Source organism: Sorex araneus, chromosome 3 (assembly GCF_027595985.1).
Source record: "Sorex araneus isolate mSorAra2 chromosome 3, mSorAra2.pri, whole genome shotgun sequence".
In the NCBI taxonomy this organism is placed as follows: Eukaryota; Metazoa; Chordata; class Mammalia; order Eulipotyphla; family Soricidae; genus Sorex; species Sorex araneus.
The window spans coordinates 201,428,449-201,572,627 of NC_073304.1; the positions used below are offsets into that span (position 1 = coordinate 201,428,449).

Sequence of the window (144,179 nt, forward strand, 5' to 3'; positions counted from 1 at the left end):
ACTAGAGTTAGTCCCATGCAAGGCAGTGCCTTATCCCTTATAATATTTCTCTCCAGAATTTAAAAATACTTTAAAAGGTTTTACAAATATCAATTCTCTGTATTGTAACATCCATGACACTGCTAACAGCCTAATATTAACACACCCCACTGAGAAACTTTTCTTTTTCTTTTTTTCTTTTTTTTTTTTTTTTTGCTTTTTGGGTCACACCCAGCGATGCACAGGGGTTACTCATGGCTTTGCACTCAGGAATTACTCCTGGCGGTGCTCAGGGGACCATATGAGATGTTGGGATTCAAACCTGGGTTGGCCGAGTGCAAAACAAACGCCCTACCTGCTATGCTATCACTCCAGCCCCATGAGAAACTTTTCTTCACAGGCACTAGAAATGTCCAAGGTTTATTGCACAGAGACTACAATAAGGTCCTCAGAAAATTCCCATTCGTGCCTGAGATACAGAAGAAAATGTTTCCCAAAATCTGCCTTTCTTGAAGACAAGATAACTAATCATTTGCTGCAGTGGAGTAATGCGCTAACCTCACTGCATTGAAATGGACTTGCTGGAGAGAAGGTTCTGCTCCTCCATCTATGGGGTATGCTTGTCTTGTCCCTGAAAAATCATCACCTGACTCAGTTCTACAGAGGTTTGTTGAGTTCTTTCTGTGGGCCTGCCCAGGTCACCTCTGGAGGATTCCAAAGTGAACAGGATGAGAACCCTCTGTGATTCCCAAGAATTGGGAATAAGATCTTCTCTATGATTTTTCCCACCTATTTCCCATTTTCCACCTATGTGAAATCTTTTTATCCCACCTTTCCTCCTCAGCACTCGCAACACAGCAACCTCTGGGACCTTGCACCAGTAGTGTGTGTGGTGGGGGGTATCTAATAGGAGGTGGGGGTGTCTTATACAGTCTTTCCATATGAGAGTCATTCATTTTGGGGGGAGTTCACAATAGTTAACGTTAGAATAAGCTGGTAGGAACCTCTTATTTCTCTGAAGTCCAGACCTCACTCTGCACTGGGGCACCTGTCACTCCACCTCAATGATCATTACATGCACTTTCATCAAGTCAACCTTGCTGGCATCAAAATCCCTCAAGGGTCATGCCTGGTGTATCTTTCATAGCTCCTATAAAGATCTCCAAAAATTTACTGTTGTATTATTTGATCCAATTCAAAGACATCATTTTGCAGCTTAAAACTTTTAAGGTCTAGAGCTGGAGTGATAGTATAGTAGATAGAGCACTTGCCTTTCATATAGCCAATATCTGGAGCCCCATATGATTCCCCAAGCCCCACCAGGAGTGATCCCTGAGCACAGAGCCAGAAGAAAACCTTGAATATGGCTGAAAGTGTCCCCCAAACTAATAAACATAAAAATTGAGGTCCAAAGCCTGTAAGTATCCAGTTAAAATTTGCAGAGCAGTCAGTCAGTTTAATCAGAGGCTGAATAAATAGCAGTACTCCTACATTTAAAAAATTGCAGAGAGAATAGAGTGACAAAAATTGTTTTCTCCCCATAGTTGGAAGCCTGTCTCGTGAGCCGGAGGAGAAGGCAACTGGAATGGAGAAGGGACGCTAAGACAATGATGGTTGGAGGAATCGTTCAGGATGGGAGATGTGTGCTGAAAGCAGATAAAGGACCAAACATGATAACCTCTCAGTATCTGTATTACACAATCTTTTTTTTAAAAAATTTTAATTGAATCACTGTCATCCCGTTGCTCATCAATTTTTTTTGGACGGGCACCTGTAACATCTCCATTGTGAGGCTTGTTGTTACTGTTTTTGGCATATCAAATACACCAAGGTTAGCTTTATTGAATCACCATGAGATACAGTTACAAAGCTTTCATGACTGAAATGCAAAATGAAAGCTTTGAACTGTATCTCATGGTGATTCAATTTAAAAAAAAAAGAGATTGTGTTTTGATGCTCTCTGTTATTACACACTCAGGAAACATCTGCTCTCTAAGTCAGATCTCTGCCAACTTGTATGTACCACCCATCACTCAGGGACATTTTTAAAGTATAGATCCTGATTCAGTAGGTCTGAAATGGGCCAGAGGCTCTTGATTTTCTAACAAACTATCGACTCCTGGCAGCGCTGCTGGTCCAAAGCCCACACGTTGAGTAGCAAGAGTTCAATAGAGACCAGAAACTATGCTATGTATAAAAGGGATGGGGTTGACAGGCCTTCTGAGAGTCGGGATGGGCAACCTCCCCACAGCGCCCCGCATACTTCCGAAAGACCCAGCAGCCATGCCTATGCCCAAGCACCATTGCCCGTCATCTACTGACCTTGTTCCAGAGGCCCTAAATAAATCTCAAAAGCGATTACTTAGCTGCAAAAATTTCTTGGACATTCATTTCTGACTGAGACCTCCAGCCACTCCCACACCCTAAAGCCACCACCATGCCTCCAACCGTACTGCCCAGTTAAATATTCTAGATTTCCTGGAGCATGAAGCTGCATTCCCTGACACATGACATCTCCAAAATCTACAACACTGACATCCCAGTAGTAGCACACCAGATTGGATGGGGTGTAACGCAGAAGCCAAACAATCTTACTAACAAAAACACTGACACAGAAGGCTTAACTTGCAACAACAGCTTAGTAAACCCTCAGAAAAGGACTCAATGTCCCCATGGTGAGACACAAATTTCACAAGTTTTCTTCCATGGAAATATTTTTGATTGATCCATTAACCATTTAATGGTAACAAGAAATATATAATAAATTATTGTGAGCCTGTTATGGACACAGGCTTGAGGGGTGGTAGGGAAAATGCAGACAATGGTGGAGGGAAGGTGACAGTGGTGGTAGGATTGGTGCTGGAATACTGAATGCCTGCAGCAAATCATCGTGAACAACTCTGTAAACCATCGTGTTTGAATAAAGGAGGGTGAGGAGAGTAAAACAAGGGAGGATATTGAGATGATGAGTCAAAGAAAAGCAGCAACATTTGTTCATTCTTCCACATTGGTGGGGCCACTCTCAGTGGTTTTCAGGAGACCATGTGGTACCAGGGATCAAATCTGGGCTCCCACATGCAAAGCATGCATTCAGCCCTTGGAGTCATCTCCCCAGGTCCAAGAGCAAAATAATTTAAGATCCAGCCTCTCAGAGCTCAGAGCTCAGAAGATACAGGAAGTCACAGCTAAGAAACAAGGTGCCGTCACAAGGCACATCTCTGTCTCTGGCCCTGGTATTCTAGATGCACGGGAGAGGAAGAACCACTTCATGCTCTGCTGAACCACAGCAAAAACCCTGTAAGACCTTTCCTTGCTGGACAGTCACTTTCCTTTCTAGTGACTAATGTTAACTTTTTTTTCTGAGTCTTAAAGTGAAACTAGAATAAAGCAATCGCCTGCAGCCTGGCTCACTCATGGGCCCGGGGATACCTCCACCCTTTCATGTGCCCCAGATACTGCCGATGCTTCCACCAGGGGCAGCTAGGTCATTTAATATAGACCAGGTCATTTAATCAGGTGACAAGGGCATAAAAGTCAGTCTTTTTGGTCCTTACAACCAACCCCACCTGCATTGAGAATCTATCCTAGAAAGGTTGTAAACGTAAAATGCTTACAAGTAGGTGCTGGGGAAAATGGGGAAATGGTGATGCTGCTGTTGTTCAGAATGAAAGCCCCTTCATTTTGCTGTTCTGATTCCATGAACCTGTTGGTCTCTCTCTTAAAGACATTGGTGGGCCGGGAGGGGGAAGGACTTATTCCAGAAATAATCACATTTACATTTAATTACAGCTCTCCTGGCTGGGTTGTTTTTTTTTTTAAAAAAAAAAAAAACCTGGCAGTGAATGTGGCCCATAAACAGTGTCTAGGGCCCTGGGGCTGCAGTCACTTCCTGCAAGAGGAACTGAGATGAGAGTCCTCTGAGCCAGTCCCAGCTATGTGGCCACCCAGAATTTTCACAGTTCTCCTACAGGAGGGACACCCTAAATCTAAGACACTCCTTTTTAATGATCCTTTGAAATGGGCTGGAGCGGAAACCAACGATAAGAAATGAAAGCCTTGCAGCAGTGGGGACGGGTGGTGTGTGTGTGGCGAGGGGGGGTGGCAGTGTTTCAGGGCAGGTGTGCAAGGTGGAAGGTAGCAAGAGTTCCCACAGGCTGGGAAAGGGGGGCACCAAGGAAGGTGCATGGAGCCATATTGCTATACTGGATGAAGGGAGAAGTGCCGGCAGGGTAGGCTGGACAAAAAGGATCTTGGAGGCACACGTCTGGGACTGGAGAGGAAAGTGAGACCTAGGCCAGGGGGCCTGGGAAGGAGAAAAACAGTGGTGGAGAGAGGACCTCTGGTTCTGAATGACAAGGGACACAACTGGTGTGGGACATGGGCCCGACACTGAGACCTTGATATTTGGGAATCCCAGGAGAGAAAGTGGTTGTTTGGGTTTGTGATTCTTGTACAAAGGGGGAAAGCCTCAACATTTTAAAAGTCAGGGGCTAGAGCGATAGCACAGAGGGTAGGGCGTTTGCCTTGCACGTGGCTGACCAGGGTTCGATTCCCAGCATCCCATATGGTCCCCTGAGCACCGCCAGGAGTAATTCCTGAGTGCATGAGCCAGGAGTAACCCCTGTGCATCACCAGGTGTGACCCAAAAAGCAAAAAATTAAAATTAAAAATGTTTAAGTCATTAAAATACAGTCCTTACCCCATAGTAAGACCTCCTGCCAGTCTGCCCCACTGGTGCCTCCTTTGAAAGAAAAAAAGAAAAGAAAAGAAAAGAAAAGAAAAGAAAAGAAAAGAAAAGAAAAGAAAAGAAAAGAAAAGAAAGGAAAGGAGAAGAGAAGAGAAGAGAAGAGAAGAGAAGAGAAGAGAAGAGAAGAGAAGAGAAGAGAAGAGAAGAGAAGAGAAGAGAAGAGAAGAGAAGAGAAGAGAAGAGAAGAGAAGAGAAGAGAAGAGAAGAGAAGAGAAGAGAAGAGGAGAGGAGAGAAAAGGAGAGAAGAGAAGAGAAGAGAAGAGAAGAGAAGAGAAGAGAAGAGAAGAGAAGAGAAGAGAAGAGAAGAGAAGAGAAGAGAAGAGAAGAGAAGAGAAGAGAAGAGAAGAGAAGAGAAGAGAAGAGAAGAGAAGAGAAGAGAAGAGGAGAGAAGAGGAGAGAAAAGGAGAGAAAAGGAGAGAAAAGGAGAGAAAAGAAAAGAAGGTCTTGGTAAGGATGACCCAAATTTGGGTATCAATAAGGTGGCAAAGGGTGCAGCTTTCCAATCCTGTCTAAATTAATCTCTTCTTTGCTTAGAATAACAGGGAGTCGCAGCTGGGCAGGGTGCCAAGGCCACAGACCCCAGGTGCAGTGTCGCAGGTAGGAGGCAGCATCAATGCAACACTTTTGTGAGGGAAGGTGGGAAAAAGGGGGCTTTTAAAGACTGTGGAGTTTCAGAGGGTCGCGCCTGCCCAAATCAGCCCCCTTCCCTCCACTAACAAAGGGGGAAACCAAGGCCTGGTGGGCACAGGAGAAGAACCCAAACCATTTTGCCCTATTCCGTATTTCAGAAGCGCTTATTCATGGAGTTGATTTGTGAAAACTCAAAAGCTATTAAACAAGCGCTGGTAGATGAGCATCCTTGGGAGATAACCACCACTCCCACCGCCGAGATGTGATCCCGGGGGCCGCACGCGTGTGCGGCCTCTCCGCAGCTGCACAAGCGTGAATCCAGACCCAGCAAAACCTCTTTCGGCATGGGCAACTCCTAGCAGAATGTCTCCAGCCTGAGAACTAAGCCTCGGCCCTGTGCCCGCCCAGGAGGGGAAAGGTATTTCTCTCTCTCGCCTCTTTCTCTCCGGGGATGAAGGGCGCGGTGGCCACCATATTAAGACGACCACAGGTTGGGTTTGCAAGCCTGCAATGATCCAATATCTGGAAGAAATCTCCCTGGACTTAGTGTTAAAGTACAGAAATTCAAAACCGCGCGGCCGCAGTAGCCTTATTTGTCTTCACTGTAGGTCTGAATCTAGTGGGGTACTCCTAACAACAATAGTCAGGTTTGTGTTGAAATATTGAATGTAACCAAAGTAAACAGAATGTGAAATGAAACTTATCAGTTACAAGGTAGGGGGTGGGGGGCAGGATGGGAGGTGTACTGTGTGGGTTTTTTTTTTTTTTGGTGGTGGTATATGGGCACTGGTGAAGGGATGGTTGTTTCAGCATTGTATAACTGAGACCTAAGCCTGAAAGCATTGTAATCTTCAACACGGTGACTTAATAAAATAAAATTTTTATTTAAAAAAAAAACCCTTTGGACCCTGCTGCAGAGCGAGCATGATGGAAGAGCCCAAGGAAGCGCCCTTGGACTCCAAGCAGCCCACTGAACTAATTCCGGCACGGGATCGGAGAACCCACGGCGGGCTGAAACAGTGGGAACCGGGCATCCCCCAATTCTTTTAACCTCTCTCTCTCAACCCCTTCCTCCCGAGCACAGCGCAGGGTCCGCGGCTTTCTGAGCGCAAAATGGAGACGCCGAGCCTCTCTCTAGGTTTCTCCATCTTATGAGCACCATAAAAGGGTAAAAGTTTGTAGTGATGTTATTTCTGGTTGTACTTTCCCTGGACTTTATACAGAAACCCAAAACCGCGCAGCGGCTGCCGCGGCCGTGCGACCTAATGTCATCTTAGCATCAGCAATATGTAATGGTTCCTTTTTAATGGGTCGGACTTTTGTGGGAGATCCTAACAAGAATAGTAAGTCTGTTGCTGAAATATTAAAGGCAATCAAAGTGGTAGCCATCTCTCTAGACTGAACTAAGCTATATGCCCACGCCGGCTGAGAAGAAATTTTCTTCTTTCTTGGGAAGAAACGCGACGTGGCATCAACCATAGTGTGATGTCCATTAAGCAAACAGACCTGGTGGCGTGGGAATGGGATTTAAGGGGGGAAATTATGTACATGGAACAGTGGGACGCTGGTGGAATCTCGAGACGGAGCCGATACCAGTGCAAGACCTTCGGTTCCAGAAACTGCTTGCAGACACTCTACTAGTCTATCAACTAAGCCAGAGCCCCACGCCTGCTGATGACGGGAAATAACCATCCTTTTCGGGTTTTTTTCCCTTTGTCAGGCAGCGTGGCGATTACTAAACAGGCGTGAACTCGGTGGCTCGGGGCAAGGGGGAAAAAGAAAAGTTATGTAACAAACAGCGGGACTTAATATCTTTATATTCTTAGCAATGGAGAACTATCAAATGCCTCCTTGGCAATAGGACTGTCTTTTTCTTTTTTGGGGGAAACCCCAACAACGGTAGTGAGTTGTGTGTTGAAACATGGAATGTAATCGAGATAAAGCGTAAACGAAGTGAAACTTATCACTTACAAGGGTGGGGACTGGGGAGGTGGGAGGGGGCGGCAGGTATACTGGGGGGGTTGGTGATGGAAGATGGGCACTGTTGAAGGGAAGGGTGTTTGAGTATTGTATAACTGACATAATCCTGAGAACTATGTAACCCTCCACATGGTGATTCAATAAAATTTAAAAAAAAAAAGAATCAGAAATATGGTGACCGAATCAGAGACGGGTGCTTTGATCTTCTAAGAACTGTTTTTTGAATTTTAGTTTGGTTTGGTTTGGGTGTGTGTGTGGGGTGGGAAAGAATTGAGTCACACCCAGAGGTGCTCAGAGGCTGCTCTTGGATCTGTTCTCAGGGGTCACTCCTAGTGGTACTCAGAAAACCACATGAGGTGCTAGGAATTACAAGGGTCAGCTGCCTGCAAAGCAAGTATGTCCTCTATACTCTCTCTCTAGTCCTGCTGTTAATAGAAATTAGGAAGAAATTTATCCTAAAAACATTAGTATTTCCTCTTTTGGAAATCTTGTCCCTGGTCCCTCTGGAAGACTTGAAGATAGTTGCCTCCAGCACCTTTGGACCTGATACTGCACTTAGAAGATAGAGCAATTAATGTGTTGCGCTGTCAGTAGTTATTTGTATAACCACCCTCCAGAAAGAAGGAATCTGATCTTTTCATCTCTGGATCCCCCAGGGCTGAGGACCACCCCTGGCACACAATAGCTATATTCATTCTGTAACACTTCTATAATAAAATTAACAAAGACTGGTTGTCTGAAGCTGTAGCCATTTATTTCTCTCAGTTGTAAATGCCGAAAGTCCAAGATCAAGGTGTTGGTGGCTTGGGTTGCTCTTGAGTCTCTCTCTTTGGCATATAGGCACTCCAGATTCCTTCTTTCACTTGAGTGAGACGTGATACTCCTAGCATAGCTCTTTTGATTCCTCTTTGGGATACCTGAATAGTGTTCTCATCCTGTTTGCATAGGGCCTAGGTCTCTGAGGAGTACGTTAGTGCAGGAAGAAGGGTGGAATCAAAAAGATGTGCCCAGAGCCAGAGATCCTTCATCCTCTTAACCACTTCTTCGACGCTCTTGAAGGCTTTCCCATGCTGTTCTCTTCCTCCTGTGCAGTTCTGGCACCAAGTCATTCCTCATGTTGAGTTCTCGACCCAGGTACACATAACTGCTGCATTCTGAGATGTTCGTTCCATTGAGAGCAAATGGAGCGTCAGGGACTAGTTCGTTTTTCATGAGCATCGTCTTGTTGAGGTTCAGCTGCAGTCTGACCTTTCCACACTCACGGTTGAAGTCAGCCAGCATTTGTGCCGCTTGGCTAGTGTTTGGCATTGTGAGAATGATATCATCATCAACAAAGTGGAGGTGGTGTAGTTGCCTACTATCTATCTGCACTCCCATTCCTTCCATTCCAGTTATCGCATGATGTTCTCGAAGGTGGCACTGAAGAGTTTTGGTGAAATGGTATCGCCCTGCCGAATCCCTCTTTTTATGTCAATGATCACTTCCTTGTAGAATGGTGAGATCCTGGTGGTGAATCCAGAATACAGCTCGCAGAGGATCTTGATACACTGAGTTTTAACACCCTGTTTGGCTAGGGCTTCGTCTCAACAGAATCAAAGGCCTTCTTTAAGTCAATGAATGTTAGACAAAGTGGCATCTTGAACTCTTGTGAAACTTCAATGAGTTTGGCCACCGTGTGGATATGGTCGATCATGCTGAATCCTTTTTGGAACCCGGCTTTCTTGCATGGTTGTCCTTCATCTAGTGTTCTGCTTATTCTATTCAGGATGACACGAGTGAACAACTTGTAGACGACAGACAGCAGGCAGATTGGGCGATAGTTGCCAATGTCATGGATGTTTCCCTTCTTGTACAACAGAATGGTCCTTCTGGTTTTCCACTGGGACGGAACCTTGCATTCAGACAGGTAGTGTCTGAAGAGCCGAGCCAATGTATTGATGAGTACTGGCGACAGATTCTTCAGGTGTTCGGGTCTGATCTTGTCTGGACCGGGTGCTGTACGAGTCTTTACCAACAAAATTGTGCGTCGGATTTCGGAAGGGAGGACATTGGGGATGATATATCCATCCTGCAGAATTTGGTTTGTGGGCAGATCTACTCAGATCTCTTTGACAGTCATGACCACTCTGTACTTGCACACTCTATACATGCACCCTGCCCCCTGTTTCCTTCTTACAAGAATGCAATCACGTAGTATTAGGGTACCATTCATATGACCTCAGGGAACCCGAAATACCTCTGAAAAATGCCTTCTCTTCAATTAGTTTCATGTTGGCCTGAGAGATGTATGGACAAAGATCCCACAACAAAGATCCCAGTTTGATCCCCAGAACCGCATATGGTTCCTTAGAGCATCTCTAAGAGTGTTCCCTGAGTCTAGAGCCAGTAGTAAGCCCTGAGGCACTGCCATGGCCCAAATCCTCCCCCACCCCCACCTCCCATCAAATACTTTAACCTTGAGTGTTACAGCTTCAACATATAAATCTGGTGGGTATGGTAGGACCCTAAGAAACTTCTTTTTTTGAGAGATGGAAGGAAAAAAATTGAAGGAAGCAAAATGATGAATTCTATAATAATACAAATAGCAGAGCATGGTGCAAATATAAATACTATAATATTGTGTAGCCAAATAATCCACATTCATCTTATTTTTTCCTCTTTTCTGGGGGGAGCAGCATGGATAGGGACCACAATGGGGTTACTCCTGGCCCTGCACTCAGGAATTACTGGTAGTGCTCAGGGAACTATAGGGATACCAGGGTTTGGATCTAGATCAACCATATGCAAGGTAAATTCCCAACCCGCTATACTATGGTTCTGGCCCTCCAGCCCCATCTTTAGTTTGTCCTCCTTTTTTGAAACTGTCTCTTAATAAATCAGCCATCAATTCTGTTAAATTTTGTGTACTGAAGCATAGTAAGGGACTTTTGCTTTTCTGGTCCTCATATGGTTATTAATGGTTATTAACCTCAAAGCAAAAGACGAGATCTTGAACCTTATCTGTTTACAAGTCTGTAAGACAGTAAGAAGTGTGCTTTTGGCAACCAGTGCTGGCATGGATGTGGGGGAAAAGGGATGCTCCTTCACTGTTGGTGGGAATGCCAACTGGCCCAGCCTTTCTGGAAAACAATATGGACAGTCCTTCAAAAACTAGAAATTGAGCTTCCATATGACCCCGCAATACTACTTCTGGGAATATATCCCAAGGATGCAAAAGAGCACAGTAGAAATGACATCTGTACCTATATATTCATAGCAGCACTGTTCACAATAGCCAAAATATGGAAACAATCCGAGTGCCCTAGAACAGATGACTGGTTAAAGAAACTTTGGTACATCTACACAATGGAATACTATGCAGCTGTTAGGAGAGATGAAGTCATGAAATTTGCTTATAAATGGATAAACATGGAGAGTATCATGCTAAGTGAAATGAGTCAGAAAGAGAGGGACAGACAGAGGAATTGCACTCATTTGTGGAGTCTAGGGTAGCATCATATGAGGCTGACACCCAAGGACAGTAGATACAATGGTCAGGAAGATTGCCCCATAGCTGGAAGACTGCTTCATGAGCAGAGGAAAGAAGGCAGATGGAATAGAGAAGGGATCACTAAGAAAATGATGGCTAGAGGAGCCAGTTGGGATGGAGATGCCATGCTGAAAGTAGATAATGGACCAAACATGATGACCTCTCAGTGTCTGTGTTGCAAACTATAATGCCCAAAAGTAGAGAGAGAGTATGGGGAATATTGTCTGTCATAGAGGTAGGGGGAGGGAGGGAAAGGGGGGTTATACCCGGGATATTGGTGGTGGGGAATGTGCACTGGTGGAGGGATGAGTGTTTGATCATTGTGAGATTGTAACCCAAACATGAAAGCTTGTAACTATCTCACGGTGATCAATAAAATTTTAAAAATTAAAAAAAAAAACTCATTTGAAATACATATCGCTAGGTCCAGACCTAAAAGTAGTCATTCAGCCAGGAGGTTGGGCTGGGGTCTGGGAATCTGCATTATTATCAGGCAGCTCCAGTGATTTGAAACCTGTAGGGTTTTATTTCAATTTTATTTTTTAATTGAGTCACCATGAGATACACAGTTACAAAGCTCTTCACAATAAATCTGTAGTTATTTGTTATAATCGGCTATAAACACTAAGGATGGTTTCCTCAAACAGCATGAAATAAAATTAGATATTAGATTCACACACACACAAAAGAAGTGTGCTTTTAGAATGGGGAGATGATTGTGACAGCTGGAACACATACCCTGCTTCCACAAGGTCCAAGTTCAGTCCCTGGCACTGCATGGTCCCCTGAGTGCTGCTGGTCTACACCTGGTGGCTCCTGGCTCCACTAGGTTGGAACAAAACTGCATCATTGGACATTGAACTACTTGGCCTGGTTGGCTGAGTATTGCCAGAGTGGCCCTGGACTCCTCAGCCCCAGCTCAGGAATTTTTAAAAAATTAGGGGAAAAAAAGGGAAAATATTTGCATTATAGCACAGTAAATATATATTTCATAGATAATGACATTACTTTGCAATACAAATTAACCTTTTTAAATTTCAATTTTATATTATTTTAGGCACCATGATTTATAAAACTGTTATTAGTAGGATTTCCTATGTGAAGCATTCCCAGCACCACAGTCTCCATACCCTCTGGCATTTTCCATCATATATTTTTAGAAAAGAATATCTCTGCTGTGAGCAAGTAAATTGCTTTTATGAGCCACAGAAACTCATATCCTATGCTGAAGTTTTACTCTGGTCAAAAAAAGGAAATTTTACTATTTTTCTTATTTTTCATTTACTGTCAAAATTGGCTATTTTTTTCTTACAATCTAAAGACTAAAAGGTTTCATCTTTGGGTGAATTTCATTTCTGCTCAGTTTAACAATTTTTAGAAAGTCTAGGTAATAAATTTACTTTTTCTAATTATGAAAAGTATAAATAGGGCAGGAAGATTGCTCAAACCCTGGAGCATGTGTTTGTATAAAGAGGCCCAGAGTGTAAGTATTCAAACCCCGGTACCACATGGAGCCCTGGTTACCCCTGTGCTACCTGACCAAACATATCCCACCCCAGACCCCAGGGACTGTCACAGTCAGACTCACAAAGCTGGTTCAAGTGTTCTCAGGAGTGGACCCTGCCCCTTGACCAAGCACTGCTGGGAAGGCCCCCCAAAGTAGACATAAATGAGATAGGGTTGGGAACATACAGAAAAGCTGAATAAAATGGGATCATCCAACCTCTGAATGCCTAAAAAAAAGCAAGAAGAACTTAAGATATTTTCTTGTTTCTTCACTGAACATTATTCAAAGCATTTTGCTGTATATTCTTTCTCTCTCTTCTCTCTCTCTCTCTTTCTCTCTCTCTCTCTCTCCCCCCTCTCCACCCACGTGCACGTGTGTGTCTGTGTGTGTGTATGTGCGTATGTGTGTTGTTTTGAAGCAATTTGTGGCAGTGCATAAAGATTGCTTCTGGAGTGCTCAGGGGACCATATGAGATGTCAGGGTACAAACCCAGGTTTGGTTGTGTGCAAGGCAGAGTGGCCTACTTGCTGTATTATTGCTCTAGCTCATAGTTTTAAATAGTTTAATAAAACCAAAAATAACCAGAGATATAGCAATGAGCAGAAAAATTTCATATGACTATAAGACTATAGCAGAAATTCCATTCATAATTTGAGGAATTTTGGAAGAATCGCATGTTTTGGTTTTTGGGGGATGGGGGACAAAACCTGCAGTGCTCAGGGGTCACTGCTCTCTGGGTCCATTCCTGGTGGGCTTGGGAGACCCTGTGTGGTGCCAGGGATCAGACCCTTGGTCTGCTGCATGCAAAGCTAGAGCCTTATCTGCACTACCTTACTCCAGCCCTGGGAAGAATCACTCTTTATAGTAAATACTTGTGTACTCCTCCTTACTAGAGCTACAAGTACACCAACTTGACAATATTCAGACCAGAAATGTGTAACTTATGTCGGGTTATCGCTATGCTCATGTGTATACACATATGATTCCCAGCTCCCAAACTCAGAATGCCACTAACTACAGCATTTTGAGTCTGAAAGAACGTGCTTATTGTTGAATTGCATTACTAACATTTCCAATGTCCATACCTTCTTTTGCTGCTCACTTTGGGTTAGATATTAACTACATTGTCAACAGCTATTGGAATTCAGCTTTCCAAAAAAATAACTGCATGAATATCAAAAGCCACAAAGGTTAATTCCTTGAATTAATTAATCTCTTGAATTAGCTCATTTAGGGGATTCTTCCTTAAAGAGAAGTCAAAAGAAGATAATTTGTGAAAGTAGCCAGAGATGTGGCTCAGTGGCAAAGTTCATGTCTTACATGTAAGAGTCTTGGCTTTGGTCCCCAGCATCATCACCAAAACTGAGGTTGTGAGGGTCAGGCAGTAACTGAGTCAGGTCACATGTCTTGCTAAAGGGCAGAATCAAGCTGTGAAGGAAGGCTTTATGATTTCCTTCCTCTCTCTCCTAGAATTGCTGGGACCAAGTCACTAGAGCTGCAAGTCTTGAAAATAGACAGGTAAAGACTTTCCATGATAAAACATGAAGAAAATGTAGTAACAGAATAACATAAGGGGGGTGGTGAGAAGAATTTTGATATATATCTACTGTGTAATTATAACTTTCATTAAAAAATGTATACAAACAACAGAAAGATAATACAGGGATTTGTACATTTGCCTTGCATGCAGCGGAACTCTGGTTTTATCCCTGGCATTGCATATGGTTCCCCAAATACCTCCAAAAATGACCCCGAAGCACAGAACTAGGAGTAACGCCCTGAGCACTGCTGTGTGTAGCCCCCACTCTACCCTACTATATGTATAAAAACTGAAAGCGGTCACAGAGGAAATAGTTGGACTGTTTGTGGGGGATATATGGATGGGTGCTTTATTCTATTTCTGCTTCCTTAAATGATACTCTACCAGTGTCTTCATAGCCAGCCTGAAAAAAAGGAAACTGATTTGACCACAGACTTGGGCTTAATAAATATACATTGGTGTTTCTCTCTCTTTCTCTCTCTCTTCTCTTAGAGTAGCTTTTCCACCACACAATGTTCTCTCTCGGTTTCATGATGCCTGCACCTTGCAGAAACTACAACTTCCCCCCTGGGGATGGCTGAGAGTCACTGGTGGGTCTGTTTTAGCAGAGTTGAGAGGATGTTGGGTTATGAGCTCACTATTCAAATGGCAAAGGAGAGAGGGAGAGCACCAAACAAACTCACATGCCAAGGAGAAAACCAGTGGGCTTTTATGGCTCTGTTTATGGGAAGTGCCTCTCGGGCTGAAAGGTCAGAAGCTGACGTGTCCAATGGCAGTGGAGCGTTACATGAAATTGCAAAAATAGAACCTTATAAAAATTCATAAGCTCATGAAACTCCCACTTGACTAATAGGTTAGAGGGGTTCAGTGGCCAGGAGTTTGTCCTTTCTTGGAACAGCGGAAGCAGAATAGCCGCATCCTGAGCACCTGGACCGTCCTCAGCACCACCCTAGATCCCTCTGGTCAAATAATACACGCGATCAATTCGCACAGAGTGTGTACAATTTGTATAGTTACTCATGTTGCCTCTGGACTCCCTCTTGCGTGCTCTGATTTCATCTGATGCTTCCTGAACACTGTTGGTCTCTTTTCTGTTTTACAGGTGAGAAAACTGCAGCTTAAAGTAGAAAGCCTGTAACTCGGCTGGGATTCAAGCCCGGGTCTGCCTGGTTCCCTCCCCTTCATTGCACCACTCTCCATCCCTGCCTGCAGACACAGGCCCTGTCTTCCAGTGAAAGGTGCAGAAAATTCTGTTCAGGAGTTGGCCACCCCATTACCTCCCAGGGTAATGAGGGCTGCATGCAGCTCCACCAGCTTCCTGGGAGCATTTTCAGTCCTGGATGGAAAGTCTTTGGAACCTAATGCTTTTTGGCTTTGACTTTGTTTGTTTGTTTTTTAAGTGTTTAGATCATATCTGGTGATGCTTTGCCATCACTCCTGGCTCTGCACTCCGGAATTACTCCTGGGAGTGCTTGGGGGGACCATATGGGATGCCGGCGATTGAACTTGGGTCAGACACATGCAAGGCTAGCACTCTACCTGCTGTACTTTATCTCTAGCCCTGGAACCAAATGTTTTATGCCTCCTGATCCATTTGGCTACCGGAATAAGTCCCTTAATGGTTCAGGTCTCAATTTTCTCCTCTGTAAAATGGGGGCCTGCCTTGCAGGTGGCAAACAGGGGTCCAGTGTAAAATCTACCATTTAGTAAGAGTGCTTTCACATGGTAACTAATGGGTCACTGGCTAAATATTCAGATCCCCTTACCCCCCTCAATCAAGGAGGAAGTACTTCAAACAAGTAGTTGGTCAGTGCACCTTAGAACCTGGGAAGCCTCACTAGGTGCCTTTGACCATGGCCTCCCCTTCACCTCTCTGTCACCAAGTGTGACCTGCTCTTACCACCAGTAGCTTTTTCTGTTCTCTGATGGGCATTCTCACCATCTCATCTTTTGTCTACCCATTCCCCAATCTCTTCATTTCTTTTCATCTTCTTGGTGTTCATCACTGATGCCCTTGTCTGACACTTGTCTCCAGACTCACCAGATGCTTTGTACTGGGTTGACCTGCACAGGTTTTCACACACCCTGGGCTTGCACACAAATATTTCCACTAAGATGCAGTCTACTCCTGAGCAGAGATCACATGCTGCCTTCCCTTTCTTTCTCCTACTTTCCCTTGAGCACTATTCCTGACATTAGTAAATTGCTCAATAAATGTGTGATAAATGAGTGCATAAACTAACGGAGGAATAACTACTGTGTCATTCATATGGCCTGAGTGAGCCATCTTTGAGTCTGGATGCCTGTAGTTAAGTCCCTATATCGAGAGGCAGCAAAGTTTCCTGTGGTTCTAGATAGACTGTGTGCAGTTTCTTTTATGAGTTTTATAGGTGCCTCTCATATATCTTTTCGCCTTTTGGAGTCCCATCTAAGTTTGAAACATGTGATTTTTCTTCCAACTTGTGGTCTTAAACTTGTTTAAAAAAAATCTCAGGAGAGGGGGCTGGAGCAATAGCACAGCAGGTAGGGTGTTTGCCTTCCTGAGTGCAGAGCCAGGAGTAACTCCTGTGCATGGCTGGCTGTGACCCAAAAAGAAAAAAAAAACCCAGAAGAAATCAATGCCATAGCAGCAATATGGTATAAGAAGAATATATATGGAGCTGGAGCTACAGTACAGTGGGCAGGTTGTACCTTGTGCACAACCAACCCAGGCTCGGTCTTTCCCCCCTTTAAGGTCCCTCAAGCTTTTCCAGAAGTCATCCCTGAGCACAGAGTCAGGAGTAAGCCCTGAGCACTGTAGGAGTGGCCCCCAACCAAAGCCTAACCAAACACAATGAAACAAAGAACAACAAACAAAACTGATTTTAAGATAAAGGAGAAAGTACAAATCTTAAAAATGTAAAACTTACTTGTTACTCATTGGAGCCAATTCTACCTGAGCTCCAACAATTGTCAACAATATTGAAGACAATTCTTTCCAAGCACATTAACTTCTAGTGTTCTCACCTGCCTTTTTCTCCAGTGCCCCATTTGTCAAACACCCCACCTATGTGTATGCTCTCACTATAGCCACTCTCCCTGTCTTCATGATATACACAGATTCAGGAGAAATCCTGGGAATAAGAGGACACATGCAGTTCAGTTCTGCTCATCAGCCAGCCCATTTGCCAGCAACAGGGATGATTCCTGTTTAGGAAGGCTCTGTGGAGGGGAGACAGGGTCTCCAGCAGCCTCTGTCTCTTCCAGGGCTACCACAGGAAATCCTTTGCTCTTTCCTTGTGCCTTAACCATTTTAGACTCCCCAGAATCAGGACTGGAGCAATAGCACAGCAGGTAGGGTGTTTTGCCTTGCATGCGGTCAACTCGGGTTGGATTCCCAGCATCCTATATGGTCCCCTGAGTACCGCCAGGAGTAATTTTTGAGTGCAGAGCCAGGAGTAACCCCTGTGCATCGCCAGGTGTGACCCAAAAAGCAAATAATAATAATAATAATAATAATAAACTCTCCAAAATCAAAATACTTTGGCTCTTTCTGGAATTATTTCACTAAAAGAGCTGCTCTTCCAGGGTTTTGTCCCCGAGAAGGATCCCTTGCTTTGACATTTGCTTCCTTGGCTTTATCTGGACCAGTCACTGTAGCTTCCATTTTTTGCTCTTCAAAGAGACTACCTTGAAACTTGCTAAATACCTCCCGTTATTCCTCTCCTCTTATCCTCAAAAAAATCTGAGCCCTGTGAGTGGAAACCCCATTGGAGAGCCAAGACTAATTTGACTGGGTGGTCTAACCCAGGTTCCCAATTCCAAAGCCAATATCACCCAGTTCTCCTGGAAGACCATTCAGCAGAGTGGGTAAGTAAGTGGGCTGTGGGTATCGGATAATCAGAATTCCTTCCTGACTCACCTTTGAGTAGCAGGGGGAACTCTCACACATCATGGGACTCTCCAAGGTCTGGTTATCTTTGTGGCAAAACAGAGATATGACCATTTCCTGTTTCAAGTGCTGTTGCTTGAATTAATGAGGTAGTATAAGTACAGTAGAAGTATACTACCAATGAGGTATATATAGCATAAGTAAGCTAACACAAGTCAAGCACACCACACTTCTTCAGTAGTAATAGCAGCAGCACCAGGAGCAATGGCAGTTGTGGTAGTGTCATGATGGCTTTTAATTTCAATGTACCCAGAAGCCATGGTTGTAATTTAAGGAAGGCTGATGGGTTTATTGATGTAATAAGCTTTATTTATCTGGGGGTTTCTTGTGTAGGGGGGAGGGGCACACCTGTCGATGCTCAGGGGTTGCTCCTGGCTCTGCACTCAGAAATTACTTCTGGCAGGGGGCTGAAGCGATAGCACAGCGGGTAGGGCGTTTGCCTTGCACACGGCCGACCCGGGTTCTAATCCCAGCATCCCATATGGTCCCCTGAGCACCGCCAGGGGTGATTCCTGAGTGAAGGGCCAGGAGTAACCCCTGTGCATCGCGGGTGTGACCCAAAAACCAAAAAAAAAAATTACTTCTGGCAGTGTTCAGGGGACCATATGGGATGCTAAAACTCAAATCCAAGTTGCATGCAAGGCAAGCGCCCTACCTGCTATAATATATCTTCAGCTCCCAATTTAATAAACTTTAAAAGTGGAGACATGTTCTGAGCAGGGATAGAAGTAGGAGATGTCCAGGCTGGGGACCCTGGTGTCCTGCATCCCCCAGAGCACAACTGGACAGCAGCAACTTCCAGGCACGACCACTAGGGGGTGACCCCACAATAGAACGCCCTCTCTTTCACTACCCCTGAAAAAACTTAATGGATTGAGAACTAGGAATACCTCCCCCCACCCCAACCCACCCCCCGCCTATGCAGCAGTCTATCCAAGGAGACTCCTGGGAAATCAAGGGGAATTGACTCTGGCTTTAGAGATGATTTTTATACCTAGCATATCCTAGACTGTCTTTGGGGGAATGAGGTTAAGCCATGAAAAGCAGGGCAGGAGGAGTGGGGATAGTCATGGCCTATCAGGAGCAATGGTTCTCAGCTTGTTCCACCGGCCTGGTGATATAGGGACAGGGTTCACTGGTGCTCCTTACTCCTAGCTGGGGCAGAAGTGAGTGAACCGGACGCCGGTTATATACAGATTCCTTTTATTTTTATTTTTTTTAATACATCTGGACCTGTTACGTGATGGGTTACCAGGGAGTCTGCAAATCACAGAGCTGAACTAGATTTAGAGGCTGGGAAATAAGGAAAGGCAGCTGAAGGATCTCAGTCTCAGTTCAAGAAACCACAGGCAGGGGAGATGGTTCACACGGCTGAGCACAGGACTGGCATGTGAGAGCCCCAGGTTTGATCCCAAGGACTACACAGTCACCTAAGCACTGAGCCAGGAGTGGTCCCTAAGCAACATCAGGAGTAACCCCCTCCAAACGAATGAAAGAAAACACATACACACAAACGTTCTGGGTGGAACAGAGGCTGAATATGGGCGATAGGTAACAATACTGAGAATGCGGTTTTGGAGTAAAATGGATCTGGGTTCAAATTCTCAGTCTCCACCACAGCTATGTGACCTTGGGTCAGTATTAATTTGGTAGGGTTAGACATATTAGTGAGACAGGATCTGTGAAGTGCTTAGCATATAGTAACTACAGAAGCTGCTCCTAAAACACAGCTATTATTATTATTATTATTATTATTATTATTATTATTATTATCAGCCCTCTTACAGTGCCATGGTGGCAAAATAATCACTTTTCCATCTATTCATAGGAACTGGGATATAGCTCAGTGGGAGAATACCTGCCTTGCACATGTGAGGTCCTGAGTTTGATCCCTGATAAATCAATAATAAATAAATCAACTCCTGCAATCCTATCAATTGTTAGACACTCCTGCATTGAACATGCCTTTGTATATTTGTGTTGTCTATGATTCAACTGGCTTCCCAGGGATATTTCAAGATCCCAAAGGCCTATAGCTCTTGACCTATATACAATTCCTAGCATTGGTTGAACATAAAGAATCTGGGTAAAGAATAAAATGAATCCATCAGTCGTTGTGCTGTTGGTAACTTATACAAAGTGGTACCAACTAAGGTCATTCAACAACCTAAGCTGTTTGGGGAGGCTGGCTGTGATGTGGCGCCTTCTGACTAAGCTATGACTCTGCAATAGTCCACTGTCCCTCACCCCCCACCATCCTGACCAAACTGACTGCCCTTCTGGACAGAGACACTGGCATGGAACAGAAGGGACTGTCCAAGAAACTCACTTGGTTCAGTGAATTTAGGCATTTGTTTTTCAAGTTCAGACTAGACTTATCATTGATGTATCAAGTTACACTGACACTGAGAGGAAGAGAGACAGAAAGAACGACAAGTCCTTCTTAAATAAACTATAGAGAGCCCCAAAGGGGCGATGGTCCATTTTTAAGTATCTTCCCTGGCCTGCAAGGTCCTTGTTGGCCTCGCTGCTCTTTCTGCCTTACTGATCTGTTTTCTCATCTGGAAAATGAGACCAGCGGGTCAGCCAGTCGTCGGGGTTGTTTGAGGACTCTCGACGTGACCTCGAGTAGAGACTCAGCATTGGAGGCTTCTGGCTCTTCCACAGTCACAACCTCCCCATGAGACCCAGACCCAGGGCCATTGTCCTCCTGGGACAAAATGGCCTTGAGGGATGCTCCAGATCCTCTCTTAGGGTGTCTCTTGTCAAGTGTCCCATGGCTCTGCCAGCCTAGCTCTTCTCTCAGATCCCACAGTGTGGTAGGAGAATCTTGTTCTTTCACATCTGGTTCTTTATCTTAGTGGTGGGCGACTTTCAGGATGACACACGCCTCCAGAGACAGTCTGGATACTTCCGGGGGAGAACCACACATCACTGTCCCCTCAAAAGGTCTGGGGTCACTGACTGAGTGGCTGTTGTCATTGAGAAGCCATGGGACTATTTCCTCAATCTCCAAATGGGGAATTTAGAACCAACAATGTTACCCCAAAAGAAATTGTGAATGGCAATTCTGGAGTTCTCGTGCAGAAAGTTCGGTAAGTGACTCTGATTTTTTAAAAATCACAAAGTAAAGAGCCTGGTCACTCCCCTTTTGTGTCTGCCCTCAATTCCCTCCCACCCAGAATCCCCAGGGCTTTCAGAGGGCATTTACCCCAGTACAGAGGGGGAAAGGATTGGGCAGGGGGATTAATAAGGGCTTCTCCCCTGATTCATCCTCATGACATAACAGCCCCTCACATTTCCCATTTGACCAGATATATTTGAATAATTAATATTCAATTCACTGAATGGTTGACCTTTAGCAATGGGTTGACTCCTAAAATCAAAAGTATTGCTGAACTGAGTGTTGAAGTAGGTAAAGGAATATTCATGATAACGTTTCAGTATCTGTATTGCAAACCGTAATACCCAAAAGAGAGGGAGAGGGAGACAGAGAGAGAAGAATAAGAAAGAAGAGGAAGAGGAGGAGGAGGAGAAGGAGGAAGAGGAGGAGGAGGAGGAGGAGGAGGAGGAGGAGAGCGATGGAAAACGCCAGCCATAGAGGAGGGGGAAGGGGAGGGGGGCAGGACGGAAACTGGGAACGTTGGTGGTGGGAAATGTACACTGTGAAGTGATGGGTGTTGGAGCACTGTATGACTGAAACCCAATTATGGACAACCTTGTAACTGTGCATCTCATTGTGATTCAATTAAAAAAATGAAAAGTATTAGAGAGTGGTTGATGGAGGAAGTTGAGGACGTTTTAGACACTGTCTCTCCTGAAATTTCCAGGATGTGGAACGAGGCTGCAGATTCCATCCGGGAGTCTCACCACCCACAGGCCTTGGGAAAGCTGTCTCCGTAGGAACCCGGCTTGGGTGAAGAGGGCCTGATGAATGAGCCAGACCTTGAAAGAACGAGCATGTGACCGAGAAGAAAAACTGATCTGCTCTGCAGATGGTGACAGCGGAGTTCTCTGTAGGGCTGAGATTCAAATACTCATCAGGGCCCTGAGAAGTTTCATTCACGCACTTACTCAAAAAGCATCTTCTGAGGGTCAGACCCAGTAAAGCCTAGGTCTCACATACCTGAGGCCCTGGCCTCAGATCTAGCACCAGAGGAGGGGCTGGGGGCAGGGAGGAAGCAGATACCTACTAAGTGCTGGGCATTCGTTGTTCAGGAGATGGGGTCTGGCAGTGGGCCAATCAGATTTGTGAAACTCACAGAAAATCCCTGTCTTCATGGGGCTTTCTTCTAGTTGAGGAGGCAGACCTGGTTTCAATACACAGATTATCAGGTGGTAATAGATTCTCTGGAGAGGACCTGAGTTCTAGTAAACGTGACCTGGGGAAGACTGGACTGGGAAGAGGACAGATCCGTGGAAACATCTGGGACCTGAGGAGTGGGTCTGTCTCTGAGGAAGTGTCCAAAGCAGGGAAACAGCAGAGCTAAGGCCCTGAGGCAGGAAAGTGTCTGTGTGTTCTAGGGCCAGTCCCCAGGGCCCCAGGGCAGGACTTAACACATCACTCAGGGCTCTTGCTCCCAGTGAGAAGGGCTGCTGAAACAAAAGTCAGCAGAGAAGAAACTGGTCTGACTTTTTATTAAATAAAAACCCCGCTGGCAAATAAGAGAGGCTGGATCCAGTTGAGAGCAGAATTTCCAAAGGAGGAAATGCTAATGGCTTTAAGAATAAATCTCTTCCTTCCTACTTTCTATTAACGGCAGGGCTTAGGGACAGAGAAAGATAAAGAGAGTATACTTGCCTTGCAGGGAGCTGACCCTTGTAATTCCTACCACCACGTGTGGTCCCCTGAGTACCATCAGGAGTGACCCCTGAGCACAGAGCCATGAGTAGCTTCTGAGCACTTCTGGGTGTGACCTAATTCTCGCCCTCATCCCCCACCACTGCATCCCCCCAAATCATGCCAAACCAAACTAAATTTTAAAACACAGATATTAGAGGATGAATGCACCAGTCCCTGATTCAGTCACCATAATTGTGATCATTGCACCAGGAGAATCCAGACAAGGCTGACCAGAGGAAGGAGCTAGAAAGCTATGTATGAGTGTAGGCAATTGGAAGGATGGATGGGGCGGGGGGGGGGGGGGGGAGGAAGGGGAGGATACATGTTTGCCCACCTAGCAGAATTCAGAAATTCTTGCAAAACCCTCTGGCAGAGCCCTAAAACCTTGGTACTTTGAGTCACCTGTTACATCTTCCGCTCTCTAGCCCCAGAGTCTGGGGCATACCACCCGTAAGTCTGCTGTGCTTCAATCTACTCATCCTAATGATCCGGATGTATGTGTGATCCGGGGAAAATGCCAACCAGCACAGCTGGGGAGTGGAGATGGGTAAAGGAAAACAAACTAAACCTGCAGCCCTCCTTAGTGACCAGTTTCTTCTATTTGAACTTGGGTTTCCTCTTGTATAAGAGACCATAACCCCAAACTTATAAGATTGCCAGAGGAGTCCTGAGATAGTTTTTTTTTTCAGGGGGTGGGTAACAGGGAGGTGGGGGTGAACCACACCCACCTGTGCTCAGGGCTTACTCTGGTTCTCTGCTCAGGGATCTCTCCTGGAGGTGCTCAGGAGACCCTATGGGGTGGTGCCTGGGGCAGCGTAATGCAAGGCAAGTGCCTCAGCTCAGTATTTCCAGAATACCTAAGATATACTTTTAAAGCATTTAGCAAAAAGCTTGGTATATAGTAGACTGTATATATTATGATAACTATCACATGGAATAGTAACCATTTGGTTAAGTGTTTTTTTTTTTTGGAGGGGTGCAGGAGGGGTGTTGGGGCCATACCTGGCAGTGCTCTGGGATCAATCCTGGCAGTGCTCAACAGACCATAGGGAGGTGCCAGGAACTGAGCTTGGGTCACCTGCATGGAAGTCAAACTTCTTATCCACTGTATTATCTCTCCGGCCCCAATAGTAATTGTTTTAAAGGCATATTTATGTGTTGGCTCTAGAGTGTGTAATTGCCTGAACAAAAATTCAGGGTGGCCACAAAGTCTAAAAATAGAGACAATACTAGTGCTAGGGAGAAAACTCAACGGACTGGAACATATACTTTGAATGTGAGAAACCCAGAGCTTGAGCCCCTGCACCACACAGCCTCATGAGTGCCGCCAGAGCAACCCCCACACACTGACTATGGATTAGTGGTAGTGTGGGGCCCACCACCACGTGTAATCTAAGAAAACAGAAGCAAAAAATAGAGACTATTATTTTATCGTGTGTTATAACATCATTTTTATTGATAATTTATGCATTTGCCTATATAGACAGCTTATTTTGAGATTATGTGCTTCTAAGAAATTCTAGGAGGTAAAAATAATAAAAGAATTAAGCACCCATTAAACTTTATTTCCCTTTTTTTTTTTTTGGATTTCTGGATCACACCCAGCGATGCACAGGGCTTACTCCTGGCTTTGGCACTCAGGAATTACTCCTGGCGGTGCTTGGGAGACCATATGGGATGCTGGGAATCGAACCTGGGATGGCGGGGTGCAAGGCAATGCCTTACCCACTGTGCTATCACTCCAGCCCTCTGTCTCCCCTCCCCCCATTAAACTTTGTTGAGATAAGCTTGTAACTATCTCACGGTGATTCAATAAAATTTTTTTAAATAAATATTTTTTTAAAAAAAGAAACTTACTCAGGCTGGAGTGATAGCACAGCGGGTAGGGCGTTTGCCTTGCACGTGGTCAACCCGGGTTCGATTCCCAGCATCGAATATGGTCCCCTGAGCACCGCCAGGAGTGATTCCTGAGTACATGAGCTAGGAGTAACCCCTGTGCATTGCCAGGTGTGACCCAAAAAGCAAAAGAAAAAAAAAAAGAAATTTCCTCTTCTTTCTCTTTTATTTGCACGAGGGTGGCCTCCCCAGCAATGCCCCAGGACCCCAGGGTTCCTCCAGTGATCCTTAGTCCAGGACTATAGACTAAGCTTAGACCTGGCCACACCATGAGCCCAGTGGTAAGAGTCACAAGGACACACCAGCAGGGCTCAGGAGACCACGGGGTGCCAGACCAAACTCAGGGCTAAGTACAAGACAAGGCGAAATCACGTAGTGGGCAGCAATCTGGTATGAGTTGAGGGTGTCGTGCTAAGTGAAATGAGTCAAAAGGGAGAAGACCATCACAGGATAGTCTCACTCATAGGTGGAGTGTAAAGAAACAAAGCCAGAGATTAGACAGTTCCCAGTGGAAACAATCCTGGAGACACTGTCAACAGAATAGCACTGGGACAGCAAAGGGGAGTCAGGGAGACGGGGATCTTGGGACAGTGGTGGAAGGATGTGGGTGGGAAAACAGTACAACAAGCAAGAAAAAACAAAAAGTATTATGGAGACTGAAAGATAGGAGAGTGAGGAGGGCACTTGCCTTATATGCAGCTAACCCTGACTTGATCCCTGGCACCCCATAAGCTCATTTGAGCCCTGCCACTAGTGATCCCTGAGCACAGAAGCAGGAGGAAGATCTGAATACCTGGCCAGCCCAGGTATAGCCCAAATGCCAAAAACCAAGCAAGAAACCATAATATGAAAACTGTTATAAAATTTGAAGCAGGAGTTTGGATCATACCTAGTTGTACTCAGGTATTACTCTTGACTCTGTCCTGAGGGGTAATTCCTGGCAGTGTCTGGGGGAACCATATGTGGTGCTGGGGATCAATCTGCAGCATGCAAGACATGCACTTCTATACTCTCTCTCTCTCTCTCTCTCTCTCGACCCCCAATATTTTTTCTTCTATATCTTTTTTTGGGAGAAGGGTTAATTCATTGTTCTGCACTCAGGAATCACTTCTGGTGGTGCTCAAGAGACCATATGGGATTCTGGGAATCAAATCTAGGTTGTTAGCATTCAAGGCAAGTGCCCTACCTGCTGTACTACCTCTCCAGCCAAGCCCTCCCAATTTTTAAAAATGTTTATAAAGTGCCCAATTCAGAGCTTTGTTGGTTTGGAGCTTTTTGTTTCGTTTTGTTTTGTTTTGTTTTGTTTTGGGGGGAGGCACAGCTGGTGGTACTCAGGGCTTACTTCTGGTGGGTTTATGGAGGCATTTGGGTGCTAGGGATCAAACCCAGGTCAGCCCATGCAAAGCAGGTGCCCTGCCCACTGTATTATCATTCTGGCCTCACAACTCAGCTCTGTGTGTGCAAGGCTCACGTTGTAATTCTTCATGCTATCAGCGGGGCCCCTTCATCTATTTGTCTTTGTGTCTTCTCATCCCTGCTCTGACCCTGTGAATAGGTAGAGAGGATCAAAGAAAGTGATTTTTAGAGATATTTGCTCAACCACTTCCTTTTAAAATGAGAAAAAATCAGGGGCCAGAGAATATGGGAGGTAAGGTGCTTGTCGTGCATGTGCTTGACACTGGTTTGATCCTGGCACTGCACATGGTCCTCTGAATACCACCAAGGGTCACTTCTGAGCACAGAGCCAGGAACAGCCCCTGAGCACCACTGAGTATGGCCCAACAATACCCCCCTCCCCACAAATACATAAATTAGGGAAACCAGAGCCTAGAGAAGACCACAGCGACTTGCCAGAGTGTCCTAAAAGGCAAGTTGCTAATCAAAGGGCCGTGTCGTGCCTTGAGATATGAGGCTTTTCATTGTACTTCTCACAGGAAGTTTATTAAGGAGTGGAATAAGGAATAGTATGGGGAGGCTGAGATCCTTTTGCTGACTTGTAAGTCTTTTCATTGGGGCCTGGGGAACGGCTCAGCGGACTAGGGCAGCTTTGCACGTAGGTGACCCAGGTTCAATCCCCAGTACTGCATGGTTCCCTGAGCACTCTCAGATGTGGTCAAAAGGGGAAAAAAAAGAGAGAGAGAGAACAAAAAATAGTTTCTTCGTGGACTCATCCAGTGGGACAAAGATTTAGAGTTCCTTGTAGTGACAATAGGACAGACAGAGGTTTGTTTTTTTTTTTTAACAGTCCTCTGAGCCCCTTAAATTGTTCTGGGGCCTGCCATGTTTACACTGGTCTAGACATTTTCCACCAAACCCCCCAGCAAATATTTAAAGGCCTTGATACAATGCCACACAAATAGGCATATCTAAAGCCCTCCCGGGTAAACACCTTAAGTCCTTAGTCAGTCAGCAGTGATCAGAGGAAAACACCAAAGCCAAAACTTGGCCCCTCAAAACAGTTTTCACAAGGTAAACCTCAAAGACCACCTAAAAAGTAACACGTTTTTCTTGCAGTTAGAGTCACAAATAGGATTTATATCAAGGAGAAGACTGTGTGTGTGTCTGTGTAACTGTGTGTGTGTGTGTGTGTGTGTGTGTGTGTGTGTTTCCACGATACAGAGGAAATTTCCCATGGTAGCTAACGTTGCTTTAAAACGTCACTTTTAAACTTTTAAAATATCATAAACCTCTTGCAAGTGGTGCATGAAAAACATCTTAATAAACATTTAATCTCATCAAGAGACTGAAATGGGGAAGTATCTTTTGCTTTGGAATTATGACATGGTTTATATCTATATGGTGTTTTTTGTCATTGGCAAAAAAATGAAAGAAAAAGAAATTAAGGAGGGAAGAAAGAAAGAAAGAAAGAAAGAAAGAAAGAAAGAAAGAAAGAAAGAAAGAAAGAAAGAAAGAAAGAAAGAAAGAAAGAAAGAAAGAAAAGAAAGAAAGAGAGAGAAAGAGAAAGAAAGAAAGAAAGAAAGAAAGAAAGAAAGAAAGAAAGAAAGAAAGAAAGAAAGAAAGAGAGAGAGAGGAAGAAAGAAAGAAAGAAAGAAAGAAAGAAAGAAAGAAAGAAAGAAAGAAAGAAAGAAAGAAAGAAAGAAAGAAAGAAAGAGAGAGAGAAAGAGAAAAAAGAAAGAGAGAAAGAAAGAAAGAGAGAAAGAAAGAAAGAAAGAAAGAAAGAAAGAAAGAAAGAAAGAAAGAAAGAAAGAAAGAAAGAAAAAAGAAAGAAAGAAAGAAAGAAAGAAAGAAAGAAAGAAAGAAAGAAAGAAAGAAAGAAAGAAAGAAAGAAAGAAAGAAAGAGAGAAAGAGAGAGAGAAAGAGAGAGGAAGAAAGAAAGAAAGAGAAAGAAAGAAAGAAAGAAAGAAAGAAAGAAAGAAAGAAAGAAAGAAAGAAAGAAAGAGAGAAAGAGAGAAAGAGAGAAAGAAAGAAAGAAAGAAAGAAAGAAAGAAAGAAAGAAAGAAAGAAAGAAAGAAAGAAAGAAAGAAAGAAAGAAAGAAAGAGAGAAAGAGAGAAAGAGAGAAAGAAAGAAAGAAAGAAAGAAAGAAAGAAAGAAAGAAAGAAAGAAAGAAAGAAAGAAAGAAAGAAAGAAAGAAAGAAAGAGAGAAAGAAAGAGAGAGAGAGAAAGGAAGGAAGGAAGGAAGGAAGGAAGGAAGGAAGGAAGGAAGGAAGGAAGGAAGGAAGGAAGGAGAGAGAAGGAAAGAAAGAAAGAAAGAAAGAAAGAAAGAAAGAAAGAAAGAAAGAAAGAAAGAAAGAAAGAAAGAAAGAAAGAGAGAGAGAAAGAGAAAAAAGAAAGAGAGAAAGAAAGAAAGAGAGAAAGAAAGAAAGAAAGAAAGAAAGAAAGAAAGAAAGAAAGAAAGAAAGAAAGAAAGAAAGAAAGAAAGAAAGAAAGAAAGAGAGAAAGAGAGAGAGAAAGAGAGAGGAAGAAAGAAAGAAAGAGAAAGAAAGAAAGAAAGAAAGAAAGAAAGAAAGAAAGAAAGAAAGAAAGAAAGAAAGAAAGAAAGAGAGAGAGAAAGAGAGAAAGAGAGAAAGAGAGAAAGAGAGAAAGAAAGAAAGAAAGAAAGAAAGAAAGAAAGAAAGAAAGAAAGAAAGAAAGAAAGAAAGAAAGAAAGAGAGAAAGAAAGAGAGAGAGAGAAGGAAGGAAGGAAGGAAGGAAGGAAGGAAGGAAGGAAGGAAGGAAGGAAGGAAGGAAGGAGAGAGAAGGAAAGAAAGAAAGAAAGAAAGAAAGAAAGAAAGAAAGAAAGAAAGAAAGAAAGAAAGAAAGAAAGAAAGAAAGAAAGAAAGAAAGAAAGAAAGAAAGAAAGAGAGAGAGAAGGGAGGGAGGGAGGAAGGAAGGAAGGAAGGAAGGAAGGAAGGAAGGAAGGAAGGAAGGAAGGAAGGAAGGAAGGAAGGAAGGAAGGAAGGAAGGAAGGAAGGAGTGATTTCTTCACATATTAGTAAACCTGTCAGTCACAGTGAAAGAGTTTTGCATGAGGATATTGGAAGAAAGCCACAGAAGTTAAAGTTTGGACCCAGGAACCTCAGGGAGTAACCACAGTTACCCCCCCCAGAAGTGTCACCCACCTCATACCCTGCCACTCCCCACTGCCAATTCCTCAACCATCCTTACTTCTGCTCTCTCTTTTCAAGCCTTGGAAATAGCCTTTTTAAAACCATCTACTTATCTCAGGCAATCACAAGCTAATCAGATGAACTCTCTGGTGCTAATCCATAAGCAACTCCTATTTAGAATAGGATCAGAAAACAAAATAGCCTGAAGGTATTATTACTGATAGTCATAGAAATTAATATTTACTGAAACCTCACTCTATAGCATCACTATCACATCTAGCAGTCACTAAAACTATGAAATGACACTCGCTTCTGTCCATTTTTACCATGTGGGACCTAAGTCCTAACTGGCACATTATTCTACTTTAAAAGCAGGAGACTCTTGGGACCAGAGCGATAGCACAGCAGGTAAGGCGTTTGCCTTCCATGTGGCCGACCCGGGTTCGATCCTCGGCATCCCATATGGTCCTCCAAGCACCGCCAGGAGTAATTCCTGAGTGCAAAGCCAGGAGTAACCCCTGAGCATCGCTGGGTGTGACCCAAAAAGAAAAAAAAAAAGCAGGAGACTCTTAAGAAATAATTGATAGAATTACAGGAATATAAAATCCCCGAAAGATTCTAGGATCTTAGGCCTGAGAAATAGTACAGCTGGTAAAGTGCTGGCTCAGTCGGACCCTCAGCAGCACACACCTATGGTCTTCACTGAGTTTTTCTCATCACTGACATTCTCATCTTATCTGAGTTATTCTCACTAACATCTGCTTGGCAGTAATACATAAGCCACAAACTGGACCACATTACCAGAAAGTTTGAAACTTTGAAACTTTTTTCCACCTAGTATATCAAGCTATACTTAAATAAGATTCTAAAGTGCCAAGAACAGTTTAATTTAAGAAAAATACCTCGATGTAGATGCTTTGAGTGAGAGAGAGGGGTCAGTCCTGGCCGTGTCCAGGGATTATGTGTGGTACTGGGAATGGAGCCCAGGTCTGCCATGGGCAAGGCAGACCTTACCCCTTGGCCCAACGCAGACTCCCTTGAGGCCTACTCACAGAACTCAGGTTAGGGGAAATTTTCTAAAGAAAAACAATCACAGTCAGCCCTTGCTCCATGTCACCTGTATGCCAAACATTCACTGTTCTTTCTTTTGGGGGAGAGGGTTTCCCCAGAGGTGTTTGCTGGAGAGGCCAGGAACCGCCCTCAGGCCTGACTGCCCAGTGCTATGTTCTCCCTCCCATCTTTTCATTAATTCCCAGCAACAATAATGTGCACTATTTCAGATGTCACTGTCACTGTCATCCTGTTGCTCATTGATTTGTTCGAGAGGGCACCAGTAACGTCTCCATTGTGAGACTTGTTACTTGTAGCTTGCCAGGCTCTGCCGTGCGGGCAAGATACTCTTGGTAGCTTGCCAGGCTCTCTGGAGGGACAGAGGAATCGAATCTGGGTCATCCGCATGCAAGGCAAACGCCCTACTGCTGTGCTATCACTCCAGCCCAATGTCAGATGAGGAAACTAATATTTAGAGAGATTAAGTCTATAAGAGACACAGTGGAAATTTATAACCAACAATCTTGTCCCCACTGCCTGTGCACATGAGTGTACACACACACACACACACACACACACACACACACACACACACACACACACACACCTATGTAAGTATAAAGGAAAGAGATACGCTGAGCAGCAATTTCTTTTTCTTTTTTTTTTTTTTTGCAGTGCCAGGAATCAAACCCAGGACCTCATTCATGCAAGACAAGTGCTCAATTGCTAAACATCATCTCCAGCTCTGAATGGCAAATGTTTCAGGGTGGGCGTGGAGGAGGTTACGGAGGGGGAAATTGGGGTGTTGGAAAGTAACTAACTCTAACTGACTTTATCTGCTTCCCAAGTATTTTTTTTTCTTGGTGACTATTTTTTGCTTGTTTGTTTTCTTCTGATTGTATAGATTTCTTGTAATACCCGTCAGAGTTTTCTGATTGTTTTGCTTGATTTGGGGGCCATACCATGCAGTGCTCAGAGATGACTTCCAGATTTTGTTTTTTTTCTCTCCTGGAAATGCTCAGATCATCCTGAGGGCTTGAACCTGGGTCAGCCTCATACAAGGCAAGAGCCCTACCCACTGTCCTACCTCTCCAGGCCAGCAAAGCATTTGCTACTGAGACTGGAAAGATAGTAGTGAAAGCAACAGTTTGGAGAGCTAGTGGGGTGTGTGGGCTCCAGGAGCCCCGTGGGCTGAGTGGGCCCTACCCTGCATGTCGAGCACCGGAATATCTTCTGAATAGTGTATTCAGCACATGAGCTGAATATATGTGAACTGAGGAATGCTTCATCTGAGCATCTGGACAAATGACAGATCTTCCCAAAGGAAACAGAAGGGCTGTACAGTGGTGGTTGCCCACGACAAGGGCACAAGACTAGGCTCCCTGCTTACCTGGGGTGACCTTGAGCCATCTGATTACTCCCTGGGTGACTTTGGGCTTAACTTCCGGGGCCTCCTGAGCCTCCTCAGCTTCCTGCAGACACTGGCCTGCTCGAATCATACTCCACGAGGGGATTATTGTGAAGCCCTGAATTCAGGCAATCCATAAGCATTGTGTGCCTCCTGCTCCAGGGCTAGAGAAAATGGGCAACATTTCATCCTGTAAAGAGTTTTCGTCTTGGAGAGAGCTTTTTTGAAAACTTAATTTTGTGTTTTGGGGTTCCCACTTCATCTAGACACCAGGTCTCATGCATGCCTTTGTTCTGAGAGGAGGTGTCTAGAAAGATACGTGTGTGTGTGTGTGTGTGTGTGTGTGTGTGTGTGTTTTGAGGGGGGAGGGGTTTCTAAGAGCTTCCGACATGGCCTGCATTGGACATCTCTGTAGTCCCTCCGGGTGGAAGCCCTGAGTCAGAGCTGCCGGGAAACTATAGGCCTCGGCTCCTGGTCCCTGTTTCCAGGCTGCATCATGCTTCTAGGCTGCAGGGGGCAGTTACTGGGGTCCGCAGGGCAAGGGATGGGAAAGGGGAGGCGGCACATCGTCCCTGACACCCCTGCTCTGTGTAGGCCTCAGAGAGAAGAGCCAGACCCGCAAACAAGATCCACTTCATTAGCTGGTGATGCTCGACGTGTGGGAAGGGGCCAAGGTCCAGGCCACAGACTGTGACGGAACATTCGTGTGCTGCTGTGAGGTTCGGGCAAAGGCCCCTATGCAGAGGCAGCGAGGGGCATTTTTTCCTTTAGTCTTTGTCTGTCCACTTCTCTCTGTCTCTGTCACCCTGACTCCCTCCTTCCCCTCCTAATTCCCTCTTCCTTTCTTTCCTTTCCCTTCCTTTTTCCTTTGTCTTTTATCTTTCTTCCTTTCCTTTTAAAACTATTTATCTTATCTGTTTCCCTCATTATCTCCCTTTCTTCCTTTTTGTTCTTTCTCAAATCTCATATCTCCAGTCAATTTCCTCTTTCTTCCAAAATCTTAAAAAATTCCTGATGACTTCAAGCCAGGTATTTTCTTTGAAAAAAATTTTTTTTAGTTGACTTATTTTTAAACTGATTTTTTTATTAAATCACCATGAGATACACAGTACCGAAGTTGTTTATGATTGGGTTTTAGTCATGAATGTTCCAACACCCGTCCCGTCCCTTCACCAGTGTATTTTTCCCATCGCCAATGTCCCCAGTTTCCCTCCTTCCATCTCCCACCCCCAGTCTGCCTCTACAGTAAGCACTTCTCTCTCTCTCTTTCTCTCTCTCTCTCTCTCTTTCTCTCTCACTCATTCACTCTCATTCTCTCTCTCTCCTTTTGGTTTGCAATACAGATATTGAGAGGGTATCACGTATATCCCTTTACCTACTGTTATTATGCAGTTCTTATCCAGAGTGATCATTTCCATCCATCGTTGCCATAGTAGTCCCTTATCTATCCTAATTACTCTCCCTTCCTTACTTAGACCAGTCCTTCTAAGCCAGGTTTTTCTACTTGTCCAAATTATGTGAAAATGCTTTCCTCCATTAGAATGGGGTTCCAAAAGTAGGGTACACCAATGCTACATTATAGGTATAGGATGGAGATGCTGGGCCTTGTTTTTATATTTCTGTTAACTCCACAGTCTTTTAATTTCATGTGCTAGCTTTGTAATAGGCATAAAATATTAGTATACTGGCACATGCAGTGATAATTATACAAATCATGGAAATGAAGTCGTCAAAGCCTTTTATTGTTTTGTTTTGGTTTTGGGCACTCTGGGGCTATTACTGATTCAGTCCTTGGGAATCACTCCAGTAGGTGCTCAGAGGATTATGGGTGTCACGAATCTAACCCAGGGCACTGGTATGCAAAGCACGAGTTCCAAGTTCTAGACCTTTGGACTGTCTTTCCAGGCCCATCAAATTGTGGGCTTTAGTTTGCTGGGGGGGCGGGGTTGTTTTTGGTTTGGCGGGTGGTGGATTTTATGGGGTGTACCTGGTGTTGCCCGAAGGATATGCTCTGCTCTGTGGGTCCTCAGAGAGTGGGGGCAGGGGTCACTTTTGCCTGTAAAACATATATAGTAGCCCTATGAGCTAACTCCCTGGCCCTCAAATTGTTCAACAGAGAAAGATGATGGGTAAAATATTTACATGCTACTATTTTAAAGAAAGGCTCCAGGGCTGGAGGAGAGAGTGCAATGGGGTGGGGCACAAGCCTTGTATGTTCAGGGACTCGAGTCTTATTCCTAGTATCACATGGCCCCTGGGCATCACTGTGTGTAGCCCTGGAGGCAGCTGAGCACCACCAGCCTGAGCACTGAAATAGCCAGCCAGGCTGTCTTGCTAGAAGAAAGGAAGAAAGGGAAGGAATGAGAGAAAGAGAGAGAAACAAGGAAAGAAAGAAACAAAGAATAAGAGAGAAACAGATAAAGAGCTTAAGAATAATAAACAGAAAGAGAAAGAAACTGAGAAGGGAAGAGAGACAATGAATGAGAGAGAAACAGAAAGTAGATCGAAAAGAAAGGGAGGGAGTAGGGAGAGAGGGAGGGAGGAAGGAAGGAAGGAAGGAAGGAAGGAAGGAAGGAAGGAAGGAAGGAAGGAAGGAAGGAAGGAAGGAAGGAAGGAAGGAAGGAAGGAAGGAAGGAAGGAAGAAGAAAAAAAGGAAGGAAGGAAGGAAGGAAGGAAGGAAGGAAGGAAGGAAGGAAGGAAGGAAGAAGGAAAAAAAGGAAGGAAGGAAGGAAGGAAGGAAGGAAGGAAGGAAGGAAGGAAGGAAGGAAGGAAGGAAGGAAGGAAGGAAGGAAGGAAGGAAGGAAAGAGGAGGAAGGAAAAAAGAAAGGGAGGGAGGGAGGAAGGAAGGAAGGAAGGAAGGAAGGAAGGAAGGAAGGAAGGAAGGAAGGAAGGAAGGAAGGAAGGAAGGAAGGAAGGAAGGAAGGAAGGAAGGGAGGGAGGGAGGGAGGGAGGGAGGAAGGGAGGGAGGGAGGGACAAGTGAAGGAGGGTGGGAGAGAGAGAGGGAGAAAAATTTCTTTCGAGCTGAGGAAAACTGACCTCACTAGTTCCTGCTTACAGTCTGTGCCTCTCACTGCATTTCGGGGGACTTCTGGGCTGAGTTGTGATGGGGCTGAATTCAAAGTTGTGCTGTCACCCCAAGTTTGCTTCTCAGCTCTCTGTCACTTACTTAAAATGTCTTTTCTGCTCATGCCCCCATGGTCCCATCAGGTTCCACTTACAAATCAGAAATTCAAAGATAAAAGAATGAAGTTTCAAGGTGGTGACTACAGAGCATTAAGCTTCCAGCCACATTAAGGTCCTGCCACATCTCCCCACGACCACTGAGTTCAACCTGGGGCCGGGCAGGGCTCCCCAGGGTGGGTGGCAGTGGCTTCCCAAGGGAGGGAGGATGGTGGAATGATTTAGGAAAGCTTCCTGCAGCTCCTGAAGGCTAAGCCAAGTTTTCAGAGAAGCTTCAGTCTGGTTGAGTGGGCAGGAGCCCTTCATGTGAGGAGGCAGGAAGTGGAGATTAGCCCAGAGCTCTAGGGAGGAGTTGGCAGGGAATGGGAGGGGTGTGTGAGAGGGGGAATGTCTCATAATCTCACTGAGATTGTTTCTGAACGTTCCCTTTACTCTGCTGGGGCTGCAGCAATGCCACACATAAAAGAATGGACTGGAGCGATAGCACAGCGGGTCGGGCGTTTGCCTTGCATGCGGCCAACCTGGGTTCGATTCCTCCATCCCTCTCAAAGAGCCTGGCAAGCTACCTGTGGTGTATTTGGTATGCCAAAAACAGTAACAACAAGTCTCACAATGGAGACGTTACTGGTGCCCACTTGAGCAAACAGATGAACAGTGGGACAGGACGACAGTGCTACAGTGCTACAGACAGTGCTGCTGGGGCTGCAAAGTACCTCAGGGCTGCCTCCGCCTTTGTGTGCCTTTGTGTGCCTCCGCCTTTGTGTCCCACCCTCTGTCTTAAGGTCTGGGTGGATGTAAGTTTCCTCCTGGGGCAGCCCACACAGAGATCCTGACTTTCACCAAAATCACCCCCTCCTCTACACCAGGCCCAGTGTAGACGCTTGCCCACCTCCTGTCAAGAGAAGGGCTGAGGCTCGCTCCCAGGGGCCCCATCAAAGAACACACTCTGAATTACTGAGATCTAAGCACTTCTCTCCTCTTGGTTCTTTGACTCTTCACAACTTCTCTGCTGGGGAATTGGTAGCTTTGGCCCCATTTTAAAGGTGGGAACACTGAGGCAAAGTGAAGTTTAGTATAATGCCCACAGAAGCACAGTGAAGGATAAATTTAAAATTGCAATTCTGGGAATTTGGATCCAGAGTCCTCATAGTTAATCACTTCTGGAAAATGGACACCATGAGAGTGACCACGGTTCGTTATTAAAATTAAATCTGTCCATCATGTAGGTCCCTTGGTGCAGCAACATAGATACTTGGTAGACTCCTACTTTCACGATGGTTGTTCCAAGACTGCTGCTACTCGAACACCAGACCAGCAACAGTGCATGTGCATGCACACCTTTGAAAAATTTCTCAGACGCGTCCAGTCTCCAGGCCAGGCATTGAGTGATAGCTCCTGGTCAGTTTGTTCTTGCTTAAAAGCAAGCTAAAGCATTGCTGGCAAAATCTTTCCAATTTGTCCTTTACCGCATCACCTCATTGTCCACTCTCATGCCTGTAAGTCTTTACCCAGCTCTTTCTCCTGCCTGAAACACTGACTCCTTGTTGACAGAACCCTGCCCCTTCAGGAGCTCTGAGCTTCCCCCAGAGTATCGCTGGTTCCCCTGCGCCCGCTGGAAGCATCTGCTTCCAGTTATGAATTACACTAGGGTGAGAGCTTCATAGATGATCTTTTCCTCTGATTTAGAAACCGTCTTCCTTTTCATAAATGAAGAAACGGAGGTTTACCGTGGCAATGTGCCCCACGTCGCATGGAGGAAGCAGCAGAAATAGGTTTCAAACCCAGATCAGCCCCTCTCCAAGGCCCATGCTGGCCTTCCTATGGCATCTGCCTCTTGTCTAGCCGAGACAACGCGTGCAGAGAGACAGACAGCTCAATATCTGAATCTCTGTTTGGTCTGAACAACAGAGTTCTCTCCAACTCAAGCTCTGGGACCGTTTATGGAAGAAGACTAAGCGCTGTCTTACTGCAGCAAGACTAAGAAGGCTGTCTCAGGGCTGGAAGGTATAAAGCAGAAGCTTTATTCTGTACATCCATCAGCACAGTGCTCTTCAGAAAGCCTGCTCCATTCTAGCCAGTGACAGAGTAAGCACTCCCACGTCTGTCTCTTTCTCTATAGAAACAGTTCCTTTAGCAGCAGAGCAGGACACAGTGGGTGCTTAATAAAAGTCTGCTCTGTGACTCAGCAGCCCTGCAGGCTCTCTGTCCGTCCCCCAGGGCTGGCAGCAGGGTCTGTGTCCAGTCACCCGAGCATTCGAGAATACCCTGGTCATCCCTTGGTATGACGCTGAGTAGTGACTCGCAGGCCCAAAGTGCACCTCCTGGGTGGTGCTCCTGACAGGATCCAGCCGGTCAGGGCAGGGCCATGGTCCACTGCAGCCTGAGCAAGGGACAGGAGGGCACAGGGTGGCGCTTCCTGACTCTGAAGCTGGACCTCCAATCCCTTCCTCACACCTTTCTGTTCTCCATCAGGGAGTGGGAAGACAGGGTGTCTAAAAGCTTCTGGAGACTGGGCTCTCTAGACGGCAGTTGGGGCCCCTACAGGGAGGCATTTCCTCCCCACCCCCTCACTGGTCCTCAGTTTCTCATCTATTAAAAGCTAATATCTGCCCTCTTTGTGGGACGATGTGGAGGAACAAGTTAAAATGAGAAAGCTTTTTACATACCATAAAACTGAGCCAGGGCTGGAATGATAGCACAGCGGGTAGGGCGTTTGCCTTGGACGTGGCCAACCCGGGTTCAATTCCCGGCATCCCATGTGGTTCCCTGAGCACTGCCAGGGGTGATTCCTGAGTGCAGATCCAGGAGTAACCCCTGTGCATCGCCGGGTGTGACCCAAAAAAGCAAAAAAAAAAAAAAAAAAAACCAAAAAAAAAAAACTGAGCCAATAGTACAGTACTTTAGACACTAAGGACTAATCTTAGAGGAAAAAGATAGCGCTCTCTTCTCTCTCTCTTCTCTCTCTCTCTCTATCTCTCTCTCTTGCTCACTCTTGCTCTCTCACACTCTCTCCCTCTCTCTCCCCCTCCTTCCCTCCTTCCTTCTTCTCTCTTCCTGTTTCCTCTCTCTCTCTCTCTCTCTCTCTCTCTCTCTCTCTCTCTCTTTCTCTCTCTGTTGTAATAGCTTGGAGTGCATCTCCATGTTCCCCGCTCTGTTTGGTTGGATAAAGGACTCAGAAGATATTAAAGGGTCAGAGAACAGCACTGAATTTGGTATGAGGCACCTACAGATCAAGTCCAAGGCTGTCCGCTAAGCACTGCTGGCTCCCAGGACTAATCCTGGCCCTCCCAGAGTCTCCATTTCCTCCTTGTCATTAAAATGGAGAGGAGAGAGCCCACCTCACAAGCTTGAGGGAAGAAAAGGAGGACAGGACACAAGGCCACCTTATGAACGCTAATCTAAAACAGATTGCAAGAATCCTGTTGATTATGAATTGTTTGTTCATTTTTTGCACCACATAGCCTAGGCCATATCGTTTAGTCAATAAACACTGTGTGCTGGGCCTCATGCCAATCACATTTTTCATGGGTGTTGTAGTAGAAGAAAGAGAAATAAATTATTGCTCTGGAGTGAAAGCTCTCTATGCAAGGTGTAGTATTTATTAGTTTAATATCATACTAGGTTGCGACTTTTTACTTTAATCTTTTACAAGCTACCGAGTACACTGTATTTCTGAAAACCATCCAATAGAAAGGAGGATTGTTTGATCAAAATGAGAAAAACCTCTGTTCTCAGGAGTTTCTGAGGTAAAGATCAGCTGGAAACAGCATGCTAGAAAAATAAAAACCCAGAGACACGGGTCAGGATATGGCTCTATTGGCAGAGCACAGGCCTTGCAAGCCTGAGATCCTGGGTTCGATCCCAGCCCCCAGCACTGCCACAGCAGCAAAGCACAGTTGGAAGGGATTAAATGAAGGAACGGAGGCCAAAGAGATAGTACAGCAGGTGAGGCACTTGCATTGTACATGGATGACCTGGGTTCGATCCCCACTTCCCACATGGTCCCCTGAGCAACTCCAGGAGTAATTCCTGAGAGTGTAGAGCCAGAAATAACCCCTGAGCATTGCTGGGTGTGCACCATCTCACAAAAACAAAGAGAGAGAGAGAGAGAGAGAGAGAGAGAGAGAGAGAGAGAGAGAGAGAGAGAGAGAGAGAGAGAGAGGATTGGGGGTGGTAGGAGGTAGGAGGAACAAGGAGGAGGCTCTTGTAATAATCATCAACAAGTAGACAGTTGGTACTGGTTACCAGGAATCTTAAACTAGAAGTTGAGAGGGAAGGAGTGAGTGAGTGAGTGAGTGAGTGAGTGAGTGAGTGAGTGAGTGAGTGAGTGAGCGAGTGAGTGAGCCTGGAGCCTTGAGCTCTAACTGAGCTATAACCACGCCCTTCGGGGCCAGCTCTTCGCCCCTTGCCTTACACAGTGCTCTCCATGTTGTATAATTCTTTTGGTAATGCAATAAAGTGTAAATTCCATTATTGTCACATGTCCATATAGTGGTAAATAAAGATTCAAGGAAATTAAGCAACTTGGCCCTAGTCACACACCCCAGGCCCCCAGAAAGCAGCTGGTGCACTTGACCCCCAAAGCTAGGCCATCTTTAGTACACTGTACTAAATCTGTGGGTTTCTGCCAGGTTGGGCTTTATCCAAGAGCTGACCTCCTGACACTTGGGCTGAATCCAGCCGCCCACTTGTTTTCATGGTTTTATTGGAACATGGCTGCAAATACTCATCCCTGTATTGTCTAAAATATCAGAGTGAAATAGAACAAAGACTAAATGGCCCATAAAGACTAAGATACTGACTGACTATAGAAAAAGTTTGCCAACCCTAGGACTATGCCAGTCTATAGATTTTAACGGTAACAAGTTATTCCAGTGTCTGTGAAGAACCTGGAGGTCACATATCAGCTGTAAACAGTTGAGAGGAAGTAAGGACGTGACTTGCACTCTTTACATTTTATACTTTGAAATTGCTTATGTCATTTGCTTTGAACTAAGTTAAAGTTTACAGGAACCTGCAGAAGCTAACTTTGTAGCTTCATGATGTATCCACCATCCTGCTCAAGCTACAGAACCTAGAAAGTTTCTTTAGTACCCACCTCTATGAGTTCAATCCCCAAGATGACCTCAATTTTGCATTCTATCACAATGGATATATTTCTCCTGTTTTTAAGCTTCATATAAATGAAATCACACAGAATAGACCCTTTTGTATCTGGGAAGGGTATTTCTTGATCAAGTGTCACTTCATTATTCAGAGCTTAAAAATTAAGTACAAATAAAGCAATAAAAATTATCCTTCGGCAACAGAGTGGGTGGTAGGGTGCTTGCCTTGCATGTTGCTGACCTGGATTCAATTTCCAGCACCCGATATGGTCTCCTGGATCCTGAGCACAGAGCCAGGAGTAAGTTGTGGGCACTATTGAATATGTCGCCTCCCAAAAACATCCTTCAGGAGATCAGTCAGAGATGATCACGTGGTCATTAATTCAACACATAACTTGCTGTGAATCTGCTCTGAATCAGGCCTGTCTCCAGGCAATGAGGAGTAGCTATGGAGTTCAGAGAGGGAGCATGTGCCCTTCCAGGGCTTATGTCTGTTGTTCAGAGTCCCCTAACTGCACTACACACAGGTCTGGTCTGAGCTCTTGGACCACATACCCAAAGATCTGAAAATGGACATCTTGGTAAGTTACAGTTATTTAGAAATTTCAGAGCACAAAAAAGTTATCAAACTTAGAGTCATCTAGAACAACTATTTTTTAAATGAAGGATCAGATGGTGTTGGTGGTATAGTGGTAAGTACAGCTGCCTTCCAGAAATGGAATCATAGGTCCAGAGGTCCACAATCTTCTCCATATGCTGGTGGGATGACTCAAAGGGTTGGAGTACATGCCTTACCCACAGGATACCTGGGTTCAATCACTGGCACTGGATGGTCCCCTCAACATTGATGGGAATGACCTTGAGCACTGAGCCCAGGAATTGTCCCTGAGCACCATCAGGTGTGAGCCAAAAATGGAAACAAAAGGAGAGGCTCATCCAAGCCTTTGGAGAAATGAAGTGTCACCCAGAAAGAAATACTATAGCCAGAAACCAGAACCTTGGGCTCATCACCCTCAGTCCAGAATGTTCTCCAGTTTATGAGGCTGCTCTCTAACCATAGTTCCTCCATCAACCTCCTTCATACCAGGATAGAGCAATACCATGTTTTACTTTAGAGGTGATTTTGTTTTGGGGGGTCTTCCAGAGACTCTCCCAATCACTGGGAAAGCCTTGGAGAATGGACTAGCAGAGCATGGAAAACACCAGTCTCTCATGCTATAAGTAAAGCAGGTGACCATTGGAAATAAAGGGAAGACTGTTCACAATAGCAGGAAAGAAATAGTATTTATGCTCCAAGTAACAAGAGAAGTTCAAGTCCACGGTAACCCAATTTGACATTCTGTGAAACTTCTAAGATGGTAATATTAAGAGTCAAAACCAAAATACAACAACAGCAAAACACTTCAGATATAGCTTTGAGCCAACTGGATTTTATTGATGATAATTTTTCTTGGGAGGGGGCAGGGTTGGGCCCAGCAGTGCTCAGGAATTATTCCTGGAGGCATCCAGAGACCCATATGCAGTGCTGGGGATAGAATCTGGGTGGTCACAGTCAAGGCAAATGTTTTACTCCTGTACTATCTCTCCAGCCCAAAACAGTCGAATTTTAATTATCTTACAACAAGTACTGATTGCATTTCCCATTAAAAAAAATTATAGGTTTTGAACTATAGAAGAACTTTATCTGGTCTCTTCCTATTCAGTAATTCTCAACAAGCTGGGAATAAATAAGCCCAAAGTGACCAGCTCCCTCACTTATTTGCATGTTTTCATGATGTGATTCTTATAAACATGTGTGAACTTGTCATACTTCATGAATATATAGTTACCAACTCAGCAACTCATCCTCACAGAAACACAATAATTCTGTCATCCTCATAGAATACACAATAAAGAGGCTAGAGAAATAGCTTAATGGTCTGAGCACATGCTTCACATGCAGGAGGCCAGGGTTCAATCTTTGGCACCTCTTGGTTTCCCTAGTAATATGGGGAATGAACTCTGACCCTAACACAGAGCCCACAGTAGCCCCAAGCATTGCCTGGTATGTCCTTTTCATCAAGGACATACAATTCTGTTCATCATTTCCCAAGTAAAGAAACTGAGTCTCAGAAAGATTATGCATCACATGCTCAAAACTTCACAGCTGGCTAAGCAAGTTTTAGACCTAAATTTAATTTTAATGCCTACCCTTTATTATCTGCTAAGTGTCTGCCTGTTTCCCTCATTGACCTCCCCCACCCAATTTCTTATATCCCAAAGCAGTAAAATTTGGAGACCTTCCTCATTTATCCTAAACCTGTCCTCTCAAGTCCTGAGCCTCAGTTTCAACCTTAACTTTGCTCCAATGGTTCCAAACTATCTCCTTATGATGTCCTGGGTTGTTTTTTTTTCTTTATAAGGGGCTGATTTATCAGTCAGTCCATCACTTTATCCTAGGTAAACCTTACTAGCTCTTTTCAACTGTAGTCTTGCTTCCTCTATTTAGGAGTAAACTTCACTAGAGGGTTTTTATAAGCCTTTGCTGATTTGGTATTTGTCATTCACTTCCGAAAGGACTATGCTGGGATACCTACACTTATAAATTTTCCATTTGCACCTGTTCACAGCTCTCTGTAGTTAAAGGTGGCCAGTGAGTGCCCCTATTTCATCTGGTGGCATAGACAGGTGTGGATTTGGACAGGAGGAAGTTGGCAGATATGAATAGCCAGATTACGTGGAAGACACACCTGACACTCATAGGAAGTTTCCCGTACTCTGCGAATCTTTCCTATGCTTGCGTAATTGACTGGGATTGGGGAAAAGAATGGGCTTGCTGATACTTGGATTTTGAGATCTTGAGAGCTAACTGGACACACAGGAATTGAAACTACAAATCAAAGCTTTGTTATTGCTAGAGAAGTTGTTACTGGTGTTTTAATGGGTTTGCCTCAGCTAGACACAGAAACTGATGTTTGTTACACTTGACTGCTTCTATCCTGATAGCAAGTGGGGGACAGAGAAAATTAGATTGTTCTCCAGGGATATTTACTCTGAACACTTCATTATCTGGGTGAAGGGGAGCCGGGCAGGCAGAGAATGCTCTCCCACTGAGCTGAATGGTGAAGTCTAAGGAACCCTCATACTCCCAAACAAACTAGAAGTGAAAAGCAGGACCTTGTCTTCCATGCCCCTGATACGGAGGGAAGGAGAGGAACCGGAGGTGTCTCCTCCCCTGGGGCTCCATGCGCACACACCTGGCTCCTTCTGACTCCCTAGCAGACCCTAACTTTAGAAGAGGCAGCCTGGCCCCTCCCTAATCTGATTTAGAGGGAACAAATTTGGAGTTTCAGCACCGGTCACCTAGACTGGACCCGGTCCCAGGCAGATGAGAACAGCTTCCCAGTGCTAACATTTCTCTTCTGGAACCTAAGGCTAACTTCCTCCTACTTACACTTTCAGAGGCAGGAACAGCAGGAGAATTTGGTTATGAGTTCCTCTACAAATACCTTGCTGATTCCAAAATTTTGTCCTTAAATCTCCCAGTCCCTCTGCCTCATTCTAAGAATCCTAAACCTGCAGGGATATGAGCATTTACTTGTGGGAACCGGGTTGAGGTCTTCCCGGGGTGAACAGCCCAACACTGATTAGAACACTGGGCTTTTCCTGGTGGTGTCAGTGGAGACAAGTCCCTCCACTGGAGAACCCACCACGGCTAGGTAGATGTCAGTATTTCTTTCAAGGCTTAGGAAACGGGCTCGGAGCCCATCAGGAGAGGACTCCTCTGCTCCTGGACCTATAGTCTGGAAAGCCTGAATCCTAAAAAATCTGCAATGCCCAATTCTCCTGCAGGCCCCTTGGTGTCCGGTGTGGGTGTCCGGTGTGAGGGTCCAGGGGGCCTTCTTGGGGAAGATGCGAAGTGAGTATCCTACAGCGCTGAAAGGTTTTTCCGGCTTTCTTCCTGGCCCAGGCCAGCCCGGGTGGAAAGAAATTTTCCTTGGGCTCCACAGCCAAAGCCGCGGTGACCTCGGGTGTGCAGAGAACGCAGACCCTCTCTCTGGGAAACCGCTGGGGCCTGGAGCTGCAAATAAACCAGAGATCAGCCGACGCAGGGAACACGCGGCTCCAACCGTCCACCCCAGCTGCTGGCGGAACTCCGCTCTCCGGGCTGGGAAGGACGCCGGGGCAGTTCTGGGCAGGCCCGCAAGGCCGGCCGAGGCCGGGGACGTTCAGGGTTGAAGCGGGAGCAAGCGCGCGGCCCTGGCGCCGCGGGGCGGCTGCTCCTCCGGCCGTAAATTAGTCGGCGCCTCCTGCCCAGGGCGCTCCCGGCCTCCTGATCGCTCGCCTGGGCCGGCCGTTCTGCAAATCCAAAGCGCCAGGGAGGGTTGGTGAGACTGGAAAGGGGGTGAGTGAGGTGTGCTGGGGTCTGCAGAGCCTAGATCCGCCACCCAGGTAGAACTAAATGAGGTGGGGGGAGGTCTCAGCCATCCGCACTCTCTTCGGGGGGCCCCCCCAGCTGACCCCACTTCCTCCGCGCAACTTTGTCCTCGGCCCCCGATGACTCTCCACCTGGGTGATCTGGGATGCCCCGGAGAGTCCCCGCTCATCGTAACCTCCTCTGCCCCCTTCTTCCCAGATGGTCCAGGCAGCCCCCCGCTCTCACCTGAACCCCGCGGCGCAGTTTCTCCTTCCTCAGGACCGAAAGCCCGGCTGCGGCGGGTGCAAAAGCCCCAGGGAGCCGCCGAAGCCGGCCGCAAGGCGCTTGTTTAACGAGTCCAAAGGTCGGCTCAGGTCTGGCGGATCAACTGAACCCCCTCAAGGAGGGCTACAGCCGCCCCCCACGCCACGCTGCGCTGAGCGCCACGGGCCCCCGCAGGCCCCGCTGCCCGCCCGGGTCGCCTGCTCCGCCGTCTGCCCCTTGGGCTCACCCTCGCCCTCGGTTTTCCCCCCTCCCCAGCCTGATTTGCATCCCGCCGAGCACCGGGCCCTCCCCGCTCATTTGCATATCTTATATGGCCTAATGGAGGCGATCATGGCAAGTTAGAACTTTTCTGACTCCTCTCGGAGGAGGCTCCGGGACCCCTGGGAGGTAGCAGGTGTCCGGAGGCCGCAGGGTGGGGGGGCTCCTGGACTCGGGGGTGTTTGCTCGTGAAACCCCCTCCACCCTCCTCTCTTGCACCCACCCACCCCCACACCCCCTTCTTTTCCTTTCCCCCCTGTCCTTGGAAAATGGTGTCCAAGCTCACGTCGCTGCAACAAGAACTCCTGAGCGCCCTGCTGAGCTCTGGGGTCACCAAGGAGGTGCTGGTCCAGGCCTTGGAGGAGTTACTGCCATCCCCGAATTTCGGGGTGAAGCTGGAGACGCTGCCGCTGTCCCCCGGGAGCGGGGCCGAACGAGACACCAAGCCGGTCTTCCATACTCTCACCAACGGCCACGCCAAGGGCCGCCTGTCCGGGGACGAGGACTCGGAGGAAGGGGACGACTATGACACCCCTCCCATCCTTAAGGAGCTGCAGGCGCTCAACACCGAGGAGGCGGCGGAGCAGCGCGCGGAGGTGGACCGGATGCTCAGGTAGGCAGGCGCGCGGGGCCAGGTGCGGGCTGGGGACCCCGGGCCGCGGCGACGTTAGCTCAGACCACTCACACCGAGCCTGTTTCCCACTAGACAAGTCCCCCGGGGGGCGCTCGGCTTCTCTCTCCGGGCTCCTTGACCCCTCCCGACCTGTCTGCCCGCGGAACAACGAACGGTGGAAGTGGGTGCTGGGCAACAGGGTGGTTTCCAGGGGCTGAGGCTCTGCCCGGCCAGCGCGCCGGCCACGCATGTGTTCTCCCTGGCGCTGCCTCTCCCCTCGCCGGAACCGAGGCCGACCTCAAGCTCAGCGACTTGCTGCTCTTTGCAGAGGGACGTGCAGCCCTGGGGGACCCAGGTAGAGGTGGGCGCTCCCATCTGGCAGCACCCAGGCCCATGACCGGCCCCCCCATCCCCGCCCCAGGGTTATGCACAATCCCTCTGGCAGGGTGAGATTTGAAAGGGGGAAGATGTTGCACTTTGTAGGTTCAGAGACCCGCACCGGGCAAAAGAAAACACAGAACGAAGCAGGGAAGGGGCAGATGCTGCCAAGACCCGGGTTCCTGGTGGATGTAATCTCATGCTGAGAAGAGAAGTGGGGGGGGGGGCGCTGCTGGCTGTGTCCCCACAGGTGCAGATAAGCTGACTTGTCGCATCTCCCGGTCCGTAGTGGTTTGGTGGGCCTCGGAGGCCGGCTTATGGCTTTGACAGCTGGTTACTAATTATCCAAGGAACCCAGAGGTTCCCTAAGACAGCCGTCACCCTGCTCGCGGCCACTCCGCTTTGGGATCTATCCGTGGCATGGCCTCAGACACTGACTCCAGCGCCTCGGCTGCTGCGTTCGTTCGTTGCCTCGGTCGCCTCGGTGTTATGTTCGTTCCGAGCGGCCGCTGCTTGGAAGGGGCTGTGACCTTGCATTTGAATTTGCTCTCCGGGAACCCTCAGCTTAGCCTCCAGCAAAGGCGATCAAGAGGGTTTCTAAACTTTCTCCCCCAGAGTATTTCACTGCAATTCGTAGGTTTGAGGTTCTCGCTCTAGTCACTGCCCAGAACGACAACAGTGTCTTCCCCTACCGGGGTGGGGGTGCAGGACAGCGAGGGGGTCGGCAGAGGAGCGGCCAGGCAGCCCACGAGGCCTGGAGGTTGACCAGGGCCTGGCCGCCGGACTAACCGAGCTGGCTCCGACCTCCTGCCAGCCCGCCTAGGCCCGGTCCGTTGGGCCGCCGACGCCCGCGTTTCTAGTCGCGCTCAGGGCGGACCCAGGGAGCCGCAGGCAATTTGGGGGCGCCCCTTCGTACTCAGCCGCGAGCGGGGCCCGACGCCGCAGAGATGTAACATAAACTGCAGCACGTGGAGTCGGGGCGTTATTAATTTATTTCTATAAATCATCAACAGAAAGATACACAAAGGGCCGTGATTAGGTGGAAGAGAGGCGGGTTATTCATTGGTGAAGTTGTAAACGCGACTTAAGAGAGGAAAAGACCTCAAACCGCGACACGGGGCAGCTCGCGCGCACCGTCCTGGGGGGCGCTGCTGCCGCGCCCCCGCCGCTGCCCCAGCGACCCCGGGACCCTCTTCCCTCCGCACAACCCACAAACCCTCCCGACTCCAGAGGGACAAGAAGGGCCGCTGGGGGAGGGGGTGAGACCCTCGAGGGAGTGGAGGGGGGGCACAGACGGGGGCGCCAGGTTTCTCTCCCTTCGCCAGGAGGGTGCTGCCTCTCCTCCCCTCCCCCACCCCACCTTTCGGAGTCCTGCGATTTGATTAAAGTCATTTTTCAAGAAATGGTTAGCAGCGCCCAGGGCATTGCACAGTGGGCACTTGACTGCCCAAGACACGCAGGCACATCCCCCCTCTTTTTCCTCCCCCCACCTCCACCCTATTCTCCCGCTAAGGAGGGAAGGACAGAACAAGAAAGATCCCTTTTCGGAGCGACTGGACGCGCTTTCCACCCGCTAGAAGGACCGCGCAGGCGGGGACCGCGCGCTCTCGGCGCCGGCGCACGGGTCTTTGCGAAAGGCTAAGCCGGTCCAGCCCGGGGGACCCGCTCCGAGGGAGGCGGGTGGGTGTTTGCGGCGCTGATGGCTCCGGGAACTCGCCGTGGAGGTTTCCGCGCGCCGTGCGTGCGGGCTCTGTGCTCCGGGGCAGCTCGGGCGTTGTTGCGGGAACGGCGAGCCCCGGGGCCCGGGTCGGGTGTTGGCACCTGCGCACCCCGCGGCCCCGCGTCGCTGCCCGGAGCCCCGGAACCCCAGCTGTGTTTGGAAATTGGAAAAACGTCCCCGAGTCCTGCTCGCCCGCCACTTCCCCGTAAATGCATGTGAATTCTGGAGTCAGAGCTGTAAAGGTCTAACTACGCCATCTTACCCCCAACTCCAGTCCTTTTATGTGGGCTGAAAGGTTTCTCATTTATAGGGTTTTCCTGGGCTTTTTAAAAACTTTCCCAATTGTTGGGTTAGTTCACTTTTTCCACGGGATCCTTGGCCTTGAGCAAATGACACCCTTTCGCACAAAATGGACACAGGTAAAGAAATTTAGAAAGAAAGAGGGGGGAAACGTCCATCTGCTGGCTCAAATAGTTAACCTGAATTAATTTGAATTCGAATTGTCTAACTTTCAAAAACTATAGTCCGTCTCTGTTGAAAATGTTTTTCCGACCTACACTTATCTATAGAAATAGTCACCAGAAACGCGCTTTAAAACGATCCCTGTTGTTTATACGGTGTATCCAAAACGTTGCCTGGGTTGTTTGGTTCTTTTTCTTGACTGATTCAAGGTGAAAGCCTTTGTTCGAAACAGGAAAGTATTTTTCATTTTTGGTCTTGTTACAAAGTACCAACTTGTATTATTTGGAAGTTACCTGTATTGAGAAGAGCTTGAACTTACGAATAATTTATCTGGAAAAATTTGCCTTTCTCAAAAATGTCTCTGTGGAAAAATCATAAAATCATGTTCTTAAGAATTTGATATTGAGGACTTGCTAAAATGATGCTACTTCGATGCTTCCAAAATATCTCAGATTTGTTGTTGGAATGTTGAATTCGTTAAAGAATTAATTTTGTTTGACATACAGACACCTTTTTGAAATGCCGGGAATCAACTAGTTGTTTTATGGCACTATTGTAGCTTGACACCTTTTTTGTTTTCTTTCACTTGTAGCTCACTTTCCCTATATAATATTTTTATGTTCAAATAGGCTCATATACAGATCAACATATGGGAAAGGGATTTCTTTTACCTGAAATAGGTTACTGCGTTAAGAACTAGCATACGTGGCTACATTGCTTCATGAGTACGTCTTTCTGCTCTGTGCAGTGTTTCCTTTATTTCTTATTTTAAATGATATCTCTCATTTTAAGTTACTTGTTCAATAACAGAAATGCATTGGCAGTTAAAAAACATCTCAAACAAATAAAACTCAAAGGCACCAATACATTGCTCCAAAGGAGCTTTTTGCATACCTGAGTTAATTAGAAAAAATGAAAAGTGGAGCCATACTTTTATCCCCAGCTTGAAATTTAGGCAAGATTGCTTTCCGGATACTCTTACCCAATCAAAGAAGGAAGGTAAGAGAGAGGAAAACAAAGTGTTTGGCATTGTTAATGTCTTACTCTGAAACTGAAAATACTCTTCTCCACTAGGTTTTATCTGGGAGGCGGAGCTGTAGAGTTTTTCCTTCATGACTTTACTTGCCTTTCCTTAATGGAGAGAGCCTTCATTGCAGGGAGGAATGTCTTTGTATTTCTTTAAACTTTCCTAAAACTTTAAAATCATGTAGACTTTGGCTTAAAGTGTTTTGAACTTCTCAGCAGGTAGATACACCTGTTTTACTCCTATTTATAAAACCAGAAGTCCAGACACCCCTTCAGAACCATCATAATGAGGGGAAGGATCCGGGTGAATTTCAGGAGCAGATGCCACCCCCTACCCTGGTGGGATCAGTCAATCCCGCAGCATGCCACTGGCATCCCGACTTTCCCACGAGGTCCCTTGCGCTTTATTGGGCTCACATGCCAGAGAAATGAAAGAAAGCAAAATAAGACAAGAAGTTTTTCTGTCTTCTTAAGGAGGAAGGGTGCTGGAGCAGGAGAGACATGCTGGGGTTAAAGTACTTGCCTTGCATACAGCTCTGTCCACAAACCTACTTCAAATCCCCAGCTCCATATATGGACCCAAGAACCACCAGGTCCTTGAGCACAGAATCTCTGAGCACAGAATAAGGAGTGAACACATGAGCACAGAGCCAGAAGTAAACCCTGAGCCCTGCTGAATGATACCTCCCACCACCACCAGAAAAGGCAGGAAGAATGCTGGTAGTATTTTGTCTTTCCTGAGCATGGGGAGTTCTCTTCATCATGGTTCTCTCCATAGAGTGTGATTGATTCCATCTCCTCTTTTATGAGGCGCTATGTGAGTCACTTCTCTGTAAGGCTTAGACAAGGAGTGAAAGAAAGAGAAAAGATTAACATTAAGCTCAGAGTTTGGGTCAAACCTCTTGAAAGAGAATCCTTACGGACCATTTCCACCAGCATCCTAACCGCCTGCTTCTCTGTCCAGTGAGGACCCGTGGAGAGCTGCCAAAATGATCAAGGGCTACATGCAGCAACACAACATCCCCCAGAGGGAGGTGGTTGATGTCACGGGTCTGAACCAGTCCCACCTCTCCCAGCATCTCAACAAGGGCACCCCCATGAAGACGCAGAAGCGTGCTGCCCTGTACACCTGGTACGTCCGCAAGCAGCGAGAGATCCTCAGACGTAAGTGTTTCCATCCCTCCTTTGCCTCAGATTTTAGTAGATGACTGTGCCCTAGCACTGTCCCCTGGGGGTGCCTGCGTCCCCTTCTTTAAGAAGGCCTGCCTAGCAGTAGTGACTCTACGGAAGTTGACAGGTGTAGCTTAGAGCTACTGCAGGATGGATCAGCTGGTACCCTGTCTTCCTTCTGGGTCCCTTGTTACCTGGTCAGTCAATCTGACAAGTTCCTGCAGTGTGGGAAATGCTCTGACTCTTCCATCCATGCCTCCAGTGCCCTTTCCTCTTGAAAATTAAACTGGGAACCTTGGCATGGTTTCTCAAATTACCCCTAAATTGTTCCCCTGGACAGACGAGCACAGAGCAAAGTTTTCAAGGAAGGCATTCTGTAGCTGTCAGTAATTCGGATTGCCATTATTATTATTTTCCTCCCTCTGCCATTAGTATAAAATCAGAGGAAATTTGTAGAGAGAGAGGGACTCAAATGTAATCCTGTTATTTGGGAGAATGGGAGGTAGAACTTAGGTCTGGAGCAATTTAAGGAACTCACATTTACCCAAATTAGTGAGTCTAAGGACCACAGCTGGTGAGCCTGTCTAATGAACATACTGTTTCTGGGGGCTGGAGTGATAGTACAGCAGTTGGGTATTTGCCTTGCATGCGGCCGGCCTGGGTTCGGTCCTTGGCACACAATATGGTCTCCTGAGCCCACCAGGAGTAGTCCTGACACAGAGTCAGGATTAAGCCCTTAGCACAGCTGGGTGTGGCCCTGAAATGAAAGAAAAAAGAAAAAAATACTAATTCTGATGAAGGTGACACACAAAGATATGCCTGCCTTCAGAACTCTGACCGAGTCTCATCATTCCCATCCACAAACTTTGCTCTGTCCAGGATTTCTCCCCTCAGTAAGATTGAGAAGTTTCTTCTTGTTTGTTTGTTTATTTTGTTTTGGTTTGGTTTTGGTTTGGTTGATTTGTTCGCTTGTTTGGGAGCCTAGAAACTTGAGCTGTATGAATGATAGGAACAGAAATGACATTCTAATTGCTTTGCTCTGTTTTGTTTTGTTTGGGGTACCAAAAAGTACACTGTTACGGGGCTGGAGCAATAGCACAGCGGGTAGGGCGTTTGCCTTGCACTCGGCCGATCCGGGTTCGATTCCCAGCATCCCATATGTCCCCTGAGCATCGCCAGGAGTGATTCCTGAGTGCAGAGCCAGGAGTAACCCCTGTGCATAGCCAGGTGTGACCCAAAAAGCGAAAAAAAAAGTACACTGTTACATTATACTTGAATTATTTTGCTCTGGACCTTTTCCAAGGAAGACTGGTGTTTATTTGCGTTCATGGTCCTCACACACTTTGGGCCAAGGGTTTCTGTCCTTGTTAAGATGCTGGGCCAGAGCAATAGTACTGCAAATAGGGTACTTGCTTTGCACAAGGCCAACCTGGATTCAATACCCCATACCCCATGCAGTCCCCAAGTCTTGCCAGGGGTGAGCCCTGAATGCAGCACCAGGAGTAAGCCCTGAGTACAACCCAGTGTAGTCCTAGCATAAAATATAACAAGATGCTGAATGTCACCAGTTAGAGTTCAAAGATCTACTTGAGTTTCCCCTTTCACAGGATGGTCTCTTTAAAAATCACTCTTGTGGGGCTGGAGCGATAGCACAGCAGGTAGGGCAATTGCCTTGCACGCGGCTGACCCGGGTTCGATTCCCAGCATCCCATATGGCTCCCTGAGCACTGCCAGGAGTAATTCCTGAGTGCAGGAGCCAGGAGTAATCCCTGTATGTGCAACTCCAAGTATGACCCCCTCCCCCCCAAAAAAAAAAATCACTCTTGTATCACACACTACTCTGAAGTGACTATTTTGGTATTTATCATCTCAGAACCTGGGAAGGCAAAAGTTTTAGGTGTTTGTAAGCAAAGAGGTAAGCAGTTTTAGGTGTTTGTCTCACTGTTTGTTTATTCTTGGTTGGAAGCATTAAGTAGAGCAGAAGCAGCAAAGCAAGAGCTCTTGCTGTTTAGGGAAAGAGGCCTCACTTAGACTGAGTAGATCCACCATTCCTAGCCACAAAGTTTTTTAGAATTTGTGTTTCTGGGGCCTGAGATATAGTACAGTGGGTAGGAATCTTGCCTTTCATGTGGTCGGCCTGCCAGGAGTAATTCCTTAGTCAAAGCAAGGAATAGTCCCTGAGTATAGCTGGGAGTGGCCCTAAAAAACAAATGAAAAAAATTAAGTAAAAATTAAGAATTTGTGTTTCTGGGACTAGAGTGATAGTCCAGTGGGCAGGGCATTTGCCTCACATGTGGCCAACCCGAATTCAATCCCTGGCATCTCATATGGTCCCCGGAGCACTGCCAGGAGTGATCCCTGTGCACAGAGCCAGGAGTAAGTCCTGAGCACTGCCAGGTGTGGCCCAAAATAAAAAAACAAAAATAATAATAATTTTTTTAAAATGTGTTTCTGACATGAAGGCAACTCTATAATTCCCAGAAAGTACAAGAAATTTATCAGAAAATACAGTCTCCAAAGGCCAGACAACTTTTGGGACCTACCCTTACCCCCATGCAAGCCTCATAACCCATCTCCAGGTAGACCCACTTCTCCTTGCTCAGTGGGAATTCCCTGAGAAGGGAGAGGGAACCAGAAGCCAAACTGAAGCTTTACAAAAAATAGTCCTGGGGCCCAAATTATGGCATAGCAAGTAGGGCATTTCCCCTGCACAAGGCTGATGTAGGTTTGATCCCCAGCACCCCAGATCCCAGAATTCCCGGAGCCTGCCAGGAGTGATCCCTGAGTGCAGAACCAGGAGGAAGCCTTGAGGACTGCTGGGTATAGCCTGTAGCCCAAAAACCAACCATCCTCCACAAAAAAAAAAAGTCCCTCAAAATGTCTCAGGCTGTCTGAGAACACACATTTCACCAAAAAATGCATGATAATTTCTGCAGGAGCTTTTAAAAACAGTTGTAATTTTAAAGGCAAATAAGACAGAGCACTCCCTTTTTTCTGTAAAGACATGAATACCTATGAGATGTATTAAATTTTGATGCTGAGCAATGGGATACACAAGTTCCTTCCTTTAGGAACTACAATCTAAATGGAAAGATAAAAATCTGAGAGTAACTAATGGCAGGTGCTATCTAAGACCTGTTATAAAGGTACACACAGGGGTCAGCTGAGGAATTGCTAGCTTGCCTGGAGACATCCTGGTGGCCTTCCTAGTGGAGGTGACATTTGACAGACCTCTTGAAGAAAGGATACAAGATACATAAACATAAAGTTTTAAAATAATTAGGAAATAAGATCAATTTAAGAGGGCTACAAGTAAACTAGGTGGGTGGAAGGAACAAGAAAGGGAAGCAGTTTTAAAGACAGCTTCAAATGCTCTGCAAAATGAAGAATAATCAACAAGAATATTCATGGGCCCATATTTGGAATCTCTTGTCTGAGCTTTTTCCTAAGCTTGTAAAGAGGCTGCTGTAGCCAACTTCTTCAGGCTACTTTTTAGTGACAATAAGCATTTTCTGTCCCCTACCTGCAGCTTATTAATCTGAAAGGAGGTGGAAGGAAGTAGGTAGGGCTAGAGGGTGTGGGGGAGGCAGGATCTTCACTTGCTGAGAACAGTCTGAAGCAGGATCAAGCAGGGTGGAGAGGGTGTTGCTGAGCCCTCAATGCCTGTGGTCCCAGGTCGGGGACGGGTCTGAATCCTGCCTCCTGGGAAGGCACCTGGGAAGGCAGAACTGCCTTTTGATCACAGACAATCCCATGCTTAGTGGCTATGCGCCTGGCTCAACCCCACTGATCCAACTTCATAGATGGGGCTTGTGGTCCCCACCTATGTCAGATTTTCATGTTTTGTGGGTGTATTGTTGGAGTTTTGATTTTAGCAAGAGGCGATACTAACACTGCTGGAGAAGTACCTTTGTGCCTCCAGCCTGGGTTCACATCCTGGCTTCTTTCCCAAGTCCCAGCAGCTCCAGGCAAGTCACTGAACCAGTGGGAGTTTCTGTCTCTTCCTCTGTAAAAAGAAGGCCACATATCTCCCCTGGCGCATGAGAATTAGATGAAGGGATGCATTTTGAGGGCTTTGAACAACACTGTCCCATAGACGTGACTCCATAAATATTTCATCTGTTCACATCCGGTGAAGAGTTAGACATTGATTCCAGGTCTTGGGATTTTTCATCCTGGCTTGGGCTGTTACTCGTGGTGACCTCACAGAGCCAGAGGGAAGTGGGAAGACACTGAGGCAGACCCTCCCATCCCCCATTAAGTGGATAACCTTTTTCTTCCCCTCTGATCATTCCTAGGGTAACTGCCTTTTGATCACTGCAGTAAGGAACAGATAATATAGGCGGTACAGAGGCATTTTGGAATGTATAACCCCCATGGGACTTTGGCTCATCATCATCTTAACTATAGCTTGTTTAGATCTCAAAGGTTATTTCATGCTCCATTAGGCTGGACTCAGGTCCGCAGTGGAAAGCAGAGAGAATTTGGCTGGAACCCTACATTTATCCCATTATCTGTCTTTGAGGCAGTGACTCCCCTAGACATCTAAAGAAATGGCTGAGAACCAGTGTGCTCAGAGCTCTAAGTGGCCTGAGAAGCATCCAAAGTAGGTGGAGCAAACATCCCATGACAAGTTCAGTCCTCCCCCCAGGGAACCTGCTCGTTAGCTTGACCAGTCAGCAAAGGGTTAAAACCGAATATACCTGCAGCTGGAGTCCAAAGTCCAGGCAAGTTAGAAACCCTACTCCCTGGAAGGGACCAATGGAAATGGGAGCTTAGGATCTCCCCAGAGGTACACTTACAGATGGAAGAACTGCAGGGCATTAGGATTCCAGCTGCCAGCAATGACTTGACTTTGAACCTTGAGAATGTGGGATCCGGTTCTCTGAGATCTGTGGTAATAACTCTAGGAGCCAAGGAAGGAACACCTCCAGGACCAGAGCCGAGGGATAAGGAGTAAGGAAATGAATCTGTTATGAGTCCTTGCTCAGTTGAGTGTTTGACCTCTATGCTTAGGCACCTGTGAAAATGGAATTACTCATCCCCCAGGAGCCTTGCTTTATGCAAGGGGGAGAATGAGAGCAACCCAGCTCTCTTCTTCCATACGTAAATATCAAATCCCATTGAAATCACAAAAGCTAAATGTTCACCTCTGGGCCCAACTCCCATCTTCCTTTCAATCTCCAATAAGAATATTTGGAAGAGGGTCCAGGTACATAGCTCAAGCAGTGGAAAGACCCTGAATTTGATTTCTGGTACAACACGGCCCCCAAATACTGATGGGTGTAGCCCTAGTGACCCTAGAATCTGCCAGGCCATAATACTGAAGGAGCACTACTGGGTGTGGGCCCAATAAAAATGTTTTGAGAGCCATAATATTTTTGGATGCTGGGAACAGAACTAAAGAACATTTTCCCATCAATATTTATTTGACTCCAACTTGTTAAAAGCCACCACTAAAAAGGTTTCATGTTTTCAGTCTTCTGCATTTGCTACCTGTCAAATGTGTGGACAAGTCAGTGAGATCTTTCCATCTTGGGCTAGTTCCCCCTATAAACGAACCTCCAACATGTGTTCTCCTACAAACACACACACACACACACACACATACACACACACACACACACACACACACACACCTTATCATGGTGACACCATCTCTGTCACCTTGAAATTCCCCACTATCTAAAGATTCTTCTCATTCAATGTAAAGCTCCAGTTCTGTGTATTTCAAAGATGTAGTGAGAAAGTGTTTGACTGGGGCTTTTCTAAAAGCATAATACAGTGTGGATAGAGCATCACTGTACACAGGGAAAGCTGTTTTCAGTCTCAGAATATTTTGCTTCCATATAAATCCTACATTTGAGCAGCCTCCCCCTAAACCTTCGACTTGACTGAACGTACCCCTTAAGTCATAGAATGAGGCTTCAGAACTCAGAGAGTTGCTTCACGTCTGAGGCCCAGTGAGCCAGTGGAAAAATGAACTAACTGCTCTGTAAACAATGGGGGGCCACGTCTGAGCTCCTTCTAAGAAAAGAAAGGGGTGGTTTGGGTGGAGTGGATGATGAGGCCCCTGCCAGCAGGCATTCCCCTCTGGGACGGCCCCTCCCCCACCCCTTAAAAATAATAGCAGATGGTAAAGCTTAGGGGAGAGGAGCAAGGTGTTATTGTCAGTCTGTCTGTCTGTCTGTCTGTCGGTGGAGGGATGGCTACAGACCCTATCAAATCTACTCCTTTCTCTTTTCAGAATTCAACCAGACAGTCCAGAGTTCTGGGAATATGACAGACAAAAGCAGTCAGGATCAGCTGCTGTTTCTCTTTCCAGAGTTCAGTCAACAGAGCCAGGGGCCTGGGCAGTCCGAGGATGCCTGCTCTGAGCCCACCAACAAGAAGATGCGTCGTAACCGCTTCAAATGGGGGCCCGCATCCCAGCAAATCTTGTACCAGGCCTACGACCGGCAAAAGAATCCCAGCAAGGAAGAGAGGGAGGCGTTAGTGGAGGAGTGCAACAGGTAACACCACCAGAAACCCACTCAAGCAGGAAGGCAAGCACATGAACCCCAAACCCAGCTCCTCGGTCCTGGACTAGAAAGACACTAAGTGACCCAGATAAGTGTGGCTAGACCAGGGCTTCCCAAAGTGGGTTCCACAGAACCCTGCCTTCTAGTCATTTCTACATAGGTTTGAGAACTGGGATAGGCAAATAATATCCTCTGTTTTAACTTTCTTTTAGGGTTAAGGGTCTGAAAAGTCAAACCAGCAATTAATCTACTCAACTTGGTTGAATTGATTGTGGGCCAGGGTATCTTTTATTCCTTGGACTTCTAACTAACACCCCCATCAGTCCAGAAGTTACCCTGGTACATGCTGGGCTAAAGTCTGATGCCAGCGATGGGAGAAGCCATGTCTCTGGCCTCTATATACATCAGGAAAAAAATGTCCCTTAGCCACAGCTTGACTCTGCCTTGGCCATTACTTATCTACTCTTTTGTCCAAATGGAAATTTAGCAAACTAAGATTGTTTAGTCCTCTTGGTCCACAACTATTAGTTATTTGTGTACCTTAGTACTGCAAGTCATTGGAAAGAAAATGATGGGTATCTTTAAGATAGCTTTTTTCCCTTCCCTTCCCTTCCCTTCCCTTCCCTTCCCTTCCCTTCCCTTCCCTTCCCTTCCCTTCCCTTCCCTTCCCTTCCTCCATCCCCTCCCCTTCCCTTTCTCTCCCTTTCCCTTTCCTTTCCCCCTTTTCCCTTTCCCTTTCCTTTCCTATATTCTATTTTTAGACAGTTACTTCCATCAGTGTTGAGAGAAACATACTGTGCCAGGCTCAACCCTGGGTCCTGCCTGCACTATAATTCTTGAGCTATGTCTCCAACCAACTCTGCCTTTCTTTAAATCATGCTCTTTGCAATGACCCAAGCCTGTGGGCTCGTTTTCTGGGCAGGCTGGAAGGAGGGGAGGCAGCGTGACCAGCCTGCCTGCATGTACCCCAGCATCCTCAGGCTGTGCTCTGGCACTGGCTATTGAGAAGCCCTCCTCCACCGCCTCCCAGTGCAGTGCCCAGGGTGGGGTTTCAAAGCAAGAACCAGCATCTCTGTGTTCCCCCTGGTGCCTCAGTCAGCCTGCCCTTTGGGGGTGATTCCTGCCGTGTGAATGAGAGTTCTGACTTTTCCTAGATGCCTTTCAGGGTGTCCAAACCCCAAAAGACCAGAAGTTCTTGAAGACACTCAGACAGAGCCAGAAACAGACTTTGCCTCTTGTAGAGTGGGAAAAAAACAGTTACATAGGAGGGTCCGAGGGAGCAGTCTGGACCTTCCTGCCAAATACCTCCTGCCGCCACCACCACACACACGTTTCCCATTCTCACCAGGAGCCACGCCAGAGGGCCTAAGCACCTGTGCTGTCCTTGGGTTTGCCCAAGACTCAGGTCACCTGCCAGAGGAGGCAGCCTTCCCTCACACAGGCCCTCCCCAGGCTTCTGCCCAGACCAGCCCCTGCCACTGCCCTCATTCTTCATCCCTCCTCCCTCCCGTCTCCAGGGCTGAATGTCTGCAGCGAGGCGTCTCTCCATCTAAAGCCCACGGCCTGGGCTCCAACCTGGTCACCGAAGTCCGCGTCTACAACTGGTTTGCAAACCGCAGGAAGGAGGAGGCCTTCCGACAGAAGCTGGCCATGGATGCCTATAGCTCCAACCAGACACACAGCCTGAACCCCCTACTTTCCCACGGCTCCCCCCACCACCAGCCCAGTGCCTCTCCTCCAAACAAGCTGTCAGGTAAGACAGCCCCGCCTCTCAGCAGCACCCGCTGTCTTGTCTTCTCGCCAAGAGAGGGTCTTGTCTGGCTCTGGAATTTTCAGAGGTAGAAACGCTTTGGAATAACCTGCGGGCTGGTAACCTGCCGTGGCTAGCAGATGCTCGTGAAGAAAGTGTGTGACTATGGTTCATCTCCTTTAAGTGCCTGACCCGCATCCAGGGATGCTTGGCCTGCCCCAGTCCTCCCTTCTCCCTGAGAGACAGTTTACTCCCCCGGGGCAGTGCGGCCGAGAGGATTAGACAGCTGAGGCAGACAGAGACCGAGGGAGCCCCAGAACTCTGGGGAAGGACAGAGCCTTGGCTGTGATTTTGCATCTTGGTGTCAGGAGTCGAGTACCTGGTGTGGGCAAGTACCGCGTGTGGCCAAGGCCGGTTTGCAGGTGGGATGTAACTCATCAGGGCAGTCCTTTGTGCGCGATGTCGGGCAGGGCTGGAGGCGAGTGCCTCTCCTCCAGGATTGCTGAGCAACCGACAGTGGCTTCAGTGCCCCTGCATATGCCCCCGCCCCCCGCCCTGGGTAGATCTTGCTAAAGGACAGCCACAAGGACAGGCACAGAGCTGGGGACAGGGTGCATGCTTTATGGACACAAGGACCTGGATTCCACCCCAGGCACTTTCTGCCCCACCCCACCCTAGGTCCACTGAGTGTGGTCCTGGTGTCCCCTCCCCCCCAACACCTCCAGGATCGCCCCTGGTACCACTGGATCTGAGCAGCACAGCATCACCAGTCCTAAGCATCGAACCGTCCAGCCCAGTTGACTGAGTGTCACGGGGAGTAGCCCCCCTGAGCACTGTTTGGGAGCCCCCACAAAATAAGTCCATCCAACAACCTTTTTTAAATTTTGAAAGGTGAACTAAATGCCATTGCCAACTCGGGGGTGATTCTGAGGCCTCTCATCAGCTAACGGCCCCGTGATGGGTGAGACTGAGACAGAGGGGGTGGGAGGGGTAGGACTGATGTGAGGGAGAGACTCAGAGTCCCCAGTCTCCGAGCTTTGGTTCCCCACTCTGTGCCCCCCTACCCGAGCAGAAGCTCTTTCAGGGTTTGGGGGAGCATAGCCCTGACAGGCATGAAGTCTGGCCCGGGGCTGGGAGCCTGTGTGGATCTCCTCCTGCACCACCACACACACAGAGAGCAAGTGCTCGCCAGGGGGGAGCAGGTTGGGGCCGAGGAGCAGCCAGTGAATCACAGAGCTCATTGCAGAGTACTCTCGTCACTTTCTGGATATTGGAAGTGGGATTCAGCGAGGGCGGTGGCCCAAGCCTGTGGCCTGTGCGAGCGCGCCAGGTCCTCGCCACCCGCCAGCAGTGACCCGTGGAGAGGGAGGGGAGCTGCAGGGGCGTGGCTGTGGCGAGAGGCATTATGGAGGAGACAATGGCCATTGTGTGGGGACCTGTGATCTCCACACCAAAGTCAGGGAGCCTGTGAGCCAAACAAAGGCCCAGCAGCTTTCTGACAAGCTGGGGTTGTGGTGAGGTCACCACGGGGTCGTTCACTGAGGCGGTCTGTGTGCTAACGGAGAGGAGACCCAGGGTCGGCAGCAGGTACTGGAGAGTGGGTGGGCCCTGCGTGCAGCCCAGAGACCTTCACTCTGCTCGGTCTGCGGGGTGGTTTCTCCAGGGCACCCCGGAAATCTCGACCTTAACAATAACAACAAAGATTATAGAGAGTGGGTAGATATGGGAGGGACTTTGAAGAAGAAGAAGAAGAAGGTGGGGTGGAGGAGGTCCAGAAAGAAGTCCTGAAGGGGTTCAAGTTACTCAGAGGCATAGGAGCAGAAGAGGAAGCAGCTTCAGAACTGGGGGCCCCTCTCTATTTCCGTGTAGCACAGACACATCTCTCCACAGCCCCCCGCCCCTGCCCCTCCAGTATAAGCTAGTGAGAGGCAAGATATACCTCTGCCCTTTGGGCCATCAACCCCTGAGAGGAGCCCCCAGAACAACCTGGGGGGCTTGGTAATCTGGGGGCCAGGTTATCTTTGGGGAATATGTGCACCTTTCTAGGGGGAGACTACTACTTAGGAAGTATTAATACAGACCACTGTAAATTTTCGCTCACTGACTGCCTTGCTCTGCCTTAATTTGTCACTTGGGCTTCAACAGAATATTCTTTGCCTGGGTTTTATTTGAGGTCTGGATTTTATTTGCTTGTTTGTTTTTGGTTTGGGAGCTCAGATAGTGAATTATCACTCCCTGGTAGTGCTCAGGAGCTACTCCTGGATCTGTGCTCAGGGATCGCTCCTGATGGTGCTCAGGAGGGCATGCAGTGCCAGGAGTCAAGCCTAGACTTCCCACAGGCACGCTGTCCACTCCAGACCCCCTGAACTATTTCTTCAGCCCCAGAGTTGAGGTTTGAATCTCGGCTCTCATGTCCACAGCGAGGCTGATTCATCTACCTGGTCTGAGTCTGTAGTTCCTGTCTGTAAGATGAAGAAATAGTTTCTGCCTCATTGGGTACACATGAAGACGAAATAATAGAATGTGTCATGCTATCTTTCCCAATGAACGGAAGCTATCCCCATCATCCCATTCTTTATTCCAGGGCGATAAACAAGTAGCAGTGGAATGAATGACGAGCAACCGATTTTATTTCCTTTCATATGTCACACTTAGAGGCCTTGTTCCTAAGTGCTAGTGAAATGTGTCCTAGCTCTGGAGACAGAGGTAGCTGGTGCCTGGGTGTGACTGAGGACCCTCAAAGGAGATCAGAGTGGGCAGCCACTGTTATGAGTTGCTGTGGAAAGACCCCTGGATCTCATCACACAGCAGACTGGAGCCCTCTCAAGGAAGGCTACTGTCTGCAGAGCCTTCACAATCCCTTACCCAACCACTGTCTCTAGCTTGGCTATCTCTAGCCAAGCCCAAATATCCCTGGTTCAGGAAGAGAAAAAAAGTCCATCGGAGCTGAGAAGGATGCAACCTTGAGAGTCAGCCCCTGTAGCCTCCAGGGGTGAGCTGGAAGGAAGAGCTCCCTTCCCCATAAATCCTCGGACCCTAGCACGGGAACCAGGAGGACAGCCATACTTAGAACCAAGCTGTTCCACTGACTCACTCCTGCAGACCAGTTAGATGGGAGATGGGGTTCATGGACCACTGAGGCAGAAATAAAACCCATCATTGTTGATGAGAACATTTTTATAGGAGCTAGAGAGATAGTACAGGAGGCGAGGTGCTTGCCTTGTATGCAGTCAACACTGGTTTGATCCTTGGTACTACATGTGGTTCTCTGCAACAACCACCAGTATGTGACATCTGAGCACAGAACCAGGAGTAGCCCCAGAGTAGAACCAGGCATGGCCCACCCACACTACCTGCACACACGTGTGCACACACACTCACACACACACACACACACACACACACACACATACACACAGATATAAAATCACCTGCTGCTTTTCAGGACTTCTTATGGCAATCTGATAAGGTTGGAGGTGAGAAAGAAGGAAAGAACGAAGGGAAAAAAAAGGGGAAAAGAATGAAAGAAGAGAGAAAGAGTGGAAGGAAGGAAGGAAGGAAGGAAGGAAGGAAGGAAGGAAGGAAGGAAGGAAGGAAGGAAGGAAGGAAGGAAGGAAGGAAGGAAGGAAGGGAAGAAGGAAGGAAATGAGGGAGGGAAAGAAATTTCTAAGTAATATTTATTTTTAACTTAGTCCTATACTAAGCTCCTCCCTGGCTGAGGAGTTTCTTTTCTTTCTCTTCTACTTTCCGGTAAATTTTTCTATTTCACACACACACACACACACACACACACTCACACACACACACTTATTATAGACCATAGTGGGAAGGAGGAAAGAAAGAAGGAAGGGAGGAAGAAGGGAAGGAAGGGAAGGCAGGATGGGAGGAAGGCGGGCGGCAATCCCTAAGCACTATTTATTGTCCTGCAGCAGAATCTGCTGTGTGTTAGTATAGCAACCCCCACAGGCTGGCGCGCCTACACAGGACTGACTTTCTTCCACACAAACCTGTACCTTGATGGCCCTTGTCTTCCTGGAGAGGAGAGCACCCCTTCACTCCCAGCCAGGCTCAGCATGCTGTGGCCCACTTGCCTGTGATGACCACGGGGTGACCCTGCGCCTGGAATGTCGGGTACAATAGGAGGGGCAGGAGGAGCGCTTTGCCTGTGTCAGCGGCTGATTGGTTACAAGGTGCCCGACAAACCCACTGTCAGCAGAATCAGCTGTTTGCTGCGTGGCCCCTCCTGGCTTTACAATCATACGCCAGCATGCAGCCGCGGGTTGTCATGGCTTTGTCCCCCTTATGCATGCTTAATTGACAATTAAGTTGGGGCTTTGAACCAGCCTGGCTGCGGCTGATGGGCCTTCATCTTTCCAGGGAGGATCACAGGGGCACCCTTTGTGTGCTCTTCTCGGGGGCCTGGAGTTACTGTAGCAGGCTGCGGGCAGCCATTTATCTTCAGCCTGGAAGGCCTTTATCTGCACCCCCACCCCCACCCCATTCCGCTGCTCAGGCCCTGTGACAGCCCTTTCTGAGGCCATTGAGCAGGCCCGGAGTGATGGCCCCTACCTCTATTCTAGAGCGGAATCAAGAGAAAGGCCCCCCGAAGGTCAGAGAGCAGGGTTGTGGCCAGGCAAGGGGCAGCCTGGAGATGGGTACTGATACTGACTCGTGCCATGAGGACCAGGAAGTCGGCGCCGAAGCTGGGCAAGGCTCAGCCCAAGCTGGAGGGCTCGACTTCGGGGTTTCTTGTGGCCTTGCTCACCCTGGTGTGGTCAGAACCTGCCTCCTGTCTACTCACCTGGCTGCTGCATCATAGCCCAAGAGTGCCTTGGCCCCATCAGTCTTCAGTCACCTTCTGTCATTTCCCATTCCCAGTTAGAGATGGCAGTGGGGACTCATGGAGAAAGCCAAATCTAGAGTCTCTTTCCCAAGGGGACATTTCTTGTTTGTTTTCATTTGTTTGGGGGCTGTGCCAGTGATGCTCAGGGCTTGCTCCTGGCTCTGCACTCAGGACTCACTTCTGGCGGTGCTCAGGGATGCCGGAGATCATATCTGGCTTGGCTGTACTATCTGCCTCTGTACTATCTCTGTATCTGTACACCCTGCCTGTTGTACTATCTCTCTGGCCGCAGAGGACATTTCTCTTTGTAGCTGCTGACTTCTCCTTCTCTTCGAACCCCATTCCCGCTCCTAACCCTCCAGGAGACTTGAATACCCTAAAGATCTCATCAGAGCTTTAAAATCCAGAGACCCCCCTACCTCCTGCTGCTCCTCGCCCCCTCTCATGTCTCCTCTCCTGCAGGATTCTGACATGGGGTTTTAGACAAAGGAAACTTGGGGTCAGGAGATGTGGGTGACTGCCTCTGCCTGCTGGGTGCTCCACTCCTCAGGGCCTGAGGAAAGTGGCCTGGGACAAGGTAGCACCGTAGCACTGTCTCACTCTCGTCCTGTTGTTCATCAATTTGCTTGAGCGGGCACCAGTAACGTCTCCATTGTGAGACTTGTTACTGCTTTTGGCATATCGAATACGCCATGGGTAGCTTGCCAGGCTCTGCCATATGGGTGGGATACTCTTGGTAGCTTGCCGGGCTCTCCGAGAGGGACAGAGGAATCAAACCTGGGTCTGCTGCATGCAAGGCAAATGCCCTACCCGCTGTGCTATTGCTCCAGTCCGGAGATGGGGTGGGGGGAGGGGGGACAAGGTAAAGGGAAAGAAATGTTGTTGTCTAAGGGGGAAAAAATCCTAGTATCTCTGGTTGATACAGGGCTTCCTGGAGATTGGGCTAAGGCTGAGCCCCTCCTGCACACACCAGCTCCTTTCATCCTCAGCCCGCCTTGCAGGGTAAAGCCCTGCTGGAATAGCAGGCAGTCTTTATGGTCAAGAGGAGCTTGATGTTTCTAATACGAGCCATTAATTTGCTCAAGTTCATATAGTTAGTGGCAGAGCCATCTCTTGAGTTCTTAGACTCTGTTCATATCTCTTTGTTTATGCAAATGGCTAAGAATTTTTCAGACTTGAGAAAACACCACACACACACACACACACACACACACACACACCCCTCAAGGCTCTCATCCTGCATCCTTTCTGCTCCCCTCTGAATGACAAAGAGATTTTGAGAGCATGGCCAAGGGGGTGGGGAAAGGGTGGGGGTCTCCCAGTTTAGCTAGTTTACTACTCCCACAGCTGTTGCTCCCAACCTCTAGGAATCTCTGGCTGCCAGGGGAGAAATGAAAAGCCCCCTCTCTCACGACTCCGCCTCCATCTGGGTGGGATTTGAACTGCCCTTGCAGCCAGCTCTGTCTGGGGCACTAAATGCCTTAACAACTTAATGGAGCTTGGGGGACGGTGTGGGCACCTCAGCCCCATCCCACCCCACCCGCACAGCAGCAAGAGGGCACTTAGGAAAGTATTCACTCCCCCACAGCCAAGCTCTCCATAGTAAAATAAGCCTGCTTCCCCCTAGGTGGCGGATTAGCACAGTTCAGGAAAAAAAACAAAGCCTGTCTCAAAACATCTGGATTTTAGGAAGCTCTTTAATACTGACAGCGCTAGATCTGTGGTGGACAGCGCTCCCAGGGCGCCCAGCTTTGTCCCACTGCCATCTTATCTATTGGATTTGAAGGTCATTTTATCTTGAGGGTATCACCCCATTGACTGCCGCTAGATTGGGGAAGACAATCAGGATATTAATGAGATTAAGGGGCAGGTCTTCAAAGCATTCTGCTGCCGACCACCCCCTGATAGTGGAAGGACCCTGGTCTGCATACAAAGAACCTAGCTGGCGGACTGGTGGGGCTCGAGCCACTATACAAAGGGTTCCGCAGATACTGGGGCCCTATCACTTAGGCAGCCCTATTGGCCAAGCCTAATCCCCCTGAAGGATCCTTAGAGGATTCAAGGACTCCAGCTGCCTGGAGTTGAGTCTAAGGAGGAAGGAAGCTGCCAGCAAGCACATAACCCCAACCAGCAACTTGGGAGCCAAGTGCCCTTGGGACCTATTTGTTGAAGGCAATTTCTTGGGAACTGAAAGGAACTTGGAGAGAATTAAGCACCACAGGTGCAGAAAGAAGCAGAAACCTGTGCACCAGTCTTTAACACAAATACCTAATGGGAAGATACCGAATGGGCTCTCTTTCTCTCTCTCTCTCTCTCTCTCTCTCTCTCTCTCACTCTCTCTCACACACACACACACACACAACACAGATACACACACTCACCGATCAGGAATGAAACTATAGCTTCCCAAGGAACGCCCACAATCATGATTATCATCCTAGCTATTTCATGGCACTTTAGTATAGATAGGGTCAGGGATGTGGCTCAAGTGGCAAAGGATACGCCTTGCTGTATGACACCCTGGGTGTGGTCCTGGCCTCCACTGCACCACTGGGTGTGTCTCCCAAAAAGCAAACATAAAAACTCTCTAGTTTAACCCTGAGGTGCCTGCACTGCCTCTGAAGTTTCATCCCTTCTGTTAAGAATGAATTAGTGGATATTTGGGGCTTTTGAGTCATCCTGAAGTAAAAGTAGTATAGATCATATATTCACAAATGAGCCTGGCTGTTTCCTACCCAAACTTTATGTATGGAAGTCTGAGTCTTATAGAATTTTTACATGTCATCAAATTTCCCTGGGTTGGGTTTTTTTTTTCTTTCCCACCCTCTTAATGATGGCTGAGAAAATAGGAATCATTCTGAGCTTTCCTCAGAGGCCAGACAGAGACAGAATCTGCGTTGGCCTGTGCACCATAGTTTGCTCCATCCTGCTGCTCCCCAACCCTTGTCTCATGGTAGGACAGTGATTCTGGGACCTTAAGCTTTGGCGCCTTTGGACAATCCACTGGGGAGTTGCTCCAAAACCTAGTGTCCAGGCTACAGCCTTTCTCCTAGTCTCATCTGGGTGGGGCCCAGCAACGGTGGTTTCTAAACTTTACAGGTGAACCCTGTGTTGGCACCAAGTTGGAAAACCAGCTCTAAAATAGAGCCTCTTAGGGCTGGAGTGGTAGTATAGCAGGTAGGGCATTTGCCTTGCATGCAGCCAACCTGGGTTTGATCCCCAGCATCGCATATGGTCCTTTGAGTACTGCCAGGAATGATCCCTAAGCACAGAGCCAGGAGTAACTCCTGGCTCAAACCCCTGTCCCCAATAGAATTAATTAATTAATTAATTAATTAAAATATAGCATCTTGGGCTGGAGTAATAGTACAGCAGGTGGGGCATTTGCTTTGCACACAGCTGACTTGGATTGAATCCCTGGTGCCCCATATGGACCCCCGAGCCTTCCAAGAGTGATCCCTAAGCACGGAGCTAGGAATAAGCCCTGAGTACTGCTGAGTATGCCCCCAACACAAACAAACAAAGAAACAAAACAAATAATAAATATGTATACATAAAGAGAGAGAGAGAGAGAGCCTCTGCCTCCCTCCTGGGTTACTAACAAGTTTAACAAGTTGCCAGATGCTGCCGAGGATGCAGATGAGCTCTCTCCCTAGAGAATCACCCAATTAGCAATTAATATTTCCTTTTAAACGTGTGTATTACAGGCACAGTGATTTACAGTGCTGTTAATGGCAGGGTTTCATTCATAACATAATCCCTCCCTACACCCTCCGCATAGCACCCTTCCTCTCCACCATTGTCCCGGTCTCCCTTCTCCTCCTAATGCTCCCATCCCTCCTCTTTTCACAGAAGTCCAGTTATTTGTTTCTGTTGCTTTTGGGTAGTTGTTACACCCCCATGATGTATCTTTGGTAGATGAGAGAGTGGGTGAGAAAGATCATTCTGTGGCTGTTCCCTCCTTTTAACTCCACTCATCAGGATATTCTCCAAACCCATCCATGCAGCAAATTGCATGATTTCATCTTTTCTTGTAGCTGAGTAGTATTCCATTGCATATTTTTACCATGATTTCTTTATCTGTTCTTGAACACATTGGGTTGTTTTCAACTTTTGGTTATTGTGAACAGTGCTGCAATGAACATAGGAGTGCAAATGTCTTTTCTGAATAGATTTTTTTGGTTCTTGGGGTAGATGCCAAGAAGCAGAAATCAATTAGTATTTCTTTATAGCAACCTTCCTTTGCCCTACTATAGCCAAGGACTGAGACAACACAAAATAGTCTTCAATCTCAGCACTTACTCCATTGAAGATACTCTGAGGAAATTCTCTCTTAAGTCCAGTATAGCATGGAAAATTCTGGCATTGGAGACAGTCCTGAATTCCCTGTCTTCTGTTGTCATTTATTAGCTGTGTGACTCTGGCCAAGTCTTTGGAGTCTACGAATCCTGGTCTCTCAGTATGTAAAGTGGGGATACCCACTCATGCCGACACTAGACTGCTTAAATGAGATGACATATGCAAAGCACCCCAGACAGAGCAGATTCTTGCAGATGATGGCTAATTATATTCTTGCAAAATCATGGTGTGATTTGCTTTGACTCCTTCTGTAGCTCTTGATTGCTTTCGATCTTGATTTTCTGCGTCTGGTATTTGCAACAAATTCAGACTAGCTTCTTGTAGTGACTCGGGGGTTGGGAGGTAGCAATTTCTCCCTCTTCGCAGAAAGCTGCCCTGTGACATGGACAAGACATTTCCAGTAGCATGCCCAGGGCCATAGGGCACTTAGTACCATCTTCACTCAACAATAAGAAGGGTCTGGAGAGACAGTACAGCACTTGCCTTGCACATGACCAACCCAGGTTTGGCACTGCAGATGGTCTCCCAAGCCTGCCTAGAGTGATCACTAAACTCAGAGTCAGGAATAAGCCCTGAGCACTGCTTGCTGTGCCCTCAGCTCCCCCCACCAGAACAAACAAAAAAAACACAAACAAAAAAACAAACAAAAAGGGAGAAAGGCTGTTGAAGTGTGGTTAGGATGAGGAGCAAGGGCTCAGTGTCACAAATGGTCAGGTTTGGATGATAATCCTGAATTCCCTGTACCACTAGGTCATTTTCGCCTTTCATGAAAGGATGCAGGAGTTCCCTACTTGTTGGTAATTAGCCCTGGACCTGTATCCTTTAGAGGGGGGTGGCATGCTTTCTGGACCAGCATCATATCCAGCATCATTGACCAGCTTCATGGTCTTTGTTTTTAGAAGAGGAAGCCCCCCTACCCCAAACTTCAAGACTAAGAATATAAAAAGAGGCAGATGCCTGCAACCTTTAAGAAGAGCCCAACAAATCCTCACAGTGCCTCTGAGCATGCTTCTGCTAAAGATCCCATCCATTGTCCCACACAACCTCTGGAGACCCACACCCAGTCTCCTTTGGTCTCATCTGCATAGCCAGTGAGGCCCCTGACTCCTTCAGGAGTCAAGAGACAAGTTTCTCAGGACATAGGCTCTCCAAGCAGGAGGGTTATCATGAACCAGCAGGTGACCTTTAGCATTTAATGAGTCGTCAAGCAAAAGTCTATGTTCTCCAAGACTAGCAGGTTGCAGGTCATCTTTTGTCAGCCCCCACTCAGAAGGTGCACCTAGGTAGCTTAGGCTGCACCCCAAACAAGTGAGGGTTTGAATTGTGGTTCTGTTGCTATCTGACAGGGTGGCCCCCAGTAAGTAAATTCAATTCTTTGACCCTCAGTTTCTTCAACTATCACATAAGGATCATAGGGATGGAGAGATAGTACAGCAGGTAGGGCATCTGCTTTGTACATAGCCACCCCTGGTTCAATTACCAGTTACATGTATGGGCCCCATGCTTTGTCGCCATGAAAGTGATCCCTTAGCATCACCATGGGTGGTCCTAATACCAAAATAAAAATAAGATAAAGATTGATCCTCAGAACGGTTGGATGGTATAGCTCTGAAACCACACCTTCTGCCCCTCACAGAACATTACAAGGAAGATGTCTTGGGTTGATTCAGAAACCTTCAGTGCTCTGAGAAAGAGGAAGGACTTTGGATCTACCTGTGCTATTGACTAGTGTGTGATGCTGCATTATCACCCTTTTTCGTGAACTCCACTTGTCATTTGAGACATCAGAAACAATGCAATTGGCAAGATCAATCTGTGCTTCTCGAATCTCTTTCCCAGGCTACATCTAAGGAATCTGGGAGTGATCACAAGATTATATGTTATATGTTTAGTATATTGGATGCTTAAGGTTACCTATAAAGTTGTCATTACCAAATGATAAATTCATGTTTTAACAAGGAAGGGAATATATCTTTGGTTCTTCCACTCACGCCATTTGGAATTAGAATTTGGGGCAGGGCATTGGAAAAAGAAAGTTTCAACAAACACCCTGAAAGCGTTGGGCTGTCCCAGAGCAGCAGAGTTGATGACCATCCTGGTGGCCCCTGGATGAACTAAGAGAGGGAGCTAACCGAGGTTAGGCTTCTCTGGGATCTTTACTCTTAGTTCAGGCTAAGGATTCAGGAGACTTGAACCTCTGTTCACTCAGGGATGACCTTGGGAAAATAACTCCTCTCAGATTCTGGCAAGTGAGGCTGTTGGACCTTTTGGTTCTAGCCTTTTGGATCAGGCAGGTTCTTATCTGGAGATGCTTGAGTTGTCCCATGGAGGGAGCCAGGACTTGGCCACTTACAGAAGGGGGAGCTGATCATTGTGACTGTTTATTGTTCAACTCATCATCTGTATTCTTCCCTCACTTGCTCCCTCTGTCCCTTGCCCCTTCCTCTCCATGTCAGAAACTGTGTCTGTTAGAAACCTCCACCTTTATGAGGGATCATTAGAGCTTTACAACTACCCACACATTCGGTGAGGCCAGTCACAATAAATAGATTTATAATGGGTATAAACAAGACACCTAGAACTGCTGGGGGTTAACACTTTCGGGGGCCTTTGAGTGGCAGTCTGTGTGCCCTCTGGCTCCCCCACTGCTGGGTGCCTCTTCCTGACAGGCACCTGTTGAGTGGGACTGACAATGAATCCCGATGAGTTTGTGGTCAGTAAAGATGGAAAACTCCCATTGGCTCAGCATCGGTTTGAAAAGTGCGCATAAAATAGGCACCTCGTTTGTTTTGGGGTGAGGGGGAATAGTGGGCAATATCCAGTGGTACTCTGGGCTTCTCCTGACTGTGCTCAGGAATCACTTGGAGTGGTGCTCAGAGGATAGTTTGTAGGGGTGGGGGGGAGGTCAACCAGGTTGGCCATATGCAAGGCAAGCACCTTAACTCCTGTGCTGTCTCTCGACCCCTGCTTATCTTGAGATGTTTCCCCAGAAATACAAATGAGCGATCACCTTCTTATTGAGCTTCCTTCTGTCAGATGAAGTATGGGATTTGCAATCTCTGTTTAGGTCTACCATGAAGAATGAGGGCCCTGTGGTCTCTGAAAAATTGACAGTTCATGTATTCTGAGTGGTAGGATTGTGGGGGTTTTTTTGATGTGTGGACCCTAACAAACTTTCTTTCACCACTTTGTCTCCTGACCTGGCTCATGGAAAACATCCCATATATTTGTCCATGAAAAGATTAGGCTTGGGGAAAGCCTAATCCATGAAAAGAGGGGTTTGGGGAGATTGTACAGTGGGTAAGGCAGTTGCCTTGCTTGCAGCTGAGCCAAGTTCGATCCTTGACATCCCACGTTGTCCCCCAAAAACCGCCAGGAGTAATTCCTGAGCATTCCTGGGTGTGACCCAGAAACTGAAAAAAGAAAAAAAAGAAAAAAAGAGGACTTCTTGTCCAAAAATCTCAATATCTAAGTCCTCCACTGCTGTTTTAGCTACTGAGCATTGAACTAGCTTCACTTTACATCACATATAATTATTTACAGCATCTTTCCCTTTTCTAGAAACAATATCACCTAGCGTCTCCATTTATATTGCTTAACTAAAATCTACAATTCACAACTCAACAACAAACACTACCAGGAAGTTTTCAAAGAAAATATGATCGTTATTTCTTCCTAAAGCTCTACTCGTTGGTTTAATAGTTTACTGAATTCATTCCTTTTCTGTTTTCTTACCAGCATCCCTTAGGCAAGAAAAGAACTAGGTCTATGACTCTGCCTTAGATTCTAGTAAGCAAGCTCAGGTCTGGAAGGGGGACCAGATTCGGTGTACCTGGGAAGTCTGGCTCTTGGGGAGCTCCTTGGATACTTTGCTGCTGCTTTCAGTCAGTGGAGGCCAGCAATCACCCATCTTGCAAAATCTCAACACCCGCCACATGCCACTACCTAGAACTGGCATCCAGGAGCCTGAGTGACCGGTGACTGTCATGATGATGATGATGATGCTATGGCGATGACAATGATGATGATGATGGTAGTGGTGATGGTGATGGTGATGGTGATGATGGAGCCTCATGGGGGTGATAGAGAGGCTGTGTCTGGCCTCTGACACTTGCCTGGCCTCAAAGCACCTTCTCTCTGAATCTCACTTCCCAGTAAGGCCAGCTTGTGAATAGGTCACGTGGACAGCCTCTCTTTCTAAGGCAGTTTTATTAGGCCTTTGGTGACAATGCAGATGTCTGTTTAGGGCCCCTCCTTTTGTGGGGACACCCAGCAGCTCAGTTGCCTGATGACTTTATAGCTCATCCCTGTTAGGAGCATCACCTTTCTCCTCCCATTCCTCTCATTCTCCCAGTCTGCCAAGTCTGGGGGCTTTTGTCGTGGCAACATTCCCCCCACCACCAGCCGCAAAGGCAGCCTCTCAGAAAAAAGAGACCCCAGGAGCCAGACCGCAGTGGGGCTCTGTCTGTCCCAGAGCTATGGACCTAATGACAGCCACCATTAAATCTTCTAGGCTTTTTCTAGGTTCTTTTGGAGGAAAAGACACTTAGGTCACTCAGGTTGCCAAAGTAAGTCCCATTCATGGTTCTTTTTACCCCAAAACCAACCCAGTGGTCCTCAAACCAGGTTGAACTATGTTCAATCTAAAATCAGAGTTCCTATCTGCAGCCCAAAACCTTTAGAAATGAGCAGCCTGTTAAAACCTAATGGCATTTCCATTAAAGTGCTATTCTGTTCCTGCTTAAAGCACCCCAGGTCCATGCCTAGGCCTCAGGGAGTGGAGAATGGGAGCCCCACAGAGGCATCCACTGGCTATTTTTGCACTCACGAATGCCCCAAAGATCTTATTACCCTCACTCCCCAGCTCAGCCATCTCTTGCCTTCAAGCATGGAATTGCCTGCATGGGTCAAGAATGCGTCTTCATTTTGATGATATTTTCTTCTTCTCTCCCCCTTTCTTCCTCCTTACAAATATGCCTCTCCCCAGGGCCAGCAAAATCAGGTTTAGGGGATAAATGTCCATGTCCCATCTCAACTATTCTGCTCAGCTGCCCCAGGGTGAGCTGGGTGCAGAAGCCCAGGGCAGAGATGAAGGACAGGTCCTTGGTACATCGTGGGTTTGTTCTGCAGATGCCCACTGAGGGTGTCACAGCTGCCAGGCTCTCATGAAGTACTGAAGGGTCCATGGGGGCAGCAGACATGGTCCTGCCTTCACAGGGCTTACCTTCAAGGAAAACAAGAAACAAAATTATTTCCAACTATGACTTGGATCATCAATCATCATGATAAGCTATCTGGAGTCAATTTGGAGCTTTTCGGGGGCCAGGGCTAAGCCTCAGCATTTGATATAACAGATTTGCTGAGGGACCCAGGGCAAGAGGTAGAGAAAACAACATATTCACGCCTCTGCACTCCCCTCTCTTTGGTGGGCGTCTCTGATGCTGTGAAAAGCAGAGTATCGGGTGCCCATCTGAGGGCTGGTATGGTGGGGGCTCCTGGGCTCTGGTCCAGGCAATGCTCAGGGCACAGTCTCTGCTGTATGTGGGCAAAAGCCAGCTCTCAGCAAAGGAGCAGGTGAGTTGCCCCCGAGAATCCTGGTGGGGAGAACTGACAAAGGTTCTACTGCCCTTCTGCCTAACCCACATCTGTGGCTTTCCCAGGGGCCCTGGGTATCTTTGCTTCTGTTCTCAGCCCAGATGCTTTCGACGGAAGGCTTTTTTTCCCTCCCTCTTGGTTACATTCGCTTTGATTTTTATAAGAAAACCAGTTTGTGGGCTTCCCTTAAGTATCACTCAACTTTCACTCCTTGAGTTCAAGAGTGTTTACCGTCCCTGCAGGCCTGTCTGTGTTTCTCCTCTTATGAATTGAGCTCCCAACTCAGCCACCTTCAACAGAAAAAGGATCTGGAATGGAAAGCAGCCAGTGTTTAAACTGCTTTTATCTTGCATCAACTTTTTCCTCCAAGACTTTTAGATTTTTAATCTCCTAAACTCTTTGCAAACATTAGGTTTGCACCCCAAAGAGGAACGGCCATAGTCCTGGGTGACCAATGAGAAACTGAGGCAGCAATGCTAACTGCTGAGCAAGCTTCCAGCTTTAGAATTCCTGGTTTCAAGGTGGGGGAGAGCATTCACATTCTCTTATCCCAAAGAGGGTATCTAAGGCTTGAGAGATAGTACAGGAGAAAAGGCACTTGCCTTACACACAGCTGACCCCTATTCTATGCCCAGCATCACCAGGAGTGGTCCCTGACCAGAGAACCAGATCCCTGAGCACCAACTCAGATACCTAAGCACAAAGACCTGAGCACTGCTGGATGTGCCCTGTCCTCCCCTGCCCCCCACCAAAAAAAGAGGAAATCTCTGAGTAAAGGATTAAAGGAGTATGGTTTCTCGATGATGTCGTCGTCCTGGGTCCCTTGAGACCAGTTCCTCCTGGTCCATGCACCACACTCTCCTTTGCCTTTAGAGCAAACACAGGCCCATGCAGTGCTAAGTGATGATCATGGTGGCATCCTTTGGGAAGCGCTTTCTCCTGCTAGTGCTCCCTCCTGAGAAGGAGCAGCCCTTTTCCCCCACCAGTGCTCCCTCCCGAGTCTCCAGCCCGAGACTGGGTTCCTGTTGCAGAGCCAGCAGGGTTGGGCTGCACTCCGCATGAGGCTAGGAACACAGCGGAAGAATGTGTGTGACAGAGCCCTGGTCAGTTGAGTAATGTTTACTCTGTTGGTGGCTGGGACACTCACTGGGGCTGGCAGAGGGCCACCAGCCAGAGGAACATTCCTGCATTATCAGGGATGGGATATCAGTTTTGAAATGTCAGAGATGAAAGCCATCCCACCACACATTCTGAGAGCAGCACACAGACCCTAGGAAGGGGTCCCCCAGCCTCTAGTGCCAAAGGTATGGGAGGACCAGTCTGACCTGAAGAGGTCTCCGATCCCCTCTGCCCATCTCACTAAGAGCTTTCTTGGCAGACTCTGCTCTTCCGCTTACTGAGTATTTTCTCTCCCAGGAAAACCCAGGGCTTTATCTAGCATTATTTTATTCATTCATCATTCTGGCTTCTGAAGAAGGAAGATCTATGTGCCCGGTCTATTTATTTATTGGGGTGGAGTTGCTCCCCCAGAAGTGTGTGGGGACCAGGGGACACTCCTGGTGACACATAGCCTGGTTGTGTGACCTGACAATATTCAGACTTAGTAGTGCTGGGGGTTGTCAGGGCCACCTCAGCTGTATTTGGGAGATATCCAGAGGGGCCAGAGGGGCCAGAGATTGAAATCGGGGCATCAAGCCTCAAGGTAAGGCATGTGCTTCCGCCCTTGGGACTCTGTCCTCAGCTCTGTATGCCTTGCTTTGAGGGGAAAAAGTGCCAAGGCTCTTGAGATTGGAGAGATACTACAGCAAGTAAGATGTTTGCCTTGCATGCGGCCAACCCAAGATTGATCCCCGGCTGCCCATATAGTCCCCCAGCACTGCCAGGAGTGGTTCCAAGAGTGCAGAGCCTGGAGTAACCCCCAAGGAGTACTGAGTGTAACTGTTCCCCCCTCCCCCCATACACACTCACAAAGACAAGGCTCAAACATTGATTGACCCCCAAGTCATTAGCAAGTCAGGACAGAGAGAGAATATTAGTTTAAAGTGCAAGACACTGGGGCAGAAGCAATAGTACAGCTCACAGGGTGCTTGCCTTGCTGGCAGCTGACTCGGGTTTGATCCCCAGCACCACATCTGATCCCCTGAATCCTCTCTAGGAATGATTCCTGAGTGCAGAGTCGAGAGTAAAATCTAAGCACTGCCTGGTGTGGATCCCAAAACTAAAATAACCAAATAAAATTCAAGACAGGACAGGGATGGTAGCTAAAGAGGGGGGATGCAGGGCTACTAGTGTAATGTCTTGGGTTCGATCCTAGCCATTGCTGGTGGTCCCAGACAAGGAACTAGTGCACAAACATTCATGCCCCAACTCCCCACAGTGGTTTCAGGCTCCTCCCTCCACACCGGGCCCCCCCACCCCCCGACCCCGCCAGTCCTCAGCACTACTGTGTGTGGTCCTGATGTAAAACTTTGTTGATTAAAAATTGTTCTGTCTGGCAGGGCGTGGGGAACCATATGGGGTACCTGGGATTAAACTCTGGTTGTTCATGTACAAGGCAAGTGATCTACCAGTTATATTATCTCTATGGCTCTGCAAAAAACAATTTTTTAATACCAGTATCCAAATTATCTTGTCCAAACAATAGAGTTTATAGATTTTTCTTAAATTGTAAATATAAAAAGATAAGAAGGAATTATCTTACCAATTGATTTTTAACAGAAACAATGAGCCAATCAGTAGAAGAGAGACGACTAATTTAAAATAATGTACCTCATATAGGAAGAAATCCATATAGTAAATAAATTAATTAAAAAGTTGCTAAAATTAATTTGTAAATAGGACAATCAATTTGTGTGTTTCTAAAGATGGTAATTGATTAGAGTCATTTGTACACTCTCTGGGAGAAGTAAATAGTTTGCTGTTAGCAGTTTAGTCTAAGAATTATAATTTCAGTGGGAGTAAATCAGATGTAATCATAAACTTTTAAAAATATTTTAGGGTTTTTTTTTTCGCTTTTCGGGTCACACCCAGTGACGCACAGGGGTTCCTCCTGGCTCTGCACTCAGGAATTACTCCTAGTGGTGCTGGGGGACCATATGGGCTGCTGAGTATTGAACCTGGGTTAGCAGCATGCAACCCTACCCGCTGTGCTATCGCTTCAGCCCCAATCATAAACTTTTCTCTGTCAAATAAATACCATTATTGTGACAGGTATGATAATTTTATTTAAAATTTTTGATTTCTACAATCTACGCATTTATCTTAAACACAGAATTCAGTTTTCCCTTCTTCGTGGAATTCCAGGAGATTAGCTGCATTTACCTATGTGTGTAGGAGTCACCACCTCCACAATTAGAGAGAAGAGAGAGGTTGAGAGAGAGAGGTCAATCTAACTCAAATTTGAAATAGAAAAGAAACAAAGTAAGGGAACAACAAATGGTGAAAGTCATCAAAACTGAAGACTCTATCTACAGAACTTAGCTTACATGGGGTGGGGGTTGCCGGAGGGGCCCTTGGGGCACTGGTGGAGGAAAGCAAACTCTCTGGTCATAGGTGTGGCGTTGGAATGATGTATTTATAAAAGTATAATTAATAACACTGTAAATATTAGTATCTCAGTAAAAATGGTTTCAAAAGTAAAAAAGAAAATGTCCTACCTAGAAATAGCAGATGCCCTGTTGATCTCTGGAATATGGACTTGGGGCTCTCAGCTGTTTTTTGCTGTCCCTGGGACTTGAGCTGTGACCTGAGCCCCAGCAGCCCGTTTCTGAGGCCCTGAGCAGTGCCTCTCACAGCTCCTCCCATAAGGCAGTTTGAATGCAGGTGCACAGCTAGTTCTATAGAACCCAAAACACACACCATAAAAATCCACCATGCTTTGCAAAGTCCTGCAATAAAAATCATAAGGCTCATGGGAAAAAATGGGGTTGAGGTCATAACACCCCAAAATTTCATCAATGACATGTTTCATAAAGATAAGAATGGAATCAAAATAGGACTAGAGAGATAATACCAGGGTTATGGCATTTGTCTTCCATGTGGCCAATCCGGGTTTAGTTTCTGGCACCACATATGGTCCCCCGAACACCACCAGGAGTGATCCTTGAACAGAGAGCCAAAAGTAAGTCCTGAACACTGCTGTTGTGGTCCAAAAGATGCCCCCTCCCCAGAAAAGAACTGAATCAAAATGTAAGCAGAGTTTCACACCTGTTAAGTGATTAGGAAATACATAAATATCTATGGCAATAATATGGTGTTTTTATCTTGAAAAAAAAAAAGTAATATTTGCCCGTGAAAATAGACCTCAGAAGGATTGCAGCTTGTTTATTAGGAAGTAGTGGATGGAGGAAACATGAACAAAACAGGAAGGAGAGTTGGAACTCCAGAAGTTGGTGGTTAGGGCATGTGCAGTGCACTGGGGTAGCTGGTAGGGGTGTGTTGTGTGTGTGTGTGTGTGTGTGCGCGCGCGCGCGTGCGCGCGTGCACGTGTGTGTGTGTGTGTGTGTGTGTTTTCCTTATGAATTTCTGTTTATCTGGGTACAGATTTTGGAATTCATGCCATGTTTCTCAAATGTGAAATTCAGATCACTCTCAAATAATTCCCTAACATAACAATAGAAGTGGAATAGATTGGTACTTTCACTACAAATATGCTTTCGAAATTGACTGTATTTTCTTCTGCCAAAATATGATGTTCCCTTATTCTAGGGCAGGGATATTCAACACAGCTGAGAACTCACTCCTTCATTCAGTAAATATTGACAGATCCTGGCACTCTGCTTGGCTGTGAGGGTGCTACAGTGAGTACACACCCGAATCTTCCTTTACGATGGAGAGAAATAAATGTACCAACAGTGTGTTTATAATATAGCAGGTCTCTAAATAGCATCACTTCATTCAATGGCATCTTGTTTCTAATAACATTAATGAGGGGGAAAATCAAAATCACTTACAGCCTGGGGACATTTTAGAGTTTGTACCTTCTTTCCCAGTAAGAACAGGGTTTTTTTCTGTTTTTTTTTCCCCCAATGTGTACATGAGGTTCACTATCCTGACTCAGTTGTCCGAGTCTGATTGTGTGTGGGCATGGATGTGCGTGTGCCCTGTCCAGAGTGGGCTCCTACCTTGTGTCCTGAGCTACCAGAATAGGCTCCAGCCACCTGTGGCCCTGAATTGGCCCTGAACTGGAATAAATGGGTTGTATGTACAATCAACGAATGCATACATGTATACAATTACTTGCTTTATTTTAGAAGCATTTGGGGCCTTTATTAATTTGTTTGGCCCTGGTTTTGTGACTTAAAATGTGCCAGAGGAACTTAACTTGTTTATACCAACTAGGTCAAATTGGTTTCCATTATATATTATATAGCTTAAAGATAGTTCTCAAGAACCTTTGGATAATGTTGAGTGAGGACTTACTATTTGCATGACCATTCGGCTATGAGTCTCCACCACATTCAAGCCATTAGAAACTAGAAGGAATCACAGAAAGCTTCACAGAGGAAGTGATAATCTTCTTAAGGGATGATATGGAGAAGGAAAAAAATTTTCAGGCAGAGGGACCACATAAACAAAGGTACAGAGGCAAGTGCTCTGACATGATTGAGTAGGAGGTAGTAAGAGATGGTTCAGATGAGACAGATTGGCATCACCAAGGCCCAATTCTGCCTTTCTTTGGTGTGAAGCCTTTTCCAGAAGGTCAGAAGGAACCAGTATCAATTTCCAAACAGATTGATAACTAGGCATAAATTTGCTTGACAAAGAAATGTCAAGTTGCAGCAGTAAAGAGTGCATTAGAGAAGAGAGAAGGGTGCTGAGGCAGAGCATGGAGACACTGGATTCTTGGAGCCCTAAAATTTCTTCTTGTTTGACACCAGTCATGTTAGATGATTTAACTCTGTCGCCCAAGCTGTGGGGAATTCAGGAAGAGCCTGGTACCCATGATGCTGAGCCGCGGGCGTGGGTGTGAATAGATAATGTGGCCAGAGCTTCAAGATGTATCTAGCATCTAGTGGGGCTGCTTTTTTTGCTACTGACTCACTCAGCAGGCCAGCGATGGGGAAGTGGCCTCTTCCTAACTTAAGCCAGAAAACGATGGATCAGTGTACGGCTGTCATTGGCATTTGTCCTGGGGAACCCTGTCACTGGGTAGCAGGCATTTTGGGCTAGTCAATATTAAACTTGAGTCTTCATTGTAAATTCACTTTTTGGAGCTTGCAATGGACAAAGAGATGAGGGAAAATGACAATTCCAGGCTATTATGATGCCTATCACAGACTCCCAAGCACAGTGCCTGGCATTGGTTCTCCAAATTTTGTGAGCTTGGGGCTGGAGAGATCGTGTAATGTGTAAAGTCTGCCTGGCAATCAGCCAACTTGGGTTCGATCCTTGGCACTGCATATGGCCTCCAAGTCCCACCAGGAGTGATCTCTGAGTGCAGAGCAAAAGTAAGCCCTGAATATATCTGGGTGTGTCTCAAAAAACAAACAAAAGTTTCATGAGATTAGCCCTACTAAAAATGTCTTCTCGAGGTCAGGAGCTAATCCTGGGGTTAGAGCACATGCCTTGCATGCGGCTGATCCTGGTCCAATTCCTAGCACCACATGATACCCCATCCCAACCCCCAATATTGCTGGATGAAGCCCTGGAGATCTGGGAGCTCCACCAGGATGTCCTGGGTCGTCCCCAGCATCACAGGCTGAGGTAGCACAACATCCTCAGGCCTTGCATTGAACCATCGGATAGCAGACCAGGTGTCTCAGTCCCCATGAGCACTGCTTCAGGGCCTCCTCTTCCCAACCATAAAGTCTTCCAGACAAAGACATTACGACTTTCAATGGAGGAAGAACTAAGAAGGGCACAACTTTATATGCCTTGCATGTGTGGGTACTTCCACCGAAAGTAACTCATTCAGTTTTCTATGATCTAAGTAAACAATAAAGAAACTGAGGGGTTGAGAATGAAACTCATGCCTCACATACATGAGATCTGGATTCAACCCCTAACACACACACACACGTGCGGGCACGCGCACACACACACAGACCCCTGATACTTGGGAAAGAAGTTAAGTGACTTCCCCAAGGTCATGCAAATACCCCATAGCCCCATAGTGGAGACAGATCTAAACTCAGGTCTCCTGGCTCCAGAGCCTGCCCTACTTCTATTCTCCTTTCAAGCGCTCTTCTGAGTTTGTGAAATACACAAGGACCTCTGCTTCCTATAACAAGAGCAGCTATTTCTGGTCTCTCCAGCCCCTGCCTTGTGATACACCCTCCACCTCCACACCTCCCTTTCAAGGCCACTGGATGGTTACAGCCACAATCTCAGGGTCCAGAGGAATTCCCCCATTTCTGGTGAGAGGAGCATCCATGGGGAAGGTTCCAGGCTGACTTGGAGCCGATGAGGTGGCCTCCTGCTCAGCTCCCACCACACTCCACAGTGCTAATAGCTCCTCCTCAAAGCGAGCAGTCTTCTGGACTAGAGGTGAGGAAGCTGGAGCTCCCCCAAAACATTGATGGCAGAGCAGAGATCCCAACAGGATCCCCTAACTCCCAGCTTGAGTGCTAGCCCTTACTCAGAGCTCTTTTGGATGAGTGTGTGGGAGAGTGGGAGAGGATGAACCATACCGCAGAGAGTGATTTGGGATCATTTGTGGAGCCAGGTGTTCACACCTGGGTCAGCGGGGCGCAAAGCAAGCACCTGAACCCTGGTAGTTTCTTTCCAGCCAGAGATCTTTAAAGTAATGTGCTTAAGTGTGAGCCCAGTTTTAAGGAGGGACACCCCAACACTATTGCTCTCATGGAATGAAGTTCTGCAGTGATGAAGAGAGGCTGGAGCTGCACACAGCCTTGGGTTTCGATGCCGGGACTCGAACAAATAACCTCTTGACTCTCTCCTACCTGGCTCCCTTGTAAAGTAGGCTTTTGTTTCCCGCAGATGTCCCAGGTTAATTATTTTTAAATAAATAATTATGTAGCCAGCGGTAGGGAAGAAGCCTCCCCATGACCTGTATTTGATCATCGGAGGGCTGGCCCTCTTCCTTCAGCCAAACTAAATAGGCTAAAACCTGCGTCTGTTTGACTTGAGACTCAATCGATGGTGCGGACAGGCTGGGAGGTGGAAACACACCCGACTCCCAGCGTTATCACCACTCTCTCAGGAGCAGAGCATCTTGGGGAGGCAAATAGCTGGTCAGGGAGACAGAGAAAGCAGGAGCAAAACAGACTGAAGTCCAGTTCCTCCGAAGAGAAAGGACAAGAGGGCAGGGGCCTGGCCTCCCTCCAGACTGACAAAGCATCAGGAGTTTCAGCCGGGGAAGATTCCTTGGAAACTCTTCTCCATGGGAAGGTCATTATGCCTAGTATTTTGAATAGACCCTGCATAATCTAGAATTTTAGAGTTTTAGGGAAAATACCTGGAGGTCTTCATGGCTCCTGCTTTCTCCCCATTCCCAGTTGCCATTTATTTGGCATTTTACCAGGAGTTTTGTGGATGTTATTTTTGATGGGAAAATTACCCTTTTAAGGAAGAATTTGCTCCATGATACAAGAGAAAACTAAGGTGCACAGTAATGGTTATTGTTCCAAGATTTCAGATTCAGTAAGAGTAAAGTTGAGAATGGGGCCTGATTTGGTCTCATTCCAGAGCTCATTCCAGCTTCCCAAGACCCTTGTTTGTTAGAAAGGTCTTCCTTCTGTTACCTCTGCCCCCGTCTTTTCACTGGTTCTTCCAACTGAGCTCACAAGAATGGGGTGGCGTTCTTCTTTCCAACAAGAGAGAGTAGCTCTCCAGAGAGCTTTTGGAAGCATCCTGATAGGAAACCTCTATTTTTACTTTTTTTTTTTTTTGCTTTTTTGAATCATATCTGGCAATGCACAGAGGTTACTCCTGGCTCTGCACTCAGGAATTACTCCTGGCAGTGCTAGGAGACCACATGAGATGCTGGGAATCAAACCCTGGTCGGCCATGTGCAAGGCAAATGCCCTACCCGTTGTGCTATCACTCCAGCCCCAGGAAGCCTTTTTATGAATGGAGAAAAAGTTCCTTATTTAATCCAATTAGAGAGAATTGAGGGTAGCAAAAGGAAAACCTAGGAGGAAACAGAGGAAATGAGATTTTGTTTTGTTTTGTTTTTGTTCTTGGCCCACACCTGGCAATGCTTAGGAGTTATTCCTAGCTCAGAAGAGCAGGTAGGGCGTTTGCCTTGCATGCAGCCAACCCTGTTTTGATTCCTCTGTCCCTCTCGGAGAGCTCAGCAAGCTACCGAGAGTATCCTGCCCGCACAGCAGAGCCTGGTACGTTCCCCGTGGCATATTCAATATGCCAAAAACAGTAACAAGTCTCACAATGGAGACATTACTGGTGCCCACTCGAGAAAATCGATAAACAACGGACTGGACAACAGTGCTCCAGTGCTACAGTGCTGCTGGCGGTGCACGAGAGACCATATGAGAGGCCGAGGATCAAATTCCAGTTGGCCACATGCAAGGCAAACTCCCTGCCTAATGTCCTATTGCTCTGGCCTGGTACAGCGGGATGTGGAAGAAAACGAACGGAACTGGGCAGGAGGTGTTGGAGATGTGGAAGTCTGTTTTCTTTTAGGCCACCTGGATCCAATTCTCTCCAAAACTCTACCCCAGACCAATAGCCACTGAATTTCAGTGTTGTCCCAGTGCCAGCACTGTACCCCTGACCCCACAGGCCCTGAGTCAAAGGATGGGGGAAATGACCAATAGAAGAAGCCCATAGAGCATGCATCAAACAAGCTGCTCTTGAAGGTTAGAAGCCTGCTTTCACAGTTGTTTGTTTTCTGCACAGCCTCTTGAGCTCTAGGTCATACTAAACTTGGGCCATGTCCTTCAAAAGATCCAAGGAAAACTGGCTTAGGTCCCCTTTGGCAAGCCTGGTCTTGGCAAATTAGAAGTCAGTGGACATGGAAGCTTGCCTGACCTCTATGGTGTCTATGGGGGAGAGGGGGCACTTTTGTAGCCTTCATAGAAAGGTGGACTCTGGTGGGGACAGAAGGCAGACTAAGGGGGAAAACAGACCAACGGATTCCATATATAATATACAATAAGGGTTCATCTTGGAATCAACTGAGCAACAGGAGAAGTGCAGCTCTACGGCATCTAGTGGGCTCCAGTAGTTCATGCCTAGGGGATTTGGCTTCTTCCCTTGTGGGCAGGAACAAATCTTCTGATCCAAGGCATTGAGTGTCAGGTCCCATGGCCCAGCCTTGCCCCTTTGTGTCACAGGCCCACCAAGTGGGACTTGACCTCTGCAAACTGGAAGCAGTTCTTGGTCCTTCTGGAATTTCCCCCACTTGCCTGGTGTCTGTCCAGGAAGACCCCTTTCCCGAGCATAGAGCTGCCTTGTGGTTCCCGAGCAAGATGGAAGGTCAGAGCAGAGAAGCTGTAAAGATGTTAGCTGCTCCTCTCCCTGCAGGCAGACTGTAGGGAGTTACTAAGCATCCAAGTTCTGCCTAGGTGTGCCACCTGTCCCCACCTGGAGCTATGCCCTTCCCCAGGTTTTGGAAGTCAGCCAAACAGGACCCCACCAAAGGAATGTGTGTTATAGAGCCTCCGAACTGTAAGCCATCCTTGTCCTGCCCATCTAAGCCCATGTTCCTTGGCTATTAGTGTCCTTTACTCTGGTTTGCCTTAAGGTCACTCTCTGTTAAAGGAGTTGACTTAGTTTTTGTAATCCCATATAGCCAAAAGATGCCAAGGAAACATTTCCAGAAGGTCGGTCTTGGGATATCTGGTGGTGCTCAGGATTTACTCCTGGCTCTGTGCTCAGGGATCTCTCCACACAGGGCTCAGGCAGGAAGAGAAGTCTTTAAAAGAACTATGCAAAACAACAGCCAGTAGAATCTTTTTACTCAATCATTTGACAGAAGTTTATTGAGTGACTTCCAAGCCCCAAGGCACCAGGGATGCAGCAAGGAAAGTGGAAAAAAATAGATAACAGTTTCCTGTCTTCCTAAGGTTTACATTCAGGGCCAGGGCCAGAGAATTAGTCCAGCGAGTAGGGTGCTTGCCTTGCACACTGCAGACCCATGTTCGATCCCCAGCATCCCTTGTGGTCCCCCAAGCACCACCAGGAGTAATTTCTGAGTGCTAGGAGTAACCCCTGAGCATCACCTGATGTGACCCAAGTAACAAAACAAGAATAAACAAACATTCCAGAGGTTGGAGAGAGACCACCTCTACCTAGTAAGAGACAGTCTCTATGGGTAGACCTCAAGTCTAGCCATAAGAAGGAAACCTTATTTTCTTGTCCTCTACCCTTGAAAACAAGGGGAGCCCGGTGTTCTGGGCCCTGGGGGCACTAATGTTCCCTGCTGGGTCTGCCTTGTTTTGCAGGAGTGCGGTATAGCCAGCAAGGAAACAATGAAGTCACTTCCTCCTCCACCATCAGTCACCATGGTAACAGCGCCATGGTGACCAGCCAGTCCGTTTTACAGCAAGTCTCTCCAGCCAGCCTGGACCCTGGCCACAATCTCCTCTCACCTGATGGTAAAATGGTGAGTACACCTGGGCCATTGTAGCTCTGGAGCTGATAAGATAAGAGGCAAAATAAACACAACTTCTCACAAGGCCTGCCTCAAACAATGAACCATTGTAGCCGGGCAGGGGGAAATGGGGCTGTCCGGAGTTGGGACGGAAAGGTAGGACTGGTGACCCAGCCTTTGGCGGGTGGAAGAGGTGTTCAGTTTGAACCCAGCCAATAAATCTGACAGAGCTCTGCTCTCATTTTATTGATTGAATGCCTCATAAAGAAGCAAGCCGGGTGGGACACTGTTTGTCTTGGGGCTGCCAATGACATTTGTGTTGATAAAATGTTCATTCATCCCACCACCCGCCCTCCCCGCCCCCTCTCCCCCCAAGGCCATCAGCCAGTTTTTAACCCAAAGAACTTCTCACTGTGAAACAAGTCTCTTTCTCTTGACCACCCCACTGGCAAGGAGAGTAATGAAGTGAGTGGCCAGGGCAGGGAGAGGTGTGGGATTTTGAAGGACACTGGATGGCCATGCCAAGGAAGATCACAGTGCAAAATGCCAGGCAGGGGAGGGGTGATGCTGAGACGGTGAGTGAGAAGGGGTCACTTTGAAGTTCCGATGGCCCAGGTTCAGATTCCGGCTCCAACACTTTATCTTGCCTTGGGCAGGGTTTTGAACTGCCCTAGATCTCTCTTTCCTAGAAAATGGGGGTGAGTGATCACAGGATTATCACTAGAGGGAACAGATGTGCTAGCTCTGGGAATACTCAGCACAGTGTTGGGTCAGGAAATCTTCGTTTTGATTTTGTTTCAGTGGTGGGCTGGAGCGATAGCGCAGTGGGTAGGGCATTCATCTTGCATGTGGCCGACCCGGGTTCCATTCCTCCACCCCTCTGAGAGCCCAGCAAAGTACCGAGAGTATCTTGCCCCCATGGCAGGGCCTGGCAAGCTACCTGTGGCATATTTGATATGCCAAAAACAGTAACAACAAGTCTCACAATGGAGACGTTACTGGTGCCCGCTCGAGCAAATCGATGAACAACGGGACAACAGTGACAGTGACACGGCCTTGCTCAGCGGTACTCAGGGCAGACTCCTGGCTCTGTGCTCAGGGATCGCTCTTAGGGGATCGTTCAGGGGTTTGGGGTATTGAACCCGGGTCAGCTGTCAGCTATGTGCAAGGCAAACACCCTACCTGTACTATAACTCTGGCCCATCTCAGAAAATCTGTCGCAGACAAGCATAGCGGTGTTAGGCCCCAGCGTGAATCTCTTGATGAGATCTTTTCCATTCGTAGCCACACACAACTCCACACCCAGTGGGAAGGGCAGCAGCCGTGGTGAGGAATTGACTGTGAAAGTTTGAGTTTTCAAGATTCAAATCCTTCAGCAACGCAAGAGCAGGGGAGAGCGGCCGTGGAGCAGAGCACAGAAGCATTACGACAATAGGGAGGGTGGGAAATGGAAAACTTGATTCTTTGAGTCATGCTCTGTTTCAGGGGAGGGAGGAGTGGCAGGTTGGTAGAGCCCTGCACATTCCCTCAGGGCTTCTGACCCCAGGAAGGTGGAGGCCGGCCCTGGGGGAGGGGGACAGATGCCACTTTAGACCTTGACGTGTGTGCTGTGTAGGCAACAGAGGAATGGTGGTGAGTCACAGGTGATTGAGTCCCCTGCTCCCGGGAGAAAAAAACAACGTGTCGTTTCTGAAGGGAGCTCTAGCCCGGCCAACTCTAGTTTCAGGGGCCCTGGGCTGCTCGCCCAGTGTGGTCTCAGGACGTGGCAGTGGTCAACTCTTCTGTGGGAGTCGTTCAATGCCCCCTTCTGGCCCTCTCCTCCTCCCTTCTGTGGCTTCTTCATGAAGAACTATGAGTGTCAGATACATTCCTGTGAGCCCCTGGCTGCTCTGAGACCCACATTAACGAGGGGAGAGGATGAACTTCCCCAGAGAAGACCTTTTGACTTCTCAGTGGAGGAAACGTTCAGTCCTCTGACCACTGGCCTTTGGAGCCCTCTGCTTCTTCTTTATAGAGGAAAAGCGTCCTCACTCAGGCTGGGCTGCTGGTCCTCGGTCGCACTTTCTCCCCCCGTTCTGGCTGGCAGTGCTCTACTGGGCAGTGATCGTTGGATTGATGATTGACCACGACAGCACACCTCAACGTTATCAGACACCTGGAAGCTTGTTTGCAAGATCCAGCTACTCACTCGTCTCCGACACCCTGGCTCATATGTTATGTCACTATCACTGGATGTCCAAATTCAAGAGTCTATTTTCTGTTAATATATAACAAGTCCATCCCAGAGCTTAGTTCAGTAAGACAAGAGGAGAGTATGGTTAAAAATAATGCAGGCAAGGAGACCAGGGTGTCCTGGGACTGGGCTCTATTATTTATCAGCCATCGACTGGACATTGCTTAACATCAACGTTTTTGTCTGTAAAATGGGGATAATAACAGCTGCCTCATCGGGCTGGTATGCAGATTGCCTATAGCCTGCTGTTCTTGAGCTAAGCTCTATCTAAGGCATGCCCCTCTCAATGCATTCAATTCCAGTAGGACATGCGTTTGAAATCTCCCAGGGACTGGTTTTGGAAATAATACTCCCCGTTTGAGTTTTTAGTAGAACTGACTGCACTCTTTCCAATGGCGTGCATTGGTGCATTGGCAAAAACCAAATCAGACATGGGACTATAGTCTGCACCTGTTTTTACTGGTGTTTTTTGCATCTTCCACCCTCCCCGCACACACACAAAACTTTTTTTTGTTGTAGTTGGTTTTACTTTTATTTATTTATTTATTTGGCTTTTTTGGGCCATACCTGGCGATGCTCAGGGCTGACTCCTGGCTCTGTACTCAGGGATCACTCCTGACAGTACTCAGGAGACCTTATGGGATGCCGGGAATCGAACCCGGGTTGGCCGCATGCAAGGCAAATGCCCTCCCCACTGTGCTATCGCTCCGGCCCCAGTTGTAGTTGTTTTTAAAAAGCACACCCTGAGAGTCAAGGAGATAATACAGTGTTTGCCTTGCATACAGCCAACCCTGGCTTATTTCCCAACATCAGCAGGAGTGACCCCTGGGCACATAGTCAGGAGTTAGCCTTGAGTACCACTGGGTATGGCCCCCCAAACAAAAACAGAGAATGTTTTGGGAACCAAGGTGGTGATAACCCAAAGCACTGAAGCACATGCCTTGAATACTCAAGGCCCTGAGTTTGAATCATGGAACCTCATGGCACCCCCAAGCATCTCTGGGTATGGCCTTGCTGGCCCCCAATATTACACTGTGAGGTTCTAGTACTGAATGGTCAGATCTGCACTACTAATCACTCAGCACGTACTGGCCACTATCACAGCCCCACAGCCCTTGTGGACTCAGAAAATCTGGGGCCTTACAGCCAGCTTCAGAGGTCACCTCTACTGGTTGGACACATTTCTTAACTTCCCTAAACTTCCTTGTTTCCTTGTTTGTGAATTGAGAATAGTAATGTCAATCATACAGATCAGAGGCACAGAAAGGGAAAACAGCAGAAGAATGGCTCATGGCAGAATGGGTTTAATTTCAGCTCTCCAAATTCATGTGGAAAGACCATACCTGACCATGTTGGCCATTCCCTGGCCTCCATGAGTCCCAAAGCCAAATCCACAGTCCTGATTGCATTTTTAGGGTAGGAAGGATTTTTTTTTCTTTTCTTTTCTTTTTTTTCTTTTTCTTTTTAAGGCAGAGTTGGGGATAGGGGATGCTACACCCATCGATACTTATTCCTGACTCTGTGCTCAGGGATCGCCCCTGCCAGGGCTTAGAGGACAATATGGGATCTGGGGGTTGAACTGGATTGGCCGCATGCAAGGCAAGCACCACACCCACAGTTCTGTCTTTCTAGTTCCTAGGCAGAAAAGAATTCGATGGAGATAACGTAAACATGCTGAATGGGTGGGATAGAACCAAGCAAAAATGGGCTCAAATTCTAACTTTTTCACTCTTCCAATGACATCCATCTAGCCTTCGCTCTGTTTAGAGTCAGTTCTTCATCTGTAACATAGGGGCACTACTACTACTACTACTACTACTACTACTACTACTAATAATAATAATAATAATAACAATAACAATAATGCCTTCCCTCTTTGTTTTTTGACCCCTACAGCACAGTCAGCTAAAACACTTTACAGACTCAAAAGCCTATACATGTCTTTTGTTTTTATCATGATCATTGCCTTTTTCTTTCATACAAAACCACATGTTGAAATGGTGGGAATTCCCATTACTTCAGTGACTTTCTCCAAAGGGCTACCTTACCCAGGTTACTGAATTTTTTTTTTTAAATGACTTGAACATTTTGAAAAACAAGTCCAGCAAACAGGCTGGTTCTCTCTTGTTTGATGTGGTCAGAATTCCTTCTTGGTCACATGACCTCTAAGTCATTTTTTTGATGCTCATTTAAAAAACACAAACAGACTTGTTTGGGTTTTTCTTTTTCTTTTTTTCAAATTAACCTTGGAAGCTATGGGGTTGACTAGGGCAGGGTAGGAGTTAGTGCCTTACCTGTTGTGAGACTTAAATAGAAAAGCTCTGGGTAATGAGCGATGGAAAAAGAGAAAATTAATGTCTCACATCTATGTGTATATCTTAATCCTTGAAGTTCTTTACGGCATTAAGAATGTTGGGGTCAGCGAACATGATGGCCACTTAATACCTCTACTTCAAACCACAACACCCAAAAGGAGAGAGAGAGCAAAAGGGAATGCCCTGCCACAGAGACGGAAGTAGGGGGTGAGGGAGGGATGCTGAGACCATTGGTGTTGGAAAATGGGTACTGGTGGAGGGATGGATACTTGATCATTGTATGACTAAAATGCAAGCATGAAAGTTTGTAAGTCTGTAATAGTACCCCATGGTGATTCACTAATAATAATAATAAAAAAGAATATTGGGGTCGGAGTGGGGTGGGGGGCAGGTGAGTAGAGAAATAGTGTAACAGGCAGGTGTTTGTCTTGCACATGAAAGACCCAAGCACCCCATATGGTTCTCTGAGAACAGGCCCCAAAACCAAAAACCAAAAAAAAGAAAGGAATGTCTGGGTTTGGGAGGATGTGGTTCAGTAATAACAATAAGAACCAATGGTTTGTATGCATGAGTTCCTGAGTTCCTGAACGAACACACACACACACACACACACACACACATATTACACAAATTCTATCTATCTATATTAAATGTCCATTCAGGGGTCAGGGACATAACTCAAGTAGTAGAAGTAGTAGAGCATATGACTGACATGGGTGAGGCCATGAGTTTGATCTCTGATCCCTCGTGGTTCCCTGAGCACTAGTGAACATGGCCCTGATAGCCTCTTAGTATGTTTCCTTGGGCTCACTGGGCATCCCTTGGTAGCCTCTATTAGAAAAAAGAAGGTTGTCTGGATTAGTTGAGAACAAGGGAGGCAGGGACAATGACAGGCCTTTCTTAATAATTTAAAATCATTTTTTTAAACTACAAATGGTAAACACATTTATCATGAAAAAAGTGGTCCTAGTGTGTGTGTTCAATTGATACAACCCTTGTAATTAATGGGAAAATATTGGGATATTTTCTGAAAACATCAGAATTGAAACAAGCACATCCATTATAGATATTATTGCTTAACACTATTCAGAAAGTTTTAACTAGTGCAATAAGACACTTAGGCATATTGTTATGAGTGAAGAAGAGACCCTAAAAACTTCTGATGCCATTATAGACTTGGGAAAACAAAGAAATTGAGAGGGAAAAGACAGGAATAAGTAAGAGGTTTCAATCCTCTAAAAAAAAAATTCCAAAGTGGCCAAAACTAAAGTAACACACATTTATTTACTGATCTGTCAGAAATCTCGTGGTGAATCACAATGGCAGGGCCTGGAGCTCAAGGCTTGTCTACTAATTTTGTCATTGGCAAATTTGTCAAGACTACCAGATCTTTGGCATATATTTTTCTAAGTGGATAGTAGAGATTTTGAAAAAAGGAGAGAAGCCCAACAGTGGTTAGTCTCCTTAACCCTTAATGATAATTGCTAGATTCAGGGGAAGTTTTCTGTAAAAGGTAAGAATTGAGTTCTTGAGTCAGAAGTGGGTTTGAATACCAAGTGTAACACTTACCAGAGCTAGGATTTTAGGCAACCTACTCTGAGGTTTAGTTTCATCCTTAGTAAAATAGGAATGACACAAATGGAATGACACAAAATAATCTTGTGGGATTGTAAGGAGGTTGGTAGGTTAACCTATGAGCAGTGCTCAACAGAGCCAGTTTCTCTGTATTCTAGGTTTTTCCCAAGTTTGTTCTCACTGGGGAATTCCAGTGAATTTCTTAAAATATCATTTTTAGCAAGCCTTGGTATTCAGCACCAATAGATAGGAGACATTCAGCAGAATTGAGGAGCTATCCAGTGTGAGCGAGTGAAATCAGAGAGCTACCTCAAAGAGATGGAGCACAGGAATGAGGCCCCAAGTTTGATCCCTGGAACTACATACTCTCCCCTCCCCCCAAGTGGGAGCTACTGGCTGTAGCTCTGGTGATACCTGGCCTATGAGGTTAAGGACCACTGGGAAGCCCCTCATCCCTCAGAAAAAGATGAAACAGAACAAACTGACAGTTATAAAATACACCTGAATGAGGAATTTATTTATTGATTATATATATTTTGGTTTGGGAGCCACACCTGGCAGCACTCAGGGCTTACTCCTGGTTCTGCACTCAGAGATAACTTCTGGTGGGCTTGAGGGACCATATAAAGTTCCAGGGATCAAACCTGGGCTGGCCTCATGCAACGCAAGTGCCTTTCCCACTAGACAATCTCTCTGACCCATCCCCCAGAAAAATTTCCAAGGAGGGTTAGTTAACTCAATGATGGGAGCAAGTAGATGTGCCACCAGACACATTTGTCTGTTTCACTTATTACTCTACCTTCAGCATCTAAAAGTGTCTGTCCCATAAAAAGGCTTAATAACTATTATGGAATGAATAAACAGGTGAATGATTCTGTGACCTGGCTGGGCTGAGGCATTGCTGTACCATGCCACTTCAGATGATATTTTTGGGGAACACAGTTCCACTTACATTGCTGTTTTTTCTCTTCAGCAGATCTCAGTCTCAGGAGGAGGTTTGCCACCTGTCAGCACCTTGACGAATATCCACAGCCTGTCCCACCATAATCCCCAACAATCTCAAAACCTCATCATGACCCCCCTCTCTGGAGTCATGGCCATTGCACAAAGTAAGTTCTGTTCTTGGGCAAAAAAACTTGGCATAGGGGAGAGGAAGAATGGGCAGGGAGCCAAACTAATGATACAGAAATCAAGAAGATTCCTTCAAATACAGTTACGAGTTCTAGATTAGAATTCACTTGTTTGGGTTCCTTACCTTTACCACATATTTGATTTGTGTAGCCTAAAACAGGAGAAGAGGATGGAATGGGATGGGACCATCTGGGTCACAACACACCAGCTATGCACATTCAGTTAAGTCACTGAACCTTCAAAAGGTTCAGTTTGCTCATCTGTGAAATGGGTGAGGAGATCAAATAACAACTGATATTGATATGCTTGTAGATCATTTAGGGTTGGTGTATACTTCACATGTATAAGACCTAGAATCTAATCCCTGGCACTGTGTGAACTCTCACCCTCACCCCAACCACCACTGGGTAGATCCCTAGTGGCCCCTACCATCATTGGCCTGTGCAGCGTCTTGCCATTGGGCCCAAGCACTGAACCACACAACCAGGCCAACTGCTGTGAGGAGTGGTACCCAGGTTCCCTGAGCACTGCTTGGGTGCCCCCATCACCATTAGTACATAGGAAAGCATGCTATAAGTCATGAGATCCTTGTAGCGTCCACTTTCATGGTGTTTATTCTTGTCCCTAGGTATGTGGTGGCTTCACTAGGGGATTGTGCTGGTGTCTGTATTAGTAAAGATAAGGCAGGATAAGGCACTGGGTTTGCTTCTAAACGGGAATTTTGTGTGGTTACCCAGTACCTCTTTGAACAGTGGGGGAAATGTACTGAGCAGGAACTCGGGGAGAAACTGTCACCACTTTTCTGAGTTTAGAATGTTCTAGGAGAAACAGGTTGTCACAGCCATGGCTGGAAACAGGGAAATGGATGTGTTCCTTCCAGCCCTAGAAGTCTCACAGGGCTACAGTGAGCTGCTCCCCCATACAGTTGGGCATTTCCAGGGTGCAGGAGGGACTGTAGCTGTGGCCACCTTGCTGAGGGGTTCCACATTGTCCCGTAGACAGTGGTTTTTTTTACAGAAAATCTGTAATGCTGAGGCCAAATCACTAATTCTCAGAACAGTCACTGGGACCCTGGGCAGTACTCCAGGGCACGTGGCTCCCCTTTCGGAACTATAGCCCTGAGGTCCTCCTGACTGCCCTTGGGCCTCCTGCACACAGTGACTGCTTCTTTGTTCATCCCTGCCCTCTTTCCTACACCCTCTGCCTCAGCTCCAGCCTGGAGCAGAAACTCTGCCCATTTGGAACTGAATACTGGATGGTCTTGGAGGGCAACTTGGGGAGACAAGCAAGGCGCCTCTAGGAGGCCCCCAAATGTAGCAGATGTGAGTCTGAGTGGCTCCGGCTCTGTCGTTGGCTGCTCAGAAATGGACACTCTCTGCACTTGTTTCTGCAGAGGGAAATGGGGACAGAAAAGCTTTAGGGGACTCATAGAAGACAAATATCATTCTAAACTCCTTTTGTCCCCACTGGACCCTCTCTAGGATTGTGGTACCCGTGGCACGGCCAGGTTTGGACAGAGAGTGAGGTCCAGTTCCTAGAACAGCCATGTTTGCCTTCTAGAAGAGCCGATGAAAAGGCCCTTGGGAGAAATATCCCAGCCCTCTTTTCCCTGCCACCTAATGATGCGTAGAACATCCCACTTACCTCTCTCTTCTCATGTTCAGCTGTGGGGGACACACAGCAGTGTATTTCCTGAGGAACTGTCTGAAGTAAAACCTCCTGTGGTGCAATTCCTCATACTTCTATTTTGTCCCCTCTCATTCCCCCCACCCACACTTCTCTATGTATCACACAACAACCCCTTACTGCAATACCAGTGTGTACTCCAGAAGGGTATGTGCATGGTGCATGTGTGGTATGTGTATGTGTGTGCGCGTGTGTGGTGCATGTGTGTGAGTCTGTATGGTGGGGGGGGTTGTGTGAATGTGTGGGAGGTGTGCCAGTGTGTTAGAGTGTGTGAGTAGGTGGTGTGTGTTTGTGGGTATCAGTGTGTGAGTGGGGTATGTGTGTGTGAGTCTGGGTGGCGTGTGAGTGTGCATGGTACGGGGGGTTGTGTGAATGTGTGGGAGGTGTGCCAGTGTGTTAGAGTGTGTGAGTATGTGGTGTGTGTTTGTGGGTATCAGTGTGTGAGTGGGGTATGTGTGTCTCAGTCTGGGTGGTGTGTGTGTGTGTGTGTGTGTGTGTGTGTGGTGTGGGAAGTTCGTGTGTGTATCAGAGGTGTGTCAGTGTTTGAGAGTGTGTGGGTGTGAGGTGTGTGTTTGTGGGTATCAGTGTGTAAGTGGTCTGTGTGTGTGTGTGTGTATGTGTTGTGAAGCATAGTAAGGCGCACCAGAACCTGTGCTGAGAGACAGTGTCCTGCCCCCTCTGGGTGTCAAGTGAAGGACTGGCTGCAGGACCCCCATCAGCTGACACCCTGTTGAGTCCGTGGGCCTGCCTCAGCCCTGTGAGGCCTGGAGAGAGTGTGGTGATGAATTACTGGGCAGTGCCAGCCCCTTGCTCTCCCCTCACCTGCTGGGCAGGATACCATGCTTCTTAAGCAGGAACCAGTGGTCACAAAACAGATGCAAAGGCCAAGAGTCACACTCCATGGGAGCTGTGATGACATCAGTGGCTCTCAATCCTGGAACTGAGGCACAACAGGATAACAGGCTGTGTTGAAAATAAGATTCCTGAGCCTCACCTCTAAAGGTTCTGACTCATGGAGGCCTGGGTGGGGCCTAGGAATGTATATTTCTTAAAGCACCCCCCAGATGAATCCAAAGCACAGGCCGGTTGCGGAACTATAGTGGCAAATGTCATCCACCCTAGACAAGCGCATGTGTGGTTCTGGACAGATTTCCTGAGGAGGACAGAGGCTCTGGGCTCCTGGGAAAGCCACAACCCCATGGGGCTTCCTCGGAGACAGAGACCTTAGGGAAGAGGTAGCAAGGAAGATGGGGGAACCTGGGAAATCCAACCCCCTGGGGAATGAGAATTAGGATTATTCTGAGGGCCATCAATGGTGAGAGGATTTATTCCCCTTGCACTGCTGCTGGGGCCAGAGGCCTCGTTTCCCAGATTTCAGACCTGGTCTCTGATGGAAGCTTGGAGTGGGCCATTGCTGAGGTCTCTGTACTTATTCATGCAGGATTTCCCACAAACGGGTTTCTGAAATGCCCCTCTTTCTCTGCACTCACCTCATAAAGAAAGCTTTCTTCTAGATTTTCTTCTTCAACCTAGGCTTTCCCTCACTTCCCAGAAATCGGGGAGCGGTGAAGGTCTCCCCTGATTCTGTCCTCACTCCCATCCCCTTGGCTCTTCCCCAGAGGCCTGGTAGGGAGCTCACAGAGGGTGGAACTGGGGGCCCCATCTTTGAAGCACCGGCCCCAGAAGTCTAGGGGGTCTCAGGATCCGTCACAGATCCCTCACAGACAGACCTGCAGGGGCTCTCCTGCCCTGGAGAGAAAGCTGGCCAGACCCAGCTGGCCCCTCCTACTCATCTCTCGGCCTCAAGTCCTGCACTGCCCAATAGTTTGGGACCCTTCAGAGATTGTTAGAGGATCTGGCTCTTCCCCTCTCTATTACCCCCAAGAGAACGGGGTGTCTGAGCCCTCCCCGGCTCTTTGCCTGACCACTACAGTCCCAGACTATGGAGGTGGTTTGGTTGGGTTTGGTCTCTGCACACTCCTGCCCTCTTCTGGGCTGACAGAGCTGGACACCAATTTCCATCACGGATGGGAACATTAAACCCTGAGGGCCCCAGGGCAAGGCAATCCGAGGCCAGCTTGGTCGGGAGCCGGCAGGCCTCTGCTGGAGTCTTGGCAATCACCAGAAAGCTAAGTCTAGGTGACAGAGACTCATGCCTCAAGCCATCTGTCTACCATCCGCCAGGGAATGACCACAGGTGACTTCATCGCCCCCCAGACTCAATTTCTTTTCTGTCAAGTGAGTCTGGAAAAATCGCTCCCCAGGAAGGCTGATCCCGGCGCACAGCAGGGGCTCCTGAGCCGCCGTGACCATCCGAGCCTGATCTTGCCCTCTCCTCGATCCTGCAGGTCTCAACACGTCACAGGCGCAGAGCGTCCCTGTCATCAACAGCGTGGCCGGCAGCCTGGCAGCCCTGCAGCCCGTGCAGTTCTCTCAGCAGCTGCACAGCCCGCACCAGCAGCCCCTCATGCAGCAGAGCCCCGGCAGCCACATGGCCCAGCCGCCCTTCATGGCCACGGTGACGCAGCTGCAGAACTCCCACAGTAAGGCGCGCCCTTCCCCGCCCCCACCCCGCCCCCCACGCTCCCCAACCCCACCCCCGCATCCCCACTTCCTCCGGAGTTTTGTAATCTGGTCACTCTTCCCCCCTGACCCGGCCCCCACCAGAACCCGCTCTCCCAAGGGACTCTGGGGCCACGCCGGGCCTTTCCCAGACTCTTCACGTCTGGTGAGATTCCCAGGGGAAGGTCTGAGGTGGCATGGGGAGGTTTGTGTGGGGAGGAAAGAGGCGGACAGGAAGCGGGACTAGTGTATGGGGCACCTGTCCCCATCTGGCCTGTGACGAGCTCACTAGTCAACCGCGTTTCCCTCCTGAGCCCCAACGGAGCCTGGGGCATATTATTTGCCCCTTCTTTTACCTGTCCTGAGATGGCAGGCTCTTTGAGAGTCTCAAGCCTTCCTATTCATACACTCCAAACATCCCTAACCCACACTCCTGAATACGGGAATAAAAATACACCTGGTGCCACCCTGAACTCTGAATTCCCTGTTCAGGATTCCGTATCCCTGTATCTCTGCCTTCCTGATTCTTCACACCAGGCCAGTCCACAGGCCATATTGCCCACAGCCCCTGGTCGTCGAGTTTGGGTAGAACTCATAGAAGGGTTTCCCTCTTTAGGCACAGTCCAGAAGGGGCGTCAGAAAGGTCTCTGGGATAGAGCGTTAGTCTCGGAGTCAGATAGATGAAGATTTCACCTTGGAAGACCGACCTCCTGTGTAGCCACTGGGAACCAACTCAGCTGCTGTACCTCAGTCTCTGTGTCCAGAAAGTGGAAATCAGCATGGAGAGGGGCCTTAGAAGAAAGATAAAAACAAGGCCAAGTGCAAGCACGTAGTTGTAGGAATGCCCGCGATTATTTAGTAAGGGATTGCTTCAGAGGAGGAGGCAGGAATGGGGAAGAGGATTTTCAGTTTCTCCCCTGGCTGCCCCAGGCAGAGCTGTGGATCAAAGGGAGAACAACCAAGTTCGGCCTTCTAACCCCCACTCCCCCCACCCCCAGGCCTGTGGAGCTGGTTTCTAAGCACCATCTCACATTCCAATCACATTTTCCTGGCATCTGAAAAATCTGCCACAGCCTGTAGCAACCTGGAACCACATGTGCCCTATTTCCCTTCCTCCTAAAGCCTGATGGGATGCCCCTTCTTGGCCCTTTACCCTTCCCTACACACCCTTCCTCTGGGGCCAGACCTCGGTGGGACTCTCAGAGGGTGGTGACCTGTCACCTGTGCTGGTGTGTGTGTGGAGGGGCAGGCAGGGGAGAAGCAGGCTCCCTGCCGGGAGGTAAGGGGGAGCAAAATCAGCAGGCAGGGACTGTCATCCCCACTCATTTCTGGCTAAAGAACACCAAGATGGAACCATTAGTCCTTCCCGCACAGCTAAGCCCCCACGTGCTCTCATTAGCCATCCTGGTGACTGGGAGCTTATGTGAATCATATAGATAATTCACATGAGTCAAAAGGTTTTAGATGTGAGGACTGAGGCTACAGTTCAGTGGTAAGGCTCATGCCTTATAGGCACAAGACATGGGCTCAATCCTTGGCACAGCAAAAACATGGTTCCTGACTATATGAATTACAACTACAAAGACACAAAACCGAGCCACACAATTCAGAGCTTTTAGTTGATTCTAGTGTCCCTTTGTTTAGCGTCAGTGTTTCTATGATGTTATACATCTGTGATGTCATGGCAGTGCTAACGAAGCAGCCCAGAATGATACAATTACCCCCGTGTGTGTTGGCAATGAGGAATCAGCCACCTGGTGCTCGAGACCTGGCAGAAATGGTTAGCATGTGCAGATCAGCTCCTTCATGTTTGCAGGCTACTTTTGTTTTGTTTTTGAAACTTAAAATCTCAAGCAGCATGGGGGCTGGAGCAATAGTACAGGGTAAAGCACTTGCCTTGCATGCAGATGACCTGGGTTCGATCCCCAGCACCCCATGTGATCCCCAAGCACAGCTAGGAGTGATCCCTGAGTGCAAAACCAGGAGAAACCCCTGAACATCCTTAGGTGTAGCCCCCAAACAAAGAACAAAAACAAAAACAAAAATCCTCAGCAGCATCACGTATGCCTAAATCTCACTTCTGATACTCAAAAGCATCTGACACTTTACTGAAAACCAGGGGGTAGGGGTCGGAGAGATAGTACAAAGGTAAAGCCTTTTGCCTTGCATACAGCTTCAGCTGAGACGAGAGTTGGATTCCTGTCACCATATACGGTACTTAAGCACCACCAGGTGTGGTCCCCGAACACAGAGCCAGTGGTGGCGCCCCTGAGTACTGGCAGTTGTTCTTCATCCACTGCCCACCCCTCCCCCCCACACACATAAACCCGAGGGAGGCAGAAATGTTCCCATCACAGAAGTGCTGTCCACCCTATGTAGTCGCTTCTGTAATTTTACAGAAGTATCATTCCCATTGTACAGGTGAGGAAAGCTAAAGTTAAGTACCTTGATTTCAACAAATGGCCATTTGAATTTCAAAAATAGTTACCAAACCATAGAGGGAAGGTGGTGGGGAAATGACAGTGGGATCAGAGGTGACTGAGGGATGGTGGTGGGGGAGGGGGCTCTTGGCACTTTGATGGGGGTGAGCAGTAACCTCAATACCATAAACTTAACCCTTTATGGTTCCTTTCAGGGAACCATTATTACCTGAATTATACACTTTTAAAGTCTTATAGCTAAAAACCAATAGTCACATAGCCATGCCTTCTCCCACATCTACCTGCCTTCCCAAACACTGCCACCGGCCCATTCTGTCCCCGGGGCCCCAGGGAAGCAGGCCGTGGGGGCTGCAGCTGTGCACGCACCTGTGTAACCTGACCTTGGTTTCGTCTCTGCTGTTTCCCCAGTGTACACACACAAGCAGGAGCCCCCCCAGTATTCCCACACCTCCCGGTTTCCCTCCGCGATGGTGGTCACAGATACCAGCAGCATCAGCACGCTCACCAACATGTCCTCCAGCAAACAGGTAAGGCCAGCCAGCCTCAAGCCTGCTCCTCCCAGGGCTCCCTGCTGTTTGTTAAAGGGATCCCCAGGTCATGGGCAAAGCCAGGCTGTCGGGTAAAGGGTCTTATGGACACCCCCAACCCAGCTTCCACGTGGGAAAGCCAAATGAGCCCTGAGAAGTGATTGGCCCCTGGAGCCTGGATATGCAGAGTCTTGAGTATGGAGGATAAGTGGGCCTGACCAACTGACCAGTGACCCATGGAAAAGGCCTTCCCAAGGAAGGTTCGGGAAGCCGGGCACTTAGGAGTTTCTCCCTATGCAGGAAGGATTCCTAAGCAGTTTCTACAACCCACAATGCGAGTGAGTAGTGGTTGAGGAGTCCGACGCTGGACCTGTCACCCACCCCCATCCTGGGTCTGTGACAGCCTGGAATGCCAGAGAGTGACCCCTCTGAGGGAACCCAGTAGTAGTCAGCTTAGTCCTTCCCGGGGCCTGCATTCACCCCATGTTGCCTGGAGATGCTTTGAGTCAAATCCTTGGGGAGCCTGATGGGTGGAGAGTAGAGTGGTCATCTCTCCTTTGCTGACTGATCCCCACCCCCAGTAAGGTGACACAGTGGGGACCTGGATCCCAGACTGTGACAGCCCTGCTGAGAGTTAGAAAACAGGACTGGGTGTCTGCACGTGGAGGGCCATTCCTGGGGACACAATAGGACCTTTCAGTCGCTGGGGTCCCTGCAGTGTGGGAACTGTTTGGCCCTCATTGATTACTAGATAAGCTGGAGACAACCTTGAACTTCACATCAGAAACGCACAATCCAGCTCAGTCTTGGGGAGGCCTCTCGTCCCTTTGCGCAGGGTAACTCGCACTTCCTCCGGCTCTCTCATGGGCTGGGGCTTCTCTGCTCTTCCCTTTCTCCCCACCACCCCCTGCAGTGGCAGAGCAGGTGACCTCTGCTCTGTGACCTTGACTCCCCCACCCCACCCCATCTTCCTTTCCTCATCTTTAAACTGGAGAGCTAGACTCATTCTCAGGATTTGACGAGGTCAGGTTGCTTCAGTCCCTGGTCCGACTCGGGCTCGGACAGGTCCCACCGACCCAGCAGCTCGGCTCTGGAGATGAAGAGAGTAAGGGAGACGTGTGTGAGACCGGCATTGCCACTCTTCTCTCACCCAATGGAAGATGAAAGGCCCCCTCCAGCCCCCCGCTGCCCTGCCCTCCGACTCCCCATGCGAGTTCCCACTCTTTGTAGTGAGCAGAGAAAACATTTCTCTGGGCTCACAAATCTCCATCGGGGGCAGCCAGGCGCAGCAGCCCTCCTTGGGAATACCTTCCCCTTTGAAAGGTTTATCAATCCATCTGCCGCTTGGTCAGCCCGAGACAAGGCTGTGATTAATTATTCCTGTCTTTCCCAAGCGGACTTTGATGCTTGCTTGTTGAAACAAGTCCTTCAAATGCAGGAAATAGTCTCTTAATAAAAAATACTTTAAGATGCTCTTCGAGACACTGCCCCGGCCTCCAGATGGCTTCTCCCCTCCACTGGTCCCTGTGGTCAGCTGACCTGGAAGCTGCAGGAGCGACTCTCAAATGGCTTCGACGTTGCCTCCACGTCCCAGATGCTGAGTGCCTGAAGGATGAGGGGGATGGTTATACTCAGTGGGGACAAAGCCCTGCATTAGCACTTTCTATTTTATTCTGCTCACTTTCTTTTCATCAAAACCTCCTACACAGTACAAAGACATGAACTGAGGCTCATAGATGGAGAGTGATGGGCCCAAGGTCACCTAGATGATACATTTTAGAGCTAAACCTCCAGACTGGTTCAAACTGGAGACTCCTCTGATATCCATTTTGAAGATACCCATGTCAGGGCCAGGGATAAGAGCTTCAGTGATAGGTATGTGCTAAGTCTTGAGTTCTTTCCCCGACATTGTGCCCCCCCCAGCACCCTCAGGGGTGCCTCTTGGACACTGGGGCAACATTGGATGTTGTCCCATAGAAAAACAAAATACCCATGGCAATTGCTGCTCTTATGGTCTTCAATAGTCAAGAATAAGAGTTAACAATTTAATGGACCAGATCGATAGTACTAGGGATAAGGTGTCTTACATATGGCCAACCCCAGTTCAGTTCCCAGCACAGCTTGTGTTCCCTGGAGCACCTCCAGGAGTGACTCTTAGAGCACTACTGGGCACTACTGAGGTCTGCATCACAATCTTGGGTACTCATATTGAACCACAACCTAACTGACAAAGAGCCTCCGAGCACTGCTTGGAAGACCCCTCTCAAAGACCCTCCCTCACCAAAAAAAAAAAAAAGAAAGAAAGAAAATATTTAAAATGAAGCCCCCACATTGTTTTATCTGCAAAATATTGGAACACATAGAGAATCACTGCAGCTGCAGCATTTCCTGAAGAGCCCTTGAGGAGGGCAGAAAGGGTGATCATGAGCAGAGGTGCCACATAAGCCCTGTTTCTCAAGTCAACGATCTTAGTGAGTGTCACTCACTAGGCAATTGTGCTTTGTCTTGGTTTTACTCTTTTTTGGGAGCCAGAGAGATACTACAGTGGGTACCGTGCTTGGCTTGCATACATCCAACCTAATTCAATCCCTGATACCCTATGTGGTTCCCCAAGCCCACTGGAAGTGATTCCTGAGCATGGAGCCAGGAGTAAGCCCTGAACACAGCCAGGTGAGGCCTCAAAACCAAAACCAAACAAAATAAAGTGTTCTTTTACAAACAAAACTAGCAAGACCATCAACTGAGGATCAGGGAGCTCAGGTGTCAAGGAGAATCCCTATGCTAGATATGAATAAAGAGTTCAGCACCAAAAAACTATTTTTTTTACAATTATTAGTTTTTAATTAAATCATCATGAGATACGCAGTTACAAACTTGTTCATGATTGAATTTTAGTCATTTAATGTTTCAACACCCACCTCTCCTCCTCCTTCTCTCTTCCTCTCTCTTCCCCCTCTCTCTCTCTTGCTCTGTCTCTCTCTTGCTCTGTCTCTCTCTTTCTCTGTCTCTCCTACCAAACATTTTTGTAGGACACACTGGTGGCGCTCAGGTCTTACTCCTGGCTCTACACTCAGGGATCACTCCTTGTGGGCTTGAGAGACCATATGAGATGCTAGGGATCAAACCCTGGGGTGGTGGGGCCAGAGCAATAATATAGCAGGTAGGCACTTGCCTTGCACGCAGCCAACCCAGGTTTGAGCTTTGGCATCCCATATGGTCCTCCAAGCACCTCCAGGAGTAATTCTTGAGTGCAGAGCCAGGAGTAACACCTGAGCATTGCTTGGTGTGACTCAAAAAGAAAGAAAAAAAGAACCTGGGTTGGACACATGCATGGCAAACACCCTACCCCTGTCAGCCAGCCCCAGGGCTACACACTCTTCTCTGCTGATGGTGGCAATGAACAGGCCATGGGGCCCACCCATGTCAGTGTCACCTTTCCAGGACAACCTCCTGGCCAAGAAAATGCCTTCAAGAAGCCAGATCTGAGTTCATCTGAGTTCCCTCACTTTGGGGCTGTGAATTCACTAAGACTCTGTTGCTTTATCTGTATGTGGGGGCTTAGGGGTCAGCACTTTCACCTCACAGACTGGTCCTGCAGCCTAAAGAGTCAGGCCATTATTGTCAGGTAAGTGACATTGTCAGAAAATAGTCACCATCTCCCTCTTCCCGCTCCTTAACACATCTTTTCCATCCACTTCTTCCATTCTTGACTCATTGTTCGACCTCCATGTGGTCACAGGAGGTTGACAATCCAATTTTCTAGGAGCAGAATGAAAGTGTTCCCTCTCTCTGCAGCCTGGCTCTGGATCCCCTCCTCACCCTTCTCCTACAGGCACATGCACATTACTTCACCTATTGCTTGGGGAAGTGGAAAAGCAAGTAGCTTGGGGACCTTTCAAAGTACCCATATTCTTTGTGCTTAACCTGGCAGACAGTTGATGTTGAACTCATGCAGAGTCATTCATTTATTCAGAGCTTGGATGACTTTAGTGCTTCCCAGAGAGCTGGCAGTGCTAAGGGAGGATGGTTTTCCATCTCACCTTTCCCAGTGAACCCTCCCATTCATCCTTCAAAAATGATATTTTTATGTCTGGTTTTTAGGGCCAAAAATTGAGGTTCCCAGGTGGGACAGGGAGTGGCCAAGTTTTTGTAGATAATAAATCTGGAGCTAAACTTCCAGGCTTGATCTTCTCATTACAAATGCTTGAAACAACTCTCACTTTCCAATAGCCTTTCTTTTTTTGTTTTGTTTTTGTTTTTAAACTTGTTTTTTTATTTTATTTTTCAAAAAGTTGTCCACAATGATTGATTGCATTCAATATTTCAGCACCAATTCCACCACCATTACACCTTCCCACCACCATTATTTCGAAGTTTCCCACCACCACTCAAGCCTGCACCACAGGCAGATGCTAGATAATTTATTTTGTATTGCTTGTTATGAATAACATGAGTTGTTGTGCGGCTGCCTTTGCGGCTGCATGCTCCTGGAATTCTAAAATTTTAAGTAACTGGGGTCCAGAGACATCTTTGCAGCAAGCCAGTTGGTTCTGAGATTCATTTGTGAGTCTCTGGATCATGGCCGTTAATGTGCTTAAATGGCACCCAGAGGCAGTTTGTGGGCATGATAGCCAGGACCCCGAAGGGGTGGGGAGATGAAAAGGAGAGACCATCCCTGATCCCTTGAGGCCTGGAGTTTTCAGTCATTGCTCCCGGGTACCTGGGTTTTTCACTGGGTTCTGGAGATTTGCGGCTGCTGGGATTCATATGGGGCAGGTGTAGGGACGACGCCCAGTAGCCATTCTTAAGCTCTCCTACTAATGACCCGAGGTTATACAAATATAAGACTAATGCCAGCATCTGAATTTGATCCCAGTCTTTCCAGTTGTGGATCAGGTTTCAGGAACCTCTCGCTGAGACTTTCTTGCCAGAACTTTCTCCAGTTGCTACTATCTGTCCTGTCCAGAGCTTCTGCTCTGCAACCCCCTTCTTTACCCTAGGGTCTGATGAGTTAGGTTACTCTCTGAATGGGTATGTGCCCAAGCTTCTGCAAAACAATGCCCCAGGGGTCTGGAGACAAGACCGCAACAAGTACTGACCTCAGAACAAGTGTGGGCAGGCTGTGAGCCAACTCCTGTTTCCACAACCCTCAGCCCAATGCTTTGCTTCCTTGTTTATGGAGAGGTCAGAAGAAGGCCTCAGAGCAGTGCCTGGTCTGGGGTGCCTCGCTGTTAATCTCCAGCCACTTGCAGTGCTGAGCAGCAGGTCCTGATAAGCAAGAGCACCTGGGAGTGAGACGACTCAGGCTTTCTCCTGTGTGACCTCGGTGACAGGTCTTAGCCGGGCCACGCTTCCATTTCTTCACTCATGGTAAAATAACGATGATTCTTCTTTTCTGGCAGCCTAGGAAAGACAAGCTGCAGTGAGAATCCTAGGATACTTAGCTCAGTGTTTGGTTCAAAGGAAACATCCAGTCCCTGGCTGCTGGGTTAAACTTGACCTCCCCGCTTGACAACCCCAAGATACTCGAGCAAAAGACGTTTTAAGAGACAGAGGGTATTTAAATCCCTTGGTGCCACTCAGGAGATGGAAAAGAGTGATTTTCTGTTGGTCCCTGGACCATTTCTTCATTTCCTTAGCATCTCTCTAGGCCTCAGTTCCTCCTCTGTAAAACTGAATTATAATTACTCCTTTTAATTAATGGAACTATAACCTCCCGCAAGTTAATAACAATAGAAGAGAATTACTATATTCCCTCTCAACTCCAGCTGACTCTATCGTCACACTCCACTAAAACCACCCTAGTTAGGCTCACTAATACTTCCATACCTGCTTTTCAATCTCTCTCTCTCTCTCTCTCTCTCTCTCTCTCTCTCTCTCTCTCTCTCTCTCTCTCTCTCTCTCAATCTTGCTCTTTTTCTCTCTCTTCCTCCCCCACTCCAGGGTTTGAGGTATACCTGGTTGTGTTCAGGGGCTATTCCTGGCTCTTTGTTCAGGATACATCCATGGTAGTGCTCTGGGAACAGTATTATTACAAGGAATAGAACCAGGGGCGGTTGTGTGCAGTAAGCACCTTATCTCCTATCTTATCTCTCGGGTCCACTTTTCAGTCTCTGTCTCTGACACAGTCTGGCATTTCCATCTTTTTCCTTTTGGCTATTAGGACATCACCCATCCTCAGTTCTCCCCTCCCAGGGTTCTGGCCTCTCCTCATTTGCCCAACATGCAGTTCATCGTCCTCACATCTATTGCTGGAGGGATCCGGAGTTTTACTCTTTGGCTTCTTCTCTTGCATGCTCATCTCACAGAATCTCCTCCAATGCACTGGCTTTGGATCAAGTATTCTGATGGTGCCTGTCCTCTGTCCCCTTTAAAGGGATTCACAAATCCAGTGCATCTTTGGCATATATCCTATACAGGCCTCGTGTGTCTGATAAACCTCTCAAATTGAATATGCCCAACATAGAACCTCACCCCACCTTATCCCCCAACCCAGATTGCTTCTTCCTTGAGTTTCTCCACTTCCAAAACAATGGTAGAAGTTCAGGTGAGGTACCTGCAAGTACTCTGGATTTTTTCTATTTCCAGCCCATCTACAAATGCTGATGGGGTCTTTATTTTTTTTTCTCTTTGGGTCATACCCGGAGATGCACAGGCTCATACATTCAGTAATTACTCCTGGAGGTGCTCAGGGAACCATATGGGATGCTGGGAATCGAACCGGGGTCAGCTGCATGCAAGACAAACACCCTACCCACTGTGCTATTGCTCCAGCCCCAATAGGGAGTCTTCTACATGCACCCCAAACCTGGGGACCTCTCACCACCACATCCTTCTAGTCCTTCTGTGTCTCTTTTATCACTGGCACTGCCCCAAACTCCCCAGTCCCTCCTCCACTCTTGTTTCCATGCAGCTGCCAGAATAATCTCTTTAAAAATGACGTCGATCATTTACCCAGCCATGCCCTGGTCAAAACTCTCCAACAAATTCTCATGGCAGCCCAACTGGCATAGAGACGTCGAGGGCTCTATGTGGTCAGACTTCTGCTCAGCCTCCTTCCTCTCCTCCCTCTGTCTCTCATCCTGAGTCAGCCCAGAGCTGAAGTAATCCTGCTTGTGACCTTTTTGGAACATTTGCAGTCTCAGAAGCTGGGAGCCTCCTTGAATGCTCTTCTTCATTTGTTTGCTCCTCCATTCCATTCAGCCCACACTCACCTCACTGGGAAGGCTTGCGAGTGTCACCTCCTGATCCTTTCCCTCAAGTCATTCCCCATTTCTAAGTCCCTAACTTCTTGCTGTGCAGACATTTCTAGAGCAGGGCTTTTTTTTTTTTTTTTTTTTGGCTTTTTGGGTCACATCCGGTGATGCTCAGGGCCAAATCCTGGCTCTGCAGTCAGGAATCACTCCTGGCGGTGCTTGGGGGACCATATGGGATGCTGGGAATCGAACCTGGGTTGGCCGAGTGCAAGGGAAACACCCTACCCGCTGTACTATTGCTCCAGCCCCGAGCAGGGCTTTTTTTTTTTTTTTTTAACGCTGCACTCACACCCTCTTTTGGCCCAGGAATTTTTGCTTTTTATTTGAAGCACTACGATTTACAATACTGCCAATGGCAGGAATTTGTGCATACAGTGTTCCAACCCTCCACCAGTGTGTCTGCTTCCCTCCACCGTTGTCCCCATGTCCCCGCCTCCCTCCATCCCCAATCCTCACTTCCCCCTCCCCTGCCCCCCTGCTGTATTATGCTCAGTTCTGTAGACCAACTCTCATGTTTGTCCTAGAAATCTTTATGTGACCCAGAGTCTATAGGTATACTCATCAAACTCTGACTGGTAATACAACCTAAATTTATTTCAGAACAATTTTTTTTAAGTTAGATGACCCCATATAGGTCTGTGTCCCACAGTGTCAGATGCCCTTGTTCTTGATCTCTTTCTGACTATGGCTCTTTCCCTGCCCTTTCAGTGGGTCCCCCAGTCTCCTGCCATGGCCTCCATTTATGCAGTTTTCACCTGGGGTTCCCTTAGAATATCATGGGGGCCCACAGTGGGGTTGTATGGCCAACTGAGACTGAAAAACACTGATCTAGAGGGCTCATCCATCTCCACCTACAAGTGTATGTTTGCACCTATGCACGATGTGTGTGCCTGTCTGTCCTTATTGCTCAGAACGTTTGCTGGATTGTAAATTCTCTGAGGATGTGCACAAGGTCTACTCAGCAAACACTGGCAATAAAACTTAAAGATGTTGTTGACAGCTGCATTCCCAGCACCTAGAAAGGGGTGCAGCATATAGAACCACTCAAGAATGCGCTGAATGAACCAACTACAAACCTCCAAGGGCTGGGGTCAGAATCTTACTGAGGGCTTTACTGAGCCTGCACTCTGGGCACACTAGACCCCCGAGAAGTGTTAACTGCTCAGCAGCCTTAGGTCACAAATCCTCTTAAGAGGAGGATGTCCTGAACCTCCACAGACAGCACCCCCTTTCAGACCAGGGGCTCCTTGGCAGCCAGAGCCCTCTGGGGAAGGGCCTCAGGCACTCAGGACCCACAGCACCCTCCTTATCAGATGTTTGTGTTTAGACTCTGAAGGGGGCAAATAGCTCTAGTTCCTTGGACAACATTTAGGGCTCTGCCACCATTTTATTATGTGAGCAAACATGTGATAGCCGGGAAGCCCCGTCCTAATGACAGGTCGTAGAATCTTGCTGGCGTCTCCTTATCGGCCCTCCTTGTTTGCTCTCCTATTGAAACTTGCAAGGTCACAAGCCGTTTTCTCTCTCCTCCTCCTGAAATCTGAAATTTGTGGGGAGGTAGGGTAGGGGGGAAGGCTGATAGTGGGAAGCAAAAAAGCTTGTGAGAGGGGGTTGAGAGTGAGTGTGAGGGAGGAAGAGGAGGCACAGGGTATCAGAGGCTCCCAGTCAGGGTCGCAAGAATGCTAAAGGGTTAGACCCTGCATTCTCATACAAAGCACAGTCCAGTCCAACTGGGAAGACTAGTGGAGAGCAATCTAGCATGGGGTCTCTGCCGAGCACAGGACTGCAAAGAGTAGCCCCAAGCATTGTGGGGACTTCAGTCCCTTGAGTGACTCCATGGCCTCTGTTGTGCTTCAGCTGAGGATAGGAGGCACAGAGACAGGCTTGCCACTCTGAGTTTAAAGCAAGTAGGAGTCTCCTGACCTCAGAGTACCAGAGAAAGGACACAGGCAGGGAGGGAGCCAGGCATTGCCAGGTCTGAGACCTTGGCCAGTTCACTGGCTCACCTGGAACCTTACTTTGCCAATCTGTAAGACGAACAGAATGACAACCTCATCTGGGGTTATGGCTGGGAGCATAAGAGGCAGAGTCAAGAGAATTTAGTTGCAAAGCTAAAAGATAGATCATTCTTACAATAAAGTGAAAGGGAAGGAGGAAATAGGACTCCAAAAGAAACAGCCCAAGATGCAGGATGGCTCAAAGGACTGCCTTGCATGTAGAGGGCCCAAATCTCATACCTGGTACCACATGGTTATCCCAGCACCGCTAGGCCTGAACAGCAATAAAACTTGAAGATCTTGTAGACAGTCTGCAGGCCCAGCAGGGAGGAAATCCTGGGGGTACTCAGCTGCCTAGCTGGGCCTTCAGACTGTCCCCAGCTAAAGTGACTCCTTCAAATACAAAAGAAATGGAATGATGTTCCATGACAGCTGAAATGAATGGGGTTTCCACAGGGGAAGGCTGCCTGGGGTGGGTGGGGTATGGACTTTGCAGGGGCTCTCCTTCTCTTCTGGGGACCCCAGCGACTGGCATCATAGGCCTTTGACCCTTGGAGCCTTTCTCAGGTCCTGAGTTTCTTGGCCTAAGAGTAAGAAACTGTATGAAACTCTCTGCCATTTTTCATTCTTCTTTTTCATTGAGTGAGTGGCAATTTTCTGACATCTAGAAACCTTTTGGCTCAAAGTAGATCAGCAACATTACATAACCTTATGTGTGATTGATTATGTGTGCAGATTCCGGGCTCATCCTCGGCCTCTGAATGAGTATCTACTTGCTTACCAGATCTCTGGTACTTGTCATAGAAATTCAAAGATTGATGGTCTAGCTCCCAGCTAACAGGAAGCAATTCCATATGAAGTTGTGTCACAGAATGTAGGGGTTGCAGAAGAATGGGCAACTGTGAAAGGTTTCTGAGCAAGCATCAATCAAAAATTAGTTCAAAATTAACCATATAATAAATTCAAGACTTTTCTAGCAGCATTTGTCTACGTTGCATTTCTCAGGTTTAAAAAAATGGGGGGAAAAGAAAAAAAATAAAATAAAAATTAACTCTTTTTATTGATTAGATTTTAAAAAAACGGGGGAGGGGGCAGGGGGGGTCTCAAGTGGGAAAGTTTAAGAAGTCTAGAGTCTGGGAACCTTATTCTGAGAGGACTCAGGATAAGGCAGGACCTTCCCACCAGCCACCAGTGCAACCTCATTTTGTTCATCCATCGGTGCAACCTCATTTTGCTTATCCTAGCTCCACTCTCACTGGCCAACGAGCCCAAATTCAGGATAAAGATCATGGTTGGGGCCCTAAGTGTTGCAGTTTATTTTTCTGAAGTGACTGGAAAAAGGCAGAATCCAGGTTTTCTTAGAGAGTGGTTCAGGCCCAACAATGCAGAACCAGGCCTGCAGGAGGGCCCTGCCTTCTCCCCTCTGCCCCCGGCTCTTTGCTGCTTGAACTGGGGCTCAGCTCCCCTGGCAAAGCCACGCCACTGATCCACGCTGCTCAGCCTGGTGCACCCCCCTGAGTTGTCTCTACCCCTCTCTCTGCAGTGTCCTCTCCAAGCCTGGTGATATCCACATACCACTGACTCTGTGTCCGGCAACCAGAAGCCTGTTTTCCACACCATCATCCTCTGGGCAGTGACCACAGAAAAGCTTGGTGACGCAACGAGTGTCAGCCAGAGTCCCTGCTTCCCGGACATCCTGCCGGCACCGCAGACAATCCGCTCCCGGGAGCCACTGCCTGAAGCCCAGCTTCCCTTCTATACAGTATTGTCACAATGCCTCTCCCAAGATGACATGCTCTCCCACCTGTCCTCCATGTGGAAGACTGGAAACCACGGAAGAGGGAGAGAGAAAAACCGTAGTGTCGACACGATGCTCTTTCTTTGAACAAACTGATGTGAAAACTTGAATCTGTTACTGAGTTCACGAGGAGAGGAGGACGCATGTGCCTTGAACTGAGCCAGATACACTGTAAATATCAGCAGCTCCCTCCCCGAGCCCTTCCCTAATGATTCTGAGATTTCTTTTAAAGAAGTAAATTTGTCCAATGGGTGTAAACTATAAACTACTGTAATTAAGTGCAATTTCCCTTCCACCTCCTCTCCCCTTGGCCCTGTATATAATACCAAAGTGCCTGTTTTCTTGGTAAAGGCCAGAGTGGAATTTTCAATGTGATTTGTCCCCTTCTCTCCGTGGGGAAATATCCCAAGTCACCAGAGAATTCCCTGCCCCCCCCCCTTAGGCCTTGACATGCCCAGGGACTATATATTTTGGACTGACTTCCCACTAATGCCAGCCTCCTGATGCTAAGACATGCCTCTGGAGCCCTAGAAGAGCTGAATTATTGTGTCAGAACAATGTCTTAGTTGCTGTAGTGGGGCAAGGGATTCAGCGAGTGTACCCTTAAGAAACCCCTAGTCAGGAAAAGTGACTGTTGAATAGCACAAGAAACAAAGTTGCCCTTTTAGAAAGTCTCCCATTAAAGCAATTTATTTTCTCACTGCCCAGAGTCTCCTAGGTCTGTCTCTGACACTTGCCCCCCTCCAATCCAAGAACACTTGGCCTCCCACAGGTCCACCTATTCCCTCGGACCTGTGGCCACCTCGTCCCATGTCTTTGTGCTGGTCTTGCCACTACAGTGGGAAGTATCTATTCTCCCAGATGCACTCCACACCTTCCTCCGAGGGCATCTGGTCAGAACAGGAGCAAACACCTTCTCCTTCCCTGCCACGCACCAGGACTGAGGTTTTAGAACCAGCTCTTGGTGCCTGCATAGATCAGAAGCAGGAAGAATGGGAACCCTGGAAGTCATTTTTTCCAACCTCATTCTAAGCCTTAATTTTATCTTTTTCTCCCACCGTCTCCCTCTTCATTAGGTTGTAGAGTCACTAGAACTGTAGGCTATCTGATAATGGTTGCTCCACTGTATTTTGTTTGGATACAGGTGTGAATACAAGTAAAGTCAAAACCAAAGATCTAGACACTCCTGACAGGGTCTTTGCCACAAACAGTCCCATATGACTGCAGGAAAGAGGCTGGACCTGCCCTCATCATCGTCTCATTTTTTAAAAACTAGTACAGTGAGTAGAGCTCTTGCCTGGTGTGTGCCCAACCCAGGTTCAATCCCCTGCACCCCATATAGTCCCTGATCATAACTAAGAGTGATCCCTGAGTACCAAGCAAGAAGTAAGCCCTGAACACTGCTGAGTGTAGTTCCCAAACTAAAAATACATACACGTAGTATTATATTCACTTCAAGTTCACACTTTGAACTTGATATTTGATATTTGTGAATACAACAATACAATCACAATGTCACAATAAGTTCACTTTCATCCCCATACGTAGTTGTAGTTTTGTTCTATCTTGATGAAAGTTTTTAAGGTCTTCTCTCCTCAAAAGTTTCAACTATCTAGCATAGTATTATTAACTAAAGTTGTAACATGCACACCCCCAGGACTTAGTCATGTCCTAGATGAGTTGATTCTTTTTTTAATTTAATTTAATGTATTTAATGTATCACTGTGAGGTAGTTACACTCTTACAAACTTTCGTGTTTGCGTTTCTGTCATACAATGATCGAGTACCCATCCCTCCACCAGTGCCCATTCTCCACCACCAATGATCCCAGTATCCCTCCCACCACCCCCACCCCATCCCCCACTCTCCCAACCCCACCTCTGTGGCAGGTGCATTCCCTTTTGCGCGCTCTCTCTCTCTCCCCTTTTGAGTGTTGTGGCTTGGAGAGGAGTTGATTCTTTAAGCCCTTTTCTTCCATTCCATTCACCTCCTGCTCTCTTCCCTTTTGTGCAACATAGATCTGTCAGAATGTGAGGTTTTGTTTCTAAACAAGTGTGAGCAGAGGACCAGGCGCCCAAGTAGCAAGTGCTTCAAAACCCTCGTGTTGCAGAAAATGTGCTTCTCAATGAGGGGGAAGTTTCCTGAGTGCCTGCCATGTTCCCTAGGTAATGGTGGATGGGCATGGAAATGTTTACCTTCTTCTTGGGTTCCTCCTGGACAATGTCATCTAGGCTGAAGTAGTCAAGAGAAAATGCTGAGTGGGCTTGAGAAAGTCTGGGACCAAAGCCGCTCACTGTGTGTTGGGAGAGGCCGAAATCCCCTCTTGCTGGTGAGATGTTTTATTGCTCAGCCCCTGAGAGTTATAGGAAGGGCCTATAGGCCTCAACCCTAGCTTAAACAGGAAGCCTATATGTGGACCCGGTTTTTCCTCTGGAACAGCAAGTACCTGCATTTGATTTTTCGATCTTACAACACGATTATTATTATAACAGAGGTGGGGTGGGGAAGCACTGATGGGTGGAGAAGAGAAGTCTCCAGGGACATTTCCTACCCAAGCCCCCTGTTGTGAACTGAGGCCTGTGGATGGTGGCTCTGGGAGAGCTCCCTCAAAGGGTGACATCTTTTTCTTCCTTCCTCCCTCCCTCCCTCCCTCCCTCCCTCCCTCCCTCCCTCCCTCCCTCCCTCCCTCCCTCCCTCCCTCCCTCCCTCCCTCCCTCCCTCCCTCCCTTCCTTCCTTCCTTCCTTCCTTCCTTCCTTCCTTCCTTCCTTCTTTCTTTCTCTCTTCTTTCTTTCCTTCTTTCTCTTTCTTTCTTTCTTCCTTCCTTTCTTTATTTCTTTCTTCCTTCCTTCCTTCCTTCCTTTCTTTCTTTCTTTCTTCCTTTCTTTCTTTCTTTCTTTCTTTCTTTCTTCCCTCCCTCCCTCCCTTCCTTCCTTCCTTCCTTCCTTCCTTCCTTCCTTCCTTCCTTCCTTCCTTCTTTCTTTCTCTCTTCTTTCTCTCCTTCTTTCTCTTTCTTTCTTTCTTCCCTCCTTCCTTCCTTCCTTCCTTTTCTTTCTTTTCTTTCTTTCTTTCTTTCTTTCTTTCTTTCTTTCTTTCTTTCTTTCTTTCTTTCTTTCTTTCTTTCTTTCTTTCTCTCTCTTTCTTTCCTTTCTTTCTTTCTTTCTTTCTTTCTTTCTTTCTTTCTTTCTTTCTTTCTTTCTTTCTTTCTTTCTTTCTCTTTCTTTCTCTCTCTTTCCTTTCTTTCTTCTTTCTTTCTTTCTTTCTTTCTTTCTTTCTTTCTTTCTTTCTTTCTTTCTTTCTTTCTTTCTTTCTTTCTTTCTCTCTCTCTCTCTCTTTCTTTCTTTCTTTCCTCCCTCCCTCCCTCCCTCCCTCCTCCCTCCCTCCCTCCCTCCCTCCCTCCCTCCTCCTCCCTCCCTTCCTTCCTTCCTTCCTTCCTTCCTTCCTTCCTTCCTTCCTTCCTTCCTTCCTTCCTTCCTTCCTTCCTTCCTTCCTTCTTCCCTTCACTTTATTTTTTTGTGGGGGAAGCCTCCCAAGCCCTACTCAGGGACCACTCCTAGCAGGCCTAATTAACAAGGCTGAACAGCTCAATGCAAGGACTTAAGGCTATAGAGCTCCTCAGGCCCATCAGCAGTGCTAGGGAGACCATGTGGTGCCAGGGTTCAGACTTGGTCCCATGGTATGCAAAACATACACCCATGACTATTGAGCTCTCTCCCCAATACAAGCACTTCCTTTCTAAACCAAACAGGACCCTACCTCCACTGGCTGCAAGAACAAAGAGCCCACTGTGTTCGAGTTTGGGTGGAAAATAAATTCAAAGATCTATTTGCAACTAATACTTTCCACACCTCTGGACCACGATTAACAAAGACTTCTCCTTGTACTCTGAGTCCAGGCTAAGAGAGGTGCCATTTTTACCATGATCTGCTGAGATCTTCTAGGGTGAGCTCTGGGCGAAGCTCCGAGGATCAGAAATAAAATATCCCCCAACCCCCAAGCATACAGGTAACTGGAGTGTTAGCTGTTGCATTCAGATGGATAAGAATACAATGCACAGTGAGGGGGAATCAGAGATCTTGGCCCACAGCCAGGGGCCAAGTCTCTGATATCCCCTTTAGAACCAGAATGCCCTGATTAGAATCTCCAACCCCACCCCCTAGTCCTGTCATTGTCCTACAGAAAATCGGATGATAATAAAAAAAAAAAGTCCCTGCTATGTCAGATAGTTTAGGGAATTGATCAATGAGCCAATCCTCTATGTGAAGGGGTTAGGAGTGTGGCACATGGGGAGGGCTGTGTGGTCTCTGCTCTCAGTCAGGGGTTCCTGTGCCTACAGTCTTCTGGGCTTTGTAACTATTTTCAGGCAACAATCACGACTTTGATGCTTGATGGAGAAAATTGTAGTGGTCGGATCATTGATTGGGTTTATTTCTGTGGTGTTCTGTACTGGAACCAGTGAGCCAAGAGAGAGGGAGGGAATTGAGGGAGAGTTGACAAAGGGGTGCTAAAGGCTTGACCACAGAGAGTCTGAGGAAAAGAAGAGAATAAACGGGGGTGAAGTGGTGATGTGGGTGAAGGCGACAGAGAGCCAGGAGGCATGATGCATCTGAAGGTAGGTGGGAAGAGCTCAGGGAGCACAGAGCAGTGGGGTCCACCGGAAGCAGAAGTCTCCTCCCAAGGAGATACCAGGGCCGATGTAGGAATTCATGTGCTCTCAAAACATGAGCTTGCCATGAGTGGATCCAACATGTCTTCAAACTCCCAACATATCCCAGTCCTTTCAAACAAAATAGTTCAGTGACACCATACAGACACAAGCTGACCAAATGCCACCCCAACTCTGCTCTCGCAGGGTCATCCCTGGGACTGAGTGAATACTGGATTGTCACACAAGGTCTACAAGATGTCTGCGTTCTATCCCTCAGTCTTTGGGGCGTACAGGGCTCTATACCATCCTGCATGTCCATTTCTTTCCCAGGTGTATGTATCATGGTACTTGCAAGTAGAGGAAAGGCCTTGTCAGGAAAAAGGCACAGAGCAGGTGAAAGGGGGCAACATCAAAAGCAGGAGACCATATCTGTCCATGGTTCAAAAGCACACAATACCAGCTGCTGCCCCAGTTACCCCCGGCTCCACTGCCTCCACAAACACAGGCTGTAACTGGGCTGCAAGCTTGAATCTTTCCTGTGCTTTATCCCAATAAACCAATCAGCCTTGAGTTCCTCCAAAAAAAGAAAGGAGGGGTAATAAGAAAAAGGTGTTTTTTTTAATTAATTTGTTTTTTAATTAGTGAGTCACAGTGAGAGTACAGTTACAGATTCACACATTTTCGTGCTTGTTTTTCCCTCGTGCAATGTTTAAGAGCCCATCCCTCCACCAGTGTCCATTCTCCACCACCCATGAACCCAGTATCCCTCCCACCCACCCCCAGTCCCATGCCCCCCACCCCACCCCGCCTCTGTAGCGGGGCATTCCAATTTGATATCTCTCTTTCCTTTTGGGTGTTGTGGTTCCAAATAGGGGTATTGAGTGGTCATCCTGTTCAGTCTCTAGTCTACTTTCAGCACGCATCTCCCTTCCCGCGCAGGATCTCCAATCACATATTACTTGGTGTTCCCCTCTCTATCTGGGATGACTTTCCCCCAGTGTGAGAGGCCAGCCTCCAAGCTATGGAGCCAACCTCCTGGTATTATATACTACTATTCTTGGGTATTAGTCTCCTACTCTGTTGTTCTATATTCCACAGATGAGTGCAATCTTTCTATGTCTGTCCCTCTCTTTCTGTCTCATTTCACTTAGCATGATACTTTCCATGTTGATCCACTTATATGCAATGTTCATGACTTCATCCTAAGAAAAAGTTTTAAATGGGATTTTTGTTTGTTTGTTTTGAGGTCATACCCAACAGTGTGCTCAGAACTTATTCCTGGCTCTGCACTCAGGAATCACTTCTGGCAGGCTTAGGGGACATACGGAGTACCAGGGATAGAACCCACATTGGCTGTGTGCAAGGCAAGTCCCCTATCTATTAGACTATCACTCTGGCCATGGATTTTTTTTAGACAATAATGGAGCTCAAACTCAAAGCTTCACACCCAAAATCTCTACTGTTGAGCCTTCCTGGACCCCCAAAAATGTTTTATTTATTTATTTATTCATTCATTCATTCTTGGACTGGAGCGATAGCACAGCAGGTAGGGCGTTTGCCTTGCATGCAGCTGACCAGGGTTCAATTCCTCCATCCCTCTTCATAGAGCCCAGCAAGCTACCGAGAGTATCCTGCCTGCATAGCAGAGCCTGGCTAGCTACCGTGGCATATTAGATATGTCAAAAACAGTAACAAGTCTCACAAAGGAGACGCTACTGGTGCCTGCTTGAGCTAATCGATGAACAATGGGACAACAGTGCTACAGTGCTATATTCATTCATTCATTCATTCATTCATTCATTTAGTATTTAGTGAGAAAGCCTCTGGAGCAGTGCTGAGGAGACCTAGTGGCCCCACCAGCAATTTCCAGCTAATCAGGCTGGTGGTTCAATGCCTGGGCCCAAGGATGCCTGTTCCCCAGGCCATTCAGTGCCAGAAGTGATGGGCCACCTGGGAAGTGCTGGGAGCCGTTAGGGATGCAATCAATGATGCCCAGGGAACATGCTAGGACCCAAAACAGATAGTACATGCTAACTGCTGTACTATCTTCCAGCCCAAAAGACTGATACCTTTTTTTTTCTTTTTTCAAAAGACTGATCTCTTAAGGCAAAGATTAATTCCAGTCTGAGGGTAGAAGAGATTGACACATCATACAAGCGGTTGGTATTCAAAATTGTATATTTTGAATTCAGGCAACAGAGGAATAATGACCCCAACCAAAAAGTGGGCAAAAGACCAACATGAACACTTCTCCAAAGAAGACATCAAATGGCCACAGACATGTGGGGAAAAAATAATTAGATAACTGTAAATCAGAACTAAATGAGGGCTAGGGATGAGGCTCAATGACAAAGTGCATGTCATGCATGCATGCTAGCATGGGTTTGATCCCCAGCACTCCTAAAATAACCAAAAATGCAAGAAACAAACAAAAACTAAACACCACAAAAATAAAGATAATGAGGCTCACCTCACACCAACAAGAATGGCCTATGGTTGAGGTTCCCCAACTTCTTTGACCTACATCCCCCTTTTCAGAAAAAAAAAATCACTCAGATTCCCCCTGCCCCAATCTGTCCTCTTCAAGGAAATAAACAGAAAGTACCACACACACACACACACACACACACACACACACACACACACACACATACACACCAACAATTGCACTTGTGGATAAAAATAATAGCACCCCCTGGGTCATTCCAGCATTCCATAGTGGGGTGGTATTACCAAAAGAAAACATTTTGACTGTAGCAAAATATATATATATATGTATATATATATATATATATATATATATATATATATATGAGCTGCTCCAGGGATGGCTCAGTTGTCAAAGCATGAAGCTGTGAGTTTGATCCCCAGTACTGCCCATATGCAGAGTAGGTCCACCAACTTTGTTCTTTGGGCCCCCCCAACACATAGCAGAGTATGTGATCTTTGGCAAACAGCCAGGTGTATGTAAAGTGTGAGAGTCCTGGAACACACCAGATAAAGATGTCTGAGCACTTCGACCAGGAGTACAGCTCCCAGTTTGCATATGTTTGACACCGTGAAGACTCCTAGCAAGCACCATGGTGACAGAGGGTGGCCCTTGGCAGGCACACTCTGAGAGTCAAGCACCACAGCTAAACATATCCAAGGGAAAATAAGCCCCAAGTGTATGGGCAGCCCCCCACTACCCCCCCCATCACCCTAGTCATTGCAGCAACAGCATAAGGAAGGGGAAACCATGTCTGAAAACAATGATTCCAAGATCTGGAGCATGAACAAAGTATGAAATCATCCTTGGCATTGTAGAAAATGAAAAATCCTGGGGCCAGAGAGGTAAGAGAGGGATTAAGATGTTTGCTTTGCACACAAGTGACCAGGCTTTGATCCCCAGCACCATTATAGTCCCCTGAACATAGCCAGGAGTGATCCCTGAGCACAGAGCCAGGAGTTAAATCCTGAGCACCACTGAGATGGCCCCCAATAAAACAAAAAAGCAAAAACAATAAAATTTAAAACATTGTCACCTAAGCATGTTCTCTACCTCAGGCCATTTTTACTTTTTGTATGTGTGTGTGGTGCTGGGGATTGAACCCAGGGCCTCACCCGTGCCAGGCATGCACTCTACCACTAAGCCATGTCCCTGCTCTCAGCTATTTTTAAAAGGCCCTTTAGAAAGTATCTTGGTGGGAGGCCATGTGATGTCTGCTGCTGTTTTCCTGGTGTGATGTCAGGGCTCTGCAGGTGGCTGTAACATGGCATTCTTTCAATCATTCATCCAAACAGTGTCCATCGAGTTGTACTCTGTGCTCCATGCTCTTCTAGGCATGGATAGAAAAGCAGATCTCACTGATGAGGGGCCAGAGAGATAATACAGCAGGAAGGGCACTCACCTTATACACAGCTGACCTGAGTTTAATCCCTAGCACCCCCTGTGGTCCCCAAGCCTCACCAGGAGTGATCTCTGAGCACAAAACCAGGAGTCAGCTCTGAGAACCACCACTGGGTGTAACCCTGAAACAACAACAAAAATCTCACTTATGAGTTGGGTATGTCACTCAGCAGCATAGCATTGCCCTTGCATGTATGAGACCCTGGTTACAACACACACACACACATGCACAGAATCACCTTTTGTAGGGCGCAGTGAGATGGTTAAAGGGGTAGAGCTCAAACTCAGCATATCCAAAACAGCATTCCATCCTAGTGGCAACATAGATCTCACAGTAGCTCTGGGTATTGCCCTGAGCTCTAATGGCCTATGCCACGCTGAGCACTGCCAGGAGTGGCCCCTGTTTTTGAAAATGTCTTTTTCCCCCCATTGGGCTTGTATCCATCTGGGAGGCAACAACCAACAACTACTAAGCAAGTCTGCCAAGGTGCCAGGTATTGATCAGTACTAGGATGGAAAGGAAAATAGAGGGGAGGCATAAGGGCAGGGGAAGAGGTGAGTTTTTGTTGGCGGTCTCCAGATCCTTACTTTCCAAAGGAGATTTCTTTGAGAAATTCTGTCTAAAAAGAACATGTGTGGGGCCGGGAAGATGACTCAAAGGACTGGAGCACTTGCTTTGCATTCAAGAGCCCCAATTTTGATTCCTGACACTCATGGTTCTCTGAACACTGCCAGGAGAGTCTCCTGATTACCACTGGGTGTGCTCCTCCCTCCCACAAAAGATACAGGAATGTATATTCCAGAGTCACCTCCATCAGTGTGTAAAGACTTACTCATTGCTGCCTCCTCCCCCAGAATCCAGCTTCTTAAATTATGGATAGCACTCCCAAATGGGATTGTATAGCTAAACATGTGAAGGGGGTTGGAGGGGGGCTACAAGAACATTAGCAACATGAAAACACACAACAACCCAAAATAAATTCAAAATCTGAACACACAACAACCCAAAATAAATTCAAAATCAACTATATCATGATCCATAGTGTATCTGGCAGTGTCTGGCTACGTGGCACTTCTCAGGCACAAAGGACTTACCAATGGGAAAAGGTGAAGAAATACTGCTGTAGAAGAACAATATTTACTTCGAGCAGCTGCTGAAGCCACTTGCTACTCATTTGGTGCCTTAAAACACACAAAAGCTAAGTCAGAAAAACAATACAGCGGGTATGATTTTGCTTAGCATATGGTTGACCCAGTTCAATCCCAGCACCGTATCTGGTCTGCTGGACGACTCCAGGAGTGATCCCTGTGGACAGAGCCAGGAGTGACCCAAGCCCAACCCTTCAAAAGAGAAAAATATCACAAATGTTATCTGTCACAGCTCTGGAAGCTAAAGTTTAAGCCTATTATCCCTGGGGGAAAAACACGATGTGGGCAGTGCCACACCCCTCTGCAGATTTGGGGGGGAAATCTGCCCATTGCCTCTTCCAAATTTTGACGGTTGCCAGGTTCCTTGGATTGTGGCCCATCAGTCCAGTGCCTGACCCTGAGATCTCATGGCCTTCTGTATCCCGGCTCATCTTCCTCCTACTCGTGGGGTATGTTTCCAGTCAGCGGAGCTATCTAGGACAATCTTTAATCACAAGCACAGAGATGTTTTCCTCTTCGGATAATGTTTGCACGTTCCAGAGATTTCAATTTAAATCTCTGTGGGTGGGGATGACCATTATTCAGATGAACGTACTTCGTTGTGTCCCACTCTTTCTATGACATTTCGTTATTTCTGAAAAGCCAGTTGCCTCGCTCAGGAAACATGGAGGGGAAGGTGAAAGATGGTTGTTTCTTAATCTTTTTTGAAACTTACAGTGGACCAAAGCCATACTTTGAAGACCTTGAACCAATATGTAAATGAAAACCATAAACACACTGCTCATATTTATAGGAGAGAAGCAAAACAAGAAGGTGCCACTGTAATTAAGGTTAACCATTCATCCACCTCTTTGTTCAGCTAGTAAATATTTACTGCTGCCATCTAGAGTTGTGGGGAAATAGCTACAGTCAGGAGTTCAGGCCACTCACTCATTCTGGGTTCAAATCCTGACTTGTCCATTGACTAGCTGTGTGATTGTGGGAAAGCCGCTGAACCTTTCTGAGTCTATTGTTTTCTTTTATGCCCTGGGCTCTGTTTATTGACTTCAGAGAACCCTTTAGATAAAGTTTTTTTATGGGAAAAAAATACCTTTGAAATTTGAAAGAATCAGAACCTGGGCCCAGGCTAGGGCTCCCTGATAATACAAGAATTCCCCAGCCTCACTGGATTTATACCCAATGCCAGGCCATGCTTCTCTTTACCAGCCTTATTCAGGTCTTCATTCTTTTTATATAGGTTTTGTATATTTTCACTAAACAAAACACCTTAGCATGGTGGAGCTAACCATTAGGTAGGTGCACTTACCTAATAAGAACCATTCAGGGACTGGAGAGCTAGTACACCAGATAAGGCACCTGCCTTGGATGTAAATGACCTTGCTTCCGTTCTCGGCACCACATATAGTCCTCTGAGCACAGTCAGGAGTGATCCCTGATCACAGAACTAAAATAAACCCTGAACACTGCTGGCCCCAAGACAATAGGAAAAAGGAAAACGTAGGCAATCATTCAACTCATTCATTCAACCTTTTCTAGACTGATTCTAAATCCAACACCAGGGGGAATGGCTGGACTCGCAAGATGTCCTTAGAGGGATTCCCAGTCTGGCTGGGGAAACAGAAAATTTAGTAAGGCAGAGGGGTGATGTTAGAAGGTAGAGAGGTAGAATGAAGCAAATTTTACTTGGCTGTAATAGAGAAGGTTCCTTGGAGGACACTTGAACTCTGTCATGAAGAATGAGTGACCGTTTCTAAGGTTGAGTGTGTAGTGGGGGATGGGAGATTAGTTTCCCTGTTGAAGGACCACAAAATGCAAAGTGAAAATCAAACTAATGAGCTCTGGGGTTATCTCAGTCCGCGTCTCCTGCCTTCTGGATGGCTGGGGGCCCCTACCTGAACTTTTCTCGCCCAGGCTCTGTAAATCTCAGTGACACATGAAATATTTTCTCCAGGCTTCGGGGTCTTAAGGTCAAGGTAATGGGTCGTTAGCCAGCCAGAGCCTCTGAGGAGTGAACCGGAGCCTGAGAATCACATCTGGGGGACACATACATTGGTGGAGCAGAGGTAAGGTGAGGGGGAAGGCACGTGGTGTTTACGTTCAGAAACTGCAGTGCCAAAGCCACAAGCTCACAGAGTCCTTACGTCTGCAGGTGGAGGCAATTCTCCTGTTGCTCAAGGACTCCCAGCTGGGGCTCTGATTGGTTTCTGGGGAATTGTTTTATGACCCAGAGCCAGGCAGTGATAGATAGGAGATGTGGTTTGCTGGGCAGAAGTTTACAAGGCAGGAAATTGCTTCACTGGGCACAACCATTCATAAGAAATACCTCTGGGAAAAAGGAAACCAAGCTCCTGGCAGGCCTGCCCCTGGCCATTTGTTTACATCAGCAACATCCCGTGTTCCTGGTTACACAATGTGGCAGCGTCACTTTGAGTGGGGAATCTTTGCCCCTTGGAAGAATAAACACATTCCTCCCTGGCCACGGAGTTAGCAAACTCAGAAGTTTTGATGACTCCTAGAGGCTTAATGTCAGGGAAAGGAGGCTCTGAACAGGGCTCCACATGTGGACTTTCTCCAAACTCCCTGGGACTTTGCTTTATGTACTCATCCAGGTTTACTATACTCTGGAGATACTCGGGAGGGGATGAAAGTGGTAAAGAGTGATAAACCTTTTCTGGTGCTTGCCAAGAGCAATCTAGGCGTGGGCCACTGACCAGTCTCTGGGGAGGAGGGAACAGTGCTGTGAGGTTGTTTGGATACATTCCAAAGCCCACATTTCCATTGTCCCACCAGCTCCTTGCTGAGTTCTAGAGTCCAGAGTTGTCAGCAGGACCCGCCCTCATCTCTGCACACCGCCTGGGGAGGGATGATAAGGGGCAGTGGCCAGCGTCTCCAGAACCGTGGGGGTCTGTCTGACGAGCCTGGAGGTCTCCCACCCCCACGCTGTTGAGCGGAATCGAGAGCTATGCACTGGGTCCCGCTCCCCTCCTCATCTCCTTTGGAATCTCCACTTCAATCCCAGCCCAGCCTGAGCGAGCCTCCCCCGACCTGGGTGAGCCCCCCCGCCCCCCGGCAGCTCCACCTCTCCGATATCCCACCCACACCACTACTCTAACATGAAGGTTCAATAAAGTCACCCACCCGTGAACACCATCCAGTGTGTGTGCATTTTTAGGGTTTGGGTTGTCGTCTCGAGAAGTTGAACAGGTGAGGGCTTTGGAGGGGAAGTTCATTTGATAGTTTTGTAGCTTCCTGTGCAATGTTGCAGACTCCTGCCCATGTCCAGGACTTCTGTTTGTCAAGTTGTGCCAATGGATGAAGCATTCAAAGACAAGAACGAATGGCAGCAGAAGGCCCCGGGCTTACCCCAGTTAGATTTGTCTCCTGTGCTTCAAATGGCAACCGTTGATTTTCTGCCTTTTTTCCTTTTGAGGCATACCCATATGTGTTCAGGGCCTATTCCTGTCTCTACACTTAGAGAACCAGGTGCTACCCAGGATCAAACCTAGGTTGGCCACATGCAAAGCAAATGCCCAGCCCACTCTACATACTGTTTGTCCCCTGGAAACCATTGATTTAATTCTGTCTCTCACTCACGAATTCCAGGCATGTGACTCTACCTCAAGTATGTCACATTGTCCCTGGTACATGCTAGGTTCTCTGTAAACTTTCGGTGTAGTTGAATGACTAGGCCAATGCACGAGTGTGGAAAGTAAGAAATGAATGGGTTGTACCTCTATTAAAATGTGAAAACTGTTGACGAAGTGAACCCATAATAAACCTACTATGGGGTGCAAGTCCCGTAACTTCTACCCCATCCAGTCATTGGGGAGCCCTGGTTCTTAGTTCCCTGCAGGGTGGAGTAAGGGAATCTAACCTGGTGTTTCTCAACATTTTCTGACCATGACCCACTTTCGACCTTGTTCCTTCTGTACGCCACTCTCATCCTACTGGGTGGTCTCCTAATCTCATGCCATAGTGTCCCCCACCTCCATTTATAAGATTTTAATCTGAGACCCCCCTTGCAGTATCCTGGAGGCTCACAGGGGGCCATATAAGACCCCGGTTGATAAATACTACTCTAGCCTACCAAGGCAACTGCCAGCTCCATTTTTGACCCGTTAGATAACCTTGTTGGTTACAAAACTACTCGAGTAGCTGTTTTCAGTTCCCTTCAGGGTCTCATGCTCACTGCTTCCCCTAGTCTGTTCATCTCTATGAAGGACATTGCAGTAACATCCAGAGCGACTGCGCACAAACATCTGGGGAGTGAGGTGATTGACTTCATTGTCTCCAAATCCTGCTTGACCAAACAGGAAAAGTCCAGAGGTAGAAGTAGAGCATGTGGTGCAGCCTGGAGGAGTATGTGGCCGAGCAGAATATAACAGAAGAATCCTGGGGTCAAAGCAATAGTAAGCAGTTAGGGCACTTCCTTCACACACAGCCGACCCAGATTCAATCTCCAGCACCTCATATGAACCCCTGAGCACTGCCAGGAGTGATTCTCGAGTACAGAGCCAGGTGTAACCCCTGAGCATTGCCAGGTGTGGCCTCCCTCCCCACCCCAAACCAAAAAAAAAAAAAATGAAAAGAAAAAAAAAACTGGAAGAGTGCTTCCAATTATAAGACTGGGGGCTTGGACAAGTTCACCCTCTCATGAGCGTGTTTCAATGGCCTGATTCCCAAACTGGCATATAGGGCAATGAGCCCACGGGTATAAGAGGCTACAGGAAATATAGTGTTTATCTTCCTGGATTTATTCAGAGATAAATAATTTTATCTGCATCTTTATCACTGTCACTGTCATCCCGTTGCTCATCGATTTGTTCGAGCGGGCACCAGTAACATCTCTCATTGAGAGACTCATTGTTACTGTTTTTGGCATATTCAATACGCATGGGTAGCTTGCCAGGCTCTGCCACGCGGGCTCCATACTCTCGGTAGCTTGCCGGGCTCTCCGAGAGGGGTGGAGGAATCGAACTCAGGTCCACCAAGTGAAAGGCAAAAGCCCAACCGCTGTGCTATTGCCTCAGCCTTTTTTTATAAAAGAGCAAATTGAGTTGATGAAAATACAATAAAAACTTTACATGCATTTATAAGATAAAATATGGGGCCCCCAAAATGTCCCCTTTACAGTGGTCTCAAGACCCTGGCCCCTGGAGAAATGTGAATTCAGTTCTCCCTGCTACTAAAGATACTTAATTCAGTAGAAAACTGTCAAAAGCACTGACTTAAGTCACACAGAAAACATCCCCTCACCATGGTGTCCCTCTATCCACATGTGCTGGGAGCCCCTTCTCCCTGCAGCGAAGGGCTCCTCGATTGGCTCCTGACCTTGGTCCACAGGAAACCCCATCGCACTGGATGGTTGCTGTGCCCAGAGGCCAGAGTGCTGCCCTTCTCCCAGGTTTCTGTAGTAAGGGAGCCCAAGGCCAGAGGACTGTCCCACCCCCACTATTATTTTCTCTACAGCCAGCACAGATGTGGCATTCAGTGGACACAAGCTGGGACATTCTGAACACCAGATGCTCTCCTCTCCTCTCCTCACCCGCTGAATCCAACAGAGCTCTGGCCTCTAGCACACAGGAGCCCAGTGAATCAGGCGCACCCAGCCAGAACAGCGCCAGCTGGACCACTGCTCCCATGGGGCACTTCCTTGGTTCCCAGGGCCAAGGGATTAAGAACTTCTTTCCAAATAGAGACACCATTTGTAACTTTTATGAGCATCTGTGTGTTGGGCCTCACTCTGATTCCTCCTGGCTCAGTGCTCAGAGGATCATGTAGTACTAGGAATTAAATCCAGGCCTCCTGATGCAAAGCATGTGCACTAACCCATTGAATTATCTCCCTTGCCCCTTTTATGCAAATTTAAAACTTTTGTTTGTTTGTTTGCTTTTAGGCCATAAGTGGTTGTACTTGGGGCTTCTTCTTGACTCTGTGCTCAGGGCCCACCCTTGGTAGGGCTCTGGGAACCACAGGTAGTTCTAGGAATCAAATCCAGGTTGGCCACATACAAGACAAGTGCCTTGCCTGTACTCTCTCTCCAACCCTATTCTGCACATTTTTAAGATAAGGACCCAGAGACCTCACACAGGAAAAGCCAAAGGTGAGACTCATGGGTGATTGAGGAGTTCCACTTTGAAATCTGCTGGTCTCAGTGGTGAATATGTGGGTCTGGGGGTGCTGTCCATGGGGAATTTACTCTGGCAGGTTCTGGTTACCAAAGCAGATTCTCTGGGGTCTCCCTGCTACAACCCTCCTTCCGCAAGGAGCTGGGCTGGGTATCCATCTCTTCATTATAAGAAAGGTTGGCATCCGCTTCCTCGCTGTGTCCCCGTCCGCTTAGTGGCATCACTGCCCGTCAGACTCCCTCAGTGGGTACCTGGTGTTGAGAAAGAGGACTGCGGCTACGAGTGTCCTTCACCCAGGGCCACGGGGCGCTCTGTGCAGCCTGCAGTCTATAAGGGCTGGGGGGTGGGAGGGAGTTTGATGCCATCTCTTCTCTCATCTCTAGCTTGCACAGGGCCCTCGAGTGTGGGAGGGGGGGTCCCCAGGGGAGGCAGGAGCAAAATGAGGCAGCAGATTCCACTTATTCTCCAGCGGGTGGGCTCAGGAGTTTGTCAAGCCCATCAAGGTGGGCGCAGCCTCACCCGGGTCCTGCCGTGGTCCCCAAGGGAGGTTCCCCTTTGAAGGTGGGTGTGCACAATCACAGGAATGCCCAGGGTGGGTGGGCCGGAGGGTGACCTCCCCCTCACCCTGGAGGAAAGTGAGGCCCTGCTCACACCTGCTGAGACAGGTAACTCCCCTTTGCCCATTGTCCGCTGTTTGCAGAGGAGGAGCAGGGGACTCCAGGAGTCAGAGCGGCTGGGTCACCACCAGGTGAGCCTCTCCATGCGGCACCACCAGCATTAGCGCCAGATACGGGCCATCCTGGCAGGATTTATAACTCCGGACTTCAAGGTCTTGTCGTAAACAAGCTCTTTCTCAACCCCAGCATGCCAAGGGGTGGGGGTGGGGGGAGCAGGTGGGGACAGACCGGAAAGCAGTGTTGCGGGTGGAGGGGGTGAGAATCCAAGGTAAATGTGGTCTTAGCACAGAGGGGAGTTTATAAGTGGGGGAGAGAGAGAGAGGGAAGAGGAAGCAAAACTGACCCCGGTTTATGTAATATGGGACTCTGTTTTCTTAAAAATTTTAAATCTTTTTTGGTTTGGTTTTTCTGGGTTACACCATCAATGCTTTCCTGGCTCCTGGAGGTGCTCAGGGGACCATATGGGGTGCTGGAATCGAACCTGGGTCAGTCATGTGCAAGGCAAATACCCTAACTACTTAATCCTTCCGGCCCCTGTGATACAGGAATCTAAACTGGTAGAAAGAAAGGCCAGCAGGGTTGGAGATGGCTTCCAGTTGGACCCTGGGTTCCATTTGTATGGTCTCTCCAAGCTCTACCAAGAGTAACCAACGAGTTTTGAGCCAGGAGTGCTCTTGAGCACCACTGGGTGTGGCCCAAACCCAGAAAATGTCCTCTTTCTCTCCCAGTGCCCACAGCCCCGGCCTGCAAGATGATAACCAGGCTCTGAGGCAAGTCTAGAGAACCAGCAGTGTGGAAACACTGGAAGCCCTGGCTTCTGCTCTCTAGAAGTTTCTCCTGTACACCCAGGACTCATTACCAGGGTATTTAACTGCTTAGGCGTGGGGGTGGGCAGTGCCTCTGGCATACCAGAGTCAGGAACAGAAGAGTGGGAGTTCCTGGGAAAAGGAAAGTTGCCCATCCACCACTGCCTACGGGTGGCATGGGGTGGACTTAGGAAAGTAACGAGGGGGGAGGCACGAAGGGGAAAAAGACTCAGTGGGCACCTCCAGGTGAGGACCTAAAGGCTCCAGGGCTGCCTCAGTCTCCCTCTGCATTTTTCATGGACACTGATTCTCTTTTGTTGTTTTGTTTTTGTTTTTGTTTTTGTTTTTGTTTTGAGGCCAGTCTTGACCACACTCAGGAGCTACTTCCGGCTCCCCACTCAGGGCTTGCTCCCAGCATTGCTGGGGGATTATGAGGTGCCAGGGGTCCTGCATGCAAAGCCTGTGCTCCAGCCCTTGGAATCATGCCCCTGGTCGTTGATGTTCACTCTTCCCCAACACTCCTGAATGAAAAGTGGGGGTTAGAGGGAAGGAGCCCCCATTTGGATGGTTCCCCCACAGGGAAACCTGGAAAGGGGGCTACTCAGTGTCCCCCTTCACTGCCCAATGCTGTCTCTTGGGACTCAGCCTGTTCTGCTCTCAGTTGCTCAGGAGCCAGCAGGCCTGGCAGGTCCCCCACCTCCTGCTCCCCAGAAACATCAAACACAGAAGTGGGGGTGGGGGAGTTGGTCCAGCCTGAGCAAACCCTCCCTGGGACTTCAAAGCCAGCTGCTTGTTTGCCTGGCCACGAGGCAGCAACAATGCTTTCCCTTTTGACCCGAGCAAGCAGCCCTGGCATTGTGGAGGAGTACTGTAAGGCTGGGACTGCCAGGATCCCAGGGACTTGGGGGCTGGCTGTGAGGTTCACATTCCTGCCAGCTTGCCCTTCCAGTGCAAGACCAGACCTGTGTCCCCCACTGCAGGGTGTCCCTTTGGAAAGACGGCAGGAGCCAGGCTCAGGACAGAGAAAGCAGGACTCACCTCCCTCAGGCAGGAGGTGTCTGGCCGAGGCCCTGTGCTGCAGATGGAGAGCCCGATCCCAGGCACTAGCTGACCCCGTGAAGGAGCCCTGGGGTCCATGGACTTCTATGCAATTTGGTCTGTGTGTTCAGCTGAGCCAGTCTGTGCTCATACACAAATACCTGTGCACACAGGGACGGGTGGGTTCCAGCGACCCCAGACCATCCATCCTTTCCTCAGCTTACCTTCTGAAAACATTTTTTTTCAATTGAAGGAACATTAGTTTATAACATCATATAGGTTTCAGGTATACGGACTCACATACCAACATCAGAATACACTGCACTGTGCTCATCACCAAAAGACTAGTTTCCATTCATGAACATCCATCCAGGCCTTTTACCCCATTTACCCATTCTCTATGCCTCTTCCCCTTGAAGTAACCACTATTTTGCTCTTTCTTTGGGGGATGTGGCTTGGCACTATCATCTGCAGTGCTCAGGGGCTACTTCCAGCTCTATGCCTCAGGGGGTCACTCCCAGCAGTGCTCAGGAGACCATGCAGTGCCAGGGGGTTGAACCAAGATTGGCCACAGGTAAGGCAACACCTTAATCCCTACACTATCTCTCTGGCTCTATCTTGTTCTTGCATTCTAGGATTTTGCTTTTGTTCTGTTTTGTTTGTTCATTTGTTTTGTTCTTTATCTACCACATGTGACTGAAGTCAGACTGGATTTGTCTTTCTCCCTCTCCTTGATTTCACTTAGCATACTTCCCACTAGGTTAATTCACTTTGTTGCAAATTATAAGGTTTCATCTTATAGCTGAGAACCATTCTAGTGTGTACATGTACTTCTGTGAATAGAGTGCCCCACTTTTAAGTATGAGTGGGCATCCACGATTGCCATGCTTCTCAGGAAGACCTCAAACTTGAAGGACAAAAATCAAAACAGATAGAATAACACAACATGAGAACATAGTCTATATAGGAAAAGAAAGTGAAAACCAAATTTTAAAAAATCTAAACAGGGGCTGGAGCAATAGCACAACAGGTAGGGTGTTTGCCTTGCACGAAGCTGACTCGAGTTCGATTCCCAGCATCCTATATAGTCCCCTGAGCACCGCCAGGAGTAATTCCTGAGTGCAGAGCCAGGAGTAACCCCTGTGCATTGCCAGGTGTGACCCACCCCCCAAAAAAATCTAAACAGCCTAAATAGCCAGAACGATAGTACAATGGGTAGGGCATTTACTTATCATGTGGCTGACCTGGGTTCAATCCCCAGCATCCCATATGGTTCCCTGAGCACCAAGTGGAGTAATTACTGAGTGTAGAGCCAGGAGTAAGTCCTGAGCACAGTCAGATGTGGTCCCCCCGCCACCTCCCCACACAAAAATCTAAACAAAAGTTAGAGATTGATTATTATAATTATTATTCTTTTGGAGGTAAGGTGACCTACTACATCCACAAAACAAGAGTTAAAAGCATAAAATTACAGTAAGGTCAATTTAAAAAAGAGATAGCACTGTAGCACTGTTGTCCCGTTGTTCATCGATTTGCTCGAGCAGGCACCAATAACATCTCCATTGTGAGACTTGCTGTTACTGTTTTTGGCATATCGAATACTCCACAAGTAGCTTGCCAAGCTCTGCCACGAAGGCAGGATATTCTCAGTAGCTTTTGGGTCTCTCCTAGAGGGACAGAGGAGTCGAACCTGGGCTGGCCGCATGTGAGGCAAACACCCTAGCTACTGTGCTATCGCTCCAGTCCTTAAAAAAAAGAGAGAGAGAGATAAGAAATTTAAAATATGTATAGCATCAAATAGAAGTTTTAAAGTGGGCTAGAAGTTGAGAAAATTCTTAGAAAGTTGATCTCTTTAGAAAGATTAAAGTTTTTCTCTTAATCTTTAAAAAGATTAAGAGAAAAATTGGACAAAGTAAGAGCACCAAAGAAATAGTGGAGAATATAAGAGCACCAATCTGGGTAGATAAATTAAAGTGAAAATTAGATTTTAAAACACTATGAATAAAAAGTATCATAGAAATAGAGCAGACGAAGAAAAAGGAAAAAATCCTCATAAATAGTCTAAGAACAATTTCTCAGAAGTAAAAGACATGACTTCACAGATGACAAGGGCCCACCAGACTGCAGAATTCTGCAGATTGGATAAAAACAGATTTTATCGACATTTGTGAATGCAAATAAACATGTAATATTGAATGTGTAAAACACAGGATGGGTTCAAACCAACTAAAAGAATGTGTCACTTCCTGCACTCATTTGTGGAGTATAGAATAACATAACTTGAGGCTGACACCCAAGGACAGTAGATACAAGAGCCAGGAGGATTGCCCCATAGCTGGAAGACTGCTTCATGAGCGGAGGGGAGAAGGCAGATGGAATAGAGAAGGGATCACTAAGAAAATGATGGCTAGAGGAATCAGTAGGGATGGGAGATGCATGCCGAAAGTAGATAATGGACCAAACATGATGACTTCTCAGTGTCTGTGTTGCAAGCTATAATGCCCAAAAGTAGAGAGAGAGTATGGGGAATATTGTCTGCCATAGAGGCAGGGGGAGGGTGAGAAAGCGGGGGTATACCTGGGATATTGGTGGTGGGGAATGTGCACTGGTGGAGGGGTGAGTGTTTGATCATTGTGTGATTGTAACTCAAACATGAAAGCTTGTAACTATCTCACAGTGATTCAATAAATTTTTTTTTTAAAGTGTCACTTTAAAAATCCAGGAGGAAGGGGCTAGAGCGACAGCACAGCGGGTAGGGCGTTTGCCTTGCATGCGGCCGACCCGGGTTTGATTCCCAGCATCCCATATGGTCCCCTGAGCAGTGCCAGGGGTAATTTCTGAGTGCAGAGCTAGGAGTAACTCCTGTGCATTGCCGGGTATGACCTAAAAAGAAAAAAAAAAATCCAGGAGGAAGATGGGAATCACGGGCAATACAGAGCAATAAAGAGTAGGTTTCAACTAAACAGTTTCTTTTCTATTTTTTCATATGGGGGTGGGGATCATATTGGGCAATGTTCAGGGGTTATTCCTGGCTCTGCACTAGGAATTACTCCTGGCAGTGCTCGTGGGACCATATGGGATGCCAGGGATTAAACCTCATGCAAGGCACATGCTCTACCTGCTGTACTATAGCTCCAGCCCCAACATTTTCTTTTAAAAATTACCTGAAGGGGCTGGAGTGATAGCACAGCAGGTAAGGCATTTGCCTTGCACGTGGCTGACCCGGGTTCGAATCCCAACATCCCATATGGTCCCCTGAGCATTGCCAAGGGTAATTCCTGAGTGCAGAGCCAGGAGTAACCCCTGTGTATTGCCGGGTGTGACCCAAAAAGCAAAAAAAAAGACCTGAATATGGCAAACTATGCATTTTTATTAAATATGGTCATAAACACATGCATTGTATAATATTCTCTGAGCTGAGATGGCTATATTTTGTAATTAAAATGTAAACGCAATGGAGCTCAGAAAAAATGTATAATAATGATCATAACCTTATTTATAACAGCCAGAAATTGAAAATACATCCATCATAGGGAAGCAGATAACATACATTTATATAGTATACAATATACAAATAGAAAAGGTATAGTCATACAATTTGGAGTTTGTTTGTTTGGGTGGTTTTGGAGGGCATTGGGACATATCCAGCAGAGGTAAGAGTCAGGGCTTATTCCTGACTCTGTGCTCAGGAATCATTTCTCCTGGGATTTGGGGGTTCACATGGGGTGCCAGAGATCAAACCTGGGCTGGCTGTGTGCAAGGCAAACACCCTACCTCTGTACTATCCCTTCAGTTCTAGAATTTTTTTTCTTTTTGGGTAATACCAGGCTCTGCACTCAGGAATCATTCCTGGTGGTGCTCAGGGGACCACATGGAATGCTGGGGACTTGCAAGGCAAATGCACTGCACACTGTACTGTCACTCCAGCCCCTAGAATTGTATTTTTTAAAAATAAATGGACTACTTATATATGCAACAATGTTTATGAATCTCAGAAATATATTTAACAAAAGGAAACAAGTGAAAAAGTATATGGATACAACAACAGGGGAGAAATTTTTGTGAGTAGGTAGACAGAAAGAAGAAAAAAATTGGAAGATTGAAAGAAGAGGATCAAGAAAAAATACACTGGGGTGATTGAAACTTTTATACCTTCTTTTTAATGGAAGTCATATGAGTACACACAATTATCAAAATTCATTGATCCAAAGACTTCTCATTTTATTTTGTGTAAACTACAGAAATAATGGAGGAATGGTGAATATATGAAAAAGCAAAGGTGACAAAAGAGAACTGAAAAATTAAATTTAGGGGAGAAGTTCACAGTCTCTGCTCCATATCCCTAGAGTGTTCTTAACATAAAGTCTCATTGTGGGTAAGAAAAAACAGTGTTCATAGATGGTCTATGTCTCTTTTACATTTTTGTCTTTCCATCTTCTCCAGAGTAAATTCACAGTGGTACAAGGGTGAATATCTGCTTCATATCTATTTAGAGGTGAGCTGGTTCTCTTAAACCACACAACTATTAGAAAACTTAGAGCTCAGATCTTAGTTTCTTCCATGGAATCCTCCTGGTAGCAGTAAACCTTTACAGAATGCCCTGTAGTAGCACTGTTCTAAGCCTTTTAAATATGTTGATGCCTCTCAAGTTAGCCCATTCTAAATTGGAACAGCTCTGTCTACAGCAAGTTCAGACATGACCCCAAATTTTCCCTTAGATCCTAACAAGTAGATTAACTGATGAGCTAAAATCCTTGGCAGAATCTTCGTTTTTGAATGGAGTTTCCTTGGGGAGGTTAGAAGGAAGACAGTATTGGTGTTCATGGCATTGCATGTTTATCATCGTAAGGACAATCTATTAAAAAAAAAGGGGGGAATAGAACATAGTTAATGTTTACTGAAACATATGCTCATTTTTACATGCATCTACCCCACTTAATCTACATAACTGTAGAAATTTACAGATTAGCAAATTGATGCTTTGGGTACAGTAGGCTGTGGACCTCTGGATATGGGGGGACAGCTTGATCCCTTTATAGAGCCATAGTTAAGGCTCTACAATTTTATGGTCATAAAGCTAGTTAGTAGGCATCCTCAAGCCCAGGTTGTCTGACCCAGAAGTGCTAACCAAACCTGCCTACACAAGTTTTCCAAGTCAGTTCTCCGAGAAGAGGGTAACAGAAAAATTTCTAAATTTGCACCCTCTACTGTAATTCTTTTGTGAGGTTGAGTCAATTGCTTCCCTCATTTTCTTAAGTGTAGACCAAGAGAACAAGACTGGATGTACCCTAAAGCCCATGACTAATTATGTTCCTTTATGTTACAAATTAAAGGTGTCAATAAATCTGGAAATATGGCTAGTGTAATATTTTGCATCTAACAGTATATAAAGAAGAAGAAGAAGATGATGATGATGATAATGATGGTGATAATGATGGTGATGATGATGATGAATTGTAGGCATGCATAAATGAATGAAGTGGAAACTCTGGCATTTTCTTTTCGCAAAAGTTGCTTCGGTCAGAGGTTTCTTGAGAAAGAAAGAGGGTTCTCTCATTCTTCAGTTCAGATTTTCACTGGTTGGCCTCAAGTCTCAGACATAAATAAATAAAGCCTGCTTCAACCCTAGGGCTTTCTCTGAAGGCCCAGCTGTAGGCTAGGAGCAGAAAGTGAATATGCAGAGAGTGGCCAATTAGTTCACTGAGTGCCCTCATGACCTCTGACCCCTGCTGGGCCACCCCATCCATTAGCTGTCTTCTTCCCCCCCACCCTCCACCCTCTTCTCTCTCAGTAATCGGTGTCCTGCCATTCTCTTTCAGCAAAGAAACAAGCTCAGGCATTCGGCCAGCTGCTTCCACTTTCTGTTCTTTTGTCTCCTCCCTCTGTTGCCTTGTTGCTAACCTGGTCACCACTCCTTGACCCTAGGCCCGGCTCTGGCCCCCCCTGGGGGCGGGGAGGGAGAGTATTCCAAGGCAGGGCTTACTGGGAGGAGATAGCAAGTTCTTACTTTTCCTTTCCACTCGGGTTTGAGTTTACAAACTGGAGTTTTGACTCCACTCCTCACTGCAAGAAAGTTCTTGAAATGTTTTCTCTGGGATGACCATTTCTTTCCAAGGCAAGTGAGGTTTTTTGTTTTTAAAGTCTTGGTGGAAAAAGGCACCAATCTATTTCCTTGAGATGTTGGCTCTCCAGTGGGGCTGGGCAAGTTACCCAGTCTATTGATTAGGAGGGAAGAGGCTCCTTAGAGCTTAAGGTATGTGAGCATATATTTGAAACAAATACACATACACACACATATACGTCTATATATTTTATATATATATAAAGTATTCATTAAAAGAGGAAAATGAAAGAATTTTCTTGAGCTTAAGGAAAAGAATTCCAAATGTTGATTGTATCTGCTAACTCTTTAGAATTCCAGCTTAGAGAATAAAGTTGTTGGTGGTAAATCCAATAGAAAAGAACAAAAACCAGGAGGCAGTCAAACCCATTGGGTTCAATTCCAGCTTTTACCACTTGTTTGGATGTCTTTGGGTAATGATAGTGTCTCTTGAGCCAGAGAGATAGTACAGTGAGTAAGACACTTGCCTTGCATGTGGCCCACCCTGGTTCCATCTTTGGCATTCCATATGGTCCCCTGAGTACTGTCAGGAGTGATTCTTGAGTATAGAACCAGGAGTAACCACTGAGCTTCACTATGTGTGGCCCAAAATTTTTTTTAAATAAAATAATTTAAAAAAATAATAGTGACTCCTGTTTAATGAGTTTTTATGTTTAATGAATGGCTAATTAATGTACTGAGTTACTTAAGACACGTCATCTTGTTTAATCTTCAGAATAAGCAATGAGATAGGTAATATTATGTACTATCTTCATTTACAAATAAATAAATGAGGGGGCTGGAGTTATAGTACATCGAACAAGGCACTTGCCTTGCAGACAGCTGAGCTGATCTGGGTTCATCCCCAGTATCGTATAGGGTCCCCTGAGCCCACCAGAAGTAATTCCTGAGCCCAGAGCCAGAAGTAACTCTTGAGCACAGTCAAGTGTGGCCCAAAACCCAAAATAAATAAAGGCTAAGAGAAATTAAATTATTTACTTAGGATTTATAGTAAATGACAGAAAAGGAAGATGAATGAGGTACCTATGACTCCACAGTTCTTAAATGCCATCTTCCAAACTTCCTCCAAGTTATGGTATACCTAAGTTTTCTCAACTTTATAAACTTCAGTTTCTTCACTTGTAAAATCATCTATAAAACACCTGATCATAATGACTAACAACTCCGAAATTGCTTATGGTCTCTCAGACACTTTCCTAAATGATGATAAGCATTATTTCATTTTATCTTCACAAAACTTCAACAAAGAGGGAACTCTTGAACTCTTTTATTTCCATTCCATGGATGGATCAAGAAACTAAGCCTGATCACACCCAACTTGAAGTGGTGGAGCCAGGGTTCTAATGGGAGCTTATGCCATGTGCTTTTCACCTTTCAATCCTTGACAGTTGCTGCACAAAGAACTGCTGAAGATGCTATAATTAGACAGAAAGGGCCACAGGAATAGAGGGAAGGAATAGAGGGTTCTGAATTCTAACAGAACGTCACAGGTGGCTTTGTGGAGGTTCACTTGCTGGAAATTCACTTTAATACTGGAAAGGCTCAGCAATACCTATGCTTTATAAAGTAAAGAACCTCCTTATCATGTATTCGTGTTCATGCTGAAGAAGCAGGCAGAATTCGTGTTATGAACTGTCTAAGAGATAGTCAGGCGGTTGCTGTCTCTTACTCATCTTGATTTTGTGCCCCTCCTCTCTTCCCCTTTATCTCCAAAAGCACTTAGATTGCTTTGCAAATAGTAGGTACTTGCTTGATAGACATTTTCTAAATGAATGAGTGAGTGATTTGATGGGGTAGATTCCCTTGCTGGTTTGCAGAGGGGGCAGGCAATGCTTCGGCCCTCCAGGTGGAAGATTCTATTCCCTCTCCTTTCTCCCTGCAGCTCCTCAGACAAGCCCACAGGCTGTGATAGGGAGCCCACTGTATCAGAGATGATTTATGGTTCTTTGTTATACAAACTCTTTCACATTCCTCCCTCTTCCCATTTTTGCAGCCAATTCATCATGATATTCAAATGAACCTTTGGATAGTAAACTATGGCTCACAGCCCTGAAAACAATTGCTCTGACCACCAGAACAATAGATGTGGTATCCAGGTCCCTGAAAAGACCCCTTCTCCATCAAGATTATTTTAGATTCCCCTGCCTTTCCCAAGAACTCAGGGAAACGCCTTTCTTTCTACCTTAGAAAATCCCAGGTACTCAGTTGACCTGAACAGTGAAACGAAAGGGAGTGACACATTTAACTGACACACATTTAAAGGAAAGAAATGCTTTGTGATTTTTTTTCATTATTAAAATAGTAGAAGTCCCCAGGATGATAGGATTACAATATTTCAGTCCATGTTGCAGAATACTTTTGTAAAGATGCTTTGGGGGTGTTTTACTCAATGATCTATAAGTTTCAGGTTTGTTTGTTCAATTGGTCATCAGGATGATGATGCAAAGTGAAGTGAAACTTCCTTGGTTTTTCATAATTTTGATAAAAGTGAGAGTTGCTCTAGTCAAAGTAAACTCTTCATCACAGCTATGGAAATTAACTAGGTCTAAATATTCCCTTCCGTTTGTCAGTGAGCCTACTTCAATCACTGATGGGAAGGCTCCCGCCAAATATTATGAGACAAAGAGCACAAGTTAATCAACAGAGCTTGAGACTCAGTTGTAAACCAAGTCGAATAGTAGTATCTACCACATAGACTTATAACAAGATTAGGTGAGTTGATCACTAAACAAGATGTAGAACAGAATCTTGCAAGTTGTTGAAGTAATGTCACTGCATTACCTAGTATGGTTCTTTTCAATAATGTTACACTTATTTCTCTGTGGTAGAAAAACACCTTTTAAGAATATATCTCTGCATTAATATCAAAATATTACACTGCTGTTATACTTAGAAGTTTTTGTTTAATTTACTGCCTAGGAAGAGAACGAAAATGACTTCCTTTCCTTTTTTCTCCTTTCATTTTTAGTACTGAGATTGAAATCTTCATCCAATTTTTTTTAACAACCAAACAAGCTGGAACATAATAGGAAGTTCTTAATAATTGCTATAAAAACTTTCTTAACAGGTTTATATCTTTTCAAAAACAAAATATTTGAAATTTTTGTTCAAGGAAATATCTAATAAAGTTTTATCCTCCTCTCATACCCCCTTCTCCCTAGATATGACTTTCTATAAACTGTCCTGTTAAGGAGACAGAATTAAACTTGCTATAGATCAGAGCTTTTGCCTTGCCGTAGCTTAGAAAATGTGGAAGTACTTCAGTTACTGTTTTTTTTTTTAATGTCTCTCTCTCTCTTCCATACATATCTGGCTGTGTTCAAGGATCACATATGGTGGCAATCAAGAGACCATATGCAATGCCAGTAATTGAATGGGGGTCAGCCATATACAAGGCAAACATCTCTCTAGCCCCTACTAATTTTTTTTACTTTTAATTTAATTCCACCCTTACAGAAATGTGTAAAAACAGTACTTTGTTGATTTATCTTCTAATAATTCCACTTTCTATTTTTTGAAGTTATGTTGGAGCAAGTAATATGAAATAAATTTGTTTTATGCATGCTAATAGGGCAGGCGAGGGAATGGCAGGGCTCCTAGGAACACTGGTGGTAGGACAAGTGTTACAAGAGTGTATGCCTGAAATAATTCTATTATGAACAACTTTGTAAATCACGGTGTCTTAATTAAAAAATAAATAAAAGGGGAAAACTCCTGTTTTAAAAAAGAAATAATGGCTAAACTTCCAACTGAATGATAAGAAGGAATTAGGTAGACTGAGTGGAAAAAAAATGGTACAAAAAATCCTGTATTAAAAAAAATTCTTGTATAGCCCATGGGCTGGAGTGATAGCACAGTGGTAGGGTGTTTGCCTTGCACTCGACCAACCCGTGTTCGATTCCTCTGCCCCTCTCGGAGAGCCTGGCAAGCTACCGAGAGTATCTCGCCGGCACGGCAGAGCCTGGCAAGCTACCCAAATGTATTCAATATGCCAAAAACAGTAACAATGAGAGACGCTACTGGTGTCTGCTCGAGCAAATCAATGAGCAATGGGATGACAGTGACTGTGACAGTATTACCCACACTGAGATCTTCAGATGTGACATTTTACCATGTTTGTCTTATCACTTAACTTTGAACATTTATTTGTTAGCCTGGTGTCTGTCAGGTTTTTCCACTGTAAGTATACTGTTTTCCCTTTAGCAGTGAACAAACATCTCATGAGGGCATACTTTGTGACTATGTAAATATGCTGATTCTCATCCATTCAAATTTTACACACTAGTTTTACCTTGCACTGATGATTCTACTGTTGCCATAATGGTTACCAAATAGTGGCTTTCTTTTATTTTCCTTTGCCTTATTTTTTTTTTAAGGGGAGGGGTGTTGAATTATACCCTTCAGTACTCAGGGATTATTCCTGACTCTGTGTTCAGCAGTGACCCCTTGCAATATTCAGGGAACCAGGTACAGTGCTGGAAATTGAGACAGTGTTAGCTGAATGAATGGCTAACATCTTACCTCCTGTACTATCTCTCTGTCCTAATAGTGATTTTTAATTCCATCATTTCATATCACTTGCTGGTTGACATTCATCTGAAAGGACTTTCTTTCTCCCACGCTTACTTACTTACTTTTATGTCAATGTACTCTAATTTTATTCAGTGAGTTATAACACATCACCTTCATTATTTTTATGCTTACTAGTCTTGGATTTGACCAAAATAGTACACTCAAGCTAGTTCTTTGTCATTTTGACAGGTCCTATCATTCTCTGAGTACTCTCTACCATACTGACTTAAGATGTTCCAAGGTTAATCTAATACTTTCCCAACCCCAGCACTAAAATTGATCAATTCACCTGGTTTCCTCTAATAGCAGACAGAATTCAGAAACCAAGATCTGGGTGAGAAGTGTGATTATTATCCCTGGCATCTCATTGCTTCTGGACTTTTTCCCCCTAGTGGAAAGATCTAGGAAATACACTCACACAGATGCACACTGATATCTATATTATGTGAAAAATCGAGTTTATACTGTCATTTCTAATCCAACACAACAGAATTCATTCTGCTCTTCCAGTGATAAAATTAAATCTCATTATCTATGATATATTTACTTATTTTTTTGACCTAGAATATGCAGAACATGGTTTTTGAATTGTTTTAGTAGCAATCGGCTACTGGGAAAAAAGCAGTTTAATATTCATCAACAGTTCATATTTCCTTAAGTCTAAAAGTATGTAATGAAATTATTATTCTTGGGTTAGGTTAGTCATACATATCTAGTGTCCAGTGAGATTATTTCATTTGTTTATGTATTATGTTTTTGTTATTGTATATTGTACTATATGTATATTGTATATTATATGTTATGTATTATATTTTATTATATTTATGTTATGTATTATATTTTATTATGGAGCCATAGCACAGCGGTTAGAGCATTTGCCTTGGTTGAGTCGGGTTCGATTCCTCCATCCCTCTCGGAGAGCCTGGCAAGCTACCGAGAGTATCCCGCCCGCACAGCAGAGCCTGGCAAGCTACCCATGGCGTATTCAATATGCCAAAAACAGTAACAACAAGTCTCACAATGGAGACGTTACTGGTGCTCGAGCAAATCGATGAGCAACGGGACAATAGTGCTACAGTGCTATGTTTATGTATTATGTATTATTTGTTTGTACTCCATTCTTAGAATATTCCCCCACTTGTGTATGTGGGATTTTTTAAAGTATGGGAATTATTAACATTATTCCAAAAGACATAACCATACAAAATGGGGTACTTTAGAAAACTGTCATGCCCTTTCTTTTCCTCTACACCTATTCCTGCTTTCTGCCTCATTCCCAACCTCCTCCAGTGAGGAAATAATTTTATTTTTGTTGTTGCTTTGTTTAGGGGGCTACACCTGCTGGTGCTCAGGACTTAGTCCTGGCTCTGTCCTCAAGGATCACTCCTGGCATGGTTCAGGGGACCACAAGGTGTCAGAGATTTAACCTGGGTCAGTCATGTTCAACCCACTGAGCTATCTCTACAGTCCTAAACAATCTTAGTTTCTGATTTATCTTTCTTGTTTCCCTCTTTAATTAAAATTAAATACACACATTTGTCACTTCCCTTTTTTTGTATACAAAATATACCTAAGGTAACCTACTATACTGACCCTTTTTTCCCCACTAAATAACATACCCCAGCAATCTTTATCACTTTATTGGCATTGTCCTCTTTCTTTTATGCAAGGTCTAGTGGTCTATTATTCAATCACTCTCCTCTCTGTAGGCATTTAGGTTGATTCTAACATTTTACAAATGTAAATAATGATCTTGTTATAGCCATAACCTTGGATATATAAATGGTCATCTGTGTGTATGAGGGGTGTGTATTTGGGGCAGAGTCCTAGAAGTAGGATTACTTGGCTCAAATAAACACATTTGAAGGTTTTTTACCTTAACACTTGAAGTTTTAAATATAGTTAATAAGATTTTATTTGGAGGAGTAGGGTAGGTATGGGGCCACACCTAGAAGTGCTTGATGGCTACTCGTAGCTCTATGCTGGGAGGTTTGGTGGAGGGTCCCTCTCAGCAGCGCTCAGTGGACCATGCAGTGCTGAGGACCAGACCAGAGTCAGTCTGGCAAACATCATACATCTGGCTCATATAAGGTCTTACTATAGAGACTGGGGAGGTTGGGGGCCACATCGAGCTGAGGGGCTAGTCCAGATGTAGTTCTTGGAGGTTGCTCCCAACCATATTCAGGGAACCAGGCAGTGCCAGGGATCAAAGTCTGCTGAACTCCCTGCATACAAGCATGCCCTCAGACCTATGTGCTGTCTCTGTGGCTTAGGCTTTACTATGGATATTTAAGGCCATTTTAGGGATTTATGTTCATTTCCTATTTGTTTATAGGAAGGGTTTTTTTTTAGATAGTTTTTGAGTGGGGGGCTGGAGCAATAGCACAGCGGGTAGGGCGTTTGCCTTGCACGAGGCGACCCGGGTTCTAATCCCAGCATCCCATATGGTCCCCTGAGCACCACCAGGAGTAATTCCTGAGTGAAGAGCCAGGAGAAACCCCTGTGCATTGCCGGGTGTGACAAAAAAAAAGATAGTTTTTGAGTTACCAGACTATGTGTTTTTCTTGTCTCCATCACCCACTGACTATATGTTTTCAAGTAGCGCAATTATATAGTCATTAAGTATTCTACTCTAAGCAATTAGATTACAATATTCTTCCTAAATAGTGTAATATATAGGATTGGTGCTAGAACATTCTATGTCTAGAACTCAGTTACCAATAACTTTGTAAATCACAGTTCTTTAATGATTAAAAAAAAGTATTTATGTTTGGCTATGTACAAAGTTGGAAAAAAGTGTTATATTTCATACACATTGAATTAATTCTATTTTAGCCCAAAGATTATAATGACACAAAAATATTTGAGGGGGAAAATTCCCTTAGATCCAAATAGCACATAAGAATTGATCACATTCTGCCCATGGGAATGATCAGACATAATATTTTTACATCTCTAAGGAGGGGCATTTCCTCCCAGCTGCGTTGATCTGAAGACACTGGAAACATGATGAATGGCAAAAGGAACATGTTTGCTGGTGCTGCAGAGCTGGTTAATTATACTGTAAATCATGTAAACACTGACATGTTGAATAAAAAGCTTCTCCCAGACATCTTCTCACAAAGAGAGCAGGTTTTTTTTTCTTCTTTTTTTTTTTTTCTTAAGTAAACAGATCTTATTTAGAGGCTTTTTGAGGGAAGGAAGAAGGGATAAGAGAGAAAAGTAAGAGTAACGTGCTCAAGAGAGAACACAGGCTTCTCCGAGGGTGGAGAGAGCTCTACACACATCCTAGCACTAGACACGAACGCATGAAAATAAACATCTCAAGAGGGGAGATGCGGGCAACACATGTGCTCAGCCACGTGGGCACAAGTAGCACATGATCTCAGGCAGCATATGCGCCAAGAGAGCAGTTCTTTAAAGAACAAGCAGATGAGTCATTTGTAATCACTCTGTACTGAAACTACATGCTGGCCTAGAGGTGCAGAGCAGTGTTGTGGCTTTGGGATCCATAAAGCATTTTAAGAACTGCTCTACAAATGTAATTGGGCATTCAGGTATTCTAGAAGTCAGGACAACTAAATACCACTTTTTGTTCTTTGCTCAGAGTTGTATTATTATTCTGGAGTTGTGTCATGTGTCTTTCATCGGGGAGGTTTTCTTTATATAGTTTCTAAGACTTACCAATGATTCTCTACAACTTAGGAAGGCCAGTGTTTCATTTGGGTACCTTTACGGGATTTCACAGAGAGTGATCAAAGATAAAAAAAATAGTCCTATGTTCATTCCTGACAATAATGTCAACTAATTTTCCCTGTCCCTTTGTCTCTTCTGTATCAGATGAAAAGACTCAGTCCATGGCACAAGTAGTGATACTTTATCGCATTTTCTTGATTATTGACACCTTGATTATTGCTCTAATCTGGTAGCTATGCAACTCTTCCCCTGGAAATTTACTGGGTTTTCTATTTGCAATTAATACACACTTAATGAGACATACTTCATGGCTATATAAATATCCTGCTTCTTATATGTGGTGAAGAGCTAATGTAGAGGTCTCAAATTCAGACTGGGGCTCCTCACTAGATCTCTTTTAAACAATATTATTTAAATCACCACATGTGTAACAGTCTATACTCAAAGTAAACCATGTTTTCTTTTTCTTTTGTTTCATATTTGTTTGGAGAACACAATCAGTGGTGTCCAGGGCTTACTCCTGACACCACACTCAGGGATGACTCCTGGAGGGTTTGGGGGACCATATGGGTGCCAGGGATTGAACCTAGATCTATTATAACAAGGTAAGTGCTCTACCCACTATTCTATCTCTCTGACCTCATACCACATTTCCTCTGTTACTGCTTTAATCTTGGCATCAATAATATGAAGCAGGGCTGGAGCAATAGCACAGTGGGTAGGGTGTTTGCCTTGCATGCAGCCGACCCGGGTTCGATTCCCAGCATCCCATATGGTCCCCTGAGCACTGCCAGGAGTAATTCCTGAGTGCAGAGCCAGGAGTAACCCCTGTGCATCACCGGGTGTGACCCCAAAAGCAATAAATAAATAAATAAATAAATAAATAATATGAAGCAGTGTAGCCTTGCTTTAAGAACTCAAGTTTCTGAATCTCACAGATTCACATCACAGGGTTCCAAATGCAGCACGAGTCCTAACTACTCACTTTATTTGAGAGACAACTTTTTAACATCTCTCAGCCTCAATTTCTTCCTCAGAAAACTGAAAATAGTAGGGTTGAGGAGATGGTTCAAAGAACTACAGCACATGCCTAGCATGGGGAAGTCCTTGTTTAAACCCTGACACCACATGGCAACCCAAGCACTGCCAGATGTGGTCCAGTGGCTCC

General features: G+C 46.7%; 1 protein-coding gene across 2 annotated transcripts; it reads left to right on the top strand.

The window, feature by feature from the left end:
* Nucleotides 1-45,082: 45,082 nt before the first annotated feature.
* Nucleotides 45,083-110,072, top strand: HNF1B (HNF1 homeobox B). 2 transcript variants are annotated; one of them, XM_055133031.1, is made up of 8 exons: nucleotides 45,083-45,426; nucleotides 49,977-50,176; nucleotides 56,430-56,694; nucleotides 58,221-58,456; nucleotides 84,620-84,780; nucleotides 91,868-92,000; nucleotides 96,057-96,251; nucleotides 110,035-110,072. In XM_055133031.1, exons 1-8 carry the CDS (start codon nucleotides 45,083-45,085, stop codon nucleotides 110,070-110,072), a joined length of 1,572 nt encoding a protein of 523 aa, XP_054989006.1. The 2 variants fall into 2 exon arrangements, with proteins under 2 accessions (XP_054989006.1, XP_012788263.1); XM_012932809.2 differs by lacking the exon at nucleotides 96,057-96,251 and having other exon boundaries at nucleotides 56,508-56,694.
* Nucleotides 110,073-144,179: the final 34,107 nt, after the last annotated feature.

Excerpts from the sequence above, each read along its gene's own strand:
- HNF1B (XM_055133031.1), top strand. The coding sequence starts at position 45,083 with ATGGTGTCCAAGCTCACGTCGCTGCAACAAGAACTCCTGAGCGCCCTG. Across the intron at positions 50,177-56,429 it reads GCAGCGAGAGATCCTCAGAC|AATTCAACCAGACAGTCCAG; the intron begins GTAAGTGTTTCC and ends TTCTCTTTTCAG. Across the intron at positions 96,252-110,034 it reads GCAGCTGCAGAACTCCCACA|TGTCCTCTCCAAGCCTGGTG; the intron begins GTAAGGCGCGCC and ends CTCTCTCTGCAG.